The sequence below is a fragment of the Accipiter gentilis genome, chromosome 2 (assembly GCF_929443795.1).
Source record: "Accipiter gentilis chromosome 2, bAccGen1.1, whole genome shotgun sequence".
NCBI lineage: Eukaryota > Metazoa > Chordata > Aves > Accipitriformes > Accipitridae > Astur > Astur gentilis.
In genome coordinates this window covers 17,335,400-17,463,012 of record NC_064881.1, presented here as the reverse complement: position 1 = coordinate 17,463,012, position 127,613 = coordinate 17,335,400, and the positions used below count along the sequence as shown (strand labels likewise).

The following is a 127,613-nucleotide window of genomic DNA, read 5'->3' as shown; positions in this document are numbered from 1 at the left end:
TGCTAAGTACATACAGCAGTACATACCCAAATCTCAGGACATTCAGACAGCTGTCACTCAGCATTAGAGATAGAAAAGACCATTTAGTCATCAAAATGTTTGCTGCTTTAGTAGAGCACTGAACAAATAAGGGCCTTTTAACCCTGTCTTGATACATGGACAATGTCATCTTCATCCTTTCTCCAGTAGTATCCTGTTACTGACTAGCTAGCTAACACCTTCTTCACAGTCAGGAAACTTTTCCTCTGAAGGAAAGCAAGGATTGGCAAGGTGTACCTACCTCAAGCCTGTAGACAAACATCAGAGCACAGTGCTATCAAGAGGAAAACCAGCATCTGCCATACTATTTGAGATGTGTGAGAGCTATGTAGGACAACTTAGTGACTTCTGTTAAGTTTAACATGGCATCAAGGTGAGGTGCAATGGTTGGAAGCAGTAGCTCTTTTCATTTCAATCACACAGATGAAAAACTTCAACCCCTCTTTCCAAGTACATGCTACTTACCAATAGAGCTCACACCAGTTTTAAGAAAGTTGTCCTGCTTGGAAGCTGCTTTTTAAACACTATAGTCACTAGGACTAGTGAACTAATACTTCATTTTTGACAAGGAAAACTAGGAACATCTTCAGGGGAGGTTATATTAATCACAGTAATCATGTTAATCTAACACATTTTTCATTTCATTAAAAGATGTATATCATATTATGTCCTGCTGGCATATAAAATTAATAGTGCTCCCCTTTTTAAAGAGCTGTTAATCCTCTGATGTAAACATAAGCAAGCCCTGCAACCTCATCTGGCAATACTGCTCAGAGCAATGAGATCTGCAGTCTTGCAAGTAAATACTAAGTCCCACTGAGGTGAAAATAAGGCATGGTAAAAATAACTGCACGAGTGCCAGTAAATCAGCACCTATAATTGATAATCTGAGAAGTGAAGTGTATTCAAAGGGGCTATTTTGCAAAAGTGATGGAAAGGTGATCAGAATAGCATGTGATGTTCCCAGGAGTTTTGAGAAAAGCAAGCTGTGACAAAAATCTTGAGAGTGCTTTGTACAGATGAGACCTCCAAGCAATTTGGGAGGTGACAACCAAAATATGGAAAACAGTGACTAAGCTATTTTCTGTGAAGAGAAACAAACAAATGTATCAGAGAATGAGGTCTACAGATTTACTGAGACTCTCTGCATTGCTGATCCTCTATTTCATGTCATAGACAGCTCTGTTCTGCTCTGAAATGCTATCTGGAATGTTCTTTAGCAGCACACTTAAAACAGCAAAGAGAAGGGCTCATACTGATGGCTTTTGAAAGTCAAGTAAACCATCTAAGAAAACTGACAGATTCACAGAATCACAGAACCATCGAGGTTGGAAGTGACCTCTGGAGGTCATTGGGTCCAACCCCCCTGCTCAAGAAGGGCTACCTAAAGCTGGTTGCCCAGGACCATGTCCAGATGTCTTTTGAGTATCTCCAAGGATGGAGACTCCACAACCTCTCTGGGCAAGCTGTGCAAGTGCTTAGTCATCCTCACAGTGAAAAAATGTTTCCTGGTATTCAGGGGGAACCTCCTGTGTTTCAGTTTGTGCCATTGCCTCTTGTCCTGTCACTGGGCACCACTGAAAAGAGCCGGGCTCTGTCCTCTTTGCACCCTCCCTTCAGGTATTTATATATATTGATGAGATCCCCCTGAGCCTTCTCTTCAGCAGGCTGAACAGTCCCAGCACTCCAGGTGTGGCATCACCAGCGCTGAGTAAAGGAGCAGGATCACCTCCCTCTACCTGCTGCTGCACCCGTACTCCTCTAATGCAGCCCAGGACACGATTAGCCTTCTGTGCCGCAGGAGCACGTTGCTGGCTCATGGTAAACTTGGACTCCACCAGGACCTCAAAGGCCTTTTCTGCAGCTTATCTTTGGTTTCTCCCAGTAACACTTTTGCTATGCTCCCTTTCTTCCACCAACTGCTTCACCTCGTTCTTCCTTTCCTTTTTATTAACAGAGAGGCTTCTGGGATTTCCACAAGGTCTTCAGACAGAAGACAGGAAAATAACCACAGGTTGTCTGAGGAGTTAACCAGTCTTCAGAAGTTGTATTTTTAAAGAATAGCATATTTAGTTGAGTTCGGTTAACCTGAAGTTTAAGTTTTATATATTAAAATACAGCAGGAGAAATTTAAACATGACTTAAGTCATAGTTCAGCTGCTGAAGATGTGTGTGATTTGAATTGGGATGTTTAGTAGTGATCATGGTGGTAAAAAAAAAGATGCTAGGTTATTTAAAGGCTGTTGTATAACCATGCACACTTAAACTTTGCGCGCTTTTCTGTTCTTTTTCGTGTGCATCTGACATGAATCCTACTCAAAAGTACCATGTCAAAAGTCACAGGTTTAGCTTTAGGCAGAAGTTCCCAAGGGGGGAGAAAGCACAAAAGCAGTAGGACAGAGTCCTGGCTCACTCCTCCTCGCTGATGCTGGGGCAGGGAAGTGCTGTGCACTCCCCATCACATGGGCTGGCCCCATTGCCCTTCTGTCTTTTCCTGCCCCCAGGGCCCAGGACAAGAGCAGAGTGTGGGGGCAGTGAGAGCTGGTGCAGCCTCAAGCCAACACCTGCATTATCTCTTGACCCAAGAGAGCCTTGTATCTCCCTGACTGCTGCTACAGCTTCGCTGTGAAGCAGCCTTCATCTCCAGCTTTGCCCAGCCGTGTTACATGTTATTCCTCCAAACCTAACTCAACTATGCTGGTCTGTACCCCACAAGGACTATGGGGAATGGCAGCTACCCCATATGTGTATCACAGAATCACAGAATGGTTGAGGTTGCCAAGTACAACAAGACAGCTAATACTGTGTATTTCTTCCTAGTATTGATATTTCACCTATAAATCTTGGCGATACTGGGGAAAAAAACAGCAAAGGAACAGTGTAAAATTGTTACTTTGTAATTCAGCTTCAGTTGAGAGAGAGAAAAAAATGTAATATCTAATATTTATGTTCTTTTAACATTTGGAGCAGGGTGCTCAAGGAGAACTTAGTGAGATAGAGAAATTCAAATTAAAAAATAGCACGACATACATTTGCACATATTCTGTGGGGATTTAGATCCTATGCAACCAGAGATATCAATGATTCAGCACACAGTGTGAATTAGAAAGAGAACTTTGCCCAAAATGTATAAATAAGTTTTTCTTACAAGGACCACTGCAGTTTAGTACATACCCCAGCTTACATTGTGTACTCCAGGCTCTTAAGTCTACAAGGTCAATGATTCAGCTACCACTGCCAGAAGTCTCCCCTGTGACAAGTCACCTTGTTCCCAGATGGTTATGAAACACGAGCATTGACTCTGTCACTCTGTCAGAAACCTGTTGGGTTTTTTTCTCTCTCTTAATGTTAAATTAGAGCTACAGAAAAGTTTGTGAATGACAGCCCTGGTGACTGTATTCCTTTGTGAATTCACAAAAAGGTTCAGCTTGAGCAGAACTGGCACTATCCTCCCAACACTGTCTTAGCAACATCCATCAGCCCTGGCCTCCAGTGACCTCTTCCAGCAGTGAGCTTCATTTAAACCCAATTTAGGCAGCAGTTTCTGTGGTGGTCAAGGCTTGCAATGCTGACAGCTCTGTGGCCAACTGAATCAAGATCGCCAGCACATTTCACATAGTTCTCCAAACAGTAGATAGATGGTAATTGTTGGTCATTATCTATCCAACCTGGAATGTGTTATTAACTGATTTTTACATCTATAATGACTAATATTTGCACCTATATCAGTATCTTTTTACAGACAGCTCAGGGAGCTATTCCTCGCAAGAAGTTCAGGCCTAGATATTAGTAGATAAATTATTCCATAAAGCAATTAAAACTCTGGAAACAGCAGGAAGAAATCCAAAGAGATTGCCTACAACCTAAAATTATCCTGCAAAGACTATTGTCTCCAAGATCTGTCATTGTTCAGCAGTGAAAGAGAAGTTTTCTTGGGCACAGTTCAACACAAGACCAACTTCAGCCACCCTACATCTCCCTCTAGAAGAGTCCAAGTGGAAGCTGAGGGTTATTAGTTTTATAAGGCTTAAGTTAACAGGATGAAAAAGACCCTTTAAGAGGCACTTTGCACAGTAAGAAGAACAACAGGGGCTTTGCAGGACTTTTATTTGTTTTTTACATTATTTCTGACTGCTCAAAAATATTCCATAATTCTGCAGATCCATAAAATTTTAATTCTCAATGAATAACACTGTCAGATTTCTCCTATAAGAAAGGAAAGGTGTTACTTTTTCTTGGATGTACCCCAGGGTATGACGTCCCTGTGACTTCCCCTGTGATATTGTTATTTTCCCAGGCCTACCTGACAACAACTGCCATCTCAGTCTGGCAGTCCAACACGTCTGCAGGGAAACGCAACAAGAGTTAGAGAACAAGATAACACCCATTTTGATATTATTACCGTATTAAAAAAAACCCTAAAAGATCTGATGTCTGGTTATGGGCACATGAGGTATATAACCAGGTAAACTTAAGTCTTGGGTGGGAAACAAAGGAAAGGAGGAAGGAAAAGCACTGCCTGCCTGCACTCACTAATTCCACAGTTATACTGCAGGGACCGTTGGGATCCCCTATTGCAAAGACCCCCACCCAGCTACCTTTGCTTTGTAGCAGCTTACTCATTTATACTATTCCACTTTGTCATTTATTCACAATAAACCTCCTATTAAGCTGCTATAGCTTAGTCATTACAATATTTTGACTCAAATAGTATAACAAAATACTACCAATAGAACTAATATTCCTAGGCTTATTCTTATTCATTACTATAGCATGGAAATTCCCATATATTTTGAGGGGAAAAAAATATTTAGAAATTATCAGTTTGAGATGCATGTAAAAAAATTGTATGGTCTATAAAAAGCTTATTAATAAAATGCTTTACACTACTAAAATGAAATGTGCTAATTAAACCTCTCAGTGGCCATTTCATAATTAGACATATATATTATTCATAGTGTTGTGGTTATGGTAAATACCTGAGATACATTCCCAAAGACTTACAATATTTTTTTAGTATTATAAAACTGTATTTTTCTAGTGTAAGTGCTTATAGGTAAAGAAATTAAGCAGCTTATAGAAAACAAAACAGATATACTGATTTTGAAACACAGTACTTCTGATACATAAGTGACAAAACTGGATGGAAATATTTGAAATAATGTGGTTAAACACTGGTTAAAAGATAGTAGACCAGATCCTGATCCCACACATATTATCCACAGGAGCTGACGCATATAAGCCTGGATGGCGTGCTAGCACATCCTGATGCTCCAAACCATGCACACACATCCTAAGGCACCTTAAATACTTCCCATGGAGAAACTTGATGTGATATAGAATCAAAATAGCTCTTACTGAAAAGTAAGCAGTGCAAGATATGTAAGTACACATCATATATTAGTCCTCCATGGAATGTAAGAATTTTTAGAAGTGGTCAGAGTGATTTTATGATAATGGCAGAGGTATTTACAGGAATGGTTACATTCAGGGGATTGTCTTAAAATATTTCCATGATGCTTAGAATTCTTCCCATATATATCAGAGTTAAGATATACTGGAGTTGTCAAGCAGCTGGAATGATAGCCCATTAGACATTACAGAGTGAGAAATAAGTTTAATTGCTTCCTTATAAAGAGGTGATCTTAGCCTTCATATATAATTTGGGTTATAATTCCCCTTTAAAGGGGATTTTTCTGTTATTTTAATCACCACAAGTTTGTTCAGACAAAGCCTTATTTCAGATCAAATTAATAATCCTCTCTGGTAGTATTCCATGCATTTCATCTAAACTTTCTAGACAACTGGCTAGCTACAGGGGAATGGAAATTTGTAATGCCATTGCAGTGTTCTCCACGGCCATACCAGAATGTAAAGCAAATGGCACACCTTTGATAACTTTTCCTGATTTGGGTTCCTGCTTATCCTGTTCCTGCAATAAATGGATTCCTAAGATCTCTTATACATTGCTTGCTTAAATTTTTCTTTCTGACGAACATTCAGCATGTGATAACATCTAGCTGTTCATTAGCTTGTTCTCTTTGTCAGTTCCTTTGAACTGATGAAACAGCTTAGCAAACTGATTTTTCATCATTTTGAAAGTTGAAACCTTTCCATCAAAGACAATAAGATTACAAAGGCGCCAACAGATTAGTGACCTCTGAAAAATCTCTTCCATTCCTACCTTTCTCTGCTACTGCATTTCACATCTTCTCTGCAAATCCCTTAACTTCAGTGGTAGTGCCATTTCTTCTGAAAAAAAATTATATGCAAGCAATTATACAGACTAAACTGGTGCTAAGAAACACTGTGGTGTTTCACTGTGGCAAAACAGTTGTTTCAAACAACAGGTAGATCCTGTTCCAACATCACTGATATTTCTTAAGTTAGAATTTCAAGGTCCATGGTTCCTGTAAAAGTCCTGTTCAACTAACCCAAATATCCTGTTTATAGTTATATTAAATGATGCTTCCCATAAAAAGATAAACCAAAGGCATAAGGATTGATGCAACCACTCTTTGGCAAAGCTTTTCAAGAATCTAGCAAAAATTAATTTAACAGATTTCCATGCAGTATAAAAGCAGCATGATTCTGCTCCCTCCTCAGCACATCATCTTAGGTTCATACAGCAGTAGACAATGTGGTTTCCAATGCAGTTTGGGCATTTTTTTTCCTTTGGTTTTGAGGATCTCCTTTCCACTGTCACAGGGCTACTAAGTACTGATCAAGAAAAAATGGTTGCCAGAGATAGAGGTGATTATTACAATTCCAGAAAAACATTTTTTTACCAACTCATTTCTCACATGCTAAAATATGAATGTAGCAAATAAATTGCATGTATACTTATATAGAACTGAAACCAGTCTTCTGCTTAAACTTAACTAGGGCCTTAATTATACACAGGCTAAAATAGCTGCTAAGTATTCTCATTTGCCATCATTCTAATTTAAGGGAAATAGATTTATCTGCAGGTGCTTGGAAATTAACCAAAAGATTTAGTGGTGCCCTGTCAAAAGTTCATTATACCTTTTCCATGGAATTTATCCAAGAGACATATCCTGTTTCTGAATGCCAGACACTATTTATATAACTAATAGGTCACTGTGAATTTTAGCTTAAGTCAACAAGTTGGGCAGAACATGCAAAAGGTATCAGAGTTCAGTCTGCCTGCTGCTAGACCAAGGGAATCTACCAAGGGAGAGCTCATCCTACTTCCATTTTCAATAGACTGTGTGATTTGAAGTTTAATTTGAACACACGTGTTTATACATTTGCAGCTCAGTTCAAATAATAGCTATGTGGCAAGTAGAGAACAAAGAGCACTTAAAAGAGTCACAGGCTAGAAATATCAGTCAGTGCTGATCTTGTTTTGCCGACACTGCTGCTTCTAGTCTGTCTTTAGACAGTCTTGAGAAAGGAGATGTACGTGAAATACACTGTCCAACAGCAGCCTGGAAAAGACTCTGTGGCTTAGTCTAGATACAAACCTCTTTCAATTTCTCCTCGCTAAAGGGGAAGGAATAATTTGTGGGTGATCTTTGCCTATTGTATATCCCTTCCACCAAGAATGCTGGGAAGATCCGTGGCTCTATTAATTCTCTAATTTCCTTCCCACACAGCTTCCTTCACACAAAAGCACACTGAAATCTGCCTGCTCATCACAAGAGTCCTACTAACTGGCCTAAGTGTTAAAACATAATCTTAATCTAGATATGTATCAGTTTGTATGCATAAACCTGCAAAGTTCAAAGGGAGATAAATTTTTAAGGGAAGTAAATGATATGGTATTTGCCAAATAAGCAGGGTTAGAAGACCTCATTAGTGCAGTAATGCTGTGTTTATGGGAGTCTGTCAAAACTTTATAGGAATCTGTCTCGCCACTAAACCAGGCTTTCTTGCACCAAAATTAAAACATATTCTTCAGGTCGATGTTATATCATGTTTTGACTTTGGACCCTTTGAGCTCAAGTAAGAGTGAAACAGTGGCAGCAAACTTGAAAGGACTGTCAATCCAAAGCCTAGCAAGTACACAAGGAAGGAGGATCCTAGGCTACGCTAATAGCCGTGTAGCCAGTAAATTGAGGACAGTGATTATTCCCCCCTGCTTGGCACTTGTTAGACAGCATCTTGAATACTGTGTCCAGTTTTGAGGCCCCAATACAGGAGAGACATCAGTTAAACCAGTGCACATCCAGTGAAGGGCCACCAAGATGCTTTGGGGCTGGAACACTCCTGAGAAAAGGCTGAGAAATCTTGACCTTCAGCCTGGAGAAGAGACAGCTCTGAGGGAGACTGAATAATCCCCTGCCAGTACCTATGGGGAGATGATTGAAAAGATGGAGCCAGGCTAATACAGCAGTAGATGGTGGGAGCACAAGAAACAAACAGGCACATTGAAGCAAGAGAAGTTCCGATGACACATGAAGAAAAAATTTTCACTATGAGGACAGTGACAGTGAAAGAGGTTGCCCAAAGAGGACGCACAGTCTCTGTTTTTAGAGGTTTTTCAAGATCTGACTGGATAAAGCCCTAGATATATGCCTCTATTGAGCAGAAGGTTGGGTTAAAAACCTCCTGAAATCCCTTCCAACCTAAATTTTCCCGTGATCCTATGCAATAATCTTAAGGGGGATTAATCTAGTTGAGTGTCCTCTGTGTGCACTTACTCAGGACACTAATTTTTTGCTGCTAAACTCAATGTCATTTATCAATTTCATTAGTGAGGGTTATGAACACGCTATGACAGGTACAACTACAATGATCATACTATTGAGACTTTAGTGTTGCATAGACATATCCCTACTAGTTTAAATCAACAGCTTCAGGTAATAGTCACATTCTGGCTCAAGCCTGTAACTCCCAGAGATGGCAGTGAGAAGAGGGAGTTTTGAAAGCATAAGGTTTGAAAGCAAGATGGTAACAAGACATTAACTTTACATATAGTTATAGCAGGGATAGTTCAGATGGCTCCACGGACAACTTTTTTCTCCGGTGTTTCTTAATCTAACTTGTATATCCTTGTACAATTCATCATTGTTCCATCTTACCCTCTTCACTGTACTTGCAGAGTTATTTGCACAACAGATCCCAGACATGATCAATACCCATTCCACTAGTAACTGTATCAACAAATATTTAAATAAAGAAGTTTGGAGGAGGAAAAGAGTGGAAAACATAAATTATAATTCATACATTGTTTTCTTCACATTGTTTCTCATTACGAAGTATTATGTTGAAAGCCCCCTCAGTCAATAGCTTCCTTGCACAGTCATTTATGGATTTGGATGGAACCTTCAATTGAACAACAAACCCCTCCTCCCCAATAAAAAAGAAGGCAGTTGAATTGCCAGTAATCACTGAGACATGGGACACTAAGATATGACATTTTAAACCCAGTAAGTCCTAACCTTTATTTCCTAAGATCAAAGGGTAATTTGAGTAACTGTACTTTCTGGTGTACCTATTCTTGGGTACACCAACAAAAATTTTTTTTTTGATCTTATATCTTCTCACTGGTTCCATTTGTAATGGAAAGCATGGTGTGTGCATACCTGCAAAACTATCTTCATTTAACAATGTGTATAAATGCTATTATATTAAATTATATTAGTATTAATTAATGACAGTATATTACATTATTATATTAAATGCTAATATAAAATACAGCCAGCTAATTGTTTAAGAAAAGGTGATCTTCACCTCTGCTAATGATGAGTCTTCCCTCAGCTTTAGGTAAGGATAAAAAGAAAAACCCTCCTGTCCTACTTATTTTGTGTTTAATTTACTACTCAGGTTGCCAGAGGCTACTCTGAAAACAATATGTTGCTTATTTCCTCCACTAAGTAATCCATCCTTCAGGGGAGTTTTGGACCACCATCTAAAATGTGGCAAAGTAGCATGAAGAAAATTCAGATTTTATTTTTTTTTCCCAAAGAGATATTTGATGAACAAAAAGATTTTCTGAGGAACAGGTAAGAACAGAAGAGGACTAAGATGCAATATGTGGCCAAAAATGCCAACAGCATCCTGGCTTGCATCAGAAATAGTGTGGCCAGCAGGACTACGGAAGTGATCGTCCCCCTCTACTCAGCACTGGTGAGGCCCCACCTCACCAAACCCTGTGTTTGGTTTGGGGCCCCTCACTACAAGAAAGACATTGAGGTGCTGGAGTGTGTCCAGAGAAGAGCAACGAAGCTGGTGAAGGGTCTAGAGAACAAGTCCTGTGAGGAGCAGCTGAGGAAACTGAGGTTGTTTAGCCTGGAGAAAAGGAGGCTGAGGGGAGACCTTATCGCTCTCTACAACTACCTGAAAGGAGGTTGTAGTGAGGTGGCTCTTTGTGAGAAACTGGATGGGGTTAATGCTTTAAACACCCGTTGTGACCGACAGGGACTGGGGCCTGGCTTTTGAAGGGAAGAACAGGCCTTGATTGCAAGGTCCAGCAACAAGGCAAATTCTGCATAGCAATACCATGTGACCCGGAGGCATGTTGGAGGATGTGCAGCCCCACATCCCGATGAACTGAGCAGGACAACTCACCGTATATGGCCAGGGGTCACCCAGAGTTTACTTGGGGAAGGGGGTCACGACCACCCCCCACAATGATGCCAGGGCAGAAGATTGAGAGTTACCTAAATCCTTAGGGGCAATGCGCAGAAAACCAAGATGGGGCCTGGCTGACGTGAAAAAAGGTGGGAAACTGGGCTACAAAATATGCAGACGAGAAGCCCTGCAAGTGGCCTCCAGGACTGGGCCTCTAGACTGGCTGGCTGGATGAACACTGGCTGGACCAATACTGGACCAATGCTGGACCCAGGACTGGTAGAATCTTTTTCTTTTCCCTTTTCTTTTCTTTCTCTCTCTCCTTCTCTTTTTCTTTTTCCATAATCCCCGCACTTCATCCCTTTAGATATAAACTATTGACCAAGTCTGGGACTAGGAGTGGATCCAGCTGCCCCTCGGCTCCTCTCTGAGAAGGAGTCTAGAAAGCAAGGGGGTCCACTCCGAATCTCGTGGCTCAATGGGACTCAATGACTCTTTACTGTCATACCTATGGTTACCACGGTTTAGTGACATGGTTTCATGCACATTCTTGTTGTAAGAAACCCTGCCACCTACTGTTAACACCTTCCAGTTCACTTTCTTTCTGCCATAAATAAAACATTTAACCAATCGTTTGATGTCATTTCACCTTAATTTAGCCCAAGGAAATTCTGAATTCACCATGCCCCCTCTTCCTGGTCTGTCCAGACCAGGTCATGACAGTGTTTTGGCTCTTTTCCCAAGTAACAAGTGATAGGACGAGAGGAAATGGCCTCAAGTTGCACCAGGGGAGGTTTAGACTGGATCTTAGGAGAAATTTCTTCACTGAAAGGGTTGTCAAGCACTGGAACAGGCTGCCTAGGGAAGAGGTTGAGTCAACATCCCTGTAGGTATTTAAAAGTTGTGTAGATGTGGCATTTTGGGACACAGTTTAGTGGTGGACTTGGCAGTGTTAGGTTTACAGCTGGACTCGATGATCTTAAGGGTCTTTTCCAACCTAAATGATTCGATGATTCTATGAAGGTGAGGGAACTGGGGGGGGGGGGGGGGGATGTGGAGAGGAAAGAAAGGGGGAAACTGCTGTGTTTAAGGGAATGTAATCACCTGAGGGTGAGAGTTCAGGAGGCAATTGGAAAAGGCAGCTAGGATAAAAGAGAGGAACTTGAAAGAAATCTGCAAAGGAACCACTGCAAAGAGTGAGAAAGAAAAAGAGGAAGATGTAGTCATATAGAACTAGAAGACCTGGAAATTCATGGACAAGAAGAGTGAATAAATAGACTGAGGGATGGGAAATTCTAACAGGATTTGCTTCACTCTAAAAGGAGCATTGGCCATACTGAAGTGCCTCAGGAAGGTCCTATCTGCCTCCCTTTCCTCCCAATCTTTCAGTGAGGGAGCTGGTCTACTAAGACCTGACATGGAAGCCTTCCAAAACCTTCACCCAGGCTGCTGCAACAACAAACTGCCTCAAGGCACCACAAAGTCAGTGAAGAAGTTAGCAAAGTATGTTTGACTGGTCACTGGTTAATGTATTTCATATTACCCCCCCAAAATAGACACAGAAGTATGGATGCTTACTTGACTGATCATATGCTATGCTCAGGTACAAACCCACACTTTGTTTCAATGCCAAATGGATCCCAAAGACTCAAAGTAAAGTTTTAATGTGTACACCAGAATCAATAAATACAGAAAAGATCTTTTATCATATATACAAATATATATACACACATCTATTTTTATCATACTAAGGTGCTAAACATTGCCAAAAAAACCCTCCACGATATTTTATAGTTTTTGTCATGCAGAGTTTAAAGTTGGAAAAGCTTGTGATAGCTGTAGGAGGTGCAAGTGTCTTATTTCTGACACTAGATGGCAGGAGATTGAAGTAAATTATTTCCAGAGGGTCAGAGTAGCCGCGTTAATAAATCAGTTTAAAAAAACAAATGCCTGCCGTTTTGTAAATTGGGTAACACAATCAAATTGAAAGATACAGTGAGGATTCTGAAAAAAGCAGAACAGATTTTTATGTTTTTAAAGCTAAGATGTTTCTTGGAGAATGACTGTCTGTTCAAATACACACATAAAATCTCAGTAATTAGATGGAGTTCATTATGGGTTAAAAAAATGGTGGAACTGATTCCACAAATTTCAAACCCCACTGAATTTTTCCCAGATGTGATTAGAAGCTGGTGGTGTATTTAGAAACTAAATTACATGTAAGAAAGTTGTGAAACCTCAAACCTCAGAGTCCATGCTTGTTAGAAAGCAAGAACAGGACAAAACCTGATGGGAGAGACAACTATTCCACACTAAGTAAAGACTTCTTGTATCTTCTACTGAAGGGCTACTTGGCATAGCTAGAGGAAATAAGCTGGACGAGAGGGACTGAGGTTCTGATAGGCACATTAGATAGGTTCATACCCACCTCTTACTCCCTTCTAAAAGTTTATTCTTCATAGTCTCTGGCTTAAACCTTCATCAGTTTTGGACAGGAATCTTCAGCATTACCAATGCAAAGCAGCTTCTTAATGCAATTCTTACAAGTATCCCTCGTGATTTGTCACACAGCGTCATGTTGTCCAAGAAGGATAGAGGTACTGTAACAGCTTTCCTACAGAGCTGATAGGTTCTTTGGGCTGCAGGAAGCCAGTCACCCCTTACAGCAGCTCTTGCTTTAGCACTGGACTTGCAAATAGGCAGTGCCTCCTCCAGCTCATCAAGCCCATGAGGCTGATGCGCTGCAGGAAAGCTGGAAAATGAGAAATATCAGGTGTGCCTTGTGGCTGGGGATTTTTTAAAGAAGTTTATTTTTAAAAACCTAATAATTCTTGATAGGATTGGTTCTGTCAATTTTCACATTTTTCTAGAGCTGTTGCTGTCACTTGCAAGCAAACCTCAGGACAAGCAGGAGAGGTGCATATCCACACATGTTTAATATGAAAGAAATTGTAAAGAAGGGAATGTGGCATTTTTACTGAGAAGTTTCAGTGGTCAAAGTAAGTAGTTCCTGGTCAACTGCCAAAAGACCCTGAAGCTTTGTCTGCAATTACCTACCTCATGCTACAAGTGATCTGCACTAGCTAGAAAGACAGAGTAGGTCTCTACAGGTGTATGAGGCTACTCTGCAAAAACAGCACAGTGAGTTGTGGTGATATATTGTCATTCTGATTCTTTGAACTTTGAATGTCATTGCATGCTTGGAAGGATACAAGACTCAAAAGACATCCTCTCTTTTGCATTCACTAAGTGTTTTGTCAGTCTGTTTCTTTAGCAGAAGCATGTTTTAGAGCAGTTACTAGCTACATCCATCACACAAGGCTGCAGTTAAGATAATACAGATCCAGTAAGACTAGCTGGCACTTTTCATAAAGTGCTCTTTGAAAATAGTGAGTATCATTATGGCTTTTTTCTAGATGGGAAACTTAAGGTGAGGAAGATGATGTAATTTGTGCAGGGTCATCAGCAGGCTAGCAGCAAGGTCCGGTCAAAAAGTTAAGTCCCTCAGACTCCTGGCCCCAGATTCTAGCCGCTGTCTCCCAACAGCACAGTAAATACCTATAAACAGATTTTTTTTTCTTTCATCACCTAGCAATTTTGCTTGCATATTGATATTTTATATGTAGTGGGTGAATAGGTGGTCAACTATCCCCTGGTAGTGGAAACTGGGCTAGTCCCAATCTGCTACTAAACCACCTCAGCTGAGGGTCCCTTCCACATTTATTGTGGATCCTATCAAATACAGGCTACTTGTCTCAGATGTTATAGATTACCCATCTACAGATAAGAAAAGCAGATCATACTGAACTTAAGCTACCTGAATGATTCTCTGTAGTTCATTCCTCCTCTGCTTATTGCACTGGTTGAATTTGGTTTGTAAGTAAATGCCTTCCAGTAATGATTTTACATTTACTTCCAAATCACAAATGAAAGTCCTAGATCAGACTTAATACTTATATCTACAGAGCCTTGCTTAGATGGTTCCCATTAATTACAATTTCCTAATAACAACTGCTTTCTGTGTTTACCTGTCAGCTAGTTCTTAAGCTCTGAATTTGCACTTTATTGATATTGCATAGACCTCTTCTTGATTTGTGCTAATCGGAACATCAGGCAGTATGAAATCATGTATTGTACTTCTCAAAAGTCTGCGTATATTGCACCTACGTGGCAATCAACCCAACTCCCAGAGGGGTAGCTTATGCTTTGTGAACAAATGCCAAGCATACTTGATTTAAATCTTTTGAGGTACCTTTTTTCACAAACCATACTGACTGGCATTACTGCCACTCCAACCTTCAGATTTTTTTTCTAATTGCATCCTGTATAAACCACTCCTCTGTCTTCGCTAGGATTTGTGTCAGACCAAGAAGCTTATCCTTAACTGGATCAGCCACTTTGCCTTAGTAATATATAATATGGAACCATATTTGGCTTCTCCAGAAACTTTTCAGAAATCCAGTATTTTTTAAAATCACAAAGGGCCAGGATATAGCTTCTCTGGCCAAGATGATTAATATTTTTTTTTTATCCCTTGTTAGATACTGTTCATGTTCCTCCTTGATTTCCTCCAGTGAAAACGACTTCCTGATTCTCTTGTGGTATAAGGATATAATGTTGCTTCTTACTTCTTTCCAAATACGGAACAGATTTTCCTATTGAACACTTCTGCTATTTCTGCATTATTATTAACAATTTACCCATCAAGCAGTGGCTCTTTGCCATTGCTAGGATTTACACTGTACCCAATGTATTTAAACCCTTTTGTTCTTAGGCTTGCCAGTCATGAATTTCTTCCTGATGGTTTTATATCCTCTTATAATTCAGAATTTATGAAGTGTAGAATATGTGTATCCACTGCTATATATTTCTCTTTTTTCTTGTTGCATATTGCTCTTTTTTAATTGCTGCACCTATTTCACTAATGAACAAAGGATGGGCTTTTAGCCAGTGCTGTCCTATTTCCTGGGAAACAGAAATTGTTGAATTGTGTCTTCAGACCATAAAATAACTTCTCAAAGAACATTCAATTCAATACAGTTTTTATTTCCATATGTTAGAGTAGTGTTTATGAAATAACACATCTTTTTCATTTAGCCTTTAACAAATCCCAATCAGTGCCCTTCCTGGGCTTTGTTAATATGTTGATCCACAAGTATCCAAGATCCCACAATGCTTGCTTAATCAGCTTTCAAACAAGTAAGGGTGAAATGTGAAAGATTAAGGGTGAAATGTGAAAGATTTCTTAATGTGAAAGACCTCACCATTATATGCTTTGTACTCTCTCTACCCTCACTACACGGGTTAGAAGTAGTTTCCCTACAGCAGAGTAACTGGTCTTTTTGAGGTGTTATAGAGGAACACTGTATTACAGCTGTCCTACAAAGGGATGCCATCAATTATCTGTATTTCTGGCAGGTAACTGAGAATATTGACAGAAAGTGCAACTGTCTCTAAACCACCCACCTGGCAGCATTTGAATGCCAAAGATGCGTGGAAACATCATGGCACTTCTCTTGCTCTGGAGGGTAAGAACATATTCCAGCAGTGGGATCGTACAACCTTCAGATAGCTCTGTGGCAATTTCCTCTTAAGTATTGACCTTCCCAACTGTTAGAGAAAGCTCTAGATTATCAGTCTCAATCCTTGGATTTAATCCAGAGAGAACTGTCTCTGAGCTAAGAGATTTTCACTATGGAAACAGTCTCCATGGTGCATGGAGAGTCTAATTCTGACTATCACATATATCAACCAATTTGACAAAATTTGACCACAGTACATACAGACTTATTTTCCATTTTCTTGGAAACAACAGTATTCTCAGCTGCAGTCACTTGTTTATACCCCGTGATAACCGCATTACAGGAAGCAAAACAGGATTTTGCCAAAATGCTTCCACATCGATGAAGACATTACTTGGATAGACTACCCCTGACAGTTCGTATGGATCTTCACACCTAAGCTTCACACTAACAGAGGGAAGCAAACTGTAATTCATTCCCAGGAAAAAGGTCCCACAGCTCTTCTTATTTGGTGTCTTACAATAAGGAAAGTTTTCACTCTGTGGAGCCTGGGTTCAAAAATGTTCACTGCTTGTGTGGTATGTCAGGTGCATGTTGTGGGCAGGAAAGCAGGACACCAGCTGGGCTGGAAAAAAAAAAAAACTTTTAAATTTTAGCAAGATAGTTGAATTGATAATTGAATCGATAATTGAATCTGAATAGAGTTTTTTCACCTGGAGACTTATCTACTATACTTACTTAAGCTTCATGTATACCTGGGTTAAATGTTATCGTAAAGGATTATCCCACTTCTACAGTCACACAGAGACTGAAGGATGATGGTATGTGGAAAACTTTTAACAGTGTTGAGAAACAGCAGAGGAAGGCGTCAGTGACAGACATAACAAGTTGCCATCCACTGACTGACTACTCAGGGAAGTGAAAGATGGTTTAACAGTCTCCTAAGGAGTAAAGGTATCTTCTACTCTGCTTGGCTGTTACTGCTCAGTGTTTTCATGTGTTTACATTTGTGGACAGTAACACAGCAGCTGAAAAATATCTTTCTTTTTTTTTTTTTTAGTGTATTGCTTTCAGATTTTTTTCTCGTTCCTCCAACAGTGAAACAGCCTACCAAGAGACAAGTACATTTTTACATTTGTGGGGGGTGAGGCAGGGGTGTCATTTGCTTATTCAGGGAATTTTAATCAACCCAAGTAAAAATAAAGTGAAAAAAATTTGCACTCCTGTGGCCCAGCCACTTGCTATCATGCCTGAAATCACCATGTTTAAGAGAGTAATGAGTGATGAAGACTACCTGCTACCTAAGTTACCAAATACTAGGTACCTTATTTAATGAAGAAAAAGAGATACTGCGTTCAGATCATGTACTGTAAGGTCTAGCTTATACATCACACTCGGATAACTCTCCCTATCAACAGCAAAGAGCAAAAGCTAAAGTGTCATCTAAAATGTTCTTTGACTATATCATGTATCCTTCCTGCAATGTAATGCTGTGTGAAACAGCATTACCCATGCCTATGTCAGGTGAAACCAACTCTTGGTCTGCACTTGAGGAAAATATTAATGACCACATTTAGCAATATTTTCTTTCTTTCTACAAACTGTTTTCAAACCTTTCTTTTAGTAAAGAGTTAGAAATAGTTTTACAGGTTATCCTTTAAATTTTTTGAATGGAAAGAGTACATAATAGTTCACTTTTAAAGGAAGGGGCCCCCAACAGCAGATTACTACAGATAACTTTTTAGATATATTCTAATCTTTCAGTGCAAATTTCTGGATCCCACAACTTCCACCAGATAATGAAAAGATTAAATTCTCATGATGAAATTCTTTCCTGAACCAAAATCATGTCAAGTTAGCTCTTGTTAAGTCAGTAGAATGTTTGTTAAATTAACTCAATGGCTGTAAATTCAAGTAGCGTGTTAATCATAAATATGGGGGGTTGAGTTCAGATTTTCTTGGCATCATATTTTCACATTTGTGACTACGCTGCAATTTCTGATACCGGAAAGCTTCTGCCACCCTGCCTCTTCTGGTTTTGTAACCCTCGCTTCTGATTTGAACTGCAAGGCTAGTGTGCATTCGCTGCTTCAACTACACCAAGATGGAGAAGATAAACATCAAGTTAATGTCAGGGAACAGCAAAAGCTGGCAGCTCCCTATGGGCCGGGAACATTAAGGGCTCCCCAGGGTGGCATAGCAGCCGAGGACACCAGGAGCATCCCTGGCCCCGGGCACTGGGCACCTCCCTGGGGTCTGGGACAGGCCCGAGCCAGGCCGGGACATGGGCCTGCAGGTGGGCCCGGCTTGGTGGGCCCGTGGCCGGGCAGGGCAGGGCTGTGGGGAGCTAGAGACGGGCCCTGCTGTGGTGTGGCTGGGGCAGGGGCTGACATGGGGCCCTGGGCTGCTGGCAGCGTGGGGGGGAGCCCAGGGCCGTGGGCAGGGGCTGGCAGGGCCCTCAGGGCACTGGCAGTTCTCATCTCCCAACTGAAACCATTTCCCCTCATGGCCGAGCTCACGTGCATCCAGTTTTTTTGAAAAGTTTATGACAGGTGGCATAGTCTCGCTGTAATGCTGCCTGCTTGTAAGACACAAGGATGTTTGCATTAACTATGCTTTGGGCTTCCTCTTGTTGTCCTCCTCTGTTCTCCTTTCTGACACATTTCACCAGATCTAGACTTTATTCCCTGGCTTTTTAACGTTTCAGAACTGGAATGACAGAATCCTCTAATACCAGTATTTTTCACCATTCATGTTTTCCAGTCTTTTCAGCATTTTTCAGTATTCAAGTTGCATAAAGCTCTGAAGTACATGCTACCTAATTATATACAGTTTCAAGCTATTGAGGCATCCAAATTTGAAGGAGGACAATCAAAGTATCATTCCAGGCACAGATGGTAAAATGACCCGATAATTATCCAGCAATGTTAAGGGCGAGAAAGGGAGGAGGAGGAAGCATGCTTCTCATGCCAGTGCAGCTGACAGATAAATTAACAATTCAGTAGTTCCTGTTTCACCTGCCTCCAGTATGATATTCTACATAATGTTCCCTTTCGTCCCAGAAGATATAATGATAGTCCACTGCATAACGTCTGCAGCTGGGAATTGTCGGGGGAGGCACACAGCACACTATTGTACTGAACTTACTCGTTCAAAAGTACCTTTTCCTTCTAAATATTTTCATATGTGCACATATGGTAAATGCTAGTTGGTATAAATAAAACCTCGGCACCTGTCATCTTTTGTGCACAGTAGCTGCTGTAGAACAGTTATAAACACAGTTCGCTGGTTCAGAAGTCACTTAGATTTCTCAGCGCTTCAAAATAAACGTTATTTTTTCTTTTTTCTCAACATTATACAAAATCATTACTGGGTATCCAATGATTGTAAATAACATGTATATTAAAACTAGATACTGAACATTATCTTTCATTGTGAATATGCCACTTCCCTTGGAGTAAAAGAAGTGAAACTCTATGTAAGCCGAGTATGCTCAGACAAGTTTGAGACTCTGGGAACTAATATGTTTGCCTTTTAGACTAAAAATACAATCTATGCTAATGGCGTATGTTCCAGTGTTGTCAGGAGACCCAAATGCTAGATTTAGAGCTGGCAAAGACTTGCTCTTTCTCTTGGGACAAATTGTTCGGCCCCATACCTTAGTAACCCCATCTGCAAAACAACTCCAAAATACTGGTTGCATGAAGTTAGAGGAAGGACAAAATCTTTAATGACTGCAAAGTACAGAAATTCTGAGAGGGCTGGAGGAATGTGCAATACAAGTTCAATGTGTTACTAAACACAAATCATTTGTACAGAGAGTAAAGACACATTATTTGAGCAGGAGGTGCAAGAAATTTTTAAATTGCCATCCTCCTATTTCCCAGTCCAAAATTCTCACCAGAACAGAAAAGCTAGAGAAATCTCTTGCCTAATGAAAGTCTGTATTTTCACTCAGATAAAAATCCTGTAGGTTCAGATATAGGAAATCTTTTTTGATGTTGTTTCTCTATGAGTGCTAGCAAGGGTAAAGAGACATATGAGACAAAGTCTACATATAGTCATGCTGCAATTTGTTTACCCAGTTATATACATCTCTCACTTAGAAAAAGAAAAAAAGTTTTAAAGAATTGTCATGAGCAATGCTTTTTTTCAGAACTCTTGGCCAAAAGTTTAAAACCAAGTGGCCACGTGTGTCTTATGGCAGAATCTCTAGACAGAACAAGCTTTCTTTCACAATGTTGCCTGCTGCAGAGCCTTCAAAGAATTTTTCTTCTCTCGTGGGTAGTTTTAAGAAGGAATTCCATACATATAAAGAAAGCAATGAACACAAGTTTAGCAGTCTTTTCAAGACTAAAACCATGATAAGGAACAGAACTCATCAGATTTGTAATACTGTCGTCTGATGTTATCTATCAGTATGGTTTCTAAAGACTCCTATGAGGGGTTGATCTGTTGATGATTTGTCTGTTACACATCTAATTTCCTTTAGGTGCTTCTAAAGCATACCCATATTTAAATGTCTTTCATTTCTACAAAACGGGAAAGAATATTTAACTTGTGTTCCTGTCCTCCCGCAGAATAACAGAATAATAGCAGAACAGAAGACAGCAATACTTTAAGTGGAAGAGTTCCATTCTTTCACTTAATTGAACCATTTATAACAGTTCAGTGCCATTGACACAAGTCCAAATAAAATGACTCAGTTATAGTAATGCAGCACCCCCAAGTAAGCTGAAGACAGAATGTAAAGATTCTTAATTGCAAACCTCATCCCTTTTAAAGACACTTGTAATTCATTTTAGAAAGCTAATTACATCTGAATACCCTCCAAGGCAATGTTCAGCACTGGTTCATTGTTACAAAACTAGCTGATCATTTATTCTTTCCTGTGCTGCCATGTCCTAGGCCACAGTGAGGGCAGGGTGATGGTGACACCCTCCCAAGTACCAGTTGTCAGCAGACCCAGGAAGAAGGACCACAGAGCTGTGTTAACAGGCTGAGCAGGAGGTTGAAGAAACTTAAAGGAGATGGGAGTGGGGACAGGGAAGGACACAGGGAAAGGTAGCAAACCTACATAGAGAAGCACAGACACCCTAAGTGTCTTGCCTCTGCAACTGCATGGTACCCCAACTAAGTTTAGACTAGCTCAGGTACCAACAGCAGCCCATCCACGACAGCACAAAGCTCCGCACAACTTGAATAACCAACCCTAAGAGTGGGTGAGTCCTCAGGTGATCAGCTCTCTGTTGCTACAGTAACACTCCTGATTACACACAGTGGTTAGTTTAAGTCAACTCGGCCATGGCACTCATGCATGGATTACATTGCTTTCATGTTCTTTTAGGTCCCAAACCTAATCTAGCACAGAATCGGCAGGGCTGCTTTCACTGTCCTTCATCCATCAAAGTCTCTGTGTAAGTTAAAAGCAATGGAGACTGGATCTCGAAAAGGACACTGCATTCAATCAACTCCAATCTTTTTTTAACTAGATAGAGCAGTGCAAATCACAGCATGAACACACTTATCCCAACTTATTATTAACCAGTATGATCTAAACTACAACATAAACCTTGTTTAAAGTCCTGTTTCTGAACCCTTATGGCTCTAACATAGAGCAAGGATTGTTTATTCAAGCTAATGCAACCTTCTCATGAAGGTGAGAGTTGGGATAGCTCAAAGGTATGAAACATGCTTATAAGAAACTATTTCCCTCTTTCTGCTCTTCCGTGTAATTACAGGCTTCTCAGTAAATGGCATGTTCTCAAGTTCAGGTACCAAATGTAGGATGCCTGCCCACTCGCTTTACATGTAGCCTTTCTTGTTTTCATGCCATGCAGAATTGCCTCTGTTTCGGCAGCCTGTGTTCCCTGCAAAGTGTGGGATGCTGTGATAAATCCCACAATTTGATTCATTAAGAGGGAAACCATATCTCAGTCTTCTCTCTCCTGTTCCTTCACAGGATCTCATCACCTCCAAGTCAAAGCTGCACACCAGAACCCTTGGTGTTGGCAATTCCTCTTTTCAGCTCCAAGAAGTGAAGGAAAAGAAACTCTTACCTTCTTCCTCCCAAATCCTTTGCTTAGCTGGGTGCAAGTTTTACAGCCCCATCTTGTCAGGAAAGTAGGCTTACCACAAGCATAATTTCCAGGCTCGACTACAGTGTTTTAATCCTTTCCTAGCTGCCAGCATGACAGAGTTCCAGCCCTCCTGCCAGTCTGTCCCATTGCCTACTATGACTTGAACTGATGGATCAGAGAGACTGATGGATCTGTATCCCCCTCATTATCCCTAACTCTGTTAAAGCCCTTTTTGATATTTTTGAGCTATTTCTCTCTCCAGCTCCTCCACAGCAATAAAGGTTTATTTTTAATTAATTTTTTAATTTATTTTAAACAGGCAGAAGTAGTACATATTAACAAAGACAGCAATACCTTTCTTTGAGTGTTTATTCCTCATTCTGTTACTTACCTTCACTATTTGGTTTTGGTGCTTGGACTCCCTTTCTTATATTTTCTTGCATTTTACCTTCAGGGAATGTTGCAGAAAGGCAGGATTTAAAACTGAAATCCAGAGCCACAGAAGCCCATAATAAAATTCTCCCTCACTCCAACAAAGCCAAGTTTTCCTCTTGAAAGCAGAAATTTTAGAATAATAGCCAAAGTATTTTGCAAACAGAATCCAATAGTAAAATTCTCCCTAACTCCAACAGAGCCAGGTTTTCATCCTGAAAGCAAGTATTTTAGAATAATAGCCAAACGACATTTTGCAAACATTTTCATAAATTGGTGTATTACCTGATGCACTTCAGGTGTAGCGAGGATACATAGTAAGGAAAGTAACCAAGAACAGCATGTGAAATAAAGCAGTGGGGTTTGCTCCAGCATCATACTCATGCTCTCCAAAAGTCAGTCACTCAACTTCATGACAGCTGACTTTAACTTTGAAGTCACTTCTGAACATACAGTAGAGCTTCTATTAAATAGGTGTCTGTAAAGTTAAAGCTGCACTTACTACAAGACTCAAGATTTGGAGAAAAGGTTTGGGGATTTGCCTGTAATAAATGGAAAGTGTTTTCAACAAGGGTTGCAGAACATCTCATGCTGAACGCACATCTGTGTATAAGCACACACACGCACAAATTCACCTCTGCGTAGCCTCACCAGAAATTAATCTGAAATTTTAAGCAGCATATGTTATGGGGGGACAGGCAGCTCAAGGGAAAGAATGCCAATAACCAAACAGAAGGGAATAATCATGCCCTGGACCCAGTCTTTTCCATCTCCAGACTCTATCACAGAACTAGAGTCAAATTTGCCAGTATGGAAAAGAGACAAAGGAAAACGTTCATTTGCCTTTCACCCATGAAGTGTGTGTGGTTTAATACAGTCCTTTGTCAAAAAGCTCCCTGCATCTCTAAAACATTAACAGGGATGTACAGTAGGTCTCACACATATTCAGATGTCAGCTGGTTTTATTTTTCTACATCCCACTCGTTCTTTTTGCTCTCAGAGAGGCTAGGAATCAGCTGGTTTTGAAGCACTTTTCCCTCCTTTTTATTAAAGTCAACATAAAAGTATCGAAGGGGCTATCAGTTTGTCCTGTATCGGCACTATATTTTTACCTACTTTAACAAGTACTCCATGTGTTTCTACAAACTACAGTTACTTGCAACAAAATTCTTCCCATTTTCCTTGCTATTCCCAGTGCTCCAGTGACTTCTCTTTATGTGGCTCTTTCACCCTCACCAGTGTGGAAAAGAGACAGCAAACCGCCAGTTTTTTAAAAAATTCCGAGTTTTTATTTTCTTTTATTATAGCAGTCTCTCTTCCCCTTCCCACTACTCAGGCCCGAGATTTTTGGCAACGCTGGAAACTCGAAATCCCACCTTCTCCTCCCTTCGGGGTTCCTAATGGACTCTCCGCCGCCTGTGTGTTACGTAGGCGTCTCTCTGCCCTCTCATCAGGCTCTTTTGCCCAGCCGGGGAAACCACGGCGGTAATCCCCCCGATGCCACTTACCGCGCGTTAACCGGCGCTTGGCCGGCTGCCCTGCCGCAGCACCTGCAGGCGAAGCCCACCCCGCGGCACCCCTCTTCCCGGCAGGCCCGACGGAGCCGCCGTGCCCGCGGGGGGCTGCTCGCCGCCGCCCGGCCCCTGCCAGCCCCCGGCCCCCCGCCCCGGGGCAGGGCGGCGGCGGCGGGGCCGCGCACCCCCCCAGCCCTCCCAGGCGGGCGGGCGGGCGGGCGGACGGACGGGCGCCTCCCCGCCCCGTCCCGATCCCGGTCGCCGTCCCCGTGCCCAGGCGCGGCGGGGCTGCGGGCGACTTGCTCCCCTCACCGCTGGCGACCAGCGACACCTCCGACCGCCCCGCTCCTCCCGGCCCCCGCCTCCGCGCCGGCTTTGTGTGCGCGGCAGCCGCCACCTGGGGCGGGCGCGGCGGCGGCGGCGGCGGCGCGGCCCCGCACCATGCCGCTCCGCGGGCGTCCCGCCGCGCTCCTGCCCCTTTGTCTGCTCTGCCTCCAGGCTGCGCTGCCGCTCCGCGGCCACCGCGGCCGCTACGCCGGGTAAGTCCGCCCGCCGCCGCCCCTCTCCGCCCGCCGCCCCTCTCCGCCCGCCGCCCCTCTCCGCCCGCCGCCCCTCTCCGCCCGCCGCCCCTCTCCGCCCGCCGCCCCTCTCCGCCCCGGAGGGGCAGCGCGGGAGAGCGGCGACTGCAGCAGCACCGCAGCCGCGCTCCCTCCGCTAACCTTCCCCGACGCCGCTGGCGAGAACCGGCTTGTCTGTACGTGTTCGGGCTTTTCTTCCCGTTGCTGAGCTGGTTGTTTGCTTGTTTCCATTCAGTTGTAGCACGTTCCGGCTCTTTCTTGCAATAGATACTGTAAGTCTCTGCTAGCGATAGGAAGGATGCTACATTGCGGGGGGGGGGGGGTGGGAGAAAGTTTTGGCGTCCTTGTAGAAAGAGAAATTGCGATTATACAGGGGGGGAAAAGTTTTAGAGGCTTCACCCTGCTCTGAAGTGAATGAAGGCTTGTACTTTCCTTTAGGGGACAATTTTAATGGAACTTAAAATTGTTTTTTAAAAAAAGTTGAACAATGTGCAGTCTTACTGAATGCGTAAAAAGCTCAACCAATAAGGGAACTTGATTAACCTTACTGTAAGCAAGTGAAGACTTCCACGTGTATTTCAAACGAGACTTTTTTTCATTTGACGTTAAAATTTTTGTTAGAAAGGGCAAGATTGAACTAAGTAGTAGTAAAAGGCGAACTGTGGTATCATTGCTAGGCTTTGCTTCCAAAGTGCATGTTCTTTTTGCCTGGTTTAAAGACTTTGCTTTTAGCAACTATTTAACAAGATAGATAGGTTTATGATGCAAATGAAAAGACAGTCAAATACAGGAGCATTAAGAGCCAGTGGCATCTTTTCACATGGAGTATAACATTCATTCAAACTGACCAGCAGATTTCTCAGGATAAGCACACCTCCCTGTGGAAGTAGGAGCTGTACTTATTTTATTAAAGTAGCCAAGCCAGGCATGGAAATTCGACTACTAAAATGAAGTTTAAAAAAAACATTCCCTGAGCTTCAAGGATTTGGTAACGTGATATGAAGCCATTCACCCCTGGGTCACTGTTAGTGATAGAACATAGTTAAACAATTGACAGCTGTTTCACCATCTCTGTTCAGTTCCTCCATCCCGGTATCTATCAGCACTGCGAAACCAAACTGGCCACCAGGGTCAGGACCCCTCCTGACAGTGCCCAGAAAGAAACAGGACAGAAAACTAAACTTCTTTAAAGCCAGGGTCCTGTCATAAGTTTTCTGCAGCAGCACTGCTCTCTCTGTGTGGAGCCCATTGCACAGTCATGGGTCTTAGTAAAACCCATTTTTTTTAAATTCAAGGTTGTATTCAATTTGTTTGCAGATGACATGGAGATGAATAACACATCCCCAGTGTTGGTACATAACTTTTTCTGAATATTAGTTACATGAGCTATCTATTGATCGATGTATGAGATGTCAGAATACACATTTTAATATCCTCTAGGTTTAAGCGAGATTGTCAGTCTATAATCAAGTTGGTTAAAATAGAAAAAAATGCATGTAGATTCAAGTGTTGTACCTCTCTGCTCATTTATGTGGTTCACCAATTTTGTTAATAGTTTTAAAAATAATTTTCTTGTTTAAGCATTTTATGTGCCCTTGGTGATGTGTGAAAGACCCACCCAAACTCTCCCTGTTGATCCCTGTCCTAGAATTTTTCCCATAGAGTCTAGTCCAGAAAAATGAGATTTCTCATCAGCTTCCAGAATTTGGGTAAGCACTACAAAAATCACTACTAAAAAAAAAAAAAAAAAGGCTAGAGTTCATTATAAAAACTCTTGGTCAATAGGCAATTGTAGTAGGGGGCCAAGATACATTTACAAGCCTTGCTGAAAATGTGGTCACATTTGTAACAGAAACCAGAATGTGTACCACATGTATAACGCAAACTGGAAAAATAACCTGATATTTTTCCCACTCTACTAATCTTTTCCATTTCTACTATCCTGGCATTATGTGTGTCAATAAAAGATGATGAAAAATTAGTTTGAAGCGGGATGAAGGTTTCTTCAGAATTACAAATATATCTTGTCCTTCTGAGGCATCTGTTATCAGCCCCGTGTCTTGGGCAGGATCATTCAATTTCCTCAGTGTGTGCAATTGATTAGAACAGTTGAGCAGGTATTGCCATCACTACTGAACCTGGTCATCACCCAAGGGGGAAAAAATTTTGGTAGCTTTTTTTTGAGAAATGCAATCTGGAGATGAATATAGTTTTCTAATTTTCATAATTAAAAGGGGTGTCCCAACCACCTGACTTCATTTTGTGCTAAGAAACGTGTGTCAATCCCCTAGTCATTTCTATCATGGCAGAAGCTGTACCATATCGGGGAAAGGCATTAATATAATTAGGGCAAAAGGATGAGAGAAAAAAATAGAACAAAAAAAGCAATGGAAAACATTTGTCATAAACTCAGGCCAGCCCTAGGAGGCACAGAGCGATTGTAGCTCTTTAGCCGAGGACTCTGACCTAAGGCAATTAATTGCTATTGCACATGTTTCTCCAAACTTCTCCAAACTCTGTTCAGAGCAGGCCAGGTATACCATATGGACACATATTTAAGCAAATGCATTCCAGATACCTTTGGGAAGTCTCAGCAAAGAGACAGCAGCTCTCATACCCACTGAGTTCTTGCAAAGACTGCAGAATGCGTGTATTTGCGTCTGCTGCCTCACACAACATGCAGGAGTTCAGCCTGCCTCTGTACTCTTGTCCCTGCAGGAACTCAAGAGGAGCTTGCAGCTACTGCCTTCACCTCGAAAAGACACTGCTAATCAGCTACCCTACAACAAACTCAAAACTATACTCACACACATTTTTCCTTCTCCCATTTGCGTGCCCTGTCCAAAGGTTCCAGGGCAGGTAGGCAAGGAGGGACACACATCAGGGTTTGACAGAGTAGATGTGGTATATTCAAGAGGATTTTCCAGGAGGCCATTACCAGAGGTTCAAACAGGGGCAACAAGGATAACCAAATGTACGGAATGGTTTCAGTGCCTGAAATAACCAAGTAGGCTAGAACTCTTTGGTCTCTAATAGGAACAATTTAGGGCCTGACAGGCGTCTACAAGCTTTGAGTGACATGGAGGTGGTGGACAGAGATCAGTTGTTCACTCTTTCTTCCAGTTACAAGAAGCGAGAGGCATAAAACGATTCTAGTAGGAACCAAGTTGAAGAGAAACTTCTTCGCCCCCTGTGGAAATCGTTGCTGAAGGATGTGAAATGTTAACAAGGATTCAAGGGGGCTTGACAGGTCCATGGAAGGGCAAGTTACTAGGTATGCTACTGAAATGACATCCAGCCCAGGAGATCACTGCATTGAAAGTAACTGTAGGTTGGGAGAGTACTTAGCAGTACTGCCATACACTATTGCCTTGTTGCTACTCTTCCTTGGGTAGTTGTCTTTTGACAGTTTTCCAGACTAGGGTACTGGAGCAGATGGACTTTAATGGTTTTTTTTGACCAAATGCAGCAATATTTCTACTCTTAGGAATCCTATGAAGAAGGAGAAGGCTTCCCATTAGCAGGTCAAGATTTCTTAGGACAAAAAGCACCTCTTTCATTTGTTCTTTAAAAATCACTACTAAGATCTGTTTACTCCAGCTCATCTGTCTCCATCTGTACATGGCGGTTGGGCGTGTTCCCTCCTTCTTCTATCCCACTTCCTGTTCTTCCAAAGCCTTTTCAGACGCGTGCCTCATCTCACCTCTGCTCCCACCTCAAATAAACAAATGCAGGCAAAGGCTGAAAAAACTTGGCCAGTTCTTCTCTAAGTTTTTGCTGGAGGTTTTGGAGTCTTTTAAAATATTGGATCAAGATGTTAACTCCTCCAAAATGTTATTCTTCTGTGGGTTGCAGTGCAGCAGATAATTGTCATTTCTCTTGGGTCAGGTGAAGGCTATGGTACATGCTTACATTATCGTGTAACAGCTGTGTAAAATAATCTGGGAGTGATGTTGAGGTGGATAACAAGGAAACTGAAAACAGTAAAGTGATGAACTGTAATCCAAGATATAATATGCTGCAGCTACTGGGACATCACATCCTGAAAATTGCATAAATCAACTGTTCATGTAGATAAGCACAGATAACAAATCTAAGAGCATTCAGCAAATTTCAAGTATTTTAATGCCCATTAATATCCCTACATACCATAGCTAAGTGCCTCTGATCCCACAATACCTTACACACAATAGCTGGCAATTGTTCTGTCTCATGGAAAAAACACATGAGTGTGAAAAAAATGAGATGCTGAGGGAATTGAGGAGTGGAAAGGAACTCCTGTGCTATTCCCCTCTGCAAATTTTTTCCAAATGTTTTAATCGAGGACTAAATGATCTGCTTTGCTGTGTATAAAATGTTCTTTCTCTCTGCTGCTCAGCTCTTCTTCCCCACCCGGAACTCAAAGTAAAACATCATGCATGCAACTTGCAAAAAAAGCATTTGGAAAGCACACCACCAGTGTTAGATGGAAGTTAATCATATTCATTCAGATGAAAACCACACTTAGCGCTTCTCTGGATGGTGTCAGGGAGCTTCTAAAAGGTGAAAAGCTGTGAGCTCTCCAGCACAGTTTTAAGTATCCTCTTTTCAAATAACCAATAATTCTGTAATCAAAGCACCACTGGTTCCTAAAAAGAGCAAAGATCGGTGAAATCCGCAACAACTCTTGGACCTCTATACCCATTCTTTTCCCAACACTGTAACGCTAATTTTGTGCTTTCTCATCACCTGATATTCCCCCTGCAAAATATAATTTATGTTCTCCTAGAGGAAAAAAGAAATTACTGCCAAGTTTTGATTCTTTTTCTCCTCTTAAGTTCAGGCATGATAAATTTACCTTTTAAAGCCTCTCTGCCCTCCTCATTATTAATGAGAAATATGAAGTGTTTCAGTTGCTCTTTTTTGCCTTTTTTTTTGCCTTTTTTTTTTAATGGAACAACTGTGCACATCCACATTACCCGGGTGAAGTGAATGCCAGGCAAGGAGGCTCGTTATGGCTGTTTGTTATGGCTGTGTCTGAACTGATCTCCAGGTTCATGTCACCATGTGAGCCTGGTCCCATACTTGTCCAAATTGAGACTCCACTGGGTGCTGGTGTGGTTCCTGTCTGGCCTCTGCAGGTGGAAGAGAGGGGCAGAAAGCATGGGGAGTAAGGGAAAACATAAAAAATCAGGACGTGGGCAAAGCTTGCACCCATGATTGGGAGCTCTGAACCTTTCCTAGGTTTCCTACATTAGATGCAACCTATGATCTTCCAGTAAGAATGATTCTTTGTGAAGTGTAATACCAATTCCAGTAAACATTTGCACTTTCTTCATTTTTAAAAGTATATATGTACAAACGGGAATGTAGTATATTATTAAAGAAAATTCATGTTCAGGCTTAGTTTTGAGTCCAACAATTAGATTCTGTAAAAAACAGGATAGATACATTTAAGGTGTACTTAGGCAAAGATACTTGTAAAAAAAGAGAATTCACGTATCAAATCCATCTAGACCCTCAGCGTAAAGCTACCAGCTTCTGTGTCTCATGGAAATAAGGTAAAGAAATACAGCTTTTCCCAGAGCTTCTGGTACCAGTTGCAGTGAACTCCAAAGCTCCCAATGCTATGCTACACCCACTTTCAGCTGCTGCTGCTGTGAATTTACTCTCCCAGAGTCACTCATGGGCTTCTTAAAATGAAGTTCTCAACTTTGAATGTTTTGTACAGAACTTTAACAAGCACTTAACGGGGGACAGATACTATATGAGTTATGTACATTTTTTATTTAAAAAATTGGAATCTAAAATACATGAGCAATTCAGATGAAAGACAGTGGAACTTACTTGTAGTCCAGGAAAATCACAGTTCTGGAAGGAGCAAATTTGAAAAATGGAAGCTAAAAATGTGCTTTTCTTGAATACATTGCTAATAATTTGTAGGGAACTCTAGTTTCATACACTGCACAGGACTGTATCCCATAAACAGGATCCCAAGGTCTCCTGAAATTCTAGTATCTGTAAAAATGTCATCCATATGTCTGAAACAGCCTTACGTGGTCAAAATGCTGTAGGAAAAGTTTATTGCTCAATCCTGTTGAAGGTGAATGGCTGCCATTAATCATTTCTCACTATCTCCAGGAGGTAAACTCTGTCATCTCTGTTTTGCAGAGCTGTCCTTCACTTATCTTTTCTCCCTAATTTTACCTCTGAATACATAACTGAAATTGTACTCCCTCCTCTATTGTAGAACATAGTATTTAACAGTCCACTGTGGGTATAATGTTCAGGCAAAAGTTCAGGCAAAAGTCAAGAAAGAAACAGATACGTTGATCATATATTGGGCATCTGTTCAGTAGTCATGTAAGCAAAACCTTCTGTGAGTATACATATAGCAGTAAAAACTGAAAACAGACAGTGTAGTTCACCATTCAGTATTTTTACTCTCCTCCCAGGAAGGAGATAAGGAGAATTTTCCTGCAGTTCGATGCTGTACCCCCCAAAAAAACCCCAGCATTGTTACTGTCGCCTGCCCACCTAGCTTACATAATTATGCTGTCATCAGTATTCTCTTTCATACAGAAAACAACTTTCAGTGAATCCTGTACTCTCCTTTCTATTTACAATGATAAGCAGGTTTGGTTGCAAAATGAGAACCAATAATTACAATTATGCATTAGACCTCTCTCTAAAAACCCTGCTGCAGGCAAAACTCCTTGCAGAACTTAACAGAACTATTGTTGGCCTAGATTTGCAAGAACAGACCTACAGACAGAAAACTTCTGGACACAATTAAGCCCAATCCTAATTTTTTTTCATTAAATTTTGATTCAGATTTAAAAGCTTTGTTCACATGGTTGAGTACAAAGATGTGGTTTTGTTTTGATATTGGTATTACAGCAAAACATGCGTGGATTTTAAGGGTGCTACTAATTTACACCTCAGTATATCAGATCAGAATCAGACCTTAAACAGACACTGATTGTAAGGAAAGCTTCTGCAAAGAAAACTCTAAAGCTGCTTTTTGTGTAAGGCTCCTAAGGGTAGGTGAGCCAAAGTACTCCGAGTTGAACAGTTGACCAACAAATGGATGGGCACAATATATTCCATATTTTCTAATGCTTCATACCTTTTGAGCTTGCCAAATGAGGAGGAAGGCCAAGGACTGCACTGCTTTCTTCTGAAACTAAAACCCAGACATTGCACATCACCCAGGAGGAGCAAGGGCGCCTCGTCTTTGGGGTGGGTGCTGACACAGGCTGGCACACAGCAGTAGGCAGGGAGCATGAACCTGTTCCTTCTGCCGGTGTCTGCTCTGTGCAGGCTGAATGCTCTGGAGAACAAGGTTCTGCCAAGTCCTCTCTTCCCCTGGGGAACGATGAGACTTGCAAGTGTGCTTATTTAAAGAGAAGCCACACCATAAAGTTACCAGGCAAAGCAATACACAGAACAGCACTTGCTAAGGAGAAGATGTTCTAGACTGCTTAAATACAGCCATGAAAAAAACAGAATCTTATAAAATCAAAACATTTTTTCTTTTCTTTGTGTTCTGCAGCTCAGTTAAGGCGTCTATACAGAGGAGGCTACCAAAGCAGAACCTTGAAAATGAGTTTGTAGGGGGTTTATTACAATAAGGTTATTCTAAGAAAAACTTACTGTTTCTTACATCATACCATATTTCAAATACCTTCAGGAGAGTAATTGTACAGTTTGCAGCACCTCATGGTTGACTCAGAGAGAGAAAAAGAGGCTCTTTTTAATTCAGATTTTTGTGTTGCATTTGGATAGTAACTCATGATTACAGTATCCTACAGATTTGAAAGCCTCAGGTAAGCAGCATAACAGGTGGTACATCTTAAATACAAGACAACGTAACAGCTTATTTGGCCAGAAGACTAGAAGACTTTTTTTTTTTTTTTTTTTTTTTGAGGGTCAGGTAGCGTACACGATAAAACTGTAGTCTGTAGATGGATTTTAAATGTGAATGTTTTGGCCATTTTCTTTTTTTTCTTTCCCCAAAGCACTGAAGGTGTTAACTTAGTTTAAAAAAAAATGAACAAAATGAACAGATTAATGCATTGAAGTCAGGCATTTGATTATATAAGTATGGGATAGGACACTGAAGGAAAGTCAAGCCTCAAGGACAGATGTGAGAAATGACTTTAGTAGGCCTGATGAAAAACTGGTGCACTCTTTGATTTCCTCCACTGTACTCCTACCAAGATTACCACCAGATGCTATTCTAAGGCTGCAGTGCAGTGATAGAGCCAAACCCTGCTAACCCTCGCTAATGGCCAGCTGCTGCCAGGGCAAGCAGTTGTGTTCCCACTGTTCCAGATGTGCAGCTGCTGCTTAGGGACTGGCACTCCTCTGCCTACAGTGAGCCAATTCCAGGAGCAAAGAGAGAGAGAAAAAAAAGCACTTCCCCCCCCCCCCCCCCCTTTTTTTTTTTTTTCCTGGACTAACTTTCAGCCTGTTGGGCTGTGATCTGGTTGCTGCAGAGCCTCTGGGGTGTTCATGGTGGCACAGGGAAGGGGCGGGAGTGCCTGTTTTTTTGGTACCTGCCTGCATACCTCAAGCCTCTTGGTCTCCCTGTGCACATATGCATTGGAGATGGTTGTCTGAAACCAGTTAATTCCAGGTGTGAACCCCAAGGAGCACACCGTGGTTTTACCTTGGCAGAATTTGGCTTCCCGATCAGTCCCAACTGCCACATTCCTCTCCAGACCAATGTCAATGGAACAATCCCAAATGAGTGTTTCAGTCTCACAGGGAACAGTGGGATGTTTATTTTCAAATAAGCACATTCCTAAAAGTGCAAAACCAAAGAAAAGTTAACCTTGGTACTAGCCATCATCACGTGTGGGGTTTTGAAGCAAAGAGACTTCATCTTTCCTAATGTCTGAAGAAGCTTTAAATCCTTCTTTACATAACAGACAAGACTGACGTGATAGTGTCTCCAGAAAAATAACCTTTATATTTATTAAATAGGTTGATGTTAAGCAAACAATAGTTGTATTTGTCAAGGAAACAGGGAAGACATTTAAATAAGGATGTTTTATGAAGAGCTCTGCCTTTTTTGTCACAGTGCAGTTTCAACAAGGAAATAAACCTTGGGTTCATTTGAACTGTGTAAGACAGGCAGCCAAGGACATACTCTGCCTAAAATTTATACCAAATAACAAGAGTCACCATGTAAGCACACTGCCAAGTCTGGGCTGGTAGGCCGAGTGTCTGAGCAGAATGAGCTCGTGTCTTTGCCAGTGATACACGGTGTAAACATACCCTGTGGCACAAAGACAGCACATTGCGTCTTTATCCTACTCTGTCATCAACAGGCCGGGTCCCTAGTCCGTCTGCCTGTCGTAGTGACAATGCTAAAAATATATATGTGGAGATCATTAATAGAGCATAAAGTCTAAGTAATTTGCTTTCTTTGTGAAAAATTAAATAGTTTCACCTTCAGTCTGTTCAGCTGAGGTTCCTTTGTTTTGGTTTTATGAAGAGCAGTTATCTTCATTTTGATATAGTCTTAAAGTCATGGCATATTCAAAAAAGCTTCAGAGGAAATCAAAGCATAGAAGTATAAAGGGTGAAAGCTTTTATACTCACTATCCAACAGCATAAAAATAATTCCTGCTGTATTTTCTGAGGCCTAGCCTAGAATTGTAACTGCAGTGAAATATGTAGTTACGCAGGTTTTGATCCCAACTGCAAGAGTTGTTTCTGTTCAGCGCTAAGTCATCCTGAGGGACAGTGGTGGTTCTCCCTCTGAAGCAGCTGCAAGGGGAGGGAAGCACAGGAACCCAGGGCTCCTCTGCTCAACAGAAGGGAGACCACGTCTTGTGAGGAACCCTGTCTGCTTGGCATGGGCTATGCAGTGTCTGAGCACATTTGGTGTATTCTATTTCTTAGAGGCCTCAGGCAAAGAAACATCATCACCAGGTCAACATCATCGGCATCTGTCAGACAAAAACACATGACAAAGACGCTGATCTACTCTTGCCAGACAGTTCTGGGCCAACGTGGAAACAGAAATGTGGGTATTTCAGGCCCAAATTTGGTGAGGGAGGACTCAGAGGCTTCAGCCTTTCCTCCCCTCTACGTTGTATGGTGTTTGTCACATGAGATGGGTATGTCTTTCAAGGCCTCGCATCTAGCTTCACTTGCCAAAAATGTATATCAAATTAGGAAGGAGGTGTCCAGTGAGTTCAAGTGCTTTTACAGTTCAGAAGCAGGTTAGCAGGCGTCACAGACCTGGAGATTTATTAATGACTCACTCTAGCATCCAGGCCCTCCATGTATGCTTAGTCCTTAGCCAGTGGGCGGCATGCAACCCACTGGTGTGTTATTTTTCCTATGTCCATCCCTCTTTCCTTGCACCTATCATACCTTCTCCATAAGATAACTGGCATTTTTTGACTGTATGATGAGTGATGGACAAAAAGGCACCCAAAAAGTCTGGTAGCACAGGCTGCTCCTGCCTGACCAAAGCGGAGAAGGATTTGTAATGATTAGCACTTATCACCCACAACCGGATGGGAAAACAGTACAAAATTGTGGAAAGATTAATTACCTTAAGCTTCTGGGAGATGATGGAAAAGTGAAGTAAAGCCAGTCTCCTACATAGTAAGGAGTCGGTATAGACTAGGGCTCAAGATGTGTTAGGCCTTTTGTCTCCTTTTCATGAGGAGCGACCTCTCCAAATGCTCAAAAAGCTCCACCGAGGAATGGTGGGTGAAGGGGTCCAGGGACCAGGAAAACCTGATCTTTTGCTTCTGCTGAATGAAACTGTAAGAGTGTGAAGAAAACCTGCAGATTTTACCTTGTCAGACCAGATCAGTCCTACCAATTTGCAGACAGCAAGATAGTGCCATGAAAGAGTTCAGAGTACAGAATTATAGAGAAAAAGGCATCCACACTGTGCTCTGTGAAATCTGATCTTTCTGCATTGTTTTGCTTTAATCCAGTATCCATTATCTCTGCTGAAAAAATACACGTGAGCTTTTATGTATAGCAACTGCACTGGGGGTGGTCTTTGAATTAGAAGGCATTTGCTTGCAGAGCCTGCAGCAAGTCACACTGGCTGCAGGCTGCACAGTTACACTGGAAAAAAAGAAGCAAGCAGGAGACAAAAGAGGACAGGTCCATGAAAACTAGGAGGTGTGAGGAAAGAAGTTTCTAATATTCAGGTGTATTTACTATGAAGTGACGTTAATTGAGGGAAACGAGATACAACATTTTAAAAGTCTATTCTACAAGTAATGGATCTACCAGATTTCAGTTACCTTAGAGCTAATGAAATACAGTCTTAATGATGGAGTAGCTAGCTAATAGCTGGCCAATAAAAATGCTAAATAATCATTCTGTTAAAACATATGAAATCAACAGAACAGAAAAAGAGGACTTTATGCAGGAGGAAAATGCAGGGATCTCGCTGGGAGGACCAGGTTCACAGCAGCCAATGGAAAACATAATTATTAGGGTGTATTTAGCAACCAGCAGTCCCTCTGCTCCACTGGAAAACATTTTTTTTTTTTTCAGGAGGAAAACCCCACAAACTTCAAGCAAACAAAGAAGTATTTTTTAAATTAGTTGTTGTATAAAGAATTTTGCTGCTTACAAGAATAAATAAATGGGCGGATTTAAGGTAATATTTTTAAAGTTATCAAATTGCATGCAGAGTATTTATTTTTAAACTGCATGGCTATAAAACACCAGATGTTGTACAATGAAGTAATGTCAGAAGAAGACTGGAATCTGTTGTCTATGAGGAACAGGCAGATGTTCGCTTTTAGCAGCGACATCTTGCTCATAAAACAAGAAAGTTTGCTTTCACTGCAAGGACACTCTTCACTGTATTCAAGACTTGTGTCCCCCTTGCCTGTGGCGTTTTGTTGTTTTAAGCTTAATTATTACTCATGTGAAACATGAAGGGAGAGTTTAAAATTAGAGTTTATGGTGGAAGAAGTAAGAGTTGTCTTATGGTAGGGATTAACCGAAGGAAACATTGCCTGTTGGATGAGCATGGCAGCCAAAGCCAAGAGGCTTTTGCTGTTTTGGCCACACGTTGTCCTGATATATGGCTTAGGTCACTCCACACTCTACTTTACAACAGAAAAATGGAAGTACAACAAAGCTATATATTTTTCATTTGAGATGGAAAAAACAAAATTCTGATATCAAACCAAAGTATCACCTCGTATATTGTGCTGTTTTCTTGCATAATGTAAGTTTTTGGCATCTTATTTGTAGCCATGTAGCATGCAAACTCCATTTTCGATGAAACTTTATGTAAGGATAGCTGGGCACAGAAAGAGTATAACAAGAAACAAGCTGCAGAAATATGGAGCTGACAATTTAATGGTTTTGTACAGCTCTAAATTTGTGTGGTATTAATTCACATAACATATCAAGTGTAGCTCAGTGTGCACATATTTTGTACATCAGCTTTATAGACTGAAATAATTGCAAATGAAAATTAATTCACTTTATGAATTTATCTCAGTGTACAATGTAAAAAAGACAATTTAAATTCTAAGTGTATATTCATATAAAAGCAGAGAATGTGATTTTAGCTGGATTTTTTAAAATTACCTAACAACAAAAATAAACACAGCTGTGTATCTGGGTTCTGATTTTAGTATTTAGTGGGCATGTACTGTTGCTGCTAATTTCAAAAAAAAACCCCTTCCGTTTATAATTTTGCTAAATCCCATTCCTTCAGGCATATCAAAGCAGCTGTCCTCTTCTAGGACAAAATACAGAGCAAGCAAGGCTGAGGTTCAATATTGATCACAGGTTTCAAAATCTATGCACTCAAGATAGCATAAGACAATACAACCGTTTTATATTTCGTGATGTAAAATTTCATCTCACTCTTCTAGTCTGTTTCAGTCAAACTGAGCTACATCCTATTTATCTAGCAAAAACTCAGCAAAATTAAATAGACCAACCAAATCTTTCCCTTCCCTCGCTCCAGCATTTCACATTTAGATGGGAAGCAAGTACATTAGAGGCTCTATCTGATAAAATCACTGGGTGCTACAGCAGCAGAAGCAGATTTTCAGTGAAAATGCTGCTTAGGGGACATATCTTGGCAAGCAACAGCTCCCTGATGGAAATAGCATTTGGCATCAAAAGTTCTTTCACAGAAGGCCTATGTACATAGTTTCTCAGTTGTCGTTTTCAAAGGACCTTTCCTTTTGCTTGCTGTGCAGGTGGTGAGCTGAGATTACAGCCTGCTGTGTAAAAACCTGCTCCTTTTCCTCATACCTGCCTCTCAGTTCTCACCCCCTTTCTACTTCATAGTCCTCGTGTGTCGTCGTAAACAGCCTGCACAACTGTTCTGGGTAGGGACTGGCATTTTACTACCTGCTGGATCAGCAGGTAACTCCAGGTCTTTGTGGTCTTGTGTTTGCACTATAATCAAGTAATAGTAGTTTCAGCTCTAACACAGGTCTTTTGGACAGTGGATCCATCCAGTATGATAAATAGCAGTCTTATACAGGTGAAAATAACAATTTTTTATTAATATGAAATGCTTTCAATTTAGGGATTTGTTTTCAGTTGGACACAAGGCAACAAATGCTGATGAGATGATTTATGTAAGGAGCTAGCAGCTCTCTTTAGCATTTCATTAATTTTTGTGAATTATTGCAGCAAAAAAGAACCTAAATTACATTTATGTAATAAACTGATAGTTTCCATCAAGTATCAACAGACAGAGCTCTGTTTCTTAACATATTGAGTTGATATGAGCAAGGCTGAGAAATAGCTGATACCTGAGTGCAAGACTCTACTGACACCTTCTGAACTTGGTATCTTGTTGTCCTGGATCCCTTTGGGTTTTCTTGGTTTATTTGCTTAGGTTTAGTAGTTTTCTGGATGTGAGAGTTGGAAACTGTGATCAATAAAGAGGCAAGTAAGCAGGAGGTGATAAACAATAGCCCTTAAGAGATATAATCCACCCTGTTCATTTCAGTCCAAGGTAGCTCACACCCTGGATGAAGTTGATAGCAATGTCCTTTTTCACTAAAAATTACATGTATATTTTTCTATATTCACACAAGTATGTGCATCAACATTTCTGAAATAGGAAAGGCATCCATTATACCTCCAAACCTGTTAAGTCAAAGCAACACACACAAAGGTAGCTGTCTGTTATACAGAAAGTATGAATAGCATGATGTCATTCAGTAAGGTAGACTAAACAATCTGTCTTTTTTAGATAAAAACTATAAAACCTTTAGAAACATTTACTGTATCAGGTATCTGATGAAAATTATAGTAATAAATCTGAGATGTTTTAGAAACCATATTCCCAGGACAATTACAGAATGCCCTAGGCATTTGCTGTCTGCCTGCTGTTAGGCAGAACATATTTGCACCATGTTTCATAAATCCAACTTATGCAGCATGGAGTGTTTTCTTCTAAGAGAACAGCAGTGAATTGTCTAAACAAAATGAATGATATAAAATCTCAAATGGAAAGTTTGGTATTTCAGTGGCAAAGATATAATACTTAAAGAAGATCTCTGCATTTGTGGTTTTTCTTAGTTTAGCAAACTATATTCCAGATTGATGTTTAACAAATAATCAGTGCTGTAAATGCTTTTTAACAATCATGTAATGAGCAAATGTAAAGGCATGTCTCAGGAAATCCGTTGTAGGTTGTTATAACAGTGCATATAATGTCTGCTTACTACCACAGACACCACTACGACGGCTCCGGCATGGAGAATTGTAGCAATGGGATTTGCTGTGCTTTGTCAGTGGGCTGAGTCTTTCAAAGTAGCCCCTTCACCATCTTCCATGCCTTCTCCCAGTAGCAGAGCCAAACTCATCACATCACTTTCAGTATGAATAGTCCAAGCCAAAACTCAGTTGTAATCACATCTCAAACTTTGAAAACACAGAGCTGCTGCTTTGCCAGTTAGAGTTTTGGGAGGGCAGCCAAGATACTGCAGGGCGGTTTTGATGGAGTTACAGCAATAAAATCAGAATCCAGCCAAAAATGAATGCTCCTTAAGTTGAGGAAAAACTGATCACCAGGCAAATAGGTGAGATTTTCACAAGTTCCAGTTCAAAGCATTAAGCCTTTTTTTATCTGGGTGGAAGCAAAAACCTTACCATTTAATAAGAGCTCTGGCTTTTTTGTTTAGCAGACCTCCCCCCAAAAGTAGATTATTTTTCTTTTCTTGGTGATGTAAGGGACTCCCAAACCCTAGTGCATTAATTCTTGGCTCAAAGAATGTTTTTTAAGTCACACTTTTCCTTCAAGCTTATAGCTTTGTTGTTCATTTAGATAAAATTAATAACACTGCCACCTTATTTTCTGATTTTTTTGTTTACCTTGTGAATTGCTGGGGAAGAATGCAGACATTGATTCAGGAACCGGAATAATTCTGGGGAATATTGGCTCAGGAAGTTCTCATGTGGGACAGTTGATAGTAAACAAGCTGTTTTCTCCAAAAGTTACAAAATTCTCCAAAGTGAATGAAACTGTAATGCATTTTAATTCATGTTGTGGCCAGAATTTCCCAACCTAACCCCACATTTCTACACAAATATTTGTATTATCTAGCCATAAACTGACTTTATAAAATTAAATAAGACACTCCATAATCCATTTTACAAACATTTCTCCATAAATTAAGTCGTATTGGTAACAGAGTGAGTCTGAGCCCAAATAAGTCCAAAGCGCTTGAAGTAGTAAGATGAACTGTTTAAGGGGTCATTTTTCATGTTTTAAATTGGTAAGAAAGGTTTTCAACCTTTTGTTTAAAACAAAAAGAAGGAAGAGCTCTTAGGTATGGCAGTGATCACAGTACCTCACATTAGATTATGAATGTTTTATGCTGTCCTTTGGGGATATCAATCACAGGACCCATAAGCAGAGAGTCAGGAAAGGAAAGAGAGTCTTCCAGGCATGAGACATCTGGTTCTTTGGCAGCCTACACAGACTTTATGTTGCCAGCTTTAAATTGGGCCTTTGAGTTTGCCACATGCTTTAACTGATGATGGGCTGTCTGGACTGCCATGTGTTCCTGGTTGTGGTAGCTTTAACATTTAATGTTTAGGCTTATTCCCCTCCCTTCTCTCTCGAGAGGATCTCCACACAGTTAAAACTTCACACTCAGCCCTAGTATTTAGGGCTTACAACCTTGTTCTTCTAAGCCTCTAAATATGTATTTCAAATTGGTTTTTCTAAGGACTGGGACAAATTTACAGTACTACAAGAATTATGATCCTGAATATTCCTGTGCATCACCCAAATTTCTACACTTGCAGACATTCAAAAGAAGCAATTAGAAGAGGGTTTCCCATCTGTACAAAACCATAAATGCATCCATTGGCTGGTCAGAAACTTCTCAATCACTTACTTTACCAAACTGACTCTGAAGTTTATATTATAGTTTCTAGCTTGGTGTTGGGCTCTATTATCAGAAATCTATTAGTAGAGGAAGTCAGCTGGAGGAATTATGTTTGTCAGTTATGAAAATGAGTCTAGGATTAAACCACGCATGTCATCTGAAACACAGATTGTAAATGGTCCCATTTATGTATATCTTGATTTAAGGTATTCTGCAAAGAAGCCCCTTACTGCTTTTAGAAGTAGATTGAAGCTGCTGATAGGGAGAAGAAGAATTCTGATCATTACCTCTTGGATATTAAACCCTAATAAAAATATAAAATTGCTTAAAAGGAGCATCAATAGTTTCTGAATGAAGTGAGCTAGGAAATAGAGGAATTGAGATAGTTCATTCTTAGTCTGTTCCATTTGTGTATTGATTACAGCATCCTAGTACTCTTGCCCCTATATCTGACGCTTCAATCTGTATACAACATACCTGATCTGCTGAATGGTCTAGGGCCATCATATCGTCAGGCCTTCTGGAGCCATGGAGCCAGTTATATTCATACTGATCTTAAGAATTACTTTTTCTGCTCAGATGATGCAGATGAGAATATCTAGTAATCTGAAATGTCATGGAAAATGAGTCTCCACTGTGAACCTATATACTGAAAACCAACAGATAAATAGCCTAATGCTTTTATTTTCCTGTATTCATAATTTTTTAAACTTCTCTTAGAGTCTGCACAAACTGTTTGAATACTCAAAGACAGCAATGACTGGGAAAGCAGAGAAGCGTCAGGCCAGAGAATTGCAGTTGGCACTCCTGTCTGTGCTCTATTTATCACAGGCATCAGTCACTGACTTCTCCTGCACCCCAGAAAATTATTAAATACCAGTATGTTATTATTAAATGCCAGTATGTTATGCTGAGTGACAGTCAAGTGTTGTTGTACAAATGCCTTCTAACCTCTATAGACTTTCTTCCCCAATTGCATTTGCTATAAAGATTCAAAACCTTCTGTCTGTATGCCCCTCCCTCTGACTGCCCACCTCTTCGTGTCCACATTACCATTTTCTGCTTCTTGACGGCTGTTCCTGCTGAGCCCTGCCCCCAGCCTTTCCCCTCACTGCCTCCGTCTTCTTCAGTGCCCTCCCTGCTCTTCTGATAATGATGCTCCCACTTCTCTTCCAATTTAGTGCCCATTTAGAAATCGCCACTACTGTCGAACCTTAGACCAGTGACGGGCCACACAACGGATTATGAATCTTTCATAATCTGATGTAAAAAACATTGTGGTGTGGTATTATTAAGTATGCTATTAAACCGATTTGAAAACCATTAAAATAGTTTCACTTATAATATTGGTATCAAAGGGAGCATAAATAAAAGGGCTTCTGCTTCTTCCCTTGTTTTCACTGGGAACAGCAGTGGGACGAGGGAAGTCAGCAGCTACTTGGCTCTCTAGAGGATGCCCAAAGGCAAGTTTTAAGTGTTGCTCATTAACTGTGAGCATTAAGGAGACTTACAGCATCAGGAATCTCTTCAGTTTCATATCCAAAGTGACAGCAAATGGCAAGCTAGCAGCCACCCTGCTCTGCTCCCTAAAACAGCCATGGATCTGGTGCATTTCTGTATTTATCAGGTCATGTGTGATAGCACGGTCATTTACAACAGTAATAATAACACAGCACCAGGATGCCACTTACTTCTGTGGCAAACTGTATCAAGCTCTAGCAGATTACCAGGCTTCCTGCAGACAAATAGCACCCCAAATACTCATCTACCCCGGGGAATTAGGTATCTGTTCACTTTATCTGCCGAACTGATAGCCTCTTTGTTACACAGTTGATTCTCTTGCCAATTGACCTTCAGAATAAACGTGAAGTGCAAACCTCAGAGCATATAAAGAGCCCCTAAAATCTATCAAATCACTTAGTAAAATGCATCACTTTTGGCTCAGACAAAGTACTTCCTAATTATTTAAGGCTGACATTTATGTTACCCCAAAATAGCTAAACATGAATACTGAAAAGAGGAAAGAAGCTAGAAGCATCAGCATTAGTAGTTAAACTTTTACAGTACTTAATTTTAAAAGTTAGGCTAATGACATATTCTAAAATCCGTAAGAACAGAGAATTTATGGTTTTGCAAAAGACCTTTAGAAAGCTATGTTCATGCATAGCTGGATCATTAAAATATTTTATGGAGAAGTTTTGAAGAAGAGTGCTTCGGTTTCATTGGCACTTCCTTAGAACTGTAATATTTCACATAAGAGTCTAATGTGGAACTGAGAAAGCTTATTTACACATTTAAGTATGTACCGACTTTGATAGCATTCAGATCTCAACACTTGTGTAACGTAGTGCCCCTGTAGGCAGAAAACATCTGTCAAGTAGAGCTGGTGAAAACAAAAGTTACTCTGGGTGGTTTTTGATTAAATTGGCCTTCAACAGAATAAAAATTTCATTGAGAGTTTTTCCATGCTTTCACTGACCCCAAAAAAGAGGCAGCAGAGGTATTTAAAATATATTTTAATAAAAATCTTCTGGAAGCTTGATAGATTAACTTCCTTCTTATTATTTCTCTGGAAATAGATAAATTTCCTGAGCAGTTATTGGCAAATCAGGATTCACCTCAATTATGACAGAAGTCTGAGGGTGAAACTTCTCTCACGAGAAGGCAGGATGACTTGTCGCTCACATGTTAATGACATGAATTTAAGTGGGGAAAAAAGTTTTCCACAAGCAGTAGTGTAGGATATACATCCACACTCTCAAACACAGGGGTCTTCTGTAGGAAGAAATGCCCTCCAGTTGTTATACTACCTTTGGTAAATTTAAAGTATGACTTTTGGTTAAATTTAAACCTAAGCAAAGATCTACTTAAAAGTCTTGGCATATTGAGTCAAAATAACCATCCTTTCAGGTTATGTCTATGTTAGCAAGTAGTGCTATGTAGACACGCTGATGAGACTGGATCAGCTGGTGCTGAGGACCAGACCTTCTCCACACTATATGAATCTGGTTGGGTGTTGCTTTGGACTGGCCGATCCGATCCCATGGACTGAAAGCCTGTTTGTGGTTGGGGCACGTTACATGCACGCCAAGTGCATCTCTCAGTTCATGTTCAATCCAGTTCATGCACCCTCAGACTGGTCCATCGTGTGACATGCACCCAGAGGCTGCATCATAGTGCGAACCACATTGGTAGGAAGGGACACTCAGATTTGCTTTGGAAGGGCACTTCTGAATTAAAATGTTTATGTGGCTTCTGTCCCTCTCCCAGCACTAACACCTACAGAATAAGGTGTCTCAAGCACTGCAGCTATTAAATAGCATGCCTGCAGCAAAGGTTTCTTCCTGATCTCCATCATTTTATCATTGCTAGAGAGACTGAAATCTCTGAGGTACCCTGGAGGAGGATACAAAATTGCTGTATTTGTGATTAGTTGGTTTTTTTTAATTTGTGGGGATAATGGGGAGTAGCTTCCGTCCAGAGTGATCCATGATTCCTGTCTTTGCACATCTTCTGAAAGCTTTACTCAGCCATTGGCTCCTTTTTCAGAATAATACTTTCCCATTGTAATCAGATTTGTATTGTGCAAAAAAGGAAGTAATTGCCTGCTCTGTACCAGGAATGTATTTAAATGAGCAAAATTTTTTCTCTTCTTTGCTTTGTGGCCCAGACGTGATAACTGTAGAAGCAAATGTAGTTAATATAAAGTGTTGCCATATACCGTCTGTTTGTTGGGACCTGTATGTTGAAGGATGTTTTGTCAGTAATTACCCAGATCACCTCAAATTACTGTCCTCAGAGATTAGAAATCGGCTGGCTGACTAACTACTGAAGCAGTTCAGGATCATTCATACCATTTCTTTTGTTAGCTGAGGACTGAAGTGAGTCATACTTAGTGAACAATATTTGTCCTTCGGTAAAAAATTATATTGGGGGAAGCAGAATGTTTACCTGTGTGTACCTGAGCCGCCCATCTGAGTGGATTTGGGAGAAACGCCCCATCAGCCTTGGCCTGGGTGGCAGGTCTTGCATGGCTGGGGAGAGCTGTGCTGTCCGCTCGGGTCCACCGCTGCGACCGCACCGCGGTGCCCATCTGGCACTGGGTGCTCTCTGCCTTCTCAGCTGCTGCCAAGAGGCAGCTGTGCTTCACCATAAACCAGCCCCATATATGTTAGCTATGGATGCGCCACACCCAACACAAAAACAGCAAAGCGTGAACTCTCAGTATCAATTTTTTTCCTTGAGTTCACTTGCAGAAGGTGTCTTTTGAACCCCTTTTTTATGGAAACCAAGGCATCAGTCACCAGAAATACAAATTCTCCAGTAACGAAAGTGGTTAATACCAGGCTTTCACTTTTGAGTTTACTAGAAATGGAGTCGTATTACCATGAACAGGCTTAAGAAATGTAGGGCAAGTCCCAACAGCCCTGGAAAGGGACTGAGGCTGGGCTGAAGATTTGAGAGAAGGCACAAACTTGTCTGGCATTGGCAACATCCCTTGTAGTAAACTGAGCACAGCTGTTGGCTTCTTGCTTGAGGGCAGAGAGGGAAAACCTCCACTTATACATCACACGGCGTTATTCTCCAAATTACTGCGGTTTTATGGTTTACTGAAAAAAAGTGAATAGATTCTGTGAGGGCAATTCAAAGTGCTTCAGCATCACACTGCTGTTCCTCGTGCAGGTGACAATGTACAACCGAGCGTCTGGCTGGCTGTCACCTACCACAGGTATGTCCTGCTGACTCTGGGCTAGAAGTCTGGTCCAAAATAAAGAGCTGTCCTTGAGATGCTTTGATAAAGATAATCATCCTTTGACCCATGCTAACGTTCAGAAAATCTCAAAGCAATTTTATATTGCATATGCCTTCCGGAAGCACATCAAGAGGTATTTAAGGAAATTAAAGGTATTTGAGGCATTAAGAAGGGAAAAGGGCAGTGTCCTGCTGTAGGCACAGTGGCAGAAACAGTTGCTGGAGACAGGAAACTGGCTCTGGTCAGGCCCCTGAAGCATGATCCTGCAAACAGTGATGCTGGACAATTCACTAGATCTGTAGTGTGGTAGTCATTCATTTAATGCTTGTACATTTAGCCATTCACTATATGTTTCTTAATGTTCAAGACTGTACTCCTTGAGCTAAAATGCTACCTCAGAGTTTTCTGTTTATAAAAATGAACACAAAAATTCACTGCTTTTCTCCTTTTTCTTTCACATTTTTCAGCAGTTCCTTACTGTTGTGTTGAAACTGCCTTACCCAGCTTCTACTTGACATCATTTTGATGTGAACATTTTAATCTGGTACTTCCTTGCATTGTTCATTTTTACTGTGCACTGTTTCCCAGTTGAGTGGTATTAAAAAGTTTGGAAATCTACTACTAAAAAAAACTTTATTAATATTTATTGTGTTATTTATTAATTTTAATATTTATATTGACTCTATTTACAATATTAATAAGATTTAATAACATCATCTTTGCTGTTCCTGTAAAAAGGTAATAAAAAGCAGATGATCTAATACCCTTCTGTGATTTGTTTTCCTGTACAGCTTGCAAAGGTTTGTCCTTACCAGAAAAGGATTTAGAAAAGACTAGCTTGACTTTTCACCATTTTCACAAAATCAAAATGCTAAATGTGATAGATGAGCTAAATGTGAACAAATGTGATAGATGAGCTAAATGTGAACAATGAGGTCTAAAAGTAGACTTGGTTTTGCTCTGGCAAATGGGCAGATCTGAACTGCTCACTACAAGCAGTTTATGCCTGTATTAACAGGCCATATAAAATATGTAATTACCATGTTAATTAAGCACAGCTATATGGATCTGTTAGGAAGAGGCTGCGAAGTAATTTGCATTAGTCCAACATTCATAGTATAATCTATGCCTTGCCCAGCAGCGGGTCCATCTTGGAGCCGGCTGGCTTTGGCTCCATCAAACATAGGGGAAGCTTCCAGCAGCTTCTCACAGACGCCACCCCTGTTGCAACCCTGCTACCAAAACCTTGCCACACAAACCCAATACAATCACTAATCATCACTCATCTTGCTACAGCCTCTTTTATGAGAAGTCAGAAGACTGTTACTCCTTATTGCATGCAGACTGCATTAGTATGGATGATTCCCAATCCTAGAGCCCCTTTCTGCCCCAGAGGAAGAAAACAGGCTGTGAGAAGTTTCAAGCTAAAACTGAGCAGTGAAAACAAAACAAAAATCCTTCAAATACACTGTACTTAGGATGTTCCTGTGACATGGTGAACTCCCTTCACTATGTCATTAAGACCAGGCACCTGAAAAGGAGTTTTCACATACTGCCTCATTTATATCCATGCTATTCTGGGCCACTGAGTCTTTCTATGGGATTTAAAATACAAAAGATTTCATTTTCACTCCATGCAGAATGGGAAAGTTTCTGGAATCTCCCATCATTTCCCACTCACCCAAAACTGTCATCATTGTCCAATGGTGTTTCAGGTGTAGACTATAATTCCAATGTGCTTCAGCTCAGTAAGCCTTCTGGTATCACAGGGAGGACCTCGGTGTTAGCTGCTTTGTTGGGTCTTACATCTAACTCACCCTATAATCAGGATATTTTTAAACAGAAAAAAAAAAGGAAAGCCGTCAGGATTGAAAATGTTGCTGTGAGGGCTGTACTGCAGAAAGATTTATTTGCCCATGCAAGGTAGGTATCTTTTAAATGAGTACCAATGATGAACTTATGAATTGCAGGGCAATAAGCATCCTGCAGTAAACATTTTGCGCTAACATCTGCACATCACAGGTGTCAGCAGATACGAAAACTCCAGACTGAATTCTCAGTTCATGTAAGCAGGCGTAAGTCCATTGACTTGAATAAAACAGTGTATATTAACACCAACAAAAAAGAAAAGAACACCAAGTTCTTTTGGAAGATATTTTAAGAAACAGTTTATTATTTCAATATGCAATATAAATCTTTCTCCTTACAGTCATAAACACAGATTGCCAGGAAGTTAAATATCAGCCTCACAACACAGCTATAATATACGAACTGCATTTATTCCTTGGTGAAGTATTTTACCTCACTTTGGTTAGGTAAATAACCTCACCAAGACCTGTTAATTGATTCATTGCCTGTTAATCCTTATTTGTCACCCTTACTTTAAAAATATACATTTATCTTGTGCTAATGAGGAATAGGAATAAAAACCATTCTCAGCTGATTCAAGGAAGTGTGTCAGAATGTGCGGAGTGGTTAAGTTAGCGTGCAAAGCTCAAAATAAAATGCTCAAAGCAGTCATATCCCTGGAATCAGAGAACAACAAGTTTGGGTTCCTTAAAGGGAGGAAAAAGGCAATAAAACCTATAGCCCTAAGGTAAAGCTGCCAGAGGAAAAGAATATAAAATAGCTGAAATATATTGTGCTCTATACTGTATTGGTTCTTCTGCAAATACTTCACAGTGTAGATGATGGAGAGAGGACTACCAGAGGGTGAGTCATATCTTTAGCAGTCTGAATAGTCTTGAGTTGTCCATCTCTCATTATGGGCTGTATAGGGTCGGGTGGCCTGGCACAATGTGGAATGGACCTGGGCCTGTAACACAGGTGCTGCGAACACCTGCTAGAAGACGGCTCTTCAAGAGGTGCTTTGCCAAGATGCCTGCCTAAGGTCATTCTTTTTACAAAGTACTTCCTCTCAGCAATTCAGAATTTGGTTTTGTGGCTGGTCTATTCATGAACTTGTGTTGGTAGAAAGGGGCAGCATTTTATTAGATACCTACAAACATCTCCCATGTATATTCAGACTGTCATGGTATAACAGAACTATTCTGTCTACTCACAGCACTCTGCTAGAAGTAGTAGGAGTGTTACAGTACTGCTCATGGAAGACCTGTGGAGTTGGCCTCATTTTCAATTATACTGAAATTGCAACAAGCTAGATAGGTGCAGTTAAGCTAAACATTATCTTAACCACAAGCAGACTTACCACTTTTTTGCTTAGGGAAATCTTGCTATGGCATACTCTTAAGGTCAGGATATTAGCAAACTAAGAGGCACACAAGTTTCTATAGGATTCCAAGTCATCCCGCCCAAACAACTATTAATACAATAAAGTAAGTCCCAAGATTTTACCACCATAATTATGCAACATGTATCTCCAATATTCCCTTAAGCCAGAAGTGATTTTGTAGAGAACTGACACAGCATTAATCTAGTGGAGAAAAATTATTTCTCAAGCAGCTTATGAAAATGGTAAAATGTAATTGCCTTAATGGCTGGTGCAGCTGCCTTACAGGAACTGTCTTCAGAGAATAAGTAATTTCATTGCCACTAAAATATTTATTTCCCTTCCCAAGCCTTCAGTTTTATTTTGTTTTTTTAAATAGTATTCTGCATTTGCTGTGCTTTGGTTTTCTTCAGCACTATAGGTTCCATTTTTCAATGATAGGATAGCAGGTCAGTTTTGTTTAACATACTCAGGTCTGCTTTGTGCCATAAGGAAAAAGAAAAGAATTAGTTTTAGAAAATACAGATCAAAGGAGAGTCAGACTGCATATGTGCATATCAAGACTGTGTTCAAAGATTCAGACCCATCAAATTATGCATAGCTATCTTGTTTATATGTGTGACTGTGTTATACGCTTCCTTCCCATTCGTTGCCCGCTGTTAAATGAGACTGCAAACCTGCGAACTACTATAAACTACATTAAATTTAGCATCCTGAAGTCTTTTTTTTTATCAAGGCACATAGCTATGTATGTGCAAGAACTGTGATGTATGTATTACAACATCATTAGGGCTTAAGACTGTCTTACATACCTACACAGGGCCTCTCATAAGAAAATACTAAATATGCACTGCCTTGAGAAGCAGCTGCAGGAACATCATGAGCAGAGCTCTCTTGGGTCACCTTTCATTTTCTGGGGAGCCTGGCCAGGAAGCCCCTCTGCTCTAATTCTTCCCTGCCACTTGCTATACATTATTTATCAGTTTTGTTTGGGGTTTTTTTAAGCTTTGACTCTTGACACTGAAAACCAAAACAGGCTGGATCCAGCCAAATGAACAATAAAATGTATGACAGCCCATCTTGACAAGTAATTGGCCAGCACAAACGTCAATCCTGCTCATCGCAACGTTGCATGGGTAGTCTAACCCTGAGAAACTTTGTGCCAGGTTGGAACCTAAATTTATGGCTATAAAAATGCATGAGAATGATAAAATGTAGTATCCTGATGGACTAGACCAATGCAAAGGCGTTGGGAGTCTTGCACAGCCTTTGTGAAGGGAAACCCATGTCCAGCAAAGTGAGTCTGGTTGGCTTCCATGCCCCAGCTCCTAAATACAGCTGACCTCAGGCTTCCGTGGGTGCATCTGAATGGCTCTTACTGATACTTAAAACAACTTTACTTTTAAAACAAAAAAAAAACCAACAAAAAAACCACTTTCCCCCTTCCCTAAAAAAATAACCAAGCAAAATCCTGTCTGTTCAAAATGGAGGTTATCAAAGCAAAGGCACTTTTACATGGCTATTGTGCTGATTTTCACAGCCTATAAAATAAGTAATGAAGAAGACATTTATGAAGATCACATTAAACACACTTTTTGGCTGTGTTTTTCTTTAATCCACTGATATATACAAATACCTCCTAATGTTCAGGTCCTCCAACCAATTAGGTTTACTATTAATTTTACTGATGTATAAGGAGACATGTACATTTACATACGCAGGTCCTAGATTTGGTTCCATTGAAATATCAACATATATTTCCTGTCTTTATTCTTATCTATCTTATTTATGCTTTCAACAAAATATTGATAGAAGTGCTGCAAGCAGTCATCTGAATAGCTGCTGGCCTGTGAGCAGTAAGTATGGCAGAGAGGACGCACACACCCAGTCTGGCAGCACTGGCTCTCCAGAGTGGCCGGTTCCTCTGTTTGGGCAGATTATGATGTAACTCCTATGGTATGAGAAACAAATGGAATAATATATAAAAGGATGTAAACCCCATATTTCCAAACAAAAAGGTTCAGGCAATAAGTTACAGAGCCTGAAACTAGCTTAAATGGATGTATAAGCAAAAAGACAGTATGCATCCATAAAGCTGTGTGGAGCAGCTGGGTAAGTTTTCTTGTTTGTGTGCTAAAAATGTCCCACCATGGAAGGTTTCTAAACCTTGTCTATAAATTCATCACCATGGAGAAGTGGTCCTCAAGAGAGGATGTGCTGTGAGTCATGATGTTGCTCTTTGAACTACATCTAGTTCCAAAATGTTGTTTTGATCTCTCACGTTAAAAAAAATCTGATCTTTATCTGAAAATTATAAAAATGTGAATGTTAAAAATCTGTTATAGTTAGTAAAATAACACTTCATACTGCAGGCACATGCATACTTAATTTGCCTTCACAGGTGATTGGACTGATTTCAGTAAAGAAAGATGGTTCAGTAAATACACTGCAATTTGAAGTACGTGATGCAGAACTGGAGCTGCACTTTTCAGTGTATAATTCTTTAAAGCTCTAGATTTCTGTGACACGGCTGATTAGAAACCAAAGATTTTTCATGAAAATTACTTCTCTTTCCTCTTGCTCCACACGTTTGGTTTCCATGTTCACTGAAAATGTAATTAAAGTTTTATTTTCATATTTATTTCAAAATATATTTTTGAAAGTTGATTTAAAGAAAACCCATTACATAATTAAACATCCAAAAACACTTCAAAATTTTTCAAAACATTTTATTGCACAAAACCTGAGAATGCTAAATGACAAGTGCATTTGGTGGGATTTCTGTATATTGGTTCCCCAGTGGTGTATGTTGCTTCCAGTGCCTGCACAGACTCCCATCAGCAATGTGCACCTTGCATCCTTTTGCAGGGAAATGATGGATGAACACAGTGCAGTGCAGTCACCTGGCATTCAGCTCAAAGCTGAGATACATCCACGTTTTGCGTTAAACTGGGAAATACTCCCAGGTATAGCTGTAGCTTTTGCAGGCATCTTGACTTACTGCTAGGTTTCTTTCATTGGTCTCTTTACTCAAGGCAGTTGGTAGAGAGCAAAAATGACACTATGTACCAGGGATCGCGGAGACCAACTGTCTGCCATTTTTAATTCAAAAACTCTATCTTACATCTCTGCTTTATATATATTTAATCTGCTCCTTTCCTGCAGTATTGTTTTCAGCTGATGGGAAGATATTCTGCTGTACAGACTGTTCGAAGACAAATTTGCAAATACCATTTCACCTCGGTTTAGGTGTGCAAGGCGTCCCCTTGCTGAGGGACTCTCCTTGTCCCCATTGTCAGAGACACTCCACCTGGGCACGAAATATTGCTGTCCCAGGTCAACACCGTCGCCTTGTTCGTGTCCCTGTGGGGAAGATAAGAGGGTTCCCTGTGAGACTCTCAGTTGTCTGCTGTTGTAGGATTTAGCAGTTAACATCATGTATGATTGTTCCTGGGCTTAGTGCTTGCAGATTTACAATTTCTTCTTCAAAACAGCATACTAAGTTAGTGAACAGTTCAGCGCCCAGGTCTCTATTACCCTTATCAGAAACACAGGAATAAGTGTTTATCCTGTCATTAAAAAAAAAAAAAAGCCTACTGCAGTAACAAAAAGAGAAGTAGACCTGGGATTTTCCCCCAGCTTTGAAATCTATGGATCCTGTCCTCCTGCAAACTGTGGAGAGGCATGTCCTGTTTGTCCTTTATTTGTATGGTGACACTAAAGGCTTCCTTTCCATGAATTAAAATACAAAATCAGTCTGTGGAAGCAAACTAGGTAATAAGTCATGACAGAATAGTTTGGGGAAACTTAACATGCTACAGACATCTCAATGCAACAGTATTTCATGCCATAACATTTTTTTTACTCCATAAATATTTTCATCTTTCATGCTGTAACTTGCATAAATGAATAAATACATCGAAAACATTAATGATAAGTCCTAAATTAAAACTAAGCTCACCATCTTGACATTTACTTTTTAAAATATGTATGAGACAATTCCTCTGATCTCTTTTTTATACACTTGCAAACTCATACACTTAACAGTTATTTGTGTTTCTGTGCCAAGTACAGTAATAAGTATAGACTTCTTCCTGCTCACCCTGAAAGCCTTTATACATTCATGAGAGCTTGAGGATCAAGGTCTTAAATTGAGCTCAAGAGATTGCCTATCAGGAATAACCAAATACTTCCAGACTTTGTCCCATTCAGCAGCAGGAATCACTTAATGCTTTTATCCCTCGTTCTCTATGCCTTGAGTTATAACTTCCCACAAAAATACAGTTTTTCCTTCATCTCCAATTTATTTTCTCAAGTTATTTATTCAAGGAAGGTTCTAGATATATATTAGAAAAACTCGATGCACTTAGTGACTGAATTAAAAGAACTAAGATGAAATTCAATAGTTCAAATTTAAAGATCTACATACAGGAATTTCTCCTATAACTGCAAATCCTTGGGTTGCATCAAGGAGAGAAAAAAATAGCAATGTAGTATTCACCCATCAGATGACTGTGAGCTCCAGTGTGTTAGGACCGTAAAATTGAGTTTGTAGGAGTGGAGACTTTCCAAAGGAGCAACAAAATTTACACAACACTTTCGGTCCATGTTCAAAAGCAGAAAACCAGGAACAGCTACAGAGAAGAGCTACAAGGGTATCTGATGATGTGGTCTCTAGATATCCCATCAACCAAACTTATTCTGTTACTCCATGAAGTGAATTCTCCAAAGATGGAGATCATTTTGGATTGAATTAATTACAAACAATGAGAGGAGCAGAGTACTAGAAGGAACGTGCTGGTCAGAAGATCTTCCTCTTTGCTGTTAAATGAAACTGCATAATAAATTTGGAAAGTTTTTAGGGGCCTCCCATAGAGGTTCTGTTTAAAATTATATAAAAAGAAAGAAAAATACAAATTTAAGTGAATAGCATGACTCATGAAAATAAAAGTAACGATTCCTTCCTTACTGTTTTTCAAAGACCGACATATTGTCTGGTCCTTGAAAAAAGTCATCAAGGCAGATAAGTTACATACCCCATTCAGTGGTTGTCACACAGTTGGAAATGTGCAAGTACTGAAAGGTTCCCTTCTTCATTTGTGGCAGGTCAAGTAAAACCATAGCTCATAAAAAGTGAAGTCCACATAGTTTGTCTTCTGTAAATTAAGGATTTTCTATGAGCTTCAAAAATTCTAAAGGAAGGTTTTAGACCTTACATTTGTAAGCTATTTATTAGTATCAGAAAAAAGATTTATTTTACTTCTGGGTATATGAGAATTTTAATATAAACACTTCTAAAAACAGTATATGGTAAATCAGTTTTATCTTTTTTTTTTCATGGTAAAAAATCAGAGTTTAGTATGCAGTGGTGACAACTTAGGCAATTTTATTAGAAAACCACCAGTCTTTAAAGTTTTCTTTAAAGACTGTGGAAGACTGCTTTCACTGAAAATATAGTACTTCTTATTTCCCAGGTTTGTAGCTTGCCTGAACAACCGAAAATGGTGGTTATGTCCTGGTTTCAGCTGGGATAGAGTTAATTGTCTTCCTAGTAGCTGGTATGGTCCTATGTTTTGAGTTCAGTATGAGAAGAATGTTGATAACGCTCATGTTTTCAGTTGTTGCTCAGTAGTGTTTAGACTAAAGTCAAGGATTTTTCAGCTTCTCATGTCCAGACAGTGAGAAAGCTGGAGGGGCACAAGAAGTTGGCACAGGACACAGCCAGGGCACCTGACCCAAACTGGCCAACGGGGTATTCCATACCATGGGACGTCCCATCTAGTATAGGGACTGGGAAGTGGAGGGGCAGGGAATCGCCGCTGGGGGACTGGCGGGGTGTTGGTTGGCGGGTGGTGAGCAATTGACCTGAGCATCATTTGTACATTCCAATCCTTTTATTACTACTGTTGTCATTTTATTAGCGTTATCATTATCATTAGTAGTTTCTTCTTTTCTGTTCTATTAAACAGTTCTTATCTCAACCCATGAGTTTTACTTCTTTTCCCAATTTTCTCCCCCATCCCACTGTGGGGGGGGGAGGGAGGGAGTGGCTGCATGGTGCTTAGTTGCTGGCTGGTGTTAAAACACGGCAGGTTATTTCCAACCTTTGAGCATATTCCACAATTTCATAGCTGTCTCGAAAGTGAGAGAGCATGGACATCTCTTGTTTGGACCCTGCTGTTCTTTATCAGTTCGTTGTCTGTGGAAAACCATAAAAGGAAAGTAGTACAGCATCTACTAATTTTTCACTGAACCTTGAAAAGTAAGGATCCTCTGCACACCCTCTTTGCATACAAACAAGACTTCAGCAAATTATCTGTGTTATCAGGAGACTTACACACGGAAAAAGCTCAAGATGTGGAAAATAGTAGATTATTTGAAAAAAAGCTTTTATGGGATATTGAAAAAAGTAGTTGAAAAAAGATGCAAAGGAATAGCACCAAATAATAAAGCATCAATATTAAATTTTTTTAAAAACATGAATTGTAGCTTAACATTGTTTACCTTGTTTGTTCAAATTAGTCTTTGATTTTTTCAGTCTCAAAAAGATATACTAGAAAAGCCAAAGCCATGTCCACATGATGTGATGGTACTTTCACTTTAATAAAAGCAAAGTAGTCAAGGAATAGTGAGGTTTAACATTCTGAGAAGGGTGACCAAGCAGAAATGCTGATTTTTATTTCTCCACCATGAGTGAATCACAAGCATTTACTGTCTTTCTGAGGCATTATCAGACCTGCTGGGCAACTGATGCCTTTGTCCAGTTTCATGCAGTACAGTCTTTGATAACTCTAGGGGGAAGTATAACCATTAGAACAAATAAAGTGCTCTTCTGCCTCTCCTCTCTGTGTGTGTGTATGTGTGTCTGTAATAGAAAACAGGGCTTGAAGAAGCCTGGTCCATTTCCCAGCATTGTACATGTCTGAGTGTATCTGCTTCTCTCTGTTAAGATCAAAGGCAAGCAAAGGTAACCGAGAGCCGCATGGCAAGTCAGACCTATGGACCATGGGAGTTTTGATATCTTTCTAGGCTTAGAGATGATCTCTTACAGTGCTTGTGACACCATTGAAGTCTGTCAGGTAATGCACAATGTTTCATGACTTGAAAAGAGTTGTAGAATTTTGTTCTTCAGCTTCTGTAAAATGTGCATTTACTGCTTTCCATCTGTGGTCCCTGCATTGCTCCCATTACTGTAGCCATCTGGAAGCTTAAAAGTAATAAATTTATTTATTTTCTCAGTACCCCCACAAGTTTAAAAGATGCTATCATCCCCATTTATAGGGGTGGGGAGCTGAGCCGTGTTTACACTGTCAGCTAAGCATAGCTCTAAGCCTAAGCTTGTCCATCATGCCTGACAGGCAAGTGTGTACTCAGCTCCTGAGTCAGGCTGAATGGCCATCCTTCTGCAAGTACCTGTGCGTCAAGCAAACCCACCAGGACAGAGCCCAGACTCTTGCTGGGGCCATTGGAATGGATGGGGCAGAGAGGGACCAAACAAACTGGTCCACTCGGAAGTATCTCTAACCAAATACGGAGTGTGTGGTTTTTACAACTGAATGACATCCAGCAATGTGGATATAAAGCATGTGGAGCTCAGTATAAGAAGCCTTCTGCCAAGCCTGCACTTAAGCTCACTTGTAGATGACCTGTGATGGTTTGCTCAAGGTCTTAAAGGAAGTTGGAGCGCAAGAAGTCTAATGTAGACCTCTAATGCTGAACCATTTGCCCCTTCAGACTTCTGATATCTAAATTCTGTAACAATACTCTTTCAGACTTGGTGTTCTTTCTTTGCTTTCACTGAGGACAAGAGCAAATCTGCTGTGCAGAGTCCTGAGACACTTAATTTGGAAGTAATTGCTGCAGTTATCTGAAAAAATATGTGGGGCCTAGAATTAACAATTTTGAAGTTCAGAAAAGCATATGAGTTTCTGTGTGGACTTTTAGCATGGAGGAGGGCTGGGGCTGCAGGCACACACAGGCTGTGGACTAGACCGTGGCCTGAGGTTAAGCTGACTGTTCAGGATGTGGACAAACTATGGGACATGAGGTGAGAAATTGCTGGATATGACAATGCGGGAAGCTGACAAAAATTTCAGATAGCACTGTGAAGGAGAGCTGGATCTTGCAGGAGGTAAAGGAGGAGTTATGTGAGAAGTGGTTGAATTTCACAGGTAATTGAAGGGGAATACTAGGGACGTTTTGCAGGCGGCAATACCTAGGTAACCCTATCAGTAATACCATATGAGGCTGAGAATACCCAGAAAGACCAAATTTGGGTACAGATGTAGCAAAGCTGGGACCAATTGGGAAAAAGTAATTAGGGCTGAGTTATTTATTTGAGAGGAGATAGACAGAGAAAGCAAGGTACAAGCATAGTGAAAGGGAGGGTCAAGAATGGGAAAAGGGATAAAAATATATGCAACTGATGTAATCAGGTCTGTCCAGGACCACTGGCTGGGCAGCCCTGTGCTTGATTGCCACAACCTGATCGGGACAGTAAACCAAGCTTGTCCAACATGCCTCTCCAGCCCAGATGAAGAGGGAGGATGAGGGGAAGCTTTCCTGTTTGGGCAGGGGAGCACCCAGATGGACAGAGAAGCATCCTGGTACTGTCAGGCCCATGCCAGGCCTTACAGCATCACCGTCTACTCATCAGTTCCTTACAAAGCACAGATCAACTCACTGGAGAAATATATGAGCTATGGGAATAAAGCAGCAGATGGGGTTACAGCAGAAGCTCCTTTCAGTAATCTCTGTTACTGGAATGGTGATGGCCCTCTCTTTAAAAGTAGCTGTGCTTGATATAACATGTCATTGGAAGGATTACATCCAAGCTAAACAATCATCAGCTGTTTCATGCGAACATGTTATTATAATACGTTTCTTAGGAAGTTAATTCAAATTAGTATAATGCTGTTTCATTTAAGCAGACTACTGCAGCCTCCCCCTTGGGTCAAAATGGGCACCTCTCAAGTTTTTGCATACCTTAATGCTGCACAGTTAGTACTATATCTCCTTGTCGTCTACTTTCTTATTTTGTTTGTTTCTCTTAAGTATGTATTTGTCTTGTTACTTCTTATTTTCTGCCCCGAGTAACTACTTTCTTTCTCTGTTATATTTGCATACAACTAGATGACACTTGGTGAAGCAAGATGGTATCCATTACCATACACACACTTTTTTTATCTGCGGCAGAGACATGCACTGAAGCAACTGGTTCCCCCTTCCTGTGTTTGAGCTAGACAGCTGTACATGAAACGTTCACAAGTCATTGGAGGACAACTTTGCCTGGGAAAGCATTGTTCCTTAGTTGAAATGAAAACTGGAATTTCTGCAGTCATTCACCTTTCCAGACCATCTGTCTCTGGAATGAAGCTGTTTAAAGGAAAAGTACTAGTAATATAACATTGGTTTAGTCCCTAAAGTTTCCTGCTTGGGTAAAGTAGGAAACACTTTTTGCACCGGAAAAACATATATGAAACTCAGATATCACATGCCTGGGAATTAGCGGGCAACTTGCATATAAATTCAGTTTTCAGAGAAGCCATCTGTGCTATACTGATAAACATCATGCAATAACCTATTTTGCTTCCCCAGCATTTCTGTCTACTTTACCCAAACAAATCTTTTTCATTCAAAATTATAGATTAGCTACCTCTTCCTTATACCAGGAATAACATCAGTTTTTCTGCCTTAAAGGCAGAAATTATATATAATGCTACCTAGAAAATGCAAATGGTGCTCTCATCTGTTTGGATCAGCATCTGCTCTAATACAGAAAACTGTAAAAAAGGGCTCAGGAAGTTTTGTAAAGTTCCCTTTCCAGATGTCCCCATGAGGTCTCAGGAAGGAGCCCAACCTTATTTAAGTAACTGTTTTTTGTAACAGTATTGAGTCCGCAGTTGAAATTCTTCATCCCAGTAATGAAGAGAGATAAAAAAATTAACGTTTTAATATTTCTTAGCATTTTGACTAGCAGAGGAGTTTAGCAGAGAAAAGGGAATGAAGCAATTGAACTTTCATCACAAATGATACTTGATGGCGTATTGGGAGTTGATGAGAGGCTTTCATGCTGTACCTTTTTTCAGATGTGTCTTTCAGCGTGTAACTAGTTTCCAAGCCTTAATGAACCACTTAAACATAACAGCTATGGCAGCTTGTTCTCAAGAACTATAATCCCTCCTCTACCATTAGGAATGGATGCTTGTAAGTGGGGATTTATTTTCTTTACGATTTTTTCTATAGGTATTTGATTTATAACATATCATTCCTCAAACTGTGTTTAAAATACTTGTAAAGCCTTTGTAAACATACTTTTATTGAATTCCATGGGAGAGGAGAGCGAGCTGATTAAGGTTCACATCAGTCAGGAAAATAAAACAATAAGAAGGATTTTCCTGAAGGAAACGAGGAATTTACATAAATGCAGTTCATGCCATGGGACTTCAGCAGGAAAGTTTCATGAGAGAGAACTACTAATTCCATCAGTAAAGAAGTTGTATATGTGCTGCAGAATGGTTTCATTGAATCCATCTGGTCTGTTCATAGATGAGTAAAACTATGAAGTAAATGGAAAAAAAGTAAATTAAAAGAGCCAAAGAAATAAACCAATAGGTTCTAGTCCCCACTGGCAGCAGGGAATATCACCCTTCACAGGCCCATGTAGCATATTCTGTGTTTCAAAAGCAACTGTGTCATTTTTCATGCTGTTCTTGAAAGTATAAGGGGTAATGAAGGGAAAAAAAATGTCATTGCATGTCAGTGCTAGCCAACAGCTGGTCACCCATTTTGCTCAGACACAAGGCTGTCCCTGGGGACACCAGCAGTCTGGCTTCTACTCTTTGCTCACCACTCTCATCTGGTCAGTTCATTTTATAAAGCTTGTGTATTGCTCTTTGCAAAGGCTTTCAACTGTGTTTACGCAAAATTCAAATGATCTCACTAAGTTCTGGCTTTAAATTCCATTAGCCTAGTTGCTAGGGGTAAATAGAAAGTTTGTCCTGGTGGATGTGAAGTTCTATATGAATTTCTACAAAACACATCCCATCTTGCTGTTTGTTTAGACATTTAAAAAAATAAATAGACTTTAAAAAAAGTTTAGAGATGCTATGATTAGAAAAATAACCTTGTCTGCATAAATCAGCAGAGTGCTGACATATGTCTGCAGGCAACACAACTTTCTCTAGATGTGTACATGATCACTTGCTGCTTTCTCCTCAACAGCTAGACACAAGGGATGGCAGAGGACCTCACCAGGGGGTCGTTCTGAGTGTTTGGGCTACAGCTGCCATTTATCAGCCACATTAGTCCATGATCTGATAGATTTTGTTGTTGGCTCTTAAATACTGGGTGGGCTGTTGGAGTTCTACCCTAAATTCAGTGGGAATTCCGCAGTGTTTAAGGTAATTGATTTCTTTAGTATGACATGTAACAAGGAAAGCTCTAAAGCTAAAAAAATAACCTTAGGACTATGTTCTTTGACTGGCAGATATCAGGAGTAAAGCTGGATTTGGTATCTGTGCTTTTTTTGAAGAACACATGATTATCCACTGGCTGGCTAGCCTACAGAAGTGGGTGTCAGCAAACAGTTCTCAGGAATTCAGTGTATTCCTGCATCTTGCATGCACAAAAAATGAAACTGCCTTGTCATAATGGCTTAACTGTCTTTTCATAAAATACTAACAGTACCAGGTATGCTAAACTGCTTGTTATGAGCTCTCTAGCAGCAGACCCAGCCACAGCTTGAGGCATTTCTCAACAATGTGTCAAGTGATCAATCTGTCACAGCACCAGGATTTTCCTCTTTAAGGCAGGTCTTTCGTCACATTGGAAATGACAGAGTTACTGAGCTAATCCAAGACAGTTTAGAGTGATGTGTATTAATTCAAGACCGTACCTAAGTGATAACCATTCCTTTGAAATTCCATTACAGCTGCATAACACATGCCTAGCTACTTATTTCATTAAAATCTGGATTTTATATGTCAGTTGTCCCAATCCTTCCAGAAATGTCCAATGAATCTTTATTAGTTACTTCACCTTCACATGTCCTGGGTAACCATAGCTTCTTTTTACCCATTTCATCTTAACAGCAATTTAATACTCTGAAAGAAATGAGAAATGGGAAAGAATATTACTGTTGTATGTATGATAAATTAAAAGCATCTATTTTCCTTGAAAAGATGCAGCAGTTGTAGTACTCTTAAGAGGCTTATTCCTTTCTGTGTACATTCCTATACAGGAGGTTAAACTTGGCTTGGAAGCATAGTAAATTCCCCTAAAATTTTAGAGCTGCCAAATTATAACAAGTGCTTTCAAGAATCTTCCTTCTTAGGCATAGACCATTTGTGAAGTAAGGTCGACAGCAGAATGGACTGAGGTCCACATCTCTGGGTACATCAGTGTTACTGCAGCCATAATCTGGAGTCTAACTGGACCCATGAAGCTGTTGGAAGACTTGGGAGTTTTAAGGCTTGAGACCTGTCTACAGGGAAAGCTCAGCAGGAGTGAGAACCAAAACTGAAGAGCTCATACAGAAAGAAGGATCAGAGGCTAACCAAGGGGAGCAGATGTTGACTGGAGAGAAAAGACTAAAGAAGAATGGGGGAAGGGAAAAGGACTGCCAGAAAGAGGTGGAGTAAGCCATTTCAAAATTCAGTATTTATTAGTAGTACTGAACCCAACGACCAGTGCATTCTTCTGAACCACATACTGACAGTATTTAATGCTTACCTATATATGTGTTAAGGATTCTTACAACAAAGGTGAGTCCTACCAGAGCTGTAGGTGCCGTACACCAAAGGCAAGACCTGGTGCCTGCTTGCTGAGAACAGCAGCAGCTTGGGAGTCTTCCTAAAACAGTGGGGCCAGCAAATGCACACTCACCAGTGTTGCTTCTAGTTGGCCAAATATCTTCTGAGCAGACTCAGAAGCTTCAGGAAAGTAGGAGAGTTCACAATATATTTAAGGGACAAACTTCTCTCAATGTCAAGGGAAATGTACTGCATAACATTCCCACATAATGAGGAAATGGGAGATAAAGAAATTTTTTAAAAGCGGGTTCTGCCTAGTGGATGGAATTGTAGAAATAAAGATATGCATGACCTCCAAGGTGTCTTGGAAGAGCAAAAGTACTGATTATCAACAGTACAAATTCAAAAACTCAAAATGTAGGAAAATTCTGGAATTAGCATTGGCCATGCAATTTTATTTCAGCCCTCTTCTGTATGGCTTATGATGATGATGTCTTAGTTACATGATACGCCCCTATATTTTCTACAGTCGCCAGCCTCTCATGGTTCATGATATGGATGCTGGTCATTGAATGGACAGCTATTCATTTTCTTTTTGCCTGTTTGCAAAGTTATGTTCACTGAGATCTGCTAAAGAAAGTGCATAAAACGAGCTGCTATTATTCAGAACCTTCTGAGCATGTATGAACAGCTATTTACTTCACAAAATTTGTACAAGCTTTAAAGGATAAAGCAAAAGGCATGCCCCTGATAAGAAGGTCACCTCTCTTCTAAAGTGAAGTCCCCTCTTTAACGCATGAGAACACTGGACTCTTCAAAGCTTCAAAGTCCATTAAATGTTTAAACATAAAAAAGCAATGTATCTTACCTAATCTTGTCTTCATAAACAGATTATTTGTTTTGGCAAAAAAAATATTGTTTTGATCTGAGGCAGATACTCAATATGGAAGATGTCAGCCTGAAAGGCTTAAGTTAGAAGGAATGAACAAAAGCATTTACATGGAAATGGAGGGTCAAGCTGACACCGTAATCTGTAAAGAGCAAATCATTTCTATGGAAGTCCATAATCCAGGGAGCAAGTGTAGAAGCAGAGCTCCAGTTCATCTGACAATTTGCAGATGCTGAAAAAGAGCACAAGTACGGTAGCTATCTGTACCTATTTACTGTTGAATTGCGTTGCTGCAAAGACCCTTAAAGTGTCAATTCAATGTTCTGTTATTGGCAGTGATAAAGTGATACGAGTTGTTCCTGAGAGCCAGAGGGAAACGCAGATCCTGAGGGCTGCATTTAACAGGCTTAAGGTGAGTTTGATTTTCATCTTCTTTTTCTGATCTTTGTTGAAGACTGTAGTGGGTTAACTGGCATGCCTTTCACTTGGCACTTTACTTCAAGGTATTTTATACTCTGGAAAGCAGCCTTTGCCCATTAAATTCCTGATTTCCCAATAAAATAGCATAGGAATTAGATTCATCATGCCTGACAATTGTAACAAGAAACATTTACTGCCTTAAAATAATATAGGTGCCATGCTTGCAAATTTGCTTTTTTTGCTCTTCCACTTCTTGCTAGCATACATAGTTGCATGCTTCATTATCTGGCTGATGGTTTTATTTAAAACACTGAGTTAATTCAAGATGTGAACACACACAGGAATAGGCAAAAGGAAGTGGCTTCAGTTTGAGAATCGCTCTGGCAGAATAATTTTGTAAGGCAGTTGAGAGAGTGTCGACGAGACTCACTAGCAAGCCAAAAACTTTCTTCCCTGGCCTTTTCCTGCAGATATAAATGAAAAGCAGTGGTGTCACTGTAGAATTGCAGCACAAGAGCACTCTGCAGTGTGCTGCTTTGTCGGCACACTAACGAAGGCACAGGCAGTCTTTCCACAGCAGTGTGGCCCATTATCTCAGAGGAGGATGGGGAGTACCTGTAAGCCAGGTCTCTGGCTGCACCATGCACATGTGCTGCCCTCGGGCACTGGGGGAGGGACAAGCCTCATATTGCCTCCAAAACACAGCCTAACTAGAGCAGAACCAGGGAAGCAACAACATGATTGCTGTAGAGTTTGTTCCAGGAGTTGAACTTGAGTCCCAGGCTCTGCTTCTTCCCCTGTGTTAGCTCATACTCTGCTTGAGCCTGGTGGGCAACAGTTGACTTCTCCCTGTACCTATGAAGGTAAAGAAGTGTGATGGGCAGCCTTACAGGCAGTATGGGCACAAGCTAAAGTCATTTGGCACAGCAAACTCAAGCCTTCGCTTGTGTCTGGCTGAAAAAGCTGCATGGGCATAGACAAAGGAACACGTTGGTAACTTTGGCAGTCCTGTGACATACAGTTTTGGGTCACAGCAGAACACCACTGGTACCAAAGTGATGGGAGCATGGACAAAACCTCTGGGCTGCTCACTGCCTTCAACTCCCACAAACTATTAGGCAGTCTGCGATGTATCTCTGTCTCCATTGTCAAAACCTCATGTAAATGATTGTGTTCTCACTGAGGCAAAGAATGAAGGTGCATGTAATTTTCTAGTCCATAGTTAACATCTGGGATACAAGTGAATCAAATCTCAGTCTGCATACCAAATCAAACAAAATTAAGATCTTAGAAGAGTTCTTGCACCCTCCTGAGAAGCATTCCATCTTTCAGTTACAATGAAGCTTTCTTGCTACTGTTCTTTAAGGAAGTGGACAGAGCTACCTTAGGTACCTCAGCCCAGGAGAAGGCTTACTGCTGCGAATGGTCCAGCAGTCAAGACACTGATGCCTTACTAGCTTTAAGTAGGAAGGCTGAGGCTGCCTTCATTACCTCCGTGTTTCTTAACAATATGTTCAGTTAGTTCCCCACTCAAGATGCTGTCTTTTGTAAATCCCATTCTCAAGACATCCAACCTGCACACATTGCATGAGGAATTCCAATGTTCAGCAGAGGCAGTGTCGCAATGCTATGTATTACAGTACTTTGTACTGTAATGCCCAACTCTCCTAAAGACTATTGTCTTATATTTGTTTCTGCAGTGCTTACTAAGGACCTGACCCTTAAATGTGAATGTTACTGTAATACCCCAAAAAGGATAATTGTTTTACTCCCAATTAGGAAAAAAAAGCTAACCATAAACCCAAGAAATACATGTGGAAGCTGGTTTTTGCATTAATTTCTTCCCCCTGGATGCTGGAACATAAAGAAGGAGCACATGTGTTTTTTCCTTTCTCCTCAAGTTGCAAACCCTGCAAAGCAAACGGGTTACTCACCTTCCTGCAACTGTTTCTCATTACAGAGCTCCCTTAGGCTCCCAGAAAGAGATTCCTTCACCCAACTCCATCAAAGCAGGAGCAGTAGAAACCTGAATAAATAATTGCATGCTATAACTCTGAGAGCAGGATAATAAAAGTTTGGCAAACTGCATCGGAATCTGACTAGTTAATTAGAAAGTGATTGATTCTGATGAGGTAGTAAGCTGAGGAGGTTGAAGGGAAGACTGAAAAAAGGGAGAGAGTTTTGACACCCATTTTCATGAAAACAGGCTGGGTTTCACTGCATTTCAGGTCTTACAGCCCTTCCATCTGCGGCTGCTTCACTGCCCATCTACATTGGGTCAGACAGAAAGAGACACCCGGGGGGGCTAACGAGACACCGGGGGGGGGGGGGGGGGGGTGGGGGGGGGTGGGGTGGGGGTGGCGGCTAACGAGTAATGGATATGTTTAACATTTACTTACCATTATCTTTAAATAAAAAAAAAATCTCAAGTTACTCACTTATGAAGGGGTGGATCAACAATGACACTTCTTAGAAGTGCCAAGTACTCACAATACCAGCAAAAGTCAGTAGTGGCTGCAAGACATCAACCCCTCTGAAGAACCATGTATTTAGAGTTGTGCAATTTTTTAGGTCTCCACGTCAGTCTCCCCTGCTCTTCCCCCATGCCCAGACTACATTCAATTTTTTAAACATGAGTCTTCAAGCACAATGCTGATGATGTGCTTAGGAGAAAATAGAAGACAGTGCAACAAAAAAAAAAACAGTAGTGCAAAATAAGCCACAAACAAAGCCCAGATACAGTCCTGTTGCTGTCTTAACACAGTATGCCTGACAAACAACAGAGATATGAGTGGCAGGTCAACAGAGATACTCAAATTGCTATAATTACAAGTGCTGCACTTTGGATTTTTAGAGTCAGAAAACCAGAACTGGTTGAAGACACATCTCCTTTGAATCCATTTTGGTTTGAGCAGTAAATTAATACCAACCTGTCATATTACTCACATGTTCTGTTCCTCAAGGGAAAAATAAAGCTGGAACCAAGATCCTTTCACAACACAACAGTTTTGTACTTAAATAACCATCAAATAGCATCAATTTCACTTTTTTTTTTTCAGAGAAAGTATTTCGGGATTAACTGCAAGTAGTTGGTCTATTGAAGAATGCTAATGTTTTATTTAAAGCCATTTGAAGACTTCAACCCGAGTTATGATATGGCCTGATATTATTCTCCACCACTGTCAGTATTAGAAGAACAAGAAAAGCCAGTGAAAATAAAAGTTACATCACTTTTGTTCTCGAAGTGAGAAGGATACCTACACTTGGGTTTAGATTTAGACGTACGTTTCTCTACCCTGGGAAGTTGGTCTATTAGAGATGAGGTATATTTCAAAGGTAACAAAAGTTATGCTCTCTAGTGATATCTGGATTAGTCCCCATTAGTCAACCCAAAGAAACACAGAAATTGCAGTGCAAAAGTTAAGTTTGGGGAGCCCAGCTTGCCCCCCGTGTGATCCATGCACAACTTAAATGTTTTGAATAAATTGCCAGGACAGGGCAAACACAGAGTAGATTCTGCACAAATGGATCGTATGCTTCTTGCAGGATTTCCTTGCATACGACAGACCATCTATGCTGGCAAGGGAAAGAGAAAACAATCCCTTCTATCCCGGGCTCCCTCCTCACTGTGTCTGGTGGAGGGAGCTTTAGGATAGACTCATGGTGTGCTGCGTTTATTCCAGCCATTTCCTTCTGCCTTTAAAATCTACATTTGTAAGGCGGAGTCATTTAGCCTTTGCCTCTGGCCTATCTTTCATAATCCAGAGAATTAAAAGGAAAACTCATTTCTCAAATCAGTATATCCTTCTGAAGGGCTTTATCACAAGGAAGGCTGAGAAAATTGTCCTGATGGTACAATACAAAGCAGTGTATTTTGGTGTCAGGCAGAGAATAAAGTAAATGCAAAGATACCCCTTCTTATTGCCCACTGATTTGGACAAAGGGAAAACAATCAGGAAGAAAATAAAGGGGCACTGGAAAGAGTGGCAATGTATCTTTTCACACATTTTGTTTTGTCTGCCTGTTTCTTAATGACTGTCCTTACCGCTGATATTTCCTGAGTAGATTTTGTCATTTACAGTCTGCTTTAGCTGCTTTCTTTCAGAAAGAAACACCAGGGCAGTGGGAAGGAAGTGGGGAGAGCTTTGCCTTCTGCCACACTGAAGCCAGTGCTATAGAAGTCAGCAGGTTGCAAGGGCCATCCCTTTCAAGGATGAGACATTTACAGAAACCTACACTGGGACATCCTTGAAGGATCATCCTGGAACTGGCTGTGTCTTTATGTATTTGAAGTATCTTAGAATATGCCCCCAGTAATTAACTTGGGCAGCAGCAGCAGTCCAGCCACAGCATAAGCAACAAAACTCGCAGAAGAAGTTGGATGACTACTCAGGGGCTTCAGTCCACATCAAAACCTTCTGATCTCGGGACTGCTCTTCTACCAGTACCTGAGCTGTAAGGTTAACTCATACACTTTTAGAGAAGGTGTAGTCCCTTTAGACTTTTTAAACTTGGCATCTGGAGCTCCTTAGGAGGGACATTTGCCCCTTTTTTTTTTAAGAAAAAAAGAAGTCCATATAATGCTTAGTGTAATAAACCCTTGAAACCTGCCTGAAGTGTATAGGCTGTGCTGCAGTACGAATGCCATTGCCTACACTGAGTGAATAATGAATAATGAATGTTTCATTCCACACATTTAACTTCTGGTTCATGAATTGCCCAAAGGCAAATCACATTAGTCATAATCACTTGCTGAGTAATTTCCACAAATTAGTTTTGGTCTGTAGCTCCATTGCCCACAGTGCTTTGTTATTAATCATTATTATAAATTGATTCCTTCATTGGCTGGTTCTATTAACTTGCAGGTGACAAAATATTGCTTTTTGCCCTGATGGGGTGAACATAGCATGTAGACCTGTACTGCCTGTAAAAATAGCCACCCCTGCAGATTAAAATTTGTCTGCTGTGAGTTCTGTAAAGTTGTTTAAACTTGTTACTCAACCAATAAACTCATCCACAGTAACGAAGCAAAAATGAAGCCTAAATGTACTGAGTCCAGTCAGCCACCATACCAGCCTGCAAAGCAGCAGGAGGTGGCTCTGACCCCGACCGCTCTTGCCCCAGCCAGGCAGAGCAGGGTCCCCTGCGCTCCCCCTGCCAGCCCCCCGCACTCTAGGACCACAGTACCACCATCTCTCCAGAGCAAGTTCTCAGAAAGCTCTTACACATTGTGCAGTGCCGTGTATGCAACTGTTTCTTAGGGCAGTATGTGTCTGAGGTCATAAGAAATGAGGCAGGTGGGGAACAGAGAGTCGTGCTCTTTTTCAAGGCAGGAGATGCCAGTTTCTGGTTTTCACTGTGACAAAGGTAGTAGCAGCTGGGAGATGCCATCAGTATGTATACAGCAGGATGTATCTCTTGTCTTCAGCATGTTCCTACATCAAGTTTCTTTCAGTTCTGTGGCAAAACAAATAAGAACCTGGTAACTGCTTCCCACCAGCAGCACCACCCCACACTCTTGAACACCTTTTGAACAGTCCCTGTGCCAAAGACCGCTGGAGCAGATACGACGGTGAGTATGACAGGGATAAATGATGGTGGAGCTCCTTCTCCGACTTTCATGTAAGATGAAAAGTGTGTTGCATAGCAGTGTTAAGGAATATTTTCATATGGTTCTGATAGACTAAAATGCAGCAAATTCTTTAGCAATTCAAGTACAAATTCATGGAGTTATTTATTTTCGTAGCTATAGATCACTCTCACAGTCTTTGGATTGGCTGCTTCTCTAATGCAGTCACAGGCATCGATCTTAATTTTGAGATGTTCTGCTGCAGTTCTTTGCTTTTATAAATACTATCTCTTATTATAGGTATGGTACAAATTGTTCTTCCTGAACCAGTGTTTAAGACCAGAAATACCTTTTTGCAGGTTCACTGTTCCACACTAATAATTTGCAAATTATTACAGTAATCAACAAATGAAAGAGAAATATTTAGGATGGTAGTACCACAGTGACCCGAGTATTACAGAACTGCCCACTCTGTGTCCCCTAGGGCTCCTCTTGTCCATCCGTTGTCCCTCTGCCTCATATAACTCTCCAATGATTGGCTATTGTCTCCTGCTCTTTCTTGTTTAGGAGACAATTTGAGGAGCCTGTTGCTTATATATGAGCCCTTTCATGGTTTTAAGTCGGTTGGACCTGACTGACAGAAACAAATGTCACATTCCCAAGTGCTTTGCAAAGAAACCGGGATTTGCTCAGGTCCTCAGACCCAGCAGATTCTGTTTATCTGCTCTGGAATTTTCCTTTGTAAACATTATTTTTGAAGCGCTACTTCATTGGAGCCTTGACTGAAAACTTCTACTCCATCGGTGGTCTACAAGCACTTTTGTCACATACGCCTTACTGGGACCAGGGCTGTTTGTATAGGTAGCAAAGAAGCTACTGCTCTGTGAACATTCCTGGCATAATAGAGTTAGACCACTCATTCTTCAGTAGCTTTTACAAAAGAAATTCCTGGGCACAGCCAGGCACTTCTTTAACTTTGGGAGGAGCCAGCGTAGCAAGCCTTGAAGCCACAACTCCATTCCCTTTTGTTTGTTTTCTAGCCCCTACAGCAGCTGCTTATCCATTGTAATCCCTGAATTGATCCTGTCATTGCAGTTCAGGGAATCAGAAAAATATCTCATAGGGGAAAAGGATCACTTGGCTATAAATCTGATAGTTTACAGCTCCCTAGGCAAATGCTGAAAAAAGCTTCAGAGAACAAAAGCCCGTCTGAAAATTCAGTAAGAAAGCCTGTCAGCCCAAATGGAGCTATTCCTACTTTGTGGAAAGAAAGAATTAGCTCAGTAGCCAGGGCTCTGTGCATTTTACTTTGCATGTACAGCAAATATATCTACATAGCCAGATGCTTTAGTCATCAGTCCAGATTTTACCATAACTCACAGTTAGGATTCCAGTCAGATATGCATAGGATGTTTCAGGTACACAGGGAACATCAAGTGACAACAGAGGTTATTCATCAATATATCAGAGTATGTGTCTGTAAACCACTTTCCAGGCCCAAAAGGAAAATGTTGTTCCAGGCAAACTTTAGTAGGAAGATGCAAGATAGAACGGGAAAGCCCAGGTAGTGAGTGTATTGTTCTCACAACATGCAGAAAGGCTGGACTTTCTGAGATGGGAGGAATCTGCTTCCTCTTTTATTGGTGAGGAAGCCTGAGTCCGAGCTCAACAAAGTCATCAGCACAGCCCCGGTGGGAGTAGGATCAGACTCAGGGGTTACTATTCTGTTTCTCATGCAGTGCAGCAACAACTACAAAATGAAACAAGCCATAAATAGTTTAATAAGAAAAAAAATAGGGGTTGGGTTGGGTTTTTTTAGCAAGTCTGTTAAAGACTGTTTCACGTCTTTCAAATATACTTAGCCCAGTGGCATCTGTACTTGTAAGAATGGATATTCAATTACCATATAATTGTGTATGAGTTTTTCCTCAGTGACTCTCTTGAGGAATAGCCTACAAGTTCTTTTCTGCACTGTAGAGCCCAGTGTAAAATTATACCAGTGTAACTAGAGTGGCAAGATCATTACTGTGTTATAGTTCCATAAAGATCTGCAAAACTCAAACTTCAAGCTGTGCATTGTTCGCATTCTGTTCCTGCTAGTGTTACGGCTGCTGCAATCCCCTGAATCAATCCCAATTTATTGGCACAATTATTCTTACCAGCCCCACTGAAAAGCAAATAAATACTGAAAAGTTAGAGCCAATTAAATGTCTAGTGTGCTCAATCAGAAACTTAAATTACTTTGTACCAGCAACCAGGACTACTTTGTAGGTCCTTCTAGAAAGCACAGGGAATCCCACACTTAATTGCCCCCTGGACCATTTTGCTGCACATAAAGGGCAGCTGAAGGAGATCTGCAGTCAGGACTGTCAATTAAGTTCCTTAATTGGCAGGAGCAAGTGAGGATGAAATCAGTCCTGATCCTGAAAATACTTGCAAGGGTGAAGACATTAGAGAGCAGCAGTTTACTCTCTCCAGGTGAACTACAGCACAGCTATAATTATCCACCAGTGTCAGAGTCAACAGGAGTCATTCTTCCTTCATCCTTTCTTTGCAAAGGTACCAACAGAAGCCTAAAATTCTGTTGCGCACTACGTATGTGTGTGCGAGGGGTGTTTGTGTACATACATAGAGGTGTCTATGTTTCTTGTGTGTTACATGATGAAGCCTCTGATAGTCAGACCTCTGACAGCATCAGTGAGACTAGAGCAGTTTCTACTTCTATTCCCTACCTTCTGCTATCAGACTTCTAATTGAAAACATGAGTTTCAGGACCGGTTAGGGTGTTTATGTGTCTATACACGAGTACATGGATGTAAATGGAAAACCCATACATCCTGAGAGAGCCCGCGATAGGCTGATAGAGCCCATGAGCAAAGAGCATCGCTGCTTGCACTACTGACTGCACATTCCTTTATACAGGAGGCCCAGAAATGCCAAGCCATTTCAACTGATGGCATCATAAAAATAATTATGTTCTGAACTATACAGTTGACAGCATTTCTCAAAGAAAGCTGTTGATGGTGATGTTAAGGACAAGGCCAGCTTTGGCACATGTATTGCTGTATACAACTCAGTATAAAAACTGGAATTTCTAGGTCATAAAGCGTAACAAAATTACTGTCTTCATGGGGTGTAACACAGATAAACCATACAAACAATTTTGTCCAGACACTAAATGTAAATTATGACAGATTTATTCTAGTTATTTTCAATGACAAGCATCAGTCATCTCTTTTGATCAATACACGATCACAGACCTGATGAGAGTGCTAAGCGTCTTCTTTTCAGGCTAAATGGAAGAAGAAATTAAACACTTGTTTACGAAAGGGTAGTGAGGAATAACTGGAGGCTACTGCCTGAGAATATGACTTTAATTACAAAGTATGAGCCAGGCTAGGCCCTGTGGTCTAAAGAAGCTGGGGATTTCTTTCAGTGACTTGAATGAAAAAAAGGACTGTGGGATTTATGCAGCCATGAGTGTGTTCCTGGGGAAAAGCAAAGAGACTCCTTTCTTCTCAGGCTCCCTTTCCACAGGCACAGAATGAGCTGGAGGAAAACCTAGAACTAGTGAAGAAAAAAACTCCCTGCTCTGATTTCGGTCTTGGCGGGGCAACAGAGCTGTATGTACACCATTTGTGATATGTAGGATTATACCAATGAAATGTTTGTATTCTTGGAAAATTATTTGCATCATTTTTAATTTTGGAAGAAATTCTGAATTCTCTTAGCTCAACGCCCAAATCTTTTAAAAATATTTGTCCCTTTTCCTTGTGCTGACTTTTCATCACCATACTGACCAGAAGCTAGAGACAAGACTAATGAGTTCAGGGTTGCTGTAGCTTGGAAGGTGGCCAGGTAAGAGCTGATACATTTATACTCTTGAGCTGTCTTTAACACCTCAGTTTAAAGAGAAACTGCCTACAAGGAAACCCAAAGAGTGCTGGCTTTCCTAAGCACAAGTTGAATCCCAGGGACTTGCATGGGTGACGTTGAAAAAAGAATGTGCAGTCAAAAAAGAATACTTACTATGTAGTCACAATTAATAATCTCTTATACCTTCTTTGTTAAATAAAGCAATAATGTGTTTAAATCCTCTGGGAAAGGGAGCTGTCTGTATGCTTTTACATACCATTTCTTCTCATAGAAGGCAAGTCAGGATGCTTGTGCCTCCAGTGAGACTTTGGGAAAGAGCATTTGCTGGGCATCTGTGGAGCCACCACTGTCCCTGAGAACAGGTACCCGGAGTCACACCTTGCAGCAGCAGGTGCCAAGTAATTAGTCTTCAGGTCAAAAGTCTGAGCCTATGGAAAAATCCTGCCTGGGCTCTGCTTATTGTCCAGAGGCTTAAAACATCCCAAGATCCTCTAAAGGCAACCTGCTGCCTGACAGATAGGAAAAGATGTGCAAAGGAGAGAGTTCTGCAAAGGAGATGAGAATGTTTAGGTTTGCAGACATACTCTAAAGCATCTCTCTTTTCCTCTAGCCTCAAGATACCAGGTGAATTTTGAGGTTCAAATATTTGGCTGTGTGTTCAGAGGGTTCTGTAGGATTTCTGCATCTGTTCGTTTTGTAGCTGGAGAATCTTCCCCCCGCACCTAGCAAATCCCACCACCCACAAGTAAATGTCTTTTGGCACTGACTGGTACACTGTCCATAATACTATTTAATAGCTAATGTATAATGTGTGGGAATAACAACATCCATTGCAGATAGTAAAGAGGATAGGAGAAAATTAATATCACTACCACTTGGTAGCCAGCAGAGCCCAGCATGGAAATCCAAGGCATGCTTGCCAGAGGAATGATGCTGAAAGAAGAGTGATGGCTCCAATGGAGCCCTCAGTATTCATGGGAGATGCAGTGATGAAGTCTCCTAAAGTTGACAGTGAGTAAGGGATAGTTGGACTTGTTCAGTCCAAACATGCCTGCTCTGAAATTCATCTTCTATTTGTCAGCTTTCATGCGCTGTTTCCATGTCACGCCAAGGACAAGCTGAAAGTTGCAATATAAATAAGATGTCTGTTGGAGAAATGTGTTTCCTGTTACATGTTTTGTAAAGCAAATTCAGGTCATCAATTGAAGTGGTGCCCTGGACAGCACAGGTAACATCTCCCAGATGAGCACTGAATGCTTTGTTTACATTTCAAAGGATGAGAAGTGGGAGTCAAATGAAACCAAACTACCCAAATAGGGAATTGAGCTGAATTTGCATTCTAATGGGATTTTTTTTTGTCTCACTTCCAGGACAATACCAGCAATGAAATACTGCATTTTTGCCAGAAGAGGATAGTGGTGTGCAATATACCGCTGATTCATTAGTTAAAAGAAGATTGCTTCTGCTTTTGTTACTCCCTTGCAGCCAGTAATGCGAGGGACAATTAGAATACCTCAGAAATTAGAAAGCTCGGTGGTGTTGTATCCAATAGTGTCAATATTGGTTGGTTTATCCCCTCCACAATGATGGAGAAATGCACCAAAATTAATCCTGAGTAACTATAAAGAACAACAACAAGCTTCAGGTGTATCTCAATTTTTTTTTTTTTTTTTTTTTTCATTTTTGTAACTTCTCTTTCCAGTTTTGTGTGCTTAGATATTGCAGTTGGCCAGGAGACATTTCACTTCAGTTGCTCTTAGCTTGTGTATAACAATTTGTTGTTATTTTTATAAAGATGGCTCAAGCTGAGCTGATTGGTACACTGTTACTCCAAGAGCAACAAATGTACCTTCTGTGACGTGTATTTTTAGGGATAAATCTTAAAAGTCAAATACACTTTTCTAATTAACCATGTGTGAAATCAACCATGTTGAATTAGGGGGAAATTTCACTGGATGCCTATAGTTAATCAAAATATGAAAGATAGATAAACTAACAAACATAAGGTGTTAGCGCAGTGAGAGGATCTTTATTTATAAGCAGCATTTAGCACCATTTAATTCATGAGTTTGGCTTCTACTGACCATCTGTCATAGCTGCTGTCAGCTTCACAGGCCTTGTGAACTTTGCCAGTCCCGGTGTTAGACTTCAAAAGATGCTGTGCCCACTCACCACTGTCACACAGATCCATAGACCATATTGTGGCAGCATGAAACAAAGAGTGGATTTGGCAGGAATAGAAAAGGCTGCCCCTGTGTTTCAGTTTTTCTCCTTCCAAAGTAGCAGGCATTTAATTGGATTAACTGGACTGAAGTTGCTACTGCTTGAAGAAGTGGCATCAGATTCAGCATCAGATGCCTTCTTGGTAATCAGAATATTCTTATTTGGGGCCATTTGAGAAATGGTGGGAACTAAACCCCTGTTTTCTTCTCAAACAAGGTTCATATCAAGGTGAAATGCGTTAGATATTTCCAAAATCACTTGTATGGCATAGAAGTCAGGAGCTTTTAAAATCTAGATTATAAAAACCTTAGAAACCTGGAAAGCAAGTAAGGCAAGGACACTCGTGAGCTCTCTCCATGACTTTTATCAATGCAGCCTGGCACAGCTGATTGCAGAAGACTTCAAAAGATGTTTATCAAGTGTTAATTCTTTTTAAATTCTCTTTAAGAAATGTGGCGACATGGTAGTCCCTATCAATTCCCCTCTTTGTATTCAGTTCACAAACGTAACATATTTTTAAGGCCTGTGGAACTTGACATGTATATTTGTCACATTGACACAGAGGCTGTTGTTGAAACTCCTTTCCATACTCTCCTGTGACTACCCAGGAGCTCTGGGAAGAGGTTTGTTAACTTGTGTTCTCACCACTGTCCTCACACTGGTAGAGGAGGAACTGTTCTCACCTCTGTTGGAGAGTATGTGCATCTGTTGTTGGTGCAGCTGAGTAGTACAAAACCATTTTGCTACCAGGTGCAGAACACTGAGCTTCAAATCCCTGTTGCTTTCTTGAAAATTCATGTTCTGGGCTAAAGTTCCAAGTGTATTTCAGATTTGGCAACAAAAGAAAGTAAAAATGGACAAGAAGCATCCCTTAGGTGTGTGCAGATATAGATATCACATTAATAATGTGGTGTCATTTAGTTGCTATCGTTTTTTACAAGTTTGTAATCATTTTATTATCTTAATCCTGTTATTTTGGTGTCTCATGTAAAATCATTGGGTAGGTCACAGCTTCCTTCATAGTATTGGTGACCTTCTGTTTCTGACCTCTGATCTGCTTATTGTCAAGATAAAAACTTGGGTACGCTTTGCAAACCACACTGGTATATGCTATGTTTTCTACCTCTCTTTAGCGTTCTTTTCTTTTGCTGGCTTAGTGAACATAGAAAATACCTTGTGAAATAAAAGACTCATGGATTCCATAGGAGCTAATAAATAGGGAATGTATGGTAGTCTGAGGAGGCGCATGAAGCTGGAGGTAGCTTTTGTTTCGAGCTGTTTCAGGAGGCACATTCCTGAGACCCTTCTCTCTTCCCATTGGCAAATCTCCCATGAAAGTTGTGGTAAGCTGGATGTAATCATTCCTCAAAATCTTCGCCATTAGCATAGAGCTGGACCAGCCAATAGGGTTTTATTGTCTATACCATGCCTAGAGTGCTTGCCTACATAGCTTCAAGTGTCCCATCTCCTGGATTTCCCCACCTACACTGAATGCATATGAATTACAGGTTGGTTCCTGCACTACAGGTGGACCTGTGGCAGCCCAGCAGCCCCTTCCACATCGTTGAAGGTATGGTCACCGACGTGCGAGTACCCCAGAATACGTCCCGAAGTCTGCTGCCCTACCTCCAGCAAGCAAACATCCAGTACACGTAAGCCTGTGCTTCGCTTTCTCGGCCTCGCTCCGGAGATCTGGCCTCCAAGGCAGGTCTGCATCTGCCACACCAAGTGCACTTGAAAAATACATTCCACATCATAGCAATTAGACTGGCAGACAGCTAGACATTGCCAAGAAAACAACTGTTTTAATGGGAGAACAGAAAATCTCCCACAGGCAGGCAGTTTTAATTAAATGTCCTCCTTCGGAGTCAAGCTGAAGTGTTTTCAATGTATATGAAATCATATCTGTTAAGGGAGGGATGGTAATTACTAATTCTACAGCCTGCTTTGCCTCTGTATTTAACAGGAGCTAGGTTTGTTTACAAGTGTGCTGCAAACACAGAGGCAAACCTTCCTCATGAATTATAAAGGAATGTACTAGTTCTCTTATAACTTTCCATTCCTCATGACCCAACGCAAGTCAGACAGAACAAATACAAGCTAAGGATCACCTATCATTTATAGCGTTCCTTAAAAGCATTCAAGACAGAGTATACTTATCGTTTCATATTTATCAATATGATATACTAGACAAGAATAGTGTTGTTGTCGTTAAAGCCTTTTCAGTGAGATGCCCAAGTGTCTGAATAATCAACCGATGAGTTATTTGAATTCTGAAACTTTTGCTGAATAAAGCCCTATGTGAGGCTATTTATACTTACTTCTCAGTCAGAAAAGGATGGCACAAATCAAATTGTGTATTATATGTACTCTTATCAAAATTCCATTCTTATTATAACAATGGTCTCTTATTAATTTTTCATTCTAAAAATACAAAAACAAACATAAGGAAATTAATTACGCAGGCCCGGTGGCTGAAGTTCAGAGTGACTTTCATGTGGGTTCAACGCTGCTTCAGTTTTGTTTGTGTTTAAAAATGAGATTGGGATTTCTGTAATAGTTTTCCTGTTCTTACACAAAAAATATCCCCTAATTACTGTGCCCCAGCAGTTGTATTCACGTCTGCTGCTGTTCCTGCTCACAGTAATCACCTTTAATGAAATGACAGAAGGCCATTTTATATGTGTTATAAACACTCCCTGTACTTGAAGACCTTTACTTACTTTGCAGAGCAGAGTGTGCAAGGTCAAGAACTGCAGGAGTGAAGGGTTTCTGCAGTTTACCTGAAACAACGTGTTACAAATACTAGGACAACATTACATTAATTTTCCACAGGGAAAATTTCCTCTCTGGCATTTGACGCACAAGTTGTGTGCACTTAGAAGGAAGCTGGGCAGCATTTTGTCAGCTCCAGACTGCTGCTTTGCTCTCGCTCTTCATCTCCTCGCTGCCCATTTCGGACTCCTTGTCCGCTGGGTCCCAGCCATCAGAAGCAAAACCCTGCAAAGCCTCAGACAAGCATGCACTTTGTCCTGACAAGCCTCCTGACATCTGTAACTCCACAAGAGCCAGCAGGACTCGCCACGAGAGCAGCAACAGCTATAGTCGGGAAGCGGCAGGAGCGGGGCAGCCGGGCACAGCTGTGCCCACGGCGCAGCTGGGCTGGGGACCACAGCCCTGAGCTGAAGCGCGGCTCCACAGCCCAGGGGCTGAAGTGCCGGGCAAGGTTTCATACAGACCCTTTTCTCACGGCTGTTTTTCACAATATTTTTGGTTTATTTCATTTTTTGAGGCACCACTTGCAACTATTGCTACATCCCTTTTGGAACTGGAAAATCTGAGGCAAACACCATGTAAAACTTCAGCCGGACAGAGCGATGCTTGCCTAAATTATGACAAATTTCTAAAGACAGGAAGCATTAAGCAGCCCTAATAATGAGCAAGGTGACCAGCCCTTGCCTATAAGACAGGCTTATCTGTCCCAGTGTTTGACTTTATGATGAGAAGACGGTCATGAAAACAAGCTAGGCATCAGATAAACTCTTACTGCACCAAATTGCCTCGGTTGCAAGTTCTCTGGCAACCAAGCCACTTAGGTTGTATTCAGACCTCACGGACTTAAGAGCCTTTGTGTTATAAGCACACAGAGTACACAGTCATTTAAGCGTAAAGAAAGATTATCAAAACTCATTTGGAGTAGAGACACATAAACAATCAGGAGTTGCGAAGTTAAATTTATTATTATAAAAGTGAACAAAGAGAGCTTGATCCTGGTAGGTACTTACACTAATCAGAATTCAGCAAAGCAGGCAAGTATTTTTTTAACATATCAGATGTCCTAATGACTTGAATAAAACCACTGCTTTAATCTAACTACAGGCTTAAATGCTTTACAGTACTGGTCTTGGAGTGTAGAGCAATTTGCAAGTCAAGACTCTAAGCCCTTAGTTTGCCTAATGAAAGCTGCTGGTGTAGAACAATGTAATTCCTAATTATACAATTACTTCACTAATACATTTGAAGATGAGGATAACCTTTACTTTGATATCATATATAGATAGACCTATTATCTTTGAGGTATCTGCTGCACAGTTGAGTTAGGATCAGAGTGAATGCAGTTTCTTTCCATCTTTTTTCCAATCATTGCAGCTAATGCAATGATTCAAAAGGTTGAATGTGACCATCGTTTTACAGGAATGATGAATTAGTGGTATGGTGATTACACATTGCCATGCTTTAGGAGAAGGTGGTATACAAGGATGACTCTCAGTTTTACAGTGACGTTGTTACTGATGTCAGTGACAATATTCCCAGCTCCTGCCATGGTGTGATGGAAAGCATAGATGCTCCAACTTCTTCAATATAATTCTTTTTAGATGTCTTCTGTATTGTGTTTTTATATTTGTATCATTATTTGGTTTTGCCATAAAGCAGGAAACTTTTCAGCTTATACCACTGTTTCTGCATTTTGCTCTTACTGCAAAGAACCTCTCACTTTTTATGCAAGCATATTTAATTTTCACTTAGTATTTTTTCATGTTTTTCCTGAGTTATTTTAAAATAACTGGCAACAACTATTGCAGAGTAGATCATGTAAACAACAAACCACACTTAAGATTTTTTGGTTGTTTGTTGTTTGTTGTGTTTCAGACAGAAATATAATGCCACCAAGTTCTTCATTTTTTTGTTTTGCTTTTACAACTTGTAGGTATAAGTAAAGTTCCACGCTGGTACAATAACTCCCAAAAGAAAGTATGTGCATGTTTTTCTAAGCTTAAAAGGAGATATTTTTTTTTATGGTTTTGAAATCAGTTTTTGAAGATCCATGATCATGTAGTTTAACTGGATTACAAAAGAAGACAGCAAATGCTGCTCCATAAACAAGTGAAAGTGGCTTCTTCTTCACATTGGCTACGTTATTTACATCATTCTGTTTTATTCACTTAACAAGCTCATTGTGTTTTCTGAAGGCACTGTTACATTTCAAAGCAGCTGGAGTATTTATCTGGCAGCATATATTCAAATAAGCCTGAAGCACTCTATGGTCAAGAAATAACCTCGGGATGGTTTAACTCCTGCTATACTTCTTCTAAATGTGATTGTTGTTCTGCTTTAGCCTGTGTGTTCTATTAGTTTTTCAGCAATACCGCTGTCTTTTTTTACCTAGGATTCTCATATCAGACCTACAGAAAGCAATAGAAAACCAAATTGGGCTGAGGTCATATAGGAATCGAAGGTCCCTCTCTGGGTATAACTACGAAGTGTATCACTCCCTGGAAGAAGTACGTGAAAATTCATATGGTTCCTCTTATCCGCTACACTTTTGTTTTTAATAAGGCTAAGATTTCACTCTCTGTACAAGTTATGGTTACCTGTTCATCTTCAGCACTGTTCTGAATGTTTCTTCTTCAAAAATAGGCACCTTCTTGAAAACAGATGTTTTTTAATATTTATATTCAAGGCTTATCTTTACATGTAACTATTTTTGACAGCTTCTGAGTTTTGTTTTTAAAGTAGATCTTTTACTCTGATGGAATAAGAGATTTCAATGAGTGATTAGTCTCACTGAGTCACTTAAGTAAGCAACATGAGCAAATGCTTAAGTATTTGCACAAGAGGCCCAAAGACTTAAAAACACTTAGATACAAATTTATGTATAGGAATACTATTCTGGATGATAATGGGGTAAATAATTTCTGTTGATTTCGGTGTGCTCACATACATGGTTTCAAACTGCACCAAAACAAAGTCATGAGGTTGAGCGTGGAGGGTGCTGCACCTCAACAAGATCTGGTACCTGCGAAAAAAATATTGCAGGTAGCATTAAATCCTGCAGGTCAATCTGTTCGCCATTCTGTGTCCTGACAGGCAGACTGAGAGACCTTCTTTCTTCATTCCATTAATATTTAGTGGGAATGGCAGATTAGCCCCATCCCCAGATTTTCGATGGACAGCTAATGCATTCCAGTGGTGGCCAACATTAAAATGGGAAAAAAAATCCCATGTGACTGAAGGCTGCATCCAGCCACTGGCAATAGAGCTATGAGAGCCCAATGATGATTAAAGTGTGAAAACAAACCAACCAAAAAAAAAAAAAGCATAAAAAGAAAAAACTACAGGAAAATCCAAAAACATAAAGAGGACTGAGAGCTGAGATTAATAAATGTGTTACAGTGGCTTCCCATGAAATACAAAGATTGAAGTGACAATTTTATTTCTGTATTTGCAGATCCAGGGTTGGATGCATCATCTGAATAAAACTCATTCAGATCTTGTTCACATGTTCTCTGTTGGAACATCCTATGAAGGGAGACCACTGTTTGTACTCAAGGTAAAGATTAAATAATCATTAATCAGACTAAAATCTGGAATTGGGGACAGACATTTTGTTACTTATGTTATATCATGTACACTGGAGACGCAGGTTAACAGTGTTTCCTAAGGATGAGTTGCTAAGATCTAAGTATCTCTCTCAATGTCATCTTTAATGAAGAAAAAACATAAAAAGCTGGAAAACTAAAAGCCAAATCCTGTTTACTTGGATTGGATATGCATGGAGATAGATTACGGGACAAGTTCAATTAGCAGGATTTGGATTTAAGGGAATTGGAAAGTTTTGTGTTTACAGACAACTTGGAAAGCAGTTGTGCTGGAGAGGGGCCCCAGAGGACTCTGGACTCTTTCTCAGCATGTGCCACATACGCTTCCTCCTTTGCTACTGACAAAATTCCAGGGCTGTGCACTCTCAACTCACATTATTAGGACCACAAATTAGAGGGTGTCGGCAAGATGCAAAAAAAATTTTACTTTGATTGTACTTTCTTTTCACCTGCTGTTGCACAGTTCTGAAAATTTGATTCTGCATCAGGCTATTCATGTAGCATTGTTTTTCCTCACCCTGATCCATGTGATATCTAAGGATATCATTCCTCATAAAAGAGAAATTGACAGATCTCACTTTTCCAGTAATTTTTTTTCCCATAGGTCAGCTTCATTATCTTGGCATACCTGCATATCATTATCTTGGCCGTACCTTTGAAAACAATAAATTCATGTTCCTTTATATGAGGAAATTCAAAATGGTTTAGTGTTTCTAACATTCTAGTATTTTCTCATTATTGTGTTTCACTAATGTCATGAGACCTATTGATATTTCTATGAATTTTCACACTTCAAGTTAGGTAAAAGATCACGGCCCTACAAGAAAGCTGTCTGGATAGACTGTGGGATACATGCAAGAGAGTGGATTGGCCCTGCCTTTTGCCAGTGGTTTGTGAAAGAAGTAAGTGTTTAACGATTTACAGTCATGCAGTTCCTTCAGTTTAATAAACATTGAGTTTTTGCTATAACTGATCTAACATATTATTAATAAGAAAAATAACTAGTTATTATACTGGGGTTTTATATTTTTTATTTGTAGAACACTTAAGTGCTTGATAAACGAAGCTGGTAGTGACAGCCAGACACAGCTAGGCACAGGACAAAAATATGCTGGCACATACTGGCAGAGATATGAAGTAGGATTTTATTCCAAGACCTAAAAATGTGAAGATTGTAGTTCTGGTAACAGTCCAGGTAAATCAGTGCCAGTGTGTACTTGCCTCACATCAGTTCAGCAATATCTTTGCTTTAAGGACTTAGATTAAGACATTTCTCTTGTGTGTAATTCCATAGGAACAGTAAGCCAATATCATGGAATCTTAGAATAGAATCATAGAATCATTCATGTTGGAAAAGACCCTTAAGATCATCAAGTCCAACTGTTAACCTCACACTGCCAAGTCCACCACTAAACCATGTCCCCAAGTGCCACATCTACACGTCTTTTGAATACCTCCAGGGATGGTGACTCAACCACTTCCCTAGGCAGCCTGTTCCAATGCTTGATAACCCTTTTGGTGAAGAAATGTTTCCTAATATCCAATCTAAACCTCCGCTCGTGCAACTTGAGGCCATTTCCTCTCGTCCTTTCACTTGTTACTTGGGAGAAGAGACCGACACCCACCTTGCTACAACCTTCTTTCAGGTAGTTGTAGAGAGTGATAAAGTCTCACCTCAGCCTCCCTATTGTCACCATCATTAGACTCTAGATGATCAAAACACTCCCTAACATACAGGGCTACCCCCCTGCCTCTCCTTCCTTGCCTATCCCTGTGGAAGAGTTTATGGCCATCCATTGCAGCACTCCAGTTGTGCGAGTCATCCCACCATGTTTCCGTGATGGCAACCATATCGTAGTTTTCCTGGTGCACAATGGCTTCCAGCTCCTCCTGTTTGTTGCCTATTCTGCGTGCACTGGTGTAGATGCACTTCAGTTGGGCTACTGATCCCGCCACCTTTTTTTGGGGGGGAGAAGCCCTGATTCCTACCTGACCATTCTCAGGCACTTCTGTGTTTTCTAACACATCAATAACCCTTGCATCTTTGCTGCCACATGGACCTCCGTCCCTTACCTCCACTGAGACAGCAGACCAAAGGACCTCGCTAACACACCGTCCCTCAAACACTGGCATGCTGCCCCCAGGCTTGTCTCTAGACAAGTGTGTTCATCCCAGGGCTAACTTGGTTGTATCCCTTCCCCCCTTCAAATCTAGTTTAAAGCTCTTTCACTGAGCCCTGCTAACTCCTGTGCAAAGATCCTTTTACCCCCTTTGAGACAGGTGTACCCTGTCTGTTGCCAGCAGGCCTGGTGTCATGTAAATCGACCCATGATCAAAAGAACCAAAATTCTGCTGGTGACACCAGGCTCAGAGCCAGGTATTGATCTGGTGGCTCTTCTTCATAGACAGATTTCACCCAAAATGATAGACTTCATATTCTCTGAATATCAAGTGGTTCCTCCAATGTTTCTCTGATCCTATCTTACTGGATTTATACTCCCTTTATCTTTGATATCTAGGGTTTAGCCTTCATATCCATCCATTTGCCACTCTTCCAGTACCTCTTTTCTTTTCTTTTTTTTATATCAGCATTTAATCTCTTCTACTTTGGGATTCATTTCAGATGCATGATGTGTTTGCAGGATTTTGACATTTCCCCTTAGCCAACAAACTTTTGTTCAAGATGGGATATTACCTGCATAGTGGAGGCTACCTTGCAATGCAATTTACAGAAGTCAAAGAAGGCTTAAAAAAAACCCCAACGCATGTGCTTTGAGTATTTTCCATACCATTTTTTTCACAAAATAAGGGGTGCAACTTTCTTTTGCAAAGGTCTTCCTATAAACACACAGTTTTCTCACTTCTCTTCCGCCCCATCACTGTGGAATTCTACAATGTATTAATACCTCCTCTGATTTAAAGGATCTGCCTTTGATTTTCTGGGATCTCTCAACTCAGCAGAAAGATCCTGACCCTATAAGTCCCTTCATGAGAGTAAACTTCTGCATCATCAACACCCTAATGCATTAGCTGAGATGATCATATAAGCATGTGTGGCCTTCCCTCAGAAGTCACAGCAGTATATAAGGCAAGTACAGAAATAACGGGGCCACTACAACTTGGGTGAGCCCGTCAGCATGGCTGCAGATGCATGGATAGACTAAACCAGATCCAGGAGCTGATCTCCAAAGTTCAGTGTGCAATGATGGTGTGTCTTCTTATTAGGACTTCTGTTAGTGTAAAGATGAACAAACTTGCAACTATTTCTGAGCAGCTTTCCTACGCAGGAGAACACGCTACAGTAAGGAAGGAAGATGTTTGGGACAGACAGGCACTGGTGGGAAAGCCTATTTCTCAAGTATATCTTCCTTACCAAGGTTTTCCCATAAAGCACTATACAATGTGGCAGCAAGGTAAAAATCACAAGGTTTCTCTGTAGCGCTTATGGCAGAATATAGGCTGTGTATGTGTATATAAAAACCTTCTGGCTGTTACTTGAGATCCTTGGAGAGTAGCTTGCTAGTAAGACTGTTTCGCTAACTATGTAAAAGCATTTTCCTAGATTAAAGAATGTTTCTGTGGAGTTCCTTGAGACTACAAGAATGTAGCACCTTTGTGTGCCCATCTCAGTCGTGCATTGCCTTTGTTCACAAATGACATATATTTTCTTCTTTCCTTAGAGTAGTATTTCAACCCAGCATTAAAGCAAAAAGCATCAGGATAAGAATACATTATGCTCACAGTCTCCATCATTATATATTAAAAATGACTGGGAGAGGAGGAGAGGCAAGATGATTAGATTGTTTGGTTTAGGATATTGCTTTTCTCATTAAATGAATTAGACATTTTTAGCAAGAACTCTAGGAAAACTGAAGGCCTCTCCATGCTTCAAACTCTGCAATTCTCTTTTGCTGGCAAACTCCTCCCTTAAGCACCTCTTCAGCCCAGCAGCCCACTTTCCATCCTCCCTGGCGCTTACAGGCAGTTCTGAGAAAGGGCAGTCAGCTTGGAAACAGATTTTTCCTGGCATGTTTGTTGACTCTAAGGAATAGCACCACAAGCCCATTGATTTAAGGCAAGCAAAAAGAAATGTTGGATTTATGTGATGTTAGCTTCTTTTCTAGCAGGAACAGCATACGCACATCCCTTTACTGTGCAGGCAGCCTGAAATATTTTATTGAGCTTTCACTTCACCCTGTGATCTCTGTCACTTGTTTTTATTGAGGTATCTGTACTCCTGTGTACAACCAGGCTTTTCAAGTCATTTAGCTTAGAAAGCAACCTCTATGTGTGAATGTCACTTAACATTCAGGCTCAAGACCGGGTGCTGCAAACTTCACCAGATATTACCATCCAGCTTGGGAACACTCAGTATCTTGCTTGTGCCTCTGGAATCAGCATCTCCTGAGTGCCACTGAATTTGCTGCAAGCAGCAGGAGACGCCATCTCCCATAGGGTATGGTCAGCGGCTCCCCGCTTTCTGCAGAGCATCTGGAGTTGTTCAGCTGAGCAGGACCCAGCTCCCGTCTATCTAGAAATGCAAAGCAGACTCAGGCAGATCAGACTTGGGAAGTGAGGGTGTGAGGCTAGAGCGTGGGAAGGCAAGAGGCTGCCTGCTATGCAGGCTTGTTCTGTATTTGGGCAAATACAATAGTTAGAGAAAAAGAACATATGAACTAGAGAAAAACGGAGAAAGATATAGAAGTTAAAGATTAAAAACAGAAAGAGAACGCACAGGAAAGGGTTTTGCATTATGGGATAATATAATTGAAAGTACAAAACCAGCCTACTCACATTTTGAAACAAACAAAAGGAGAGCGAAGCCTATTGTTTGGTTTGGGGGGTTGGGTTTTTTGTTTGGGGTTTTTTGTGGTTTTTTTTATTATAATCTACTCCAGCATGAGCTTTAGCCTTGGCTCTGTATTCCATAGGTCTGGTGTTAATAACGTCAGTGTTTGTTTCTGCAGAAGGCATCCCTGAATGCCTGTAGTCTCTCAGCTAAAGATAATCAGATGTTCTACCAGATTTAGCAATACTGGTGGCCTCTGACAAACCCTACCTCATGGTCATTGAATTTCAAGTCAAGAAATGGGACGCCCTGCGCACACAGGATCAGAGCTTTAGGTACCAGCTAATGAGCCACAGAGAAGCGTCTGTGCCGGTATTGTAGTAGAATACCAGTTAGTTTACAGTGGAGTTCCACCCAACTTCAAGCCTTACTCAGCTGGAAAGAGGTGGAAAAAGGCCCTGAGAGTGGACATATTAAGAGACCTGTGGTGGAGCAGGGAAGCAAGAGGAACTGTACAAGGAAACAGAAATGATTACATGTGGACTACATTGAAGGCAACCTGCAAAGATAAATTAATTTAATGTAACCCAGAATTTGTGTTCACAGCAAAAGATTTAGGGGAAAAAAAAAAAAGGAAAAAGTTTTATTAGCCTAGATTTTTAAAAAGACCACACAGGATCTAATCATACACTAAAATGTATTGGTAAATATTACAAGCTGGAAAGAAAGGGACTCTGTTATGTGTTATTACTTTGTAGAAAGCAGTAGGCTTTAGAAACAAAATTTGTTTATCAGACATAACATGTCTTTATCCAAAATTAAATAGCCCTCATAGAAACAAAGAAGCAAAACCTATAGACATTTGCAAAGTACAATTACATACGTATATGTGTTAAATAAGAACATTTAACTCTTCTTCATTGGGTGTGCAGTTGTGAGAGGAGAAGCAGAATTCAGATATCAAATTATCCAGACCTCAAATTTAGCATTTTGCCATTGTTTTAAAAATCTGAAATATGGTTCACAGGCTGCTATTCAAATTAACATCAAAACTAGATTCTGTTTCGGTTTTAGTGGAAGCAGATGAGGATTCCCATTACATCTGGTTTGACTTTCTTCACTCTAGTAGATGCTGCCATTTGATCCATGTCAATGGTGTATAACCTTGAAATGTCATTCATACAACATTTTCAGAAAACAACACACAAGAGATGTGACTTTAAGATGCACAATTCTTTGTTTCTGATGCAGGAATTTGTATTTCTAGATTAGAAACTACAAGAAATGTAATTAAAAACCTTCAAGAAGGAAGCAGTGATTGTAATTCTTGACAAAATGTTCTAACAATCCAATGGCAACTGTAAGGGGAACATCCATTAAGATCAAGTGCATCCCGCTAAGGGAGCAGCCTCACTGAGGCCTCGAATGAAGGTCCAAATAGCCTTACACTTTGGAAACAAAGTAAACTACACCATTACCCTCTTTTCCCATCCTCAAATGTGGGCCTTTTTAGGAAAAAAGGAAAATTAACATGTGTTGACAGGTTTCAGTATATCTGCATCTCAAATGTGAACTGCAGCATGCTCTTCCATAGGCTCCCTAGGCTCTTATATTTTTCAAATGTTTAAATCTTGAGGACTTTCCTCAAAATAGTATTATTATTCTTTGAATGTGTGTCAGCTTACATTGCATTGCGCATAGCCACTTTTCTTTAATGTGAGACAGTTGTGGGTATTTTTCCTGGATGAGCAGTGCTACCGTCTGCTTCTTCTGGGACAGAACCTAGCCAATATCTAAAGTCTTTGCTGAAAAAATGTTCAGAATTACTTCTGAGCTTTCTGGATTTGATCAAGGTGACTTGATAAGTTTAGTTTGGGCATTGACCTTGCTAGACTATCCATGAATGTTCCCTCACCCCTATCCACAGGCCCACTGGAAAGGAGCTGTACAGTAGAGGAATCCAAATCTGCACCTCTGAAGCCCTGCTCATCGTGCAGCACTGTATCATCCTTTAAAGATGGGCCATAATAGCTGTCTCATCTCAGAAGAATCCCAAATCTGAAAAGAATATCAGTATGCTCTGTATACTTTAATTTGTGAGATGAGTGGTTGAAAGTCCAAATTCTGAAATGTGGGTGTTCTATGATCCCAATTATATGAGTTCCCAAATTATTCAAGATGATGTGTTTGTGCTTCATTGTGCACCCAGGGAGCAGAGAGGTGACCCCAGGAAAAGAAGTTAGAGGCTGTGGGCCTTTTTTTAAATGCTGACTTTGGTATTGATTGCTGCCAAAACCAGGCCTGAATCCTGTCTTTTCACTCCATAATAAGGAGCTAAGAGAGACACACAGACTGTCCAAGATGCAAAATGGCAACACCTGCCCCCATTATTCTAAGCTTGAGACTGATTTATGAGTCACCTTGTGGATGCATATGGGATGCATACTGCCAATTAGCCAGCTATTAGGCTTGTGGACCTGGCCCCAGAGATCAGTCTTTACTAGGAATTTTGCAGGAATTTAGGACCTCAGCTTCTTCCTCAGGAATGTTTATGAAGTGCTTGGCTGTAAAGACAGGATACCTAAAATAACACCACATACACATATATAGAACTGAATAAGGACAACAGTGCAATCAGACACAGGTCCAAGCAGGAGACACAGACAGCGTCGGTGTTAAAAAGGGTTGGCTCTTCTTCTGCGCCATGCAGGCTATGTGGTCAGAAGGCCATAAAGCTGTAAGTATCCCTACTTTAAGATCTGCTGAAAGCCGGTGTAGCACTTATACTCATTCTGCAAAATTCCATAGTCTGTGTCCTGATGGACAAAACATCTGCAATATGCTGCATCAACAGTCAGAGCAGCTCTCAGTCATTCATTCCAGTGCTGAAGTCCACACTGTCAGGAAAACAGCTTCACATTATGGATGATATCTGGGTCTTGCTGAACTCCATCAAAACCGGTAATCCTTTAGGAGTCAGAAAATTTATTTCCCCTTGCTATCCATAACTACCAGAGCCTCAAAATACTGGCTGATTATGAAATTCAGATACCAGTTTTTCACCCACTTCAGAAATAGTCTGATCTTGGGAGTCTGTAAGATAATTATGTGAAGCAACACACTTATGTTTGTTAAAGATTATATGCTTGACCTAACACTTGTCAACAGACTTAAGTCTTTTGAACAGGTACAGCTGAAATGCCATGTTCCCACAATGCAGGATTTCAGACTCATATTAATTTAAAGGATGCTCCTTACACCTGTATTTAGTTATTCTTTGAGACAACGTAGTTAGTTCACTCCCTATGATAGGCTTTCCAGCTCCATTTTTGGAGTTCTCCAAGCAGAAGTTTTGAACCATAGAGGAAAGAAAGCAAGGACCTGATTGCCTCTCCCTATATTTATGCCACATTTATGCCACTCCTGTTCCTGGGGACAGATACACAACTGTTCCTAACATGTCTTTGACTGCTGGCTCAGAGAGACCTGAAGAGCTTTTGAAATCATTTGAAATATTCCAAAGTAAATCAGAAGCATGCAAGGCCAAAACAAATGCTGTACCTGTAGCTTTTTCCTTTCACCTTTTAGCTGGATACATTTCTTCTTTCCAAGGTCTGTTCCCTTCAGCTAAAGCTCTTCAGCTGATGTTAGTTTGACTTGACATTTTTTGTTACTCTTCAAACCATCGCATCTTCTTGCTCTGTGAAATCTTCCTATCTGTTTTTTCCTCCTGTTCATCAATTTTTAGTACACCCTTGTTTTAGGAAGGCCAGAAGTTTCTAAGGGCTGTACCTTGGCCCCCTGCAGCCTCCTTCACAGCTGCCAGTGATGATGCCACTGTGAAGACTGGGCCTTTTTCACCTTGAAGGACCAGTCACCTGGTGACAGATCTCTCCACAAATGCTCTGCAGCTCTTTCATTAAATGCAATGCAATCATTGGAGCTTAATTTTTATTGTTTGCCGGACTCTAGTCTCCCCAGCTGCCTAACCTCAGAAAAACAATCAACTTCTCTGAGTGGTCCCTATATATCCATTATCTGGAGGAAAAATCCATCTGTTTTATCCTGCAGCATCTATTTGAAACACTCAGCCTTACTTATCTTTAGCTAACTCATTCTTCTCTGTCAGGGCTTCTGCCTGAAGCACTATTTGTTTTCCCTCCATCAGAGAGATCACCTCTTCCAGCCTCTTCACTCAGTACTTCATTCATCAGCCTTTCAACAGCAAGAACTGCTGGTACAAATGCAGAATCTGTTTTATCTTCGTGATTTTTTTCATTCTCCAAATGCTGTTCCGGCCATTTGAAGTTGCTGTGCAGTAATGACACCTGTGTGTGTGTAGTTTCTGCTTCTACTCAACATCCCCCTCCACTCCACAGCTGGTTCAGTTCTGAATGAGTTCAGTTATTTTGGCAGCCATCTTATATCCCACTTCACTCTGAGGATCTGCACCTCTCCAACACGTCCTCGCTACTGAAAACAGAGATTACTAATGTGCACCACTTCTAAGGGAAAGGAAAATAAAGTAGCAGTGAACACTACCAAGAAGAGTTTCCCGAACAGGGCCCTCAGTTGTGATGCTTTTTCTTTTAATGGAAAAAAACCAAGCCAATGCCAAAAACATGGAGTGCAGTACCATAGAATCACCACGACGAGGCATGTGATGCATTGCTTTAAAAACAGCTGTGGCAAACCATTTTTAAACTGTGCCGTATTTCTTTCTCTTTTGGTCCATGGTGGATTTTCCCAGGTTCTATTCAACAGTAAGACAGTTAGACAAGGTGCTTTCCTTTGCTGTGATATCTTCATGATGGCAAAAAAAACAGTTAAAATGGTTTTTAGTTTTCCAAATGAAGTACTGCATTATTTCTCTTGTGCACTTTCAGCTACCCAGCTGCATCCTTCTGCCTACCCATGATCTTATGAAGGTAAAAATTACTTTCATTTTGCTTGCAGCTATTCATTTTTCACAATGTGCATACGTCTTGATAAAATGAAGGTAACCCTGCAGCTGTGTTGTGCCTATAGTAGGAATTCTTCAATGACACTTGCTAGTGCAAACTCCTATGTAAGTATTAATCACTAGGACATTCAAATTCTACCCTGTGAAGGCTTTTAAGCTGTTGGTATGTTCTTCTTTAAGGCATGAAGATAATTCACATTGTTCTTCCAACATATTACTTGCCCTAGAGAAAAAAATCTTCTTTATATTTTAGCAGTCCACTCCTGTATGATGATGCTGAGTAATTAGGGCCTCAGTGAAACTATTGATATGCAGAAACACTACTGAGCATGAGAAAGAACTGTGAAAAAATTCTGTGTTGGACAATGTAGTTGTTCCAGAAATGGACTTGCAAGCAATAGTTTGCATCTTAATTATCTAACTGTGTCTCAACAATGTAATTAAACAATGTATTCAAGTGAGTTCTGTTGGTTTGCCCTCAATATGTACTACCCTGGACCAACATAACTAGGTCGTAAAAGTCAAGAACTACATTTTTCTGTGGTAGACATCTTGGGGGAGTCTCCACCAACTTGGTGGGCCTTAATTTCATACAGTTACTAGTAGAGACATTTGTGTTGCCCCTTTCAGAGTATTTACAGTGCTTTAGAATAACTCAGGCCTTTCCTTTCTCTGCTAGACAGTCCTCAACTTATTTGGGACCTATGAGGTGTTTTTATGTGGTACCTCTCAGAATGGAACCAAGAAATTGTGTCTCCTATTTCCACTAAGAACTGAGTAATTATGCAGCTTCTTCCCCACAAGATCCTGCATTTGCTTGGGTGGTCCCAGCCTTGCACAAGCTTCTTGGAACTGCTGTTTGTTTCTCTAACATGTCAATCATGCCATCATCCCTCTGCCTCTTTTCTGCTTCAGCGACTTCTCCATTTGCATCCTTAAGTAGCAGCATAAGCAAGGCTTTGGGATCCTGCAGGTCCTTCTTTTCACACTCTTTTTATGGGCTCTCTTCTGAGTGTTGCAGAGTAGTTGCAGCACACTCATCTTTCTCAGTTGTTGTTGCTGGGTTCCTACTGTGGGAAATGCTCCCAAAGAAGAAGGAAGATCTTGCTTGGTGTTAAAAAAAAAATAAATCAGACACAGCTCAAGCTTCAGCCTTGAAAATTTGACCCTTTTTGTTTGTATCTTAGCCTTAATAATGGGCTTACCACTCTGCTTGTGATTTGAGTCCCAAAGCAGGACACTAGCAGTAAAAGGGAAAATGAAGGTAAAAAGAGGTACTGCTTCCAAGTACAGAGACAGAGCTAACTACTAACTTGCCAGGCTGATAAAGCGGCAATGAAGGCCTGAATGGCAGATAGTGTCACCCTGCTAAAGTGTAAGAAGTACAGAAAATAGTAAAACATTGTGTGTTACTGTCAGAAAGGATGTTTTAACTGATATCTTAATAATGGCATGGAAGAGTTAATCCTGTTTGTTGGAAGCATTTTTTTGCAATTTCTGGTAGAACAGCAAAGGAGTCAATTCCCTATGCTAAAATAGCAACTGTTTAATTCAGTGTGACTGTTTAATTCAAAACCAGAAACAGCAAAAGCTGCTTGTTACCTTAAATTTAATAATAATTAATTGTGGGACAGCAAATTGTTATTAAGCTCAACTGCAATTTCAGAGTTTCTCTCAACCCTGTCTCCTTGCTTTGTCCTTCTCAGTCAATCCCCTTACTTTATAAAAAGCCCAACTGCATCCTAAATCCATTTTAAACTCTTGCCTTTTATTGCCTTGGCAGTTTACGATATAGCTCTTTTGTTCACTTCATCCCCCAAATTAAATTTCCTATGGACCAGATCCTCAGCCAGTCTAAGCTGGCATAGCTCTATCAACAACCACCACTCTGCTGATCCAGATGATCAAGCTCCCTCCTATTAATCATTGGTCCTTTCCCCCATCCCCCAGGCAGATTGCTTGCATGGTGTTGGCAGGGTTCCTGTATCATCTGTTCATTCACTAATAACACTATTCAGCATTTATTGGGCCAGTCTGGCTCTCTGTGCATTCGGCAGCAAAGCTGCTATTGATTGCATGATGGGGAAGCAGAATCAAGCCATGTAAAGTCACGTTACTTTGTATTCTGAGCGCTCTGTGCAAACTACAATGCAGTTAATTCACTAATGGTTTATATTCATCTTGCTTGTGTCATAGTGAAGAGAAAATATTTCTACTCTGTCGGGGGCGGGAGGGGGTGGTTTGCATGGTTGTTTTTCAGAGGATTTGAGTCATGTCACAAAAGGCAAATTTTGGGCTTTGCTCCAGCAAGGATACACCTTAGTAACTGTGAAGTACATTGCCAAAGGCCTCCCTGTTAAGGGAGGTAAGATTATACAGCCTGTGTTGCCTGATTACATGTATCAAATAAAATTGCCAGATAAAAATAGTATGAAGGACAAAATATTTTCAGGAGAATGAGTGAATATCATCTCACTTACACCAGGTTACACCATCTACACTCTTACTTGCCATGAAGAAGAAAGCTGCACCAGGTCCATTACATTTTTAACGAAATGCTACTCTAAAAGGGTAACCAAATTGTTAAGATAAAGCATATATGCTTTAAAGAACAGAATTGAATGATTGACATAATTGGCTCTAAATCAACTTTAAGACTTAAAATTTTGAAGAGTATTACGGTGGACTATAATGCTTTCTAAAGTCTCTCCTAGTATTTTGTCACTGACAGCAGGCATTAAAATAACACGGAGAAGCTTTAAAAAACGTAAGGGTGCTCGGCATTTTGAAGTTTATGTTTTGGTACGGTTATTAATTGGTGTTGCTTTTACCTAGCAAGAAAAATGTATTCTTCACAGGATTTAAAACATATTGAACATTAAAAAGTCTTTATTAAAATATTTTCATTATGTCACTATTTGCAAATTTGGAAAGGTTCTGAAAAATTTGCAAAGCTCATCCATGCAATTTTTAGGGAGTGTATTACCTTAAATTAATTCATTATCTGTAGTTATTTTAAGGAGATGATTTTAAAAGTGTTTTAAAGAGTTTATTCTTAAGTATTGCAGTTTAAAAGACAGTAGTTACACTACAGTGTAACAAAATGCATAATTACAGATGAAACTGACAGCAAAAGAATGGCATACATAAATACATATACAAGCAAATATGCCAGTCTCATTATTACTGATATGTAAATACCCACCATGGAAACACAACCTGAGCTTTATTTGTTATTATTGTCTAAAAAGAGAAAAGCATTAAAAAGTCAAGGAAGTGGTGTGTGGTGCCTTATTTCCTCCCCAGCCAAATTACTTCTCCCTGAAATATGCATGATAAAAATGTTCATTTTCCTTGACTCACATTTTGGAGCACAACTTGGTTCTGTTTCCACTGTAAGAACAGTCTTACAGATTTAACATCCATACTTACCATATAGGCTTTTAATCCTTTGAAGATTTAAGTTCAAGGCTAGCTTAATGCACAGAGTAGCCCAAGTTACTTCAGTATGTGTTTTCTGCATGTGGAACATCAATGAAACAGAGCCCTTGTTTTCACAGTCATTATTTTTAAGTAACCATTGCTTTCTGTTTTGACAAAACTACTTTTTACTATAGCTGCAGTTCCCTGAATACCAGTATTTTTATCCAAATGTATTTGTAGCCTTGATGTGGCTTCTTAATACAAGTAAATTGAATTTAAATACAATACCATTCCAGCTAAGAATCTTTGGGGAATTTCTGGCACATGGGCCAGGGGACCTGTGACCTCTGCATAGGCCAGGGACTTTTTCCCAGGCAGCCCATGGCTCCACCAAGCTTCCCCTCAAAAGCCCGCTGTCGTCCTCTTCTCCCCTGTGATAACTCTACATTCTTTCAGCATCTCATCCCACCCTGCAGCGCTCCACACCATGCTGTCCCATCTGCTGCCTAAGTTTCATGTCATTCTGTGCTGTAGCCCCTTTGCCCTCTATTGCTCACCTTCCCCTTCTCTTGCCTGGCTGAAACAGAAGAGGAGCTCGGTGTGGAGCACCACTGGGTGACTTGGTGGCTTTGCACAGGGATGACACGCTGCTTTGGATCTGCAAGTGAGGCTGAAGGACCTGCACGTGCAGAGCACTGCTAAGGCTGGGTGAGGAGAAAGCACTGCACGACAGAGAGGTAGTTAATGAACAGCTTAGAAAAAGTATTTAGAAGTCTCACTAGACCCTCAGTAAAGACAAAAATGTTCAGACTCCTCCATGAGTAAATTTCAGCCCCAGGCATGTCCAACTGTATGGGTATTTCTTACAGGTGTTCCACAAAAAGCATCTGTCAGCTCCTGTGGCAGCTTCAATAATGCAAAGGGCTGCACAGTTAGGATCCCAACAGTATTGAATTCTTTTACTTCACACTGTTCCCTGGCATTTGTCAATTGAAAAGCTTTTAGCTTAGTTTATTTCAGAGCAAACATTTCCCTTTGTGCCCCCAAACATGTTACTTCTTGGATCTGAAGGGCCAGAGATACTGCAGAGCAGAAGGCTGTAATCACAGCACCAGGAGGAGAGGAGCCAGCCTCAGGCATCCCTGTGCACCCACTGTTAGCGTGAAATGCTTTCCACCTGCCAGGTGAAGCACTTGATTCCTCACCTTACAGAATCAAGACTTAAACTTTGAAGGATGCAAGTTTGATGCCCAGCTATGACAAGGACAGTTTTTGCTACAACATGTAGAGCCCAAGCGTCCTGAAACCAGTAAAGGAGCATCTCTGGTACTAGCAAACAGAACTGCTGAGGAGCCTTTGGTTTGCTGTGTTTTTCTAAGATGTAGAATGGGAAAAAAAATGCTTTCCCTACTTAGACTTCCTCTACTAACCTTTATACTTAAGGTTCTCCAGAAGTAGTGGGTTTTCTAAATTATAAAGGAATAAGCTGCCTGTATTGATGATTGTGCATATAGTAAGTTACTTTGAATACAACAAAAGCTTATGTAATGTGAGCCTTAAATACTCTGACCCCACCAAATAATGGGGCATGATTTCACCAGGTGGTGGAAACAACAGCAATCCGTTGTCTTACAGGAGCTAAACTCGTTTCCTCAACTAAGAATCAATTCCACTGACCTTCAGCTCTTACATCACTAAACACTTTGTATGCATTTGCTTCTCTGTAATATGAGTTGTATTTTCTTGGCTTTTGAAAGTAACAAAGAAGCAGAGAGAATAAGGTCTTTTAAACACCTTTTTCACATGTTCACATGCTGCCTTTAATCACATTTGCAGGAAGATGTCAGCCTTTCAAGTACAGTTCTAAGGATGTCAGTGGTGCCGTGAGATCAGGTCTCTGTCCTGCCAGAGGCCAAGTGACTGTCTTAGCCTATCACAATACTTAATCAGGAAATTATTTTTATTATGGAATCTACTTTCTTTGGCTTTTCTGCTTTAGGCTCTTCAGACATACCAGACTGATCCCGCCATGAGAAAGATGCTAACTCAGCTGTATTTCTATATCATGCCTGTATTTAATGTGGATGGATATCATTTTAGCTGGACAAATGTAAGTAGTATCAGTAGTATTACTCAAAAAACTGTTCAGACAGGAAAGATCAAATGGTTGTTACATCATTCAAACATGAATTTATGTATAATCTGGTCCATCACTTTGTGGCATGCAAAACGGAAGTTAATTACTGCAGTTAAAAAATAATACTGAATATGTTTACCAGGGTTGGTTTGTTATGTGTACAAATAGATTTTTGCCAAAATGTAGTAATACTGCTGTTTCTATTTTATAACTTATGTTAGGATCGATTTTGGAGAAAAACAAGATCAAAGAACACAAGGTTTCCCTGTCACGGTGTTGATGCTAATCGCAACTGGAAAGTGAAATGGTGTGGTAAGTCCAACAGACTAAGTAGGTTAGGTCACATCCATTGTGAAGTGTTCTCTTTTCCATGGTTAAAGTTGAAGCTACTTTCCCATAAAGCCACAAGCCAAGGCTCAAATCTTTCTTATAGTTTCTAAAAAAACAGAAGTCCTGAACTTTGGAAAAACACATCTCATCACAAGTAAAAAGTCATGGTGAGTGTGGCAAAAGTAAAAAAACACGTATACAGCTATTCTGTATTTCTGCAATCATGTAAATAGTTTGAAGCACAGCATTAAGCCTGGCCCATCACATTTCATAATTTACCTGACTACAGCTTTAGGAAATATTTCAAACTTCATTTTATTTAATTCATCAATTCTCTGAAATGGCTTTAGCTTAGAAAATGTCAGACTTGCTTTGTTGGCCTCACAGAGAATGTCTGAGAATATTTTAAGGCTATTATTATTAGTGATTTAATAAAGAAAGAAGGTGCTTCTAAATGCATGGAGATCCAGTTTTAAACTCCCAGCACTTCAGTAAATACTTCCATAAAAATTTACCTCAGTTTTGCATAGAGAATGCAGCAGTAATGAAATACTAGCAGAAGATTTGGAATGGGTCCACTGAAGGAGAAATGGTATTATATTAAATCTTACAGTAAGTCATACAGGAGTAAGCATCCGTACAAGTTCTGGTGCAGCAGAAAATAATAGCACTCTGTTGTGAAATACAGCAATATATAACTGGTTCTTCTGCTGGCCTGCCTTCCCGTCTTGAGCAACTTCCTTCACCTCTGTGTACAGCTGTTTTCTCCTCCAGCATTCCTTATTTACATTATAAACTTGTAAAGACAGAAACTGTGTTTGCATAGTGCTAGTGCAACGGCCCTCCCTTCAGCCTGTCCCTCTTCCACTGGAACTCTCTAGATGTTTCAAGCACTGTACAGTCTGTCTTGCAGCGACTGGATTCTTTAAGTAGATTTTTGAGAACTGTGAGGATAAAAGTGAGTGCAAATAATCTGCCTGGGGAGATTACAAATGAGGTGAGAGTGAACAGAAGCATGCATTCAATACAGTATGGACCTGTGAAATACGCTTCCAATTTTTTTCGACTCTACTTGCAGTAAGAAGGGAGCTGAAACAGAGGCAGTTACAGAAAGCCTGTGTTAGCTGAGAATCCCTCCACTACAGAAGACAGTCCCATGGCTGCTATCACGACCTTTAAGGCAATTTTATGCTGCAAAAATAATGTAAAAATGAACCAAAAAGTCCTGCATCACAGTTACCATCTTTTACTTAAGTGCGTAAGTCACAACTGCAGGTATTTGCGGGACATACATTTACTGTTCAGAAGATAGATAGCCACCGGCATAGTTGGAATGAACTGTTTTCTGACAAAGTCTTCAGAGCCATATTATAGGTACCTATAAGTGCAACATTAATACTCACACAGTGCATTTTCTTTCTGTGCCTAATTGATCTTTCTTGGGTTCAAATCACTCTGCCTCTCCCTCTTCCTGCTCCCTAGCCACTGTGTTAAAGCATACTTTTTACTCAGTCCTGAAAATATTTGCTTAGTTTTCAGTAAAAAACCCATTTTTTCTGGGCTGAGTGAAACTATAACATGACACATACGCATTGCGTGTTGTAGTCCACTACTTGTTGCATTTCTGCCCTCCACTGAACGTGAAAGACAGGTCCCCACCCCGAGTTTAAAAAATAAAAATTCCTTCAAAGTTGCTCATCATCCCACCAAGCACATGCTCTGCTTCCCTCACAGGACCCCAAACTCTGTCTGATTCTCTATTTTGCAAGAGAATAAAGACCTCTTTCATGAACTGGGCTGACTGGTGCTCAGAAGATCCTCACCCAGCACCCTATGTTCTCATTAATCTGACACTAAATGAGGCAGAGAAGAATCTGGATCATATCACACTTTGAGGCTTGATAATCATGGGGTGTTTAACATTTAATACTGCATATGCTTTTAAAAACCTTTTAATTCAGTTCCATTGCACTTGCAGTTTGCAGACAGGCTTGAACTTCACTGTGGGGCTTCCAGGCAGGTGAGTTGTGGCAGAATCCAGCCCCAGCAAAGCCACTGAATGCTAGCTGCAGTGAGCTATTTGGTAAAGATAACACAGCATCCCTTCTGCTTTCCTCTTCCCTTCTGGTGTAGGACTTTGATGTAAGCTTTATGATGTTGCTTCTGTATTCTCTAGGGACCAAGAAAAGGGCCATATCACTGGTTGTGGTAGATTTTACTCTGCAGCACCCTGTACCCAAAATAGTGCACAGAAATTGCACACAGACCCAGGCGAATACTGACAGCAAGATCTCTAAGTAGAAATGCTCCTTGCGGTATATACATATGTGCAATAACTAGCACAATGGTTTAATGTTCATTAAATAAATAGCAATTTTAAAGCCAATAATGAGGTACTTACTTAGAACTAAATTATGTCATAGGGCAAATCCAGTTAAAGGGGTTGCATCCAAAGCCCCCAAGAGAGCAGCAGTGGGAGTTAAAATTTCCAGTGCATCCCATTTTCCAGTGCACCCCATTGCTCACTGAGGACAGTACCCCATACTGGCAGAAGAAGTGGCTGCAAGGAATTTTGAGAGTCATGCTTCAGCTCATCCATCCTCCCAGTCTTTCTTCCATACCAAAGCATTGGTTTTATCAGTCTCTGCACACATTTCTGTTGTACATTTGATCTCATGGTAGATGTTGGAGGATATTTGTCCTCTCCTGGTATGCTATCAGGTACAAAAATAAGGCAGCATGGTAACATTTTATGCAATTGTGTTTTCTTCTCATGACCGTAACTCAGAAATTTCACAGGAGTTGATACGTACTGTATCATTTTTTTCTTTCTTGTGTTACTTCAAAAGAACTTCCAGTAGGAAAATTGAGGCTATCCTTACATTACCCAAGGCCACCAAACCCTCTCTTTTTACTACCAGCCAGCTTCACTTAAGGAAAGGCATTAACTACAGCTGGGATTGCAAACGGCTCACGATAGAAGGCTGGACAGTTTAGAGAGTTTTTTCCTTCACTGAAAGTCACTAAACTGAGTCATATTTTACCATTGAATTATGTTACCATTCATTAGCTTGTAGGATTCTGCCATTCATTAACTGTCATGTCCGTTTTCATGATTCAGTATACTACACTGCTACAGGAGATGAAGTATCCATAAAAAAAAGCAAAGGCGCCAGAGGCTCTGTTAAATAGCTCTCCTTTAGCTATATTATCTGACAAGACATCAAGGCAGAGTGCTCTTGGGATTTGGATGACTTGGTGGCCATCTGTTCTGCAGGGAGGAGACCATCTGCCCTCTATGTAACCTTTCCATATCCACTGCAATCTAAGCACTAATACCTTTTGAAATCCCCACCTGTGGCCATTGAATGGTAGCCTCAATTTTCATATTACAAATGAAGCTGCAGCATGAAATTCTTCCACTTTTAAATTTTTTTCACATTAGGTTGATTGCATAACCCTGGTTTAGTTCATAATATTATGCCTTCTCACACACTGCTCTTTTCTTATTATTTGAAGATGGCAGTACTTACTATACAAAGGAAAGCTAATGAAACACTGCTTCTGTAAGTCCCCAATGACACCAGGGAATGTCACAACAAAACTATTATTATTCTGTGGGTCAGCGTAAAACATGTGGCATTTTGAAATCCCAGTGGATAAAAGAGCAGAGTGGATTTGCATAAATATTGTTCTTTTAGGCCCAGGCCTTAAGCTGTAAATGAGATGGTGGCTTGATGAGATCCAAAATTGCTAGATGATAAAGGAGCCACTGCCACATCTTTTCTGAGTTTCATCTTTCAGTACCTCATGGGATGTTACAAGCAGGCTACACTTCAGCAGCTTACTGCCACCTGAGCAGGTTGACATGATGAAAGATATCCTCGCAACTGAACCCCTGCCCCAAACTTGAAGAAAAATTAAGCCCTGTGCAAACTGAGATGATTTGTACTTTAGTTAATTGAGCAATCATCCCATGTGGCTTGTCATTTTTTTCCTGGAAGGTTTGCAAGAGTAAAAATAGGCAGTAGTCAGGAACTATTCTCATGTTTTAAACCAGACTCTTAAGATAATCATAGAATCATTTAGGTTGGAAAAGACCTTTAAGATCATCGAGTCCTACTGTAACCCAACACCACCATGCCCACTAAACCAGTAATGCCTGGTGAGGTTATCTACCTACCATTGTAACCACCTCTGTAGTAGCAAGTATGTTAAACTGCTCTTAAAGGCTAGATTTGTCTTGGCGGTGACGAGTGAAAGAGGTATAGCTCTCTGATTTCAAATTGACCAGTTGAGACCCTTCAATCGTTTTAATACTGGAATGTTATCATAAAATGTGCAACTCGTATGGAAAGCCAGGGAAGAAAATACAGTAAAGTCAGGCTCTTCTTTTTCTGTTGGGTTAAAAATATGTCCTCTGGGGAGAACTGCATGTAGTTGGCCAATTGGCAGCTTGGTGAGTCTACTAGATGAACAAGCAGATTGCTGTACTGAGGTCCCACTGGCTTATGCCCATCAGTCACAAGAAAGCAATTTGTTTATTGCTTTTCACACTTTTGCACACAGGCCCACGCAGGCTGAGCCAGAAGTTGACCCTTGGAAATTCTCTGTGCTCGTTCACCATCGACTTTCTCTTTCAATCTCTAGATGAAGGTGCTTCATTTCACCCCTGCGATGACACCTACTGTGGTCCCTTTCCTGAGTCTGAGCCTGAAGTAAAGGCAGTTGCTCATTTTCTCCGCAAACATCGGAAACAAATAAAAGCCTATTTGTCCTTCCATGCATATGCACAGATGCTGCTGTACCCTTACTCTTACAAATATGCAACTATTCCAAACTTCAGCTGTGTGGTAAGTACATTAAAATTTGGGAAAACTTCTTCCCTACATAATATTTTTTGGTACATTTTGTTTTGAGAGAAGACTTGTTTCTTCAATACTTTGCACATATTTAATATTGAGTGGTATTTATTCTGGATCTGCTTGGAATCGCATTTCTGGTTATATAACCTTCACTCAAAGTGAGTCAGTGGCAGTTTGATTAAAATGGTATAGTGCCTTCCATCCATCAGTCCCTTTAAATTACTTTATAGGATAAATCCCTGGGTTCTAATTATAGTTATTATCATTTTATTTAATTAACTGTAATGGGAATTATGTAGTTAAGTCCTTGGGCATCTAGCTGAAATTCTGTCCCCTTCATGCTCAGAACTTAAACACTAGGAGCACAAAGAAGATCATCCTCAATGTTATGAACAAAATAAAATTGAAATGGTTTATCTTTATCAATTAGAGGAGAAATCTTGTAGATTTCACCAAAAGTAAAGCTTCGATTGCTTTATGTATCATCCTGCTCAGACATAGTGTTCTTAATACTTTAATACAAGCAGTTAATTAACATCAGTGGCTTTTGTCTATTAGAAGAATAAATTAATAAGATGACTTTTTTTGATGCAAGCCTATCAATTTACAGATATGTACATTTCACGTATTCCCTGTTCATCCAAATGCAGAAGAACTATCCCCTCTGCTCACAGTCTGAGGTCTGTTTTTAGCCAGTCTCCTGTACATAAAACCCTCCCTATGGTTTATTCTCTTAGGGAAACATGGCTAAGCTTTACTTTGCTCCTGTTCACAGACACATATTATACCAACCAGTGGCAAGCCTGTTTCTTTTGCCCTTAGTCCCCAGGAAACTTACATTGTCCATATATCTCCCATTTTGGCCTTGAAATTTGCAGTGACTTTTAACTTACCAGTTTAAGCTAGTTCACTTCAAAGGAGCTTAACTGCACCTTAGATTTATGCTGTGCAGAATAAATGATGTTGTCAGTCCCTGGAGCTTTGCCGAAGTTTCACAAGCTGCCCTCCCAGGAGGCTGAGCAGCCAGCACTCCACAAACTAAACTCTCTTTGTGGGTTTATTTCTGTTAAGACACTTAATTCAGCAGCTACTAAAAATTCTCCTGTCTGATGTCATTCCTGGGAAACAGAGCAAATTAGAAGCTAACTAAGCAGCCAGAGGAGCTGAAAACATGAGTCTTGTAGGGACTGACCACCCAGCCCTGCACTGACTGTGAATAAATCCATGAATCTTCTTTTTATTCTACCTTCTCCACCCTCTTTTGGGAAGCAGCAAAGAGAAAGAAGCTCCCCAAGTGAATTGGTGGCTATTACTTACCAAAAAACAAAGACTGGGAATTTAAAACCAACAGGATCTCATTCCTTTGAAGGCCAGCAGGTGCAAGAATATTTTTTGAAGAACAGACAACACAGCAGAAGGTAAAGACGTGATGTTAGGAAGAATCAGCATCTCCTCTGCAAGCAGATGATTACTGGGTATCTGATGAAAATACCCAGAATAACGTAAGGCAATAGCAGACGCTGTGTCAGGAAATTCAATGTAAGGAAAAGGAGTCTCTAACTTGAGAGTTTTCACACTTACCAGTGAATCTTCAGTACATGTTGTTCTTGCTGCTCAAGGGCGATTTCTGTTCTGAGACGGGGAGTAACTGCCCCTCAGCACACACACTCTGTCTTTCCATCCACAGCTTTTAGACCAAAGGAAACCAGTTTTTGATGTGTAGTAGTTGTTTCCCAGGTTTGTGAGACCTTGCATCAGGCTTTTCATCAGAGGGAGTAGAGCACAGACCTAAAGGGACAAAGACAGACACTGTTTTAGACAACAGCCCTGGACAAATGGAAGCCAAATCCCAGTTCTAAATATTTTGCTAGTATTTGGACTCTATACTTCTTTTTATTGCAGTGGGTCAAAAAGAACAGGGAGGTTAGCATAAGAAACTGAAGTAATTTCCTGTTATTTAGAAAACTCATTATGGGGATCACAGATAAAATGAATGGAATACTGTTGCTTATTTATTTGTGTGTTTTAATATTTGCCTACAGCCAAAGGCTCCATCACCTGGTGCCTCCTAAATGAATAGTCTTTAATATTTGAAGTGTTGAAAATGGTGACTGAGGCTGAGGTTTCAGATTCTGCAGTTCTTTCGGAAATTACAGTGAGCTGGAAAGTGGCAGATCTCTGCTTCCTGCTGCTGATGGAACAAGCTTTGTTGGTCTCCACGAACTGTGTACCGTGGACAACTGTAGGACTCCACACACCTAGTAGATAAATAACATTTGGTGCTAACAGGGGTCCACAATTAATCCTGAGCACAAGAAAGGATGTTTCTGTCTGGGTCGTATCATTCTAGTGAGCTGTCAGTTACCACTTTGATTAGTGTTCAGTTATTCAGAGTTGCTTTGAAACTGGATTTGTGTACTGATCACAACATGCATATTCTGTTCTAATTTAGGCACAACTCTCTTATTAACAGCCTCCTGAAACCTGTTCTTTTAAGATACTTAAAATGAAAGTGCGCTTTTAGATTGAAAAAAAAGAGCAGAAACATTCATCCATCTCCAGACTTTAAATTCCACCTACTTTTCATCCCCTTTCTTCCTATACAGTCATTTGCCTTAGTGTTTGTAGTGAGTTTATATGGCATGACTGAGTTTGTGCATGTCTTTGTAAAAATCTGGTAATTTTATGTGAAGCTTTCTCCTTGAGTGTGTTCAAAGACTGGTTGCCTGGATTTATTCAGGATCCAACCTGTGCAGTATGATGCTGTTGAGAACTGTCTCCTTCTTTGGGCACATAACTCCAACAGTGAAAGAAAGCAGCACGCCTCAAGGCTAAGAGCATCGCGTTCACAGCGCCCAGGAACGCCTGCCTACGTGGTGGATGTGGACTTGGGTCACTCCAGCTCTGGCCTCCAAAAGGTTGCTGCCTCTGCACAGAACCCAGTACTGTTGTGCTGGTTTTAAACAGGCATTGCCAAACTATTTCTTCAGAAGAATTTCAACAGGGCTTGCTTCTGTTGTCTCATTGCTGTACAACGCGCAAGTCATGCACAGGGAGTCATCTCCTCTGTGGCTGTTCTCCTTTCCATCACACGTTTACCAGGACATTGCTCTCCACCCATCTCAGCTCCCTCAGCTGAGCCCTGCTTCTCACTCCCTTGGCGTCAGGCCTGTTGTCAGGCTGTCCCAGCTCCGCACCACAGCCCTGCGACGGTAGGCACGGCTGCTCGCCAAATTTCTGTCGAGCAACTGAGCCTGGTACTTGGGGCTTCAGTGCAGGCACCGGACAACAGCCCCAGGCTGCAGCTGGAGCTTCCCACTCCCTGGAGCCCTGCAAGGCCCCACTGCCACCGCCATGGCCTTCCGTTGCCACCCCGCCACCCTCACGGTGTCCAACAACTCTGACCCCATCATGGGTCTTGTGTGTCATGACTCACAGAAGTTGAGGCATCTGTAAGAGGAGGAAGAGTCCCAAGTGACAGCCCTTCCCCCTTCCTCGGACCTCCTCCCACCTCCTCATCTTTGGTGTTAGGGTGAGTCAGAGGTTACCCCTCACACTGGCTGGCGACCACGTCCCAAGCCAGCAGAAGTTCCCTGCAGCATTGACTTCAGCAGTCCCTGCCTCCATGCACCCTCTCATGGAAGTGGCAAGAGGAAGAGAAGGGGCAAGCTGAAAATGTCAGTCTCCAGCACTGTCATCCCTGTGCTGAGAAACAGACAAAAAATCTAGTTCTGCCTAATAGATTTTTATAATGGCATAAAAAAGTGCTCTTTCATTGCTAGGAGCAGTTCTCAGCATAAAATAAACTCTCCAAAGCCCTACTTGCTGGCCACTAAGTGAAAATAAACTTTTTTTTTTTTTTTTTCTGGAATGACGTTTTAAAGCAATTTTCTCTGGCTTCTCTACTTGGGCAGACAAAGACCCTCAGCAGGAATGCCTGCACAGGTCAGACCAAGGCTTAAGCCAGAATCCCAATTCCTGACAATGGCAAAAAAGTGGAAGGTTAGGGAAAATGTATGAAGGGAAAGGCAAGTATAGAGTAATCCCTCCCCAGTGCATTCATCTAGTGCCTCATGAATAACAAGGTATGGACTAAGTTCATGAAGACTTGCATAAACTGAAACCTACATCTCTTCAGTTCATAGAAATAAAACAACCATAGCAGCTTTACCCAGTGGTTCACAGTCCAGCAGTTTCTAGCTCCAAAGATGTTCATTTCCTGCTCTCTACAGGGAGATGGCTCTGTGTTTTCCTAGATATTCCCGGCCTTCACTGTACATTCTCCAGGATCCTTTTCTGTGGGATTATAATATTCCTTTCTCTTTTGAATACGTGCATCCCGTCTCTGTGTTCAGATGCACTATCCACGTGTGACCCTCAGAACTTGCCATGGGCCAGGCCTTCTGCACCCAGTTTCACAGGATGCCATGAACCTCCTAAACAGACTGCATCCATATGGGTGTTGAAATGTAGGTGCTGATTTTCCCCATACAGTACTGAAATCACATTTCTGCAATAGTGGAAAGAGTTCTCCAAGCCTATATCATCTGGCCCTGGAGAAAGTTAGACCAGCAGTGAACATTCACCTGTCCGTCAGAGATTCAGGAGTGAAATTTGCCTCCTTCCTTCTTCCCACTCTGCTCACTGAACCACTATGGAGTGTCACCAAGAGATCATTTCTCCTTCACAAGCCCAGCAGAGATGAGGTTTAGTGGACTGGGAAATGCATCCACAGGTACTGGCAGAAAATGCATGCATGGCTTTTAAACTGCATAAAAAAGATATTATCTCATCTCATGGTCTCACATGTTGCCTAAATTTGTTGTGTCACTAAATTGGTATATATACCTATAATTACAAATACTTAATGGCTGATCACAGTGCAGTGAGCTTCTTTATGCCATGAAAATACCAAGCCAAGTTTTTCAGGGAATTAGGGAATTGCTGTCAATAAAAATAAATAATGCATTTGTCCTTTAAAATAAATTTAAATTAGCTGCCACGGACTCATGGAACACAGTATTACGCTGGAAGTCAATGATCCATAGCTCAGGTTCCAATCACATTACAGTATTTAATTCAAAGTCTAATTTAGATATTTGTTTTTCTTCCCCCCACAGGAATCAGCAGCCTATAATGCTGTTAACGCTCTTCAGTCAGCCTATGGTATAAGATACAGATATGGTCCTGCATCTAGCACTTTGTGTAAGTTTTCCTCTGGCACAGGTTTGTGACTTTGACCTACCTATAGTGAGGAAATTACCCTTATTATAACAAAGAAAGCAAACAGTGTTTAAAGTGAACTTTGTTCCAGGTGTGGATGGCGAGGAAGGCGGAAGATGAAGTATTGTGACTGATTCAGTCAGTTGATTGAAGTAAGATTAACTCAATGCAATAAAAGAGATTAAAATGCAATGCATTTGAGAGGCAAAAGCCAGCAAATAACATGTTCAGAACTTATAAAAACAGATTTAAAAAAAAAAAAGAAAGATAAACCAAGATCTTAAAAAGCATATCTTTATCAGGCACTTTAAATGCACTAGTAAGTTATAAAATATTTGGGAGGAAATAATTCAAACTACGTTTCGTTTTTCACCATTAGTTTGCATCTCCTTCTTTGCAATTGTGGACATCACCTAAAATTTAGGGTGATGTCTTTAAAAGCTAGGTTTCAAATGTCTCTGTGTCTAGATGATGATAAATGATAGCAACAGTATCTTTATTTGGACATCTTCCATTTTTCAGAGAGAAATTTCAAATGCATTTTTCCCTATAACAAAATATCTTTAAAATATGCCTTTTAAATAGGGAACAACATTTGTCAGGCAAGCTCTCCACGTAGACAGGTATAAGAAAAAGAAGTTCAATAGTTTTCAATGAGACACTTTTTTTTTACTGAAACTATGAGGCCTGAATGCTCTTGGTAATGATAACAGACATTGAAAAAGTGAGAAGCTTAACTTAATAGCAAGAATTTTCACAAGTAACCTCCTGCATCTCCTCTGCTGTTGCTCTGTTTTGGCTAGAGCTCCACTTTATTGTGGGCCTCCATCTCACAGCACAGTCGTCATCTTGTGCTCATTACAGTGCAGTCACTCACTATGTCAAAGGAAGAGCAGTGTAAGTTAATGCCAAGAGTCGCACAGAAGACAGCAGGCCACATGAGAGATGGATCTTTATATAAATATAAGTGTCTTGGGTAATCAGCATATGGAGATAACGAAAGCATAAGAAGCACACTTCCTCGGGAAGGTTTGTTAATATTAGACACCACCTATGCAAATGCTCTCATGCTGTAAGGAAATGGTGAGAAAACAAGACAGAAATGAAGAGAAAAAAATTTTAAAAGCACTTTGAAAAGGAGAATGTAGATTACTTTATCAATTTTCTCCCTTCTCCCTGCAAAGGAATTGCCTAAAAAACCCAAGTTAAACCCAGGAGCGTGCAGAGCCCCAGTCCAGCTGAGAGATCTTTGTGGAAGCAAAGCTTTAGACTGCACTCACCTGGGGACAAGAACAGTTTGAAGTTTTATTCTAAATGTTCTCTTTTATTAGTTTTGCTTTACACAAAAAAAGTCAGCTATTGATTTTTTTTTTCCTGTGAAAATCAAGGGTCTAATTTATATTGTGCTGAGCACCTTTCACCATGCCCTTCTCTGAAGGGTGTTCAGGATCAGGGCAAGCAACAGCTGGAGTTGCAAGTATATTCATTGAGGCCTGGAGACAAAATGCCACAAGAACCCTCTGGTGCTTTCAACGTGACCTGCATTTAACATTTTTTTAAATTTTCTCTGAATTCCCTCTCTCAGATGTGAGTTCTGGTAGCTCTATGGACTGGGCCTACAAAAATGGCATCCCCTACGCATTTGCGTTCGAGCTGCGTGACACCGGCCATTTTGGATTTTTACTTCCCGAGACGCTGATCAAACCAACCTGCACAGAGACCATGCTTGCAGTTAAAAATATAACTCTTCATCTGCTGAAGAAATGTCATTGAGAGCTATTTCTAGGAGCTGGAAGTGAGCGCTTTACTCCCAGTGCTGATGCCTTTCAGTGTATTCAGTTGCCATTCTAAGCTTGGCCACTTCAAAATTATAGACACTAATGAGAAATATGGTATTGTTTCTGCCAGATTTACATGGTGGGAAATGGAAAACATAATTTAATATCTGCTCTACAAAAGTCCATAAAGTTGATATACTGACTTAGTTACCAGTTTGGTGTAAAATAGTCTGTTCTTTTTGCAATAAAGCTTTGATACTACAACTTCAGTGGGGCAGGTCCAGGTCCTCATACAGGTGCCTGAAATAAAACTCAACTTCCAGACAGTCCCTGGCCTTACTCCTTTCCCTAACAGTAAGGCTTCCCTTAGTGGGGTCTCTCAAACCAAGGGATAAACTTTACATTCATGTATATGTACTCTGTGATCCAACCCAGGCCCATGTCTATAGCACTAAATGTTGCAGCTGGCCATGCTGCAAGTGGCAACGTGGCTTCCTTCTGCACGTATACATACACAAGTATATGCATTTTTGTGATTTTTTTTTTTTTTCATGTAATGCAATAATTTGACCCAAGGTTTCCTTAACTGTTCGGAGAAACCTATTTTCAAATATATAAATTGGGGTGGACTCAAAATCAACATATTGCCTTTGAAAATGTAACTTTCCTAGAGATGTGTAAGAATTATAATGAAATATTATTGAGATATACAATACTCTGCTTTATGGAGAGACAAAGCAACTTGCCATGGTTTGGAACTTGGAAGCCGGCAGTTAGCTGGTGCATCTGGGTTCTGCTGCAGTCAGTGTCTGCCCATTGCCACCAGCCAAGGATCTAGCCTTAAACTGTAACTAACTGATGTTAACTGATGTTTTATTTATCGGTATTCTTGCAGTGAATTCTGTAGCTCTATGGCTATGTGGCTGTTCTTCTTGGAAGTTGTACTATTTGCATGTTTTAAAGGAATTAATAATAGATTCTTAAATGAGCCGGATGTGAAAGCAGAAGCTTTGCAGCTGAAATACAGTGAATAAGCACCATGTTTGAAAGAATAATAATGAAAGCACAGAGAATATAACAACTTGTTGAGGGTTTTTTTTACTTTTAAAATACTATTTTTTTGATCTTATAATATCTGCAAAAGCATATATTTTACTTTATTAATTTTTACTTTAATCTTATGCCATAACATGTTAAATAAAACATTTGTTAATAAAATCATCAAAGGCTTTTGAAGTATTCTTCATATTTCATTTAAGTATTAAAGCTTTAGTTCAAGGATGTGACAATTTTACCTATCTGTAAAACATTACTGACACCAAGGATGCGATATTTTAAAAAACCTACATCCTCTCTAAGAAAGTACATGAACTTAGCAAATGGACAACCTTTATGAGACTACGGAGCACTGTATTTAATTAAGAATATCCTTGTCTTCAGAACTGCAAAAGGCAATCAGTGAGCAAAGATGACAGAACTGCATTCTATTTGTTTAACATTTTGTTAATAAAAAGTATTTATTTTAAATAAGGTTTCTGAAAGCTTGTTCAGATTTGATTAGTTCAGACTTGTTTGAGTAATGCAAGTTTCTATTCTGGTTTAATAAAAATCTAGGGGACAGAAGCTCTCATCCACTAGTCATTTCCAATTGCTTATGACAATAATCATTAAATATTTTGAAGACAGCAATAACTGTCTTTTGCTATGCACAGATTCTTGACCAACGGTCTCAATAGTGGTGTAAATATTAGCACCAATTGTTGTGAGTTATTCTCGATTTAGGTGACAAGATTGAACTACTGCAAGGACATTAAGAGACTGAAGTGAAGGACAGAAGGCATGAGAGATGCCTATCAGCATGAGGCAAATTTACATCTGGATTTCTACAGTACAAACTTTTTCAAGTATGGTCCAGGAGAAACCAGATTCAGATGTGACGGTTTGATTCCTGCTCGTAGTCCAACAGTTTGTCACATGAAACATTTCAGCTTTATCTTCATACCATCACATCTCCACTGGCACTGGAAAGTAATTGAACTCTTGGAGCAAGAAAGGGGAAAAAAAAAACCAAACCAACCCTCTTTTAGTTACCAAAAGGACCTAAAATTGTAGATCTAGTTCACCTTCTCAGATGGGAATAATTGCAAGTATTCTGACATGTATCTAAGAAGCTTTGACATTTAAAAGTACTTGATATCAAAACCAGTCCATGCATAAAGCTACATCCTGGTATCTGGACGGACTCAGCTTGAATACTATGTATTATGCGCAACTGAAAACTCTGAGCTGAGTTTTGAAGACCCATGCAGGGTAATTTAGTGCCCCATAGCTGAATAGAAGTGTAAATAGTCTCTGAGCCCTTTAATTTCAGGGTCACTAAAGCTTATCAGAAAGACAGTCACTAGAAAAGAACAAACCCTATTTCCTGAATTAAGAATTTGTAAGACAATTTATCAGCAAGAGTGATTCTAAATAGAGCAGTTTACCCTAAGGAAAGAACTACTGGAAATCAGCTATTTGGATATGGAACAACTGCTGTTGTGACTTACAAATGTTACTTCTCTGAACAGCTCTTTTTTATCTCCATAATTGCTTAATTCTCATTCCTTTGTACTTCTCTTCAGAAGTCTTTATTCCCTACAGGACAACAGAATCGATAACTGGTTTTGAGAAAAGTTAATTTATTTTGTGATCGTAGGTATAGTTTATCATTCAACACAATAAAAATTATGTGAACAGCAAAACACTGGTTATTAACCCAGCAGTCAAAATCATGTATATAATGATTATATAAAATCCAGGAGTTACACTTCCATTTGTTATTGATAGAATAATTATAACCACTTCTGTAACTTGGAAAAAGGGCTGTTCTTTTTTTTTGTAACTTTTATTATTTATAAACAAAATCCTGAGATTAATTAACGTGAAGGAAACAGGTCTATGCCTCTTCAAGTCACCCTTCCCAACAACAAAACAATTATCCCAAATTGCCTTGAATCATCAGTCATAAATTGATAAAAAATCGGCCTTTAGAGGTCAAAAAAGATACTGAGTTTGGTTGCAAACCTTGAAGAAAGAGCAAAGCTGATGGGTGAAGCTCCCTGTGTGTTTTTCAGAAGTTGCTTCAAAAAGGCTAATGTGTTTTGTCACTCAGGTAACAAGCCTACGGAAAAATGCAATACTTTTCTTAAATTTATGAAATTTGAATAGAAAGAGTCCAAATGACCTTGAATGCCAACATACATTTACTTCGAAACATGCAGTGCCAGTCCGCTTGTCTATAACAAACTGCAGCGTGCAGATTGTGCTGCCTAGTTGAGGACTGCGCAAAATAACTGTTTATTGAAAAGACTGCATCTAATTCTTAAGGTTGGGAAGAAAGCATTACATTTCCTACCAAAAATAAGTTACTATTCAATTATTCTAGTTTATTCCTGTTAAACAATATCTTCCCTTTTTATGTTTACATTCAATTTAATGGTACCACTCGAAGAAGAAGATTCTCGGTAGCATGGGTAGAGTAATAAGTATTTCTGTAAGCCCTTTGACCTTTCCGTTGCCTCTGCAAAACTACTATATCATTTCCATAGTTCACTGTTATATAGCAGTCACATTCATTGTTAAAAAATGCTAGTCTCACACATAACGACTTCATGGTTTTGACTTCTCTGCCTAAAAGCCAAATGTTAACCATTTTCATGTAGTTCTTAAGTGATGGTAAAACACCAGAATAGTATCTCAGACGTGTAGAAATACAACTACCCCTTTGCTGTACAAAACAGGACAGGAGAACAGAAATTCAAATAAATTACAGAGAGACTTTTAAAATATAAACCCCGTGACATTAGCTATACTTCTTTAAAAACATTTTAAAATTCTCACCACACAAAATACCTTTTCTGAGTTGTAAATTTAGAAGTCTTCTGTCCACAGAAAGCATAGGCCATTTGGCATGCTTAATGTACACCTGATTCTCACACTCATTTGGGATAAAAAATTAAGGTCGAAACAGCTGGAATTACTTCCTCCTTCACTGTGTAGGAGGAAAGCTGGGTGCGGAGAGAGCTGCCTTCTGGCTGACTACATCGATAGGCTTTCAAGCCCTATCAGCCTTACAAAGTCAGTAGTGATGCTGTTGGCGGGTCTGTCTTGGAGGAAGGTGAACAACTCCAGAGTGGCTTTCACAGTCCTCGGGTGAACGTGCTTGTCACCCTAAGTGCGATGCACTGGTTGAGCAGTTTGTCAGAAATTCACAGCCTTAGGCTGCACGTGGTGTCAAAAGGGCCTGCCTTAACAACGTCTTCTGTTAATACCTGCAAATTTGGAATAACTAGAGTCACTCCAGAGCAGTGAGCTAACACATACTTCTCTTTAGCAAATGGTGTTTGGGGCATGGACGTTTAGAATAGACAAATCTTTTGCCCCTGAATGCTTGTCCTTGCCTGACAGGCAGGAGCGGTCAACTAGAAAATCTCGGCTCTCTCCGCTTGCAGATCTGTTCGAGCCCTCTCCTGAGAGACCAAGTCAAGCACAGCAGGGCTTGCCCTTGGATTTAGACATCAGGGAATGCACTCATAAATAATAGATTCAAATGTTAATTAAAAAAATCTGCCACTGTCCCCAGCCATGCAGAAAGTGCACTTTGCCTGCGACAAAGAAAATCCATCCATTGCCATAAAGACATGGGGTAATGTATTTCATCCGTCCTGCCTGCTCTTAGTGTCCAGCCACCTTAGCACTGCTCGGTGTTATTGAAGAAGACATGCGGCAGAATAGCCATAACAATAAAGTATTTTAATCTACCCTCAGGTCTGTAGGAGGACACACTTTATCTCAAGTAATAGATAACTGCTTCTGAAATAAATATTGTGGTATGACTGCGAGCAGGTGTTTCAGTCTTCCGTGCTGACTACTATGTGCCAGGCTATTCCTCTGCATACCAGGATGGCTCGATGCTGGGAGGGCTGTCTCTTTTTTAACCAAATAATGAATTCTTTTTTTTTTTTAATGAATTCTGAGCAGAATATCAAGTTAGGTCTGAAGATATATACATACCAAAAAGTATGAGAAAGTTTCATTTTATAACAGAATTTTCAATTTCTTGAAAATAATGCATCTGTATAATCACAGCCAGAGTTTTCAGGTGGCTTATTTTTTTCAGCATGCCATAAATGAAAAAAAGAGTATAGCAGCCTGAAAAGCTGAGCAGAAATGACTGATCTACTTACTGTTTCATTTCCCTTGTTTCATTTGACTTTGTTTCTAGATTGAGAAAGTCTGGGTTGATTGATTGGGCTGAATTGAAGGAGTGCAGTCAAAAAGCTGAGTGTAAAGGGTTCCTCTGTGCTTAATGAGCTAGAAATAGTTACTTTAAAAAAAAAAAAAAAAGCAACTTGGTATATTTTAAGTTCCTTTTACAGACTAATTGCTTTACTCTGAATTAAATTATCACAGTCAGAGAGCTTAGTACGGTTTGGCAAGATGTATTCTTATTTTCCTGTGAGCCAGCCAGTTTTCTAAGGGTTAAATAAGTGAAACACCTGCTAGTGTGGTAGGAGAACCAGAGCTGCTCTTTGGCCTTGTTAGCACAGGATCTGTCAAAAAGACAAAACGTACTTGAGCCTTCTCTAACAGGATAAATTTGCTGTATCATGCTGCATGCGTCTCCATTCCTCTTCCTCCATTTCAAAAAGAGAAGTGGATACTGTCTGTCAGTGATGACTTCAGGCTATAAGAGCGCCTAACTTTTGGTACTAAATTTAAATCATGAACCTGTTAAAATGTGTGAACTTCCCCACATACCTACGCAGATCCATTCACACACAAACAAGATGTCTGTCTGCACAATGTGTACTGTGTGATGGTTTACGTAATGGTGTAGCTGCAATTCTTGGCAACCACAGGGCTGCTGATAGCAGGCAGCATGTGTTCGGCATCTCTCCTCTGCCTGCTGTAAGCACATGCAAGTTCAGCTCATTTGGCCAGTTCCCTAAAAGCCCCCAACACTATTTTCACTGGTGCAACACAAGAAGTTCTCCTCCTGCGGTTCCTGCAGCGTATTTCTGTGGGTTTTCTGCTACTACCGTTAACACACCACCTACAAGCTCAGACACGGGCCAAGCCCTTTGTGTGTTGCACCATAAAGAGCTAAGAGGCCGGGGTTGTGTTATTGCGAATGCTTAGGCTGTAAGAAGGTGTTAGCTCCCTCAACTCCCAATGCGGCCTGCATCCCAGAAAGCCGTCATTACCTCGTGGGTTATGAAGAAGGCCCTATACCATTGCCCATAGTGATCAAAGGTGTGTCTAAGGCTGTTCCTGCAACGTCTGGAAACACTAAGGAGAGCGCTGGAGAGCCCATACCAGCTGCCACCAGGATTTTTTGGACTGCTTCAGCCCATGAACAATTCTTCCATATACGAGCCACTTGAAGGAATACATTTCTTATGAATTTTAAAGATTTTCTATTAAAGCTGTTGTGGTTATTTTAATGAGGTTTCTTTTCTGAGAAATGAGGTCTCTTTTCTGAGACGCTGAGGTAGAAATAATCTGAAGTTGCTGTCATGCTGAAGGCTGTTTAGGGAGTCAGTGGATGCAGTCCACTACCTGTCAAACACACACCTACCAACACTGCGGATAATAAGTGCAACCTTCAGGAGATGTCTCAGCAGACACTTCGCAGCAAACATTTCTGAAGAGCGGGCTACTCTTCAGAGAGCAGTTTTGATGCAGACTGGCTAATGAATGTTGGGAAGCTCATCTACAACTCTCTCCTCTTGAGCGGAGAGTAGGAACATCACATTTCCGTAGCTGTCAGGAGTGCACTTTTCAAAAAAACATTAAAAGTCTGTATCAGAGTTTTAACGGAGAAAGGAAGGCCCCTGCTCATTTCACGCTCCTCTGCACGGCACCAGGGGAAGGGCTCCTTCGCTCGTGTGCCTGGCTGCAGATCTGCTGGCACGCAGCCCATCAGAAACAGCACTATGTAAAATTGCTGGAATCACCATCCTGGTTTTTGCTTCTGTCACTTTGACAATCTTAAACAATCCATCATCAGCCTGAATATATGCAATAACTCTCCCCCATTTAGGTGTCTATTGAAGGACACACAAAAAGCTGATTTCTTAAAAATTCCTTTTTGTATTCAGTGTTTTCCATTCTGCTGAAAACTAACAGTTTGTATGTACAGGGGGGAAAAATAATCCCAGAAGACAATTTATGAAAAGTTTTATCCAAAACCATAGGAAATACAGTATGTATCATCTTCATACTCTAATTCTGAATGCACAGACCAAAGGTGGAACATTTGGAACATGTTTTCAGTTTTCACTCGCTATCAGGATGTCATGGTTTAACCCCAGCCAGCAACTAAGCACCAAGCAGCTGCTTACTCACTGCCCCCCCCCCCAGTGGGATGGGAGCAAGAATCAGAAGGAAAAAGGTAAAACTCATGGGTTGAGATAAAGAGAGTTTAATAGGACAGAAAGAATAAAATAACAATGGTAATAATAACAATAATAAAATGACAATAATAATAGTAAAAGAATTGGATTATACAAAACAAATGATGCACAATGCAATCGCTCAACACTTGCTGAGTGATGCCCAGTTAGTTCCTGAGAAGTGATCTCCCCCCCCCCGCCAACTTCCCCCAGTTTACATACTGGACATGATGTCACATGGTATGGAATACCCTTCTGGCCAGTTTGGGTCAGGTGCCCTGAATGTGTCCCCTGCCAACTTCTTGTGCCCCTCCAGCCTTCTTGCTGGGTGGGCATCAGAAGCTGAAAAAATCCTTGACTCAGTCTAAACACTGCTTAGCAACAACTGAAAACATCAGTGTGTTATCAACATTCTTCTCATACTAAATCCAAAACATAACACTATACCAGCTACTAGAAAGAAAATTAACTCTATCCCAGCCAAAACCAGGACACAGGACTAAAAACAGAGGCAAAGGACAGAAGTCTAACATGGAGTAGAGGACAAAGTCCAAAATAAATAGCAAGACCGTAGGTCCCAAGAGCAGCAGAGATTACTTGGACTAGTGTAAAAAAGGCATTTTTATTTTTAACCAGGAAAAAAATCACTGAAGCACCAATACTTCAGAAAGATGAAAGGAAAAAATGTTGAATAATGTTAACGTGCTGAATAATTAGAGGACTGCTGGGTCAGATGGCCTACTGGGAGAGCACATGGCTATCTGTGACTACACAAACAGTTGGAAGAACAAAAGTTAGAAAAAAACAAGCAGAGACTAATCATTTTAGATTGAATGACACTCTGTGAGAAGTATAAAAATATCTTCATCCCGAGTAAGTAAACAGATACTGCTGGGATTATTTCTAAAATTAACAAGCAGAGAAGACCAAAGGGACACTAAAATCAGGAGAATCACTTCTCTGTTCACCTGATGGTTTCAGAGCCCACAATCAAGCTTCTCTTACCTAAAAAATTACCTGCCTTTGGAATACTCCCATGGGGGCAATGTTAATTCATATTCAGGAACCCTGTGACATAATTAATTTTTAGTGTACATGGATATTAGCAAAGAGATAAAGGTATCTAGCAATTCTCACTACCTTCTCTGGCAATTACAGTGTTCCCCACTCCATGCAAGTTGGCACTTTACCTCCACCTCTCCAGCTCTACATGTGGATAAAGCCTAACACAGCAAAAACGGATGGGTATCTGCTGTGTGGAACAGCAGAGCAGTGGATTCCATACAGAGGTAGCAGAAATCGTTTGCATTATATTTGGGGCGTATGTCCAGAAGGGAACGTGTATAAGTGTAAATCTGCTGCAAGATACTGGAGACCAAAAGGTAAAGAGGGTTAAGGTTAGCTTCCTTTATGGAAAGCCTCACTTGTCATAAAATTCATCAAGATATTGATCCCATTGTATGGTAGAAGTGCATTTCTTCTACTTTTCATTAGACATCCATAATGCCACGCAATGATGATTTTTTTTCTCTATTCTTCTGCATTGCAATGCATTTCATAAGTGCACAGCTTTTAAAGAATAGACTGATACCATAGCTGAAAAGGATAAAGTTGCAGTACCACCAATATATGGTATGAAATTAAAGGCATGCCATAAATTCCAAGCAAAAAGCAGTACTGGAACCCAGGAGATGAGACTTACATGGAAATGTTTCCAAGGAAGGCTCTCCTAGGCTTCACTAAATCTTCACAATGTGTATCTATTTAAACCATACTTTATGCTAAAATTCACTGTACCGAATCAAGGCCTCAATGAAAGGGAATACTATTGGATATGTATCATTTTACTTGCCATTCAGTGTGGGAAATTATTTTAACACAGCCAGAATCAGTCTATTTGCCTAGTATATATCTTTTAAAACAAGGAACAATAAATAAATAATAATCTTTGAACTCTTGCAAATTTCTTTGTTATACAAAAGAGTATTACTTATCAAGGCTGTCATGGTTTAACACCAGTCAGCAACTAAGCACCACGCAGCTGCTCACTCACCTCCTCCCCACCCAGTGGGATGAGGGAGAGAATTGGGAAAAGAAAGTAAAACTCATGGGTTGAGATAGGAACAGTTTAATAGAACAGAAAAGAAGAAACTAATAATGATAATGATAACAATAATGAAATGACAATAGTAATAATAAAAGGATTGGAATATACAAGTGATGCACAATGCCGACTGACGCCCAGTTAGTTCCCAAGCAGCAATCACCACCCTGGCCAACTCCCCCCAGTTTATATACTAAACATGACGTCACATGGTATGGAATACCCCTTTGGCCAGTTTGGGTTAGCTGCCCTGGCTCTGTCCTGTGCCAACTTCTTGGCCGGGCATGAGAAGCTGAAAAATCCTTGACTTAGTGTAAACACTGCTTAGCAGCAACTGAAAACATCAGTGTGTTATCAACATTATTCTCATACCTAACCCAAAACATAACACTATACCAGCTACTGTGAAGACAATTAACTCTATCCCAGCCAGAACCAGGCTCACACACATTAATCACAAATCTCTCTGTGCTTTGCCTTAGGTGTTCCCTGACAATTCTATATACCACTGTGATAAAGATCCAAATCTTTAACAGCCCATTCACTATTATTCAGCATATTGATGACAACTGGCAATAATCCTACAGCCAAAAGTGTACTTGAGGTTTCTGAGATATCCCAGTAAATCCTCTCATTCTTTCATGGCTGGAAAAAACAGGCAGCCCTTTTACCTTCTGCTGGGGGATAGTAATGCAGGGTACTAAGGAAGAAGGAGGTGTTAAGAGTTACAGTCTTACTGATGCTGCCATTCACCTTCTGTTTTTTCTATATTCATCCTCTGGAGTGGCAGGCCTCAACTTTCACCTGTCTGGGAGGAGAATTTCACAGTCCTCCAGCTCCAAAGGTGGGATTTAATTCATTTTACTTCAACTATATGAAAGCTATTCATCTAAACTAAACTGACTTTGTTTCCTCTGTAGTTGGTAGAGGAAAATGAAGGATGTAAGAGGATGACAGGTCACATCTATCTTAGACTTGGTACCATCAGTACTGCATGAGTTACTCATTAGATGTTAGTCTTTTTGCATAGCAAGAGCCCAGATGACAGCTTAGACTAGGTGCCTAGCTTTTGTAACTGTTAAAATTAATGAAGATAAATTCCACCCTAGCATGAGACATGTCCTTTAACTTCCAGTAGATCAACCATGCTTACATACCAGTTCTGGCTGAATTCAGGTGCCTGAAGTTCTTTCTCTCAGGGTTGCCCATGGCACATGGGACACTCAGGGAACAAACAGCCTTCTTAAAAATAAATGTTATTTATTTTTGCTGTAAATATTTGTCTTATAGAAAATAATGTACACATAATCATTAAACTGTCTACATATATTTCTGCCATGCAACTTCAACTATAATTCAGGCAGACCTAATTTCTTCAGCCACCACAAGTGAAGCCTGGCCTCTTTCAGGTGCTGTGGACCATGAACGCTTCTCCCTTTCTGTCCCTCTCTCTCATGTCTCTATTAATCCTGCCAGTTATTTTTATTACTCCAAATTCACATTTCATTTCTTGTCCTTGTAGTTTGCTGGAGAGAGAGCCAAAGATGTAAGAGTCCCCATTAATAACAATTAGTTCTCTAACTTGGAGTTAGCTGCTTGATGCTCTTTTTTTTCTTCTTTTCTCCTGGACAGATTTTTTACAAGTTAAACAAGTGATACCGTAAAGTATACAGAAGATACCAAAGACACACAACATACCAGCAATGTAGAGTATTCGAAATCTATCATAGGGCCATTCCAAATCTGTCACCAAAAATAGCAAATTCCAGGGTTGGTGAGACCCTGTGGATTTCACTCCAGCAGCTGACTGGCTGCCAGCTGCCTGCTGAATCCATAGGAGAGTCCCTTTAAGCAGTCAGTCTCCTCTGTTAATAAACTCTTTTTCCTGCTTCTAGCAGGCATTATATGATATTTAAAGGCTACTGAGTTTAAAGTGCTCCCTGAATTTAAAGTGAAAATGTTATCTTATTTTTATAAGAATGTATAAGAACTTCATGTTTGATGCAAATGATCAATAATTGAGACTAGTAAACAAATATTCAAAGTAAGCTATAGCCTCTTCAGCCTCCCACTGCAGAAACCAATCTTGTTCTTATAAAAGCCAATACCTTTCTTAGAAAGAAAATAAGCTCTGAGCTTTTTATGAGCAAGAATAACAAAATGCAGTCATAGTTTCATGGTAGAACATTCATTAGAATTGTATGAGTGAACAAAATGCTTTCTAGTAAATGACATAGTAAAAACAACTTCAGAATTTATGCATAGAAATAGTGACTACAGATTCCTGTATTCTGCGATTTTTTAAATAAATGAATGTTTGCAATTATTGCAACAACATTTAGGTTTGCAAATACACCAGAATGTTTTAATATATTTCACACAGTGACCACATTTACCAAATGTGCACAAATACACAAAGCCTGCTTATAAGACATTGCTGTTATCTCTTCGATTTTTAAAACAGAGCACAGTCAGCTTCCACAGAGAGCTCACACCTATTTCGAAGGACACAACCTCATTTTCATATGGTACACTGTGAATTTAAAGTCCATTTGGATTTTAATCTTCTACCTTTGATCCATCACTACAATGAAAAGAAGTGAAACCATGAATTTAAACAGCCACAAACTTGGGGTCTCACATTTTGTGACATGAATGCCTCAAATTACTATTTGTAAATGATGCACAATTGTCTACCCTCCTTTACGTATTTCTCCATGGACTATTATGCCTTAAGATTAAGGAGACTATATTCTAGGTGCCATACATACTGCTGCACAAAAAAAGGCAGAAAATTCCAGTTGCCTAGGCTGAGTGTTCTGGTTTCCAAGTATCCAGATTTGGGTTGACCTCATCCATGTGACTGAGCTTACTGCCAGCACACTTTGTTTTGAAAAACTGTACCATACTGTTTCGTTCTTACATCTGTGTTGATGCCATTTGCATGCAATAATATCCCACGTATTATTTCTGTTCTAAAATGGTGACCAAAGGAAAAGCAATGTGCTGACAAGTTTAACCCAAGAAAAGTTAAGGAAGAACAAACTAATGAACAGAAATGGTTTGTCCAGTGAGCATTTTAAGGACGACACCTGTGGCTATCCAGAGGTGTGACCTCCAACCCATGCACACACAAGACCAATTCAAGCTCCGCTGCCATAACCTGCTATTAAGCAAGCTTTTATTGCAAAATGTATCTAGTCACAGTACTACCCAAGGAAGCAAGTTTGGTCCAAACACTACAAAAACACCATAAAAATTACCATTATTGATGACTTGTATCATTATGTTTCTATTATAAGGGCCCTGCATAAAGCCTCCTCTTTACAGAACCTGTGTTTAAGCAAGGGTTGCAGTACTGGTAAGCACAACTTACCTCAAATCACATTTGTCAGGAACTGAGAACAGAAGCAGTCACAAACATCAGCAATGGCTCTATGGATTCGGAGGAACTTGGCCGTGTAGAATTATCTGCTGCATGTCTCACAACCTATGATAAATGAGATTTTTACCAGCCCAACATTTGTTTGTTTGGCCTTCTCAGCTACAAATAATTGTAAATTGCACCTCGACAGTCCCACCAGTGGCACAGCAACATTTTCTGATAGCCACCATCCCTACTCCTGTATGAGGAGATCTAAAATTATAAAGCTTTTATCAAGAAGCAGCACACAGTACACACTTTCAGATATCAAAACTAAACACTCCAGGTCCGCCTGGATCTGAACCCAGACAGCAGCAGCAGCTTTGAATGTCACGAGAAACCATCTATCGTACATTCTGTGAACCAGTTAGTCCCGTTTTTAATGATCCAGATTGCACATTAGCTCTGACACTTGACTTGAAACTAGAAACATCTTGGAAGTCTAATCAAAACTGTCACAGGTGTTTCAAAATGTCTTGTAAAAATATCTGAGTGAATACACATCTAGTAAATACTTAGTGAGTTAATTGGGATACTAGAATGAATCACTACAGCACTTCTTTAATGTCTTTCTTCTAGGCAAGAATATCCATAACTCCCATTCAATTTTATCTTTCTAGTTATTCACATTCAAAATCTTTCATTCATGCCATGAAGCCCACAGTTTATAATGTATATGCTGAAATATCAGTTATTGCATTTTTGACAGGAAATAACCTGCTGCAGTTGCTGGAGGAAACAATCGGGCAGATCCAAAGATCACTTCATGGCAGTTAGAAGTGGTTATTGCTCCAGTCTCATTGCTTCTCACCTTAATTCACATGACTTTTATGACCTCTCTGAGTAAGCTTTTCAGCACAGATATTAAAATACTTGAAAACCATCCTTGTTATTCATTTGACTTACCCTACCCAGAGATTAAAGGGCTATTTTTCTCCAGCTGAATTCCATTCAACTTTTCTCAGTTCCTTTTCATTTTCAACCCTTCTTTTGTTATTATCAGCTTATTGAAAGAGATCTGCATAAACCTTTGGAAATGCACAAGTTCAAAAGCGATATGCTGAATTCACCTCAGATCAAGGGCAAGAGAGTCATTCAGCATGTAAAAATTAGGTTAAAACTAATGCTTCATGCTCCCAGTATCTAGGCTATTTAATGCCTAATCTGTAAGACAACTCAGCATGCATTATGCTGATCATGTCACATCAGTTACAAAGACCTGCAGGAGTCTGAAGCTAGGATTTAAAGGTAGGAGAGTCATCATCTTCAGTAAATTTGTTACTTTTCTAAGTTGTTACAACTCAGAATATTCCCATTTTGGCCTTAATTAAGAACTCGTGATAACCATACACTATGGTAGTCCTTCCTATTACAGGTGTTTGGAGAGATAACTAATTAACCAGGCTCACACCCACAGAGTAATCTAGGAAAGCCGTAACAGTACGGACAGCACCTCCCAAGACAGAGGGCAGTCATGTTGCGACTCCCCCCGTTCAATATTTTCTCCTTTAAATCCAGTAACAGCAATTTTATCTGCTGGAGTTGGCTAGGAGAAGCAATAAATCAGTGGATCTTATTGCTACCTTTGCCATACATCCTCTACACACCTTCTTTTGCAGTGCAAGGCTCTCGGGAAATTGCCAGAACTTTATATCCTTGGTATTCAGAGACAGAAATACTTGCCGTTATGAAGGAGTTGCTATACTGGCTTGGATTTGCCTTTACATTTGCACAGCCTCACATACAACAATAACTGTACAGTAGGTTCCTGGCTGAGGGTGAAGATATACTATTCATTTCTATATGCCTCAAAAGAAACACTGTCTTTTCTCAGACCGGTATCTCAGAAAATCACCTTCTCAGTTATGGCTGATACATCCATAAGCAGGTCCTGAAGTTCAAAAAACTACTAAAGAAACGTAAAAAACCCCACCAACCCCATATACCCAATTTTTAAAAAATATATTTCCTTCTGTCTTTAAGATGGATATTCGTATTCCTTCTTCATTCCTGGTAGAGGGAATGGTATGCTGAGGTGCCATGGAAGCTGGGATCTGAATTATTCACCTATTAGCAGGAGCAAAATGCTGAAAAATGAAGTTGAAAACTCCTATAGGTAGGCTAGAAGAAAATGTATTCCCACAGAAAAATTCCTAGCAAAAAGGGATCACATTCCAGCACAAATGCAGTGGTATGAGCTTCCAGCACATAAATGCAAGCTACAGCCAGGAACGTTTTATATCCTCCACAGTTTCCAGCCACAATTCAAAACTTTATTCCATCAACCACAAGAGGTGGGGTTTTTTTCTTCACTGCTATCTGTCATTTTTCCTGCAGCTGTCACAAATTGACAAATATCATGCTTTACTAGGAGTATGTATCCTCGCTTAACTGTAGTATCGAGAATGTATTTCAATACAACAAGAGCCTCTACTTTTTAGCTTTAAGGCATAAATTTGTCACCTTGCAAGAGCCTCCTCATAGTGATGGATGTTTATTTCGTTACTGGTCACTCCAGGGTGTCATACGCATTTGTACAAATGTTTGGAAGCAACCTAGGAATTACCTATTGGTTAATATTCCCTGTGCTAATAAACATTTGCTTTTTGTTCTTTAGTGCACCAGTGGATATACTGCAGCCTGTTTTAACCTCTTAGAATACTCACTCTACAAACAAACTATGAACTCTTAATTTCAGCTCCTGAATTTATCTTAAAAAACCCCACCTCTTAAAAATATTAAAGTACATTTATACTGACTGTATCTCTTGCAGTTTGGTTGACAGATTGCAATCCATTGCATAATGGATACAGTGGACACTTTGAATTATGCTTCACTTATTTTTACAAGGGTGGCAGGCCTAGGACTCCACAAAGGGATAGAAAGAAATGCCTTTTTTCTACCTCAGTGTTACATGACCAAGCACCACCAGCAGACCTGTTAAATCTTATGCATTCAGTAAGAGACTTGGAAACTTCTCCACCAAGGTGCTTGCAGTTGCAGAACAGAATCACAGCTTCTCTCTTGTTCCAGGTTCCCATCTGCTGGACCCATCTGGACCCTGATCCATCACGCACTGATTACCTGCATCTGGTACATGAAAACAGAATGGGAGCAAATGCAAAGTAATTTAATGCAGCTAAAGAAGGTGCCAACAAGAGAGCCACCACAATTAAAGGATCATATACACTGCCACTAACACACTGGTCCTAGCTATTGACCCATCAATCCTATATATGGGGTCACATACAGAGACAGGGCTGAGTGGTCTCTTGCACAATGGAAATACTGAAGAAAAATTATGTTAAAAGCAGTAGTTTAAACAATACTTTAAGTTGGCATAAACTGGTATTGTTGCCGAAAAACACCAGCCTGCCACCTTCTTGCCCATTTTCTTGTTCCTGTCCTTGTGTTATCCCCTCCCTTGAGCTAACACAAACATCTGTGAAGTTGCCTGAGGAATCAGGATATGGAATTTATCTGGCTTAAAAATCCTCTGTTTCTTGTCAGGTTAATTTCAACCTAATTAAATTTTGAATATAATCCAGCATATAATTCACAACATGACAATGCAAATGCTTATGTTGACCAAGAAAGCAAGAAACATATAGGTAGGAGCAGGAAGGATTGCTTTTTTTAGTGGCAGTTCTGTCTTATTCTAGCTTAAAGTGATCACAGTCTATTACTGCGCTGTTTCAAAGCTGGTCAAGATGCTTTAAGACAGTGCCACCATGTGCAGTAGACCGGGCCTTCTCATCACCCCTGACCACACTTCCCCACGCCCTTTCTTGTGTAAGAATTATGAATATGCAGGTAAGTCTGATCAATTCACTGATCCTAATGAAAACTAACTTTCTCGTAAGGCTGATTTTTGGCTGGACCACTGAGCTGCACTGACTCACTGCACAGTTGCACAACTCCACTAACACAAGAAAGGTGAAAGAGTTCCCTTTGGGAGGCAGTAGAGCCATAGATCATCAGCTTGTTCCAAGCATGAAACTGCACTTTTACTATCAGCTTTTACTGTACATCACAAGGAAAGGCTTACAAGTCCTAGTTTTTCAGCATTTTCAAACAAGGACTGCATACAATTGTTGTACACAAAAACATCAGAAGCAGGTGCTAATTTTTCCCTCTCACACAGAAAGGTCGGCAGAGTTTTTTACTAAGCACATTATTAATACTGTCTGAAAACATTTTAAATATACGAAACAATATAAATGGCTGTTGGAATACTCCAATTAACTTGTAAATAAAAAAGTACAAGACAGTAATTTTGGGGGTATTTCTCAAATACATTTTTTTTCTTGTGTTTAAACATAAAGGCTCCAACAAAGCAGTGATGCTTTTGTACTTTAGCATATATATACCAACATGTTTCTTTTAGGTTTGTCAGGAAACATTTCTTAGGTTAGATAGCACAACTATAATATTTCATACATGTTGCCTGCAGACCTAGCAGTGTCAGCGGAAAAAACAATTATCAGTCCTTTTCCACATCTTCAGGACTTCACCAGCAACCAAACAGGGATCTCTGCAGCTATGAGGATTACAGTCCTTGGGTCAGCCATTGACTGACACCAATTAGCAGTAAAGCAGAAATCTGCATGCTGAAACCAAAACAATACAGACATTGGAATCATTGTATCTAACAAGCATTCTTTGCAAGGCACTGCTGTTGTATGGCACCATCTGTTCCCCAGGGCTCAGTACTGGGGCCAGTTCTGTTTAATATCTTTATCAATGATCTGGACGAGGGGATCGAGTGCACCCTCAGTAAGTTTGCAGATGACACCAAGCTGGGCAGGAACGTTGATCTGCTTGAGGGTAGGAAGGCTCTACAGAGGGATCTGGACAGGCTGGGCTGAGGCCAGTTGTATGAGGTTCAACAAGGCTAAGTGCCGGGTCCTGCACTTGGGTCACAACAACCCCATGCAGTGCTACAGGCTTGGGGAAGAATGTCTGGAAAGCTGCCCAGCAGAAAAGGACCTGGGGATACTGGTTGACAGCCGGCGGAATAGGAGCCGGCAGTGTGCGCAGGTGGCCAAGAAGGCCAACAGCATCCTGGCTCGCATCAGAAATAGTGTGGCCAGCAGGACTATGGAAGTGATCGTCCCCCTGTACTCAGCACTGGTGAGGCTGCACCTCGAATACTGTGTTTAGTTTTGGGCCCCTCACTACAAGAAAGACATTGAGGGGCTAGAGCGTGTCTGAAGAAGAGCAACGAAGCTGGTGAAGGGTCTAGAGAACAAGTGTTATGAGGAGCAGCTGAGGGAACTGGGGCTGTTTAGCCTGGAGAAAAGAAGGATGAGGGGAGACCTTATCGCTCTCTACAACTACCTGAAAGGAGGTTGTAGTGAGGTGGGAGCTGGTCTCTCCTGTCAGGTGGCTGGAGATAGGATGAGAGGAAATAGCCTCAATTTGTGCCAGGGGAGGTTTAGATTGGATATTAGGAAAAATTTCTTTACCGAAAGGGTTGTCAGGCATTGCAACAGGCTCCCAAGGGAAGTGGTTGAGTCACCATCCCTGAAGGTATTTAAAAGATGTGTAGAGGTGGTGGTTAGGCACATGGTTTAGTGGTGGACTTGTCAGTGTTAGGTTTATGGTTGGACTCAGTGATTTGAAGGATCTTTTCCAATCTAAATGATTCCATGATTCTATGATTCTATCTTTAGCTAGGAACCCATGTAAGACAGAAATATTCTAAATCTTCAACCTTTCTTGTGAGTTTTCTTACTCTCCTTTCAATAGAAATAAAACCCTAGCTTTTAAAGTAATCAGCAAAGAGCTAAACGTGTTCCTTATGGTCTGTAGTCTCTGTAACAAAATCTGCCCTAAAAATGCTTCCTCAAAGTCCCTAAAATTCTTCATAATTGACCAAACATTATTTTAATACATGGCTTCCCTACTAAATAAAGCTGTCATAACAACTGGCTCTATTCAAAGCCCTGGGACCCAGCACACAAGCTGACAACCATTCGTATCTTG

At 40.4% G+C, this 127,613-nt stretch overlaps 1 protein-coding gene and 1 long non-coding RNA gene across 4 annotated transcripts; one reads left to right on the top strand and one right to left on the bottom strand.

The window, feature by feature from the left end:
• The first annotated feature begins 63,025 nt into the window (after positions 1-63,025).
• Positions 63,026-108,999, top strand: CPA6 (carboxypeptidase A6). The gene is made up of 10 exons (XM_049828626.1): positions 63,026-63,094; positions 76,298-76,422; positions 79,938-80,052; positions 81,000-81,101; positions 81,948-82,052; positions 96,325-96,435; positions 96,684-96,774; positions 101,443-101,645; positions 106,778-106,862; positions 108,466-108,999. The coding sequence occupies exons 2-10, from the start codon at positions 76,343-76,345 to the stop codon at positions 108,651-108,653; spliced, it is 1,080 nt and encodes a 359-aa protein (XP_049684583.1). The 5' UTR covers positions 63,026-63,094; positions 76,298-76,342; the 3' UTR covers positions 108,654-108,999.
• On the bottom strand, positions 89,925-121,918 carry LOC126050590 (uncharacterized). Of its 3 annotated transcripts, XR_007509601.1 has the most exons (4): positions 121,578-121,918; positions 103,239-103,445; positions 102,975-103,136; positions 96,786-98,964 (listed from the first exon to the last, which is right to left on the bottom strand). It is a non-coding gene; the product is annotated as an uncharacterized LOC126050590 (long non-coding RNA). The 3 variants fall into 3 exon arrangements; XR_007509599.1 differs by lacking the exon at positions 96,786-98,964 and adding an exon at positions 89,925-91,125 and having other exon boundaries at positions 102,975-103,445; XR_007509598.1 differs by having other exon boundaries at positions 102,975-103,445.
• Positions 121,919-127,613: the final 5,695 nt, after the last annotated feature.

Coding starts and splice junctions, on each gene's coding strand:
- CPA6 (XM_049828626.1), top strand. CDS start 76,343: ATGGTCACCGACGTGCGAGTACCCCAGAATACGTCCCGAAGTCTGCTG. Junction 101,646..106,777: donor TTCCAAACTTCAGCTGTGTG/GTAAGTACATTA, acceptor TTCCCCCCACAG/GAATCAGCAGCCTATAATGC. Junction 106,863..108,465: donor TCCTGCATCTAGCACTTTGT/GTAAGTTTTCCT, acceptor TCCCTCTCTCAG/ATGTGAGTTCTGGTAGCTCT.